This window comes from Aquarana catesbeiana, linkage group LG01, assembly GCF_042186555.1.
Source record: "Aquarana catesbeiana isolate 2022-GZ linkage group LG01, ASM4218655v1, whole genome shotgun sequence".
NCBI lineage: Eukaryota > Metazoa > Chordata > Amphibia > Anura > Ranidae > Aquarana > Aquarana catesbeiana.
In genome coordinates this window covers 967,047,875-967,177,627 of record NC_133324.1, presented here as the reverse complement: position 1 = coordinate 967,177,627, position 129,753 = coordinate 967,047,875, and the positions used below count along the sequence as shown (strand labels likewise).

General features: G+C 43.9%; 2 protein-coding genes across 3 annotated transcripts; both read left to right on the top strand.

The window, feature by feature from the left end:
- The first annotated feature begins 30,761 nt into the window (after window positions 1-30,761).
- On the top strand, window positions 30,762-55,828 carry LOC141122319 (uncharacterized). Of its 2 annotated transcripts, none has more exons than XM_073611967.1 (3): window positions 30,762-31,260; window positions 48,065-48,180; window positions 55,180-55,828. In XM_073611967.1, the coding sequence occupies exons 1-3, from the start codon at window positions 30,788-30,790 to the stop codon at window positions 55,188-55,190; spliced, it is 600 nt and encodes a 199-aa protein (XP_073468068.1). In that variant the 5' UTR covers window positions 30,762-30,787; the 3' UTR covers window positions 55,191-55,828. The 2 variants fall into 2 exon arrangements, with proteins under 2 accessions (XP_073468068.1, XP_073468067.1); XM_073611966.1 differs by having other exon boundaries at window positions 48,065-48,212.
- Window positions 55,829-66,994: 11,166 nt separating this feature from the next.
- LOC141128817 (uncharacterized) lies at window positions 66,995-107,600 on the top strand. The gene is made up of 6 exons (XM_073616355.1): window positions 66,995-67,075; window positions 72,943-73,183; window positions 77,363-77,619; window positions 86,790-92,131; window positions 98,530-98,677; window positions 107,364-107,600. The coding sequence occupies exons 1-6, from the start codon at window positions 66,995-66,997 to the stop codon at window positions 107,487-107,489; spliced, it is 6,195 nt and encodes a 2,064-aa protein (XP_073472456.1). The 3' UTR covers window positions 107,490-107,600.
- The last annotated feature ends 22,153 nt before the right edge of the window (window positions 107,601-129,753 follow it).

Below are 129,753 nucleotides of genomic sequence, written 5' to 3'. Positions count from 1 at the left end.
GGGCAGAAGAAAGGGCAGGAGAGAGCCAGTGGAAGAGAGAAGGAGCAGCTGAAGTTTCACAACCTTTTCAGCCTCAGCCAGGCTTAGGTGAAGCTGCCCTGACAGTCAAGAACTGGTCCTGTATAGCAGGAAAGCTGTGCAGCAGCCTCTTGGATCCCAGGTTTCACCAAAGAGGAACTGAGTGAGTAACTTCTTTTTATCATGCCCCAAGCCTGAATAGAGGAGGGCAGCAAGGTGCAATATTTTGCATGTCCACAACCAAGGAACCATTTAATGCTAGTTTATAGCCACATCAAGGCCATGCTAAGAGTCTAAGCAGTTCTCCAAGGAATAGCACCTGCATTCATCAGTTGGAACTTTTTTGTTGTCATTTTGGCTGGGCGATCACTCTCACGGGAGGACAGCATTTTTCACATTAATACTTAGTTGCCAGACACATTAGCAAGTCCTCAAGATTTCTGTGGTTTTGTAAACAGGGTGTGTACAAGTTCTACTTCCATGAGATTCCATTCTCTCATCTGACTCCACATCTGCAAATGGGATTTCAGCTTCAGGAGAACTTCCAATCTGGGTTGCAATAGATCTCCATCATAGAAGCAGGTCAGATCTTCAACACCCTGTTCATTAGATGGGCTGACTATCTTGATCTTAACCTCAAACGCCCTTTCAGGTAGAGTCAGAATTTTGCACTTCTGAACCTGAAGATCTCCTTCTTTCTTCCTCAACTGTATGAAGGCCAAAGCCAGTTCTTGGGTTACTGGCCATAGGCAGTGAGGCACTATCTCCTCCTCATCATTGTGATCATCTTCTGCTGTTGGTTGGTCATTCTGACCCCGCTGGCACAGCCAGGTTCTGAGGGGCGGTGATTCATTGCCTGCAGAGGTCATGGACAGGGTAATCGGACAACATTGGAAAGAGGAAGCAAATGATTTCAATGCCACATTTTTAAAGGGCCTGTTTTTCCCTCAGGGCGGATTTGATACACTGGCAGCCTGGGGAGTAGTTTGCAGATCATGTAAGAGGTTGAGTTGAGGTCGGCAACGGTCTGCCCACTTGTGTTTAACAGGCACCCCTAGGTTCCTCAACAACACACGATCTCCTGGCTGAAGGTCTTGCATCTTTACTTTCAGACTCAAATTTTGTTCCTCTGCTCTCGGGCTGTAGCATTCTCCACTTCTCTCTCTTAAGCCTGTTTTAGTTTCTTCTGTAGTCTATCAATATATCTTGTTCTGCTTCACGTTATTGAACCGTTGTATAACACTAGTCAGACAGCTTAACAATAATTCAGAAGTCAAGAAACGTGAGACATCAGATCTTTATGTATTCTTTATCCCGAATAACTTTGTAAAACTACAACATAAGCATAAACAAAACATATGTGTCAGTACATTAAACATTATACAACAGCCTCACTCTATCAGTGAGAGTACTCACAGACAATTCCATCATTAGTTCAGCAATAGTTTAACCACTTCAATACCGGGCACTTAGACACCTTCCCGCCCAGCCCCATTTTCACCTTTCAGTGCTGTCGCAATTTGAATGACAATTGCGAGGTCATGCTACACTGTACCCAAACTAATTTTTTATCATTTTGTTCCCACAAATAGAGCTTTCTTTTGGTGGTATTTGATCACCTCTGCGGTTTTTATTTTTTGCGCAACAAATAAAAAAAGACCGAAAATTTTGAAAAAAACCAAGTTTTTCTTTGTTTCTGTTAAAACTTTTTGTAAATAAGTAAGTTTTCTTCTTCAATGACGGGCACTGATATGGCTGCACTGATGGGCACTGATACGGCGGCACTGATGGGCACCGATGAGGTGGCACCAATGAGGTGGCACTGATGAGGTGGCACTGACGGGCACTGATGATGGGCACTGATAGGCAGCACTGATGGGCACTGATAGGCGGCACTGATGGGCACTGATAGGTGGCACTGGTATGCGGCACTGATGGGCACTCATAGGTGGCATTGATGGGCACTCGTAGGTGGCATTGATGGTTACTTATGGGTGGCACTGATAGTTGGCACAGATGGGCACGGATGGGCACTGATATATGGGCACTGATGGGCAGGGATGGGCACTGACAGGTGGCATGAATGGACACTGATGGGTGGCACTGATGGCACTGCTTGTTTGCAGTGATGCCCCTAAGGGTGGCATTGCTGGGCATCACTGCAACATGATGGTGCCAATCAGTGCCCATTTGTGGGCACTGATTGGCACAGATTTGGCACACTGGGCACATGTGGATGGCCATGGGGTACATACCTGGCCATCCACATGTTGCCCCTTCCCTGGTGGTCCTAGTGGCGATCCCTGGTGGTCCAGTGTGGTGATCTGAGGGGGGGCTGCGCTGATAAACAATCAGCGCAGACTCCCCCTGCCAGGAGAGCCGCCGATTGACTCTCCTCTACTCGCGTCTGTCAGACGCGAGTGAGGAAGAGCCGATCAACGGCTCTTCCTATTGACAGCGTGATCAGCCGTGATTGGACACGGCTGATCACGTGGTAAAGAGCCTCCGCCGGAGACTGACACACTGCTCCACCGGGGGCGCGCTGCGGCATGTTATTCTGCTGGACGTCATATGATGCCCAGTCAGGATAACAGAACCACTTCCCGGACGTCAATCCGCCATAGGGCGGGCGGGAAGTGGTTAAGAGCTCTTCTTCATGCAGACTGTTAGATCCAGGAGCAGTAATGAAATGAAGGAAATACAGTTCCAGGTTAAAGGTTACTGCCTTTTACTATGAGAAGAATCTTACATCCTGTCAAGTTCTGGCACAGTAATAACCATCTCTGACCACTAGATGGCAACAACATAAACTAATATTACAGTATAAACTGTAACAGCACATAGCACATATTACTATGAACAATATGGGCAGAACACTCCCTGTCTGGCAAAATTTATTATGTCATTACCTGAATAACTACTGCTATGCAGAAAAAACATATAAACAGGAAAATGGAATCCTAGCTAGTCCGAGATCAAAACTATAATGTCAGTTATAGGTCTGAGATAAATTCTCATTTTTTACAGTTTTGACCTCCACCTTTCTAACCTTGCCATCCCTGCTTGGTAGAGTATTGACAATAAGTCCTACGGGCCACTTGTTCCTGCCCTCTTGGCTGTCCTTCAACAGAACAACATCACCCACTTTTACGTTTGGGCGATCCTCAGTCCATTTCCTACGGCGTTGCAGATTTGACAGATACTCTCTCTTCCATCTTTTCCAAAAGGTGTCTGCCAAGCATTGAACTTGCTTCCATTGTTTCGCATGAACTTGTGTTGTACTTATGGTCCCAGATGGAGCAGACAAAGAGTTAATCTTTTGAGTCAACAACATTGCTGGGGTAAGAACCATAGGTGTATCTGGGTCTGAGGACACAGGAACTATAGGCCTGGCATTCATAATGGCGGTAACCTCTGCCATAAAGGTGCTTAAAGTCTCATGGGTCAAGTGAGCAGGTTTGGTTTGTAGCAACATAGCGTCCAAGATTCGCCTGGCAATACCTATAAGTCTCTCCCAGACACCACCCATATGTGAGGAGTGTGGAGGATTAAAGACCCATGTACATCCTCTGTCTTGGAGAAAGTCTTGCAATTGTGATTCGCTGTCACAAATGTTAAGTTCTTTGCAGGCTCCCACAAAGTTTTTCCCTCTGTCAGAACGGAGCAGTTTTGCTGGGCCACGAATTGAGAAGAATCTCCTCAAGGCATTGATAAAGCTTGATGTTGACATAGCTTCAAGTAGCTCTATGTGTACAGCTCGGGTGGACAAACAAGTGAAAAGGACTGCCCATTGTTTACTGTCCGTGCTGCCTCCTCTAGTGCGACGGGTTAAAACAGACCATGGACCAAATACATCTAGGCCCACATTGGTGAAAGGTGGTTGAGCAATTACTCTGTCCTCTGGTAGCTCTGCCATCTTTTGACTTTGTAATTTTCCTTGCAGTTTGCGACAGATGACACATTTGTGTATAACAGCTGATACCAAGCGTTTGCCACCAAGAATCCAGAGACCTGCGGATCTAATTGCACCTTCTGTGATGTGTCGCCCTTGGTGAACTACTTGTTCATGATGGTACCTAACAAGCAGTGTCGCAACGTGGTGATCATAAGGTATAATGACAGGCTGTTTCTCTTCTTCTGAAAGTTCAGCAAGAGAGAAATGTCCTCCTACTCTCAACAACCCATTCTTGTCTAAAAAGGGGCTAAGCCTCCTAAGACGGCTTTGTTTTGGGAATGTCTTTTGTTTTTTGATGCAGTCAATTTCCTTCTGGAAATGTTGGTTTTGAACAGAAGAAATTATAACAGACTTTGCCTGAGCAAGTTCTACTAGATTGACCTGTTCATGGAAACTTTCCCACCTCCTGACCTGATCGCTATTGGTTTCTCTCCGGAAGGTTTTAGCGACATGGATGAGTCTGGCTAGGGTCTTAACTAATATCTTCCAGCAAGAAAATCTATCAAAGCAATGTGAGTGAAGTGTGGCTTTAGAAGCTTTGGTACTGAAACTCGTAATTTCTGATCTGATTTCAGGGTCTGCTTCGGGCTCTATGAGTGGATAAACATTAGCAGTGTCTATTTGCTCACAGTGTGGTTGGTACAGAAAGGATGGGCCTGAGAACCATATAGAGTTCTGAAGGCATGCTGCTTGAGTAGGTCTAGTGGCATAATCTGCAGGGTTTTGCTCTGTAGATACATAGAACCACTGATCTGGGTGTGAAGATAGCCTGATTCTATTCACTCCGTTGGAGACATACAGATGGAACCTTCTAGTGGTGCTGCAAATGTACCCTAGGACAGTCTTGCTATCAGTGAAGAATTTCACAGCATCAAAGTCAGTGTCTAGTATCCCTTTAATGAATTCAGTGAAATCTCCTTTCACTTCTGGCTTCCTCTGCAGAGTTTTGCTGAGTGAATGCAAACGCTTCATGGCTTGTTCCCTGTTACTAGGCAAAACACGTCTGGGTGTGCGAAAAGGAAGAGGGGCCACCCAACTGTGATTGTCATCTTGGTAAGCCTCTCTATCCATATTCTGCAAGAAGGTCTGATCCTCCATAGAGAGGGCCTGTTTATCATCATCTTTAGTTTTCTGGAACACTGTAATCCCTAGATTGTCTGTCTCAATGTTGGAATTGACTTCTTCTTTACCATATAGAGTAGAGAAGTCACAGTGTTGTGTCGACCTGCCAAAGCTTTCCTTGACAATGAAGCTGTTGTGACAGGGACTGAGTAGGGATGTGCGTCCATTTGTTAACACAGATGTCTTCAAAGTGGTAATATCAGGCTGGTGCACTGTCCCCAGGCAAACTTCTCCTACAATGATCCACCCCAGGTCCAGTCTCTGTGCATAGGGGGCATTATAAGGTCCATTGATTTGCTGGCGCACCTTGTGAACCTGTAGGATGTCTCTCCCAAGAAGTAGAAGGATAGATACATCTGGCTCAACAGCTGGGATAAGGTGAGTAATTGAGCGGAGATGAGGGTGGTGATGGGCTACTTCTGGAGAGGGAATCTCAGTTTTGTCGTCAGGTATCATGCCACACTCTATTAGGGTAGGAAGTGGAAACTGCACTTTCTTATTGAAGGATTCAATGGTAAAGTCAGAAGCTCTTCTCCCTGTGGTTTCAATTGTCCCCGCACATGTCCTTAGAGTGTATGGAACTGCACTTGCCTTAAGATTAAAGATATCAAAGAAGTCTGACTTTGCAAGGGATCTGTTGCTCTGTTCATCTAGCACTGCATACATTTTCACTGCCCTTTCTCTCTTGCCAGTGGGATACACAGTCACTAAACAGATTTTGGAGCATGAACGTGCACTCTTGCCTTGTCCACATACTTCAGTGCAATTAGACATTACTGAGGAGAGTGGGGTCTCTTGTTGCTCCCTGCCCTGATCTTTCCTGGGTTCTACAGTCTCTATTGGGGCAGGAGCAGGGCCTGGGTGCAAAGCTGCAATATGTCTCTCACTGCCACATTCTGTACATTCTACTGGTATTTTGCAGTCTTTAGCAACATGATAAGTAGATCCGCAACACTTGAAACAGATGCCGTTCTGTTTAAGGAAGGACATCCGCTCTGCAATAGGTTTGCTTCTAAAGCCTTTGCATTTCTTTAGTGGATGTGTTTTTTTGTGTATTGGGCAATGTCTATCAGGGTTTTCTATGGTGTGTACCTTGTGGGTGCTTTGATAGTCTGTGACTTCTGAAGGTACAGCTGTTTTGTGTGTGGATACATTGGTCCTACCGTGAGGACTGTGAGGTTTCTCTGGTCTGTGTGATTGATTGCCGCTGGTGGTGAAGGCGAAACTGGGATCACTTCGGATTTTCGCTTGCTGTCTGACAAACGTAGAAAACACAGAGAAAGGGGGAAAAGCGACTCCATAATCTTCTTTGAATTTACCTCCCACAGACATCCACTTGTCTTGCAGATTTGAGGGTAGTTTCTCTACTATGGGATTAGTGCCTCTAGCTGTATCTAGGTATGAAAGTCCTGGCATATTCTATCTCTAGTAGAAGATCACTTAGTTCTTGTAGCCACACGTTGTCTCTGTAGCCCACCTTGGTCCACTCAGATTCCAGTTCAGATAAGTGCGGCTGCATCCCTGGTGCATCAATGCCCAAATAAGGTCACCTACAGTGGGCGTCCTGAGGGTTCCCCTCTATTGGTCTTTAAGGTGTGTGAAGCAATGATTCGCTGAGGGAAGAGAGGAAATAGAAAGAGACAGCTAGTTCCATGTAATTAAATCAAATAGTTGGAACAAATCCACCTGGCCATTAAGACAGGTATGGATTGTCATATAGATATGTAAGTCTATGTACAGTCAGGTCCATAAATATTGGGACAGCAACACAATTCTAATCTTTTTGGCTCTATACACCACCACAATGAATTTGAAATGAAACGAACAAGATGTACTTTAACTGCAGACTTTCAGCTTTAATTTGATGGTATTTACATCCAAATCAGGTGAACGGTGTAGGAATTACAACAGTTTGTATATGTGCCTCCCACTTTTTAAGGGACCAAAAGTAATGGGACAATTGGCTGCTCAGCTGTTCCATGGCCAGGAGCAGATAAAAGGTCCAGAGTTAATTTCAAGTGTGCTATTTGCATTTGGAATCTGTTGCTGTCAACTCTCAATATGAGATCCAAAGAGCTGTCACTATCAGTGAAGCAGGCCATCATTAGGCTGAAAAAACAAAACAAACCCATCAGAGAAATAGCAAAAACATTAGGTGTGGCCAAATCAACTGTTTGGAACATCCTTAAAAAAAAAAGAACGCACTGGTGAGCTCAGCAGCACCAAAAGACCCAGAAGGCCATGGAAAAGAACTGTGGTGGATGATCCAAGAATTCTTTCCCTGGTGAAGAAAACACCTTTCACAACAATTGACCAGATGAAGAACACTCTCCAGGAGGTAGGTGTATGTGTGTCAAAGTCAACAATCAACAGAAGACTTCACCATAGTGAATACAGAGGGTTCACCACAAGATGTAAACCATTGGTGAGCCTCAAAAACAGGAAGGCCAGATTAGAGTTTGCCAAACATCTAAAAAAGCCTTCACAGTTCTGGAACAACATCCTATGGACAGATGAGACCAAGATCTACTTGTACCAGAGTGATGGGAAGAGAAGAGTATGGAGAAGGAAAGGAACTGCTCATGATCCAAAGCATACCACCTCATCAGTGAAGCATGGTGGTGGTAGTGTCATGGCGTGGGCATGCATGGCTGCCAATGAAAGTGGTTCTCTTGTATTTATTGATGATGTGATTGCTGACAAAAACAGCAGGATGAATTCTGAAGTGTTTCGGGCAATATTATCTGCTCATATTCAGCAAAATGCTACAGAACTCATTGGACGGCGCTTCACAGTGCAGATGGCCAATGACCCGAAGCATACTGCGAAAGCAACCAAAGAGTTTTTTAAGGGAAAGAAGTGGAATGTTATGCAATGGCCAAGTCAATCACCTGACCTGAATCTTATTGAGCACGCATTTCACTTGCTGAAGACAACACTGAAGGGAAAATGCCCCAAGAACAAGCAGGAACTGAAGACAGTTGCAGTAGAGGCCTGGCAGAGCATCACCAGGGATGAAACCCAACGTCTGGTGATGTCTATGTGTTCCAGACTTCAGGCTGTAATTGACTGCAAAGGATTTGCAACCAAGTATTAAAAAGTGAAAGTTTAATGGATGATTGTTAATCTGTCCCATTACTTTTGGTCCCTTAAAAAGTGTGAGGCACATATACAAACTGTTGTAATTCCTACACCGTTCACCTGATTTGGATGTAAATACCCTCAAATTAAAGCTTAAAGTCTGCAGTTAAAGCACATCTTGTTCGTTTCATTTCAAATCCATTGTGGTGGTGTATAGAGCCAAAAAGATTAGAATTGTGTTGATGTCCCAATATTTATGGACCTGACTGTACATAGACTTACATATCTATATGACAATCCATACCTGTCTTAATGGCCAGGTGGATTTGTTCCAACCCGCCCCTGAAGACGCATGTTGATGACGAAACGTTGGGCGATGATAGAGACTGGCGACGCAGGACGCGGTGGGACGGTGACACGGCGGCCATCTTTGTGGTTAGAAGCGCTGGACGCTTCACACTGCTGTATATCTTCTTACCAAATGTGAGTGGTTTTTATCTTTTCAATAAATCATCCTTGTTTATGGAGATTGCGCAATGAGCGTTTTCTTTTTATTCCCTACGTACCACGATCTTGAGGTGCATATGCATACTGGAGTATACTTGGTTTAATATCCAGCTACCAAAAGGAGATCTAAAGCCTTCCATTTAGTTCAGAGGTGAATATGTTGGTGCTACTCCATTAGAAGATCATTGGTTTATTCTATGAAGACTGCCTTTTTTCTACACACGTGTATAACCCCTACACTGATGGTAAGGGTCCGTTTGTTTGGGTGTTGGTGACGGTGTTTTCATCTCTCTTCTGTGTCTCCTTTCAATATGGATCTCGCTGATTAGAGTATTATTTCTTCCTGACGAAGAGGACTTTTGTTTGACCACATTTATTTTGGTTCTTATTGGGACATTTTTACATTAATATTTTTAGCGCTGCACCATTCCTATTGATATCTCTTCAATTGTATCCAGCAATTTTTGTGTCAGCAGCTTCCATTATATGTTTTATTAAGCGCAACAGATTCTGTTTTATTTGATGGTGTATAGAGCCAAAAAGATTAGAATTGTGTTGATGTCCCAATATTTATGGACCTGACTGTAGTACTTGTGAAACGATATAATGAACAGAAGCTTCCAGAGTCCCTAGTTTTATTGTCATAATAAGCATATGGACACTCCTCCTATCCAGCATATAAGTATAGCTCTACCCCCCAAATAAGCTGCAGGAAATTGCCCAGGTTCTTTTCCCAGTAGACTGCTCCATAGCCAGGCACAAGTTCACAGTCACTCTTTATCTCAGTAACCAGTCTAGCGGTGTTCTTTTTGTTTTGTTTTTATTTTTGGAGAACTTGGATAGTGTTGAGGGAATAGAGTTGTATACTCCAAAAAATAATTATGTACAGGTTGAGGACAGTGAACTATCTTCTGTAAAGCTGAAACAAAAGTCCTTGCACAACCAAACTGTGGACTTGGCTGTGTAGTAGAAGCAGTTAAAAAAGGTAAAAACTTTTTTCTTTAGAGTAACCAGAGAAGAGTCCCTTCACAAAGAACTAGATAGACTAAGTTCTTTAGGACATCAGCCGATGTCCATTTTAGACAAACACGCAACTGACTCTCTAACACAAAAAAGGGGTGGCAGCAGCCCAAAAGTCTCTAAGATCTCTCACAGCAGTCTGTACTCTCAGAATGTCCAAGGAAAGTTGGTTGCCTCCTTCCAACATCCATGTGACACCTTTCTCCATTGATACCAGACTAGATCTTCAGCAGACAGCCCCTTAGTCAGCTCTCTGTAGCTTCAGTATCTAGGCCTTCAGGTCCCCCACCCGAGGCTTTACAAAAGGCAAGCACATGGCAGCACTGCCCTGCAGGTCTGCAAGCCCCCCAAGCTGGACTTCCCCTCTGCAGGCAAAGACCCTGCAGCTTTGTGTCTCAGAGTATTTATACTAACTTCCAGCAGCCTTCAGGGCCATTCTTCCTGGGATAGGCCAGGGCTGTATAAATATTCATACTGCTGTTTGCATTACTTCGTACTATGTTCCTGGGAGTTCTCTGGCTCTTTGGAAAGCACAGGAAACAGTCAAACTAGCAGCAGCTGAAACACTGAGCAAATCTAACTGATCACATGCAGTTGCACCAATTACAGTGAGCACAACAAAATTTACCTAACACAAATATTACAGCCACAGCCAAGTTGGAGGGAAAAAGGGAAGTTAACCAGTTCCCAACCAGCTCACGTAGATTTACTGCGGCACAATGGCACCGCTGCGCGAAACCCCGTACGGGGTCTCCTTTAAGAGCCGCCAGAGGGCGTGATTGCACGAGAGCCAGCACGGGGATTTGTGTGTGCAAAAATAAAATACCGCAGAGGTGATCAAATACCACCAAAAGAAAGCTTTATTTTTTGGAAAACAAATATAAGCAAATTTCGTTTGGGTACAGCATTGCATGACCGTGCAATTGTCAGTTAAAGCGACGCAGTGCCAAATTATAAAAAGTGCTCTGGTCAGGAAGGGGGTAAAATCTTCTGGGGCTGAAGTGGTTAACAATTAACAAAGGCCACATGGCATGCCATATATTGGCAATAAAGAATATGTACAAATAAATTAGCAGTAGAAAACATACCGCTGTACAAAATACGGTATATACACAAAATATACAGCCTATTTGATAGAGTCCTACCAACACCCAAGTTACTAGCAAATAAATGTAAGCCTATAAATTACTAATAAATGCACCCCCCGCCAAGTATAGATGGAGTGGTGGGGTAACATAGTAAACATATACATTTCTCACCTCGTTTTTCAGGACAGGACCTGGAGAGAATGCAGCTCCACCCACCGCCCAGGAGACACTGCAGTCATTCCTTTATAGCCTGGACACTTCCACCATGGCCTCAGTTGTAGTGTTTCCTCCAGCCATGGTGGAAGCGCTGCAGGGGACCAGGGGTGTACTGCGCTCTCTCCAGGTGGAGGTGGGTTAAAAGCATACCTGTGTTTTCTTTTTTGTGTCAAACAGCCAGCCCAATACCCCCCCGAAGGGTGGGGGGTATTCCTGTGCCTTCCATTTCTTGAGCCCGGCGAGGGCAGAAGGCTAGTGGGGGTCCCGCTCTGATAGGCTGGCGGGCGCAGACTGGGGGAATCTCCATGTGGAGCCTCCGGATCTGCAATTGGCTGGTCCGAATGGCAGGTGATGTCACTACCGGAAGGGAGTGGGACTTCCGGCGGTGCGCGGTGGCTTCCGGTTCTGGCTGTTGGAGTGCAGAAGTGGGAGGCGGCCTCGGTGGTGTAGCTTCCGGTCCTTGCTGCAGCGAAGGACCGGGAAAATTTGAAAATAAAAAGGGGCCAACAGCTACCGGATGGCTGCTGGACACTGGAGGATGGAGCCAGAGCAACCAGCAGCAGTGGTGGGAGGAGCCACGTGCACCAGCCTGACCCAGGTAGGAGAGGCAGTGGTCTCTATTAATACCTGGGCTTTGTTTTATTTCCCTCTCTTCTTCCTCTATGGGGGGGGGGGGAGCCTGCCTCACACTACACAGGTGATTCCTCTGGGCAGTGTGTGTTTGTTTTACAGGGGTGGTTTTGTGGGGTATGTCTTTGTACCACTGTCTGTTTTACTTATTTACAAAGTGTTTGTTGGCTTGGTGTATTTCAGACTAAATCTAAAGAAAAGACTAAACATGTTTCCCCTCCCCCTAAGAAACGGTGTGTTTCATGTAAAGCTTCCCTTAGGGAGGCTTGGAGCAAACCATTGTGCAGAACATGCATAGCAGACTTGGTCAGAGAGGAGACTTCCACTAAAGTGTCCTCTGCCCAACCTAGTGAGATGCTCACTTCTTTCCGGAAGGAATTGGAAGATACGTTTCAGTCCTTCCGTTCCTATCTGGACAAACGTCCGGTAGTGCAGTCAGCAGATAGTTCTCCACCCAGCACTCACATTCTCTCTGCAGCCAGGAGAGTAGTTAGTGAGTCTGCGGATGAGGAGAAAAGTGGGTCTTCAGGATCAGATGAGGAAAGCGAGGAAAAAGAGGTATTTTCCTCTCGTTATAGGCTATCTTTGGAAGAGGTAGAGGATCTTCTAAAAACCATATATACGACCCACAATTTTAAGGAGGATAAGACCCAATTGTCCCTACAAGACAAAATGTATCAGGGTATGGATGAGGTCAAGCATCGGGTGTTCCTGGTGCATAAAGTGTTGAAGGAGTCTATAAAGAGGGAAAGGAAGGACCCAGAGAGAGCCCCCTTCTTTTCCAGGTCTCTTAAAAGGAGATTTTCTTTGATGAAGATAGCACGCAAGTTTGGAACAAGAGACCTAAACTTGATGCAGCTTTCTCGCAGATATCACGAAACACCGACTTAGCTTTTGAGGACATGGGGGTCTTAAAGGACACTATGGACGAAAGAGCTTTTTCTTTGTTGAAAAAGGCTTGGGATTCTACTCTGGCTAATCTCAAGCCAGCAATGGCATCTACAGTGGTGGCCAGGAATTTAGAACACCGGTTGGAACAACTAAAGGGCCATATTGAGGCAGGTACCTCTCGCAAAGATTTATTGGATACTCTTCCAGTCCTACAAAAGGAAGTAGGCTACATGGCAGATGCCTCGGCTGAGTCGGTGAAGATGGAGGGTTACGCACTGGAATTTTCGGAAAGACCGCCGTCTCGTTTTTATGTGACACAGCTCCCCAGTGATCAAGAGAAGTCTGTGGCGATGACATCACTCTTGCAGGAATTCCTTCAACAGAAGGTAATCATCCCAGTGCCCCAGGGAAAGGAAGAATGCGGGTGTTATTCACATGTTTTTCTAGTGAGGTTAATACCGAATTTAAAGATTCTAAACCGGTCCATTTGATACAAAAAAATTTGTGTGGACACAATTTATTCGGTGAGAAAACTTCTTCCCGCTGGGTGCTTTCTAGCCTCCATAGATCTCAGGGACGCATACCTGCATGTTCCCATAACACAGACATCACAGAGATACAGTATCTCACAAAAGAGAGTACACCCCTCACATTTTTGTAAATATTTTATTCTATCTTTTCATGTGACAACACTGAAGAAATGACACTTTGCTACAATGTAAAGTAGTGAGTATACAGCTTGTATAACAGCGTAAATTTGTTGTCCCCTCAAAATAACTCAACACACAGCCATTAATGTCTAAACCGCTGGCAACAAAAGTGAGTACACCCCTAAGTGAAAATGTCCAAATTGGGCCCAATTACCCATTTTCCCTCCCCGGTGTCATGTGACTCGTTAGTGTTACAAGGTCTCAGGTGTGAATGGGGATCAGGTGTGTTACATTTGGTGTTATCACTCTCTCATATTGGTCACTGGAAGTTCAACATGGCACCTCATGGCAAGGAACTCTTTTAAGATCTGAAAAAAGAATTGTTGTTCTACATAAAGATGGTCTAGGCTATAAGAAGATTGCCATGACCCTGAAACTGAGCTGCAGCACGGTGGCCAAGACCATACAGCAGTTTAACAGGACAGGTTTCACTCAGAACAGACCTCGCCATGGTCGACCAAAGAAGTTGAGTGCACGTGCTCAGCGTCATATCCAGAGGTTGTCTTTGGGAAATAGACGTATGAGTGCTGCCAGCATTGCTGCAGAGGTTGAAGGGGTGGGGGGTCAGCCTGTCAGTGCTCAGACCATACGCTGCACACTGCATCAAACTGGTCTTTATGGCTATCATCCCAGAAGGAAGCCTCTTCTAAAGATGATGCACAAGAAAGCCCGCAGTTTGCTGAAGACAAGCAGACTAAGGGCATGGATTACTGGAACCATGTCCTGTGGTCTGATGAGATCAAGATAAACTTATTTGGTTCAGATGGTGTCAAATGTGTGTGGCAGCAACCAGGGAGGAGTACAAAGACAAGTGTGTCTTTCTTACAGTCAAGCACGGTGGTGGGAGTGTCATGTTCTGGGGCTGCAGGAGTACTGCCGGCACTGGGGGGCTACAGATCATTGAGGGAACCATGAATGCCAACATTAGGGATGAGCTTTGTGTTCGAGTCGAACCCATGTTCGACTCGAACATCGGCTGTTCGGTCGTTCGCCGAATTGCAAACGATATGGGCCATTCGCGCCAAATTCGTGTGGCGCGTCACGGCCCATAATTCACTGTGGCATCGCAGTGCATTGCTGGCTGATGATTGGCCAAGCATGCACTATGACCCGCATGCTTGGCCAATCACAGCGCCGCCTGAACAAAGAGCCATATTTGGCCAAAGCCAAGGAGGCTTTGGCCAATTATGGCTCAGGGTATTTAGTACACGCCCCACACTATATAAGGCCGCCTGCACGGCGGCCCTGTGCAGTGTGTTCCGGTGTGCTGAGAGATAGAGAGAGAGAGAGAGACAGTGACATTTCATTTGAGTTAGCTAGATTAGGCAGGACAGTCAGTCAGTTAGCTGCACTTACAGTGTATTGTGTATATATATGCATCCCAGGTGTTGCATATATATATATATACACTGTATTCAGTTTAGCTAGATCCGTTCCTGTTATCTTCCTAATGACAGGCAGGCTTGTCTTGTTACAGTATTTATAGCTACCTGAAGAAAATTACTGGTGTTCTTTTGATCCTTTTAGTACCACAGTCAGGCAGCTAGACTATTTACAGTTAGTGCAGTGCGTCCTGCTCACAGTGTTCAGCTAGATCCGTTCCTGTTATCTTCCTACTGACAGGCAGGCTTGTCTTGTTACAGTATTTACAGCTACCTGAAGAAAATTGCTGGTGTTCTTTTGATCCTATTAGTACCACAGTCAGGCAGCTAGACTGTTTACAGTTAGTGCAGTGCGTCCTGCTCACAGTGTTCTGCTAAACCTACAAGTTAGTGGGGTGCGTCCTGCTCACAGTGTTCAGCTAAACCTACAAGTTAGTGGGGTGCGTCCACCTCACAGTGTTCAGCTAAACCTACAAGCTAGTGGGGTGCGTCCTGCTCACAGTGTTCAGCTAGATCCGTTCCTGTTATCTTCTTACTGACAGGCAGGCTTGTCTTGTTACAGTAAATACAGCTACCTAAAGAAAATTGCTGGTGTTCTTTTGATCCTATTAGTACCACAGTCAGGCAGCTAGACTATTTACAGTTAGTGCAGTGCGTCCTGCTCACAGTGTTCAGCTAAACCTACAAGTTAGTGGGGTGCGTCCACCTCACAGTGTTCAGCTAAAGCTACCTGTAGAAGGTTGGTGGTGTTCTCATACTACAGGCAGGCAGTTGATTTTGCTAGCTGCAGTATCAGTACATATATATATATATATATATATATATATATATATATATATATATATATATATATATATATATATATATATATATATATATATATATATATCCCAGCTTAGTGCAGCTACAGGCCATTAGTATGTCTGGAAGGCCAAGAAGGAGAGGCAGACAGTCACTAGCCAATAAGAGAGGGCAAGCAGGCTCTGTGTCTAGTGCTGGTCGTGGAGACGGTGCATCCTCATCAGCACGTGGCCATGGGACACGCTTGGCCTTTTTTTTGGCAGCTGGCCATGTTGAGCCGCAACATGCGGAAGACTTGGTCGAGTGGATGACCAAGCCGTCCTCATCCTCCTCATCCTCTCTCACCCATGCCCAGGGTACTTTGTCTGGCAAAGCAGCGGCCTCTTCCCTCGGCTCAATGTCATCAGTGACTCCTTCCCTAGCCCCACCATGTCCTCCTGAGGAGTCCCTCGAACTGTTTGACCACAGTGTTGGGTACATGCTTCAGGAGGATGCCCAGCGTTTGGAAGGCTCTCATGATGATACTGAGCTCGATGAAGGCAGTAACATGAGCACGGACAGAGGGGGTGCCCAAGAAGGACAGCAATCTGGCAGTCATGCTCCCCCTGCTGCAGCATACTGCCAGGTTTGCTCCAGTGATGAGGAGGGAGGGGATGATGAGGTCACTGACTCAACGTGGGTGCCTGATAGGAGAGAGGAGGAGGAGGAGGCGGCACATCACCAACGAGGCAGGATGCCCACCAGGGGCCAGCCTAAGGGCAGCACATTGACTGCATCACACCCTAAAGCTCCACATGTGCAGGGCGCTGCAGTCTCTGCGCGTTATTAAAAAAGTTCTTTGGTGTGGGCCTTTTTTGAGACGAGTGCATCAGATCGCACCGCTGCTATTTGCAACATATGTCTCAAGCGTATCTCGTGTGGTCAAAACATCTCCCGCTTGGGTACCACATGCTTGACCAGACATATGTTGACCTGCCATGCAGTTCGTTGGCAAGCGTATCTAAAAGACCCACAACAAAGAGGACCTCTCCTTGCTCCTCATCAGCTGAGATTTCCAACCCCACTAGACCTTCAGTCCTCTCTGAGACCTGCACTGAGAGGAATGAAGGTGTAGAATTAGGTGTGTCACAGCCAAGTACTTGTGGGAAATCTGCTTTTGGTACACCGACGTCAGATTGTACCAGGCAAATTTCCCTTCCACCTGCTGCTACACCGCCGAAAGAAGTTTGCTCCCAGCCATCCACATGCCCAGTGGTTGAATGCTAGCTTGGCAAAATTGCTAGCACTTCAACTGCTGCTTTTTCAGTTGGTAGACTCTGCCCCCTTCCGTGAGTTTGTGGAATGTGCGGTTCCTCAGTGGCAGGTACCCAAACGCCACTTTTTCTCACGGAAGGCGATTCTGGCTCTCTACCGGCATGTGGAAGGCAATGTCCATGCCTCGCTGGACAGGGCGGTCAGCGGTAAGGTGCATATTACCGCTGACTCATGGTCCAGCAGGCATGGACAGGGACGTTACCTAAGTTTCACGGCGCATTGGGTGACTCTTCTGGCAGCTGGGAAGGATGCAGGACAAGGTGCAGTAGTGTTGGAGGTTGTTCCGCCACCACGCCTCCAAAATGCTAATGATTGAGACACACCTCTCTCCTCCACCCCCTCCCCTTCTTCTTCCTCCATGGCCTCTTCCTGTGCTTTGTCCTCAGAACCAGCGGTGCTCCGTAGCCGTTCAAGGGGCTACGCAAGTACGCAGGCCAAAAGATGCCATGCGGTGCTTGAGCTGGTGTGCTTGGGGGACAGGAGCCACACTGGGGCAGAGGTTCTGTCAGCTCTGCAGGGGCAGGTTCAGAGGTGGTTGACGCCACGCCAACTTAAGGCAGGAATGGTGGTTTGCGACAATGGCACCAACCTCCTCTCTGCCCTCCGACAGGGACAAATGACCCATGTGCCCTGTTTGGCTCACATCCTTAACTTGGTGGTGCAGCGGTTCTTGGGCAGGTACCCAGGTTTACAGGATGTCCTGAGGCAGGCCAGGAAAGTCTGTGTGCATTTCCGACGGTCATATAATGCCAGTGCTCGGCTGACGGACCTCCAAAAGGAGTTTAACCTGCCCAAGAACCGCCTAATCTGTGACATGCCCCCCAGGTGGAACTCAACGTTGGCCATGCTGCAGCGGCTGCACACGCAGCAGAGGGCCATCAATGAGTACCTGTGCGACTATGGCACCAGGACAGGGTCAGGGGAGCTTGTTTTTTTTTCCCCACGCCAGTGGGCCATGATCAGGGATGCATGCACTGTCCTGTCACCATTTGAGGAGGCCATGAGGATGGTGAGCAGTGACAGTGCATGCATCAGTGACACTGTCCCCCTTGTCCACCTGTTGGAGCACACGCTGCGTGGAATAATGGACAGGGCACTTGAGGCAGAACAGAGGCAGGAAGAGGAGGACTTCCTTAGCTCTCAAGGCCCCCTTTTTCCAGACAGTGTTCCTGCGTGCCCGCCGATCACGCAGGAAGAGGACGAGGAGGAGGAGGAGGAGGAGGAAGATTGTGTCAGTATGGAGGTGGAGCCTGGCACTCAGCATCAGCAGCAGTCTTTAAGGGATCAGTCCCAAGAAACACATGGACTTGTATGTGGCTGGGAGGAGCTGGCTGCGGACCATGTCGTCCTTAGTGACCCAGAGGACTCCGGACCGAATGCGTCAGCAAACCTACGCTGCATGGCCTCCCTGATCCTGCAAAGCCTGTGTAAGGATCCTCGTATTCGTGGTATCAAGGAGAAGGACCAATACTGGCTGGCAACTCTCCTTGATCCACGTTACAAGGGTAAGGTTGCGGACCTTATCTTGCCATCGCAGAGGGAGCAGAGGATGAAACATCTTCGGGAGGCCTTGCAGAAAGGTCTGTGCAATGCGTTCCCAGAGACTGGGAGGTTACAAACTCCTGTTTCTGGACAACGTGTTGCTGAGGCTTTGGTCAGTCAAAGAAGGAGCGGTGGAGAAGGTGGCCGCCTGACCGATGCGTTCAGACAATTTTTTGGTCCGCAGCCCCAAGGTATGATCGGTTCCAGCAACCATCACCAGCGTCTGTTTTACATGGTGCAGGAATACCTAGGGGCAAGATCAGACTTGGACACCTTTCCCACCAAAAACCTCTGGGTTACTGGGTCTTGAGGATGGATCACTGGCCAGAGCTTGCACAGTATGCAATTGAGCTACTGGCCTGTCCTGCATCCAGCGTTCTTTCGGAACGCACATTCAGTGCTTCTGGAAGCGTGGTAACCGATCACAGGGTGTGTCTGTCCACTGACTCGGTCGATCGACTGACCTTCATAAAAATGAATCAGTCTTGGATCACCACCAGCTACCAAGCACCTGATGCTGATGTAACCGAATAATTTTTTTTGAAATCTCAGATCCCTTCAAAGACTGCCTATGCTGATGCTGAGTGACTATCCTGAGTGATTATCCTCTTCCTCCTCAATCATCACGCTGATAGCTTGTAAGAACATTTTTGGTTCTGGGCGCCACCACCAGTGCCTAAGGCCCAATTTCTCTGCCCCTGTCTAACAGGGGCGTGTAATTACAATTTTTGATGCAATACTTTGCAGCAGGGCTCATTCCTGCGTTCCAACTAGAGTATCTGTGAGGGGTTGCAGTGTTGTGGCACCAGCACCAGTGCCTAAGGCCTAATTTTTCAGCTCCTGTTCAACAGGGGCATGTAATTACAATTCTTGATCTAATATTTCACAGCAGGGCCCTGTGAGGGCTTACAGTGTTGTGGCCACAACAACACCTAAGGCCCAAATTTCTGCTGAGTATATAGGGCAGGACCCTACTTTCAAACATCTAACTTACAAACGACTCCTACTTGCAAACGGAAGGAGACAACAGGAAGTGAGATGAAATCTACCCCTAGGAAGGGAAATTCTCTCCTGTAAGAGTTAATATGGGAAAAACATTTCTCCTTTCCACTGATGCTTTCCAATCCTTGTTCCACAAAAAAAAACAAATTTTCAAAAAACATTTTTCATTGGGACAAAAAGTGAGGTGAAATCTTCTGAAGAGGAGGAAAGACAGCAAAACAAATGTCACAGGGGTGATAACCCTTCCCTATGTTTTCCAAAAAGCTTAAAAAAGATTTTTTGGCTGGAGCTAAACACGTTAAAAATGTACCCATTCAAAATTACAAACAGATTCTACTTAACCACTTGACGACCGCCTCACGCCGATGTACGTCGGCAAGGTGGCATGGACAGGCAAAATCACGTACATGTACGTGATTTGCCTTCCGCGGGTGGGGGGTCTGATCGGACCCCCCCCGGTGCCCGAGGCGGTCGTCTTTTGTCCCACGGCGATCGGAGGTGAGGGGGAGGCCATCCGTTCGTGGCCCCCCCCCTCGCGATCGCCGCCGGCCAATCGAATCATTCCTTTGCTGCTGTATGCTAACGCTACCATACACTAGTTGAGTATTAGCGTAGGGTACAGCATTCCACAGACTATGACACACTTTCACAGGGTCTCCCAAGATGCCATCGCATTTTGAGGGACCCGAACCTGGAACCGGTTACAGTTATAAAAGTTAGTTACAAAAAAAGTGTAAAAAAAAAAAAAAAATATATATAAAATAAAAAAAAATAGTTGTCGTTTTATTGTTCTCTCTCTCTCTATTCTCTCTCTATTGTTCTGATCTTTTTTACTGTATTCTATTCTGCAATGTTTTATTGTTATTATGTTTTATCATGTTTGCTTTTCAGGTATGCAATTTTTTATACTTTACTGTTTACTGTGTTTTATTGTTAACCATTTTTTTGTCTTCAGGTACGCCATTCACAACTTTAAGTGGTTATACCAGAATGATGCCTGCAGGTTTAGGTATCATCTTGGTATCATTCTTTTCAGCCAGCGGTCGGCTTTCATGTAAAAGCAATCCTAGCAGCTAATTAGCCTCTAGATTGCTTTTACAAGCCGTGGGAGGGAATGCCCCCCCCACCGTCCTACGTGTTTTTCTCTGGCTCTCCTGTCTCAACAGGGAACCTGAAAATGCAGCCGGTGATTCAGCCAGCTGACCATAGAGCTGATCAGAGACCAGAGTGGCTCCAAACATCTTTATGGCCTAAGAAACCGGAAGCTACGAGCATTTTATGACTTAGATTTCGCCGGATGTAAATAGCGCCATTGGGAAATTGGGGAAGCATTTTATCACACCGATCTTGGTGTGGTCAGATGCTTTGAGGGCAGAGGAGAGATCTAGGGTCTAATAGACCCCAACTTTTTCAAAAAAGAGTACCTGTCACTACCTATTGCTATCATAGGGGATATTTGAATTCCCCGAGATAACAATAAAAATGATTAAAAAAAAAAAAAATGAAAGGAACAGTTTAAAAATAAGATAAAAAAGCAAAAAAATAATAAAGAAAAAGAAAAAAAAAAAAAAGCACCCCTGTCGCCCCTTGCTCTCGCGCTAAGGCGAACGCAAGCGGCGGTCTGTCGTCAAACGTAAACAGCAATTGCACCATGCATGTGAGGTATCACCGCGAAGGTTAGATCGAGGGAAGTAATTTTTGCAGTAGACCTCCTCTGTAAATCTAAAGTGGTAACCTGTAAAGGCTTTTAAAGGCTTTTAAAAATGTATTTATTTTGTTGCCACTGCACGTTTGTGCGCAATTGTAAAGCATGTCATGTTTGGTATCCATGTACTCGGTCTAAGATCATCTTTTTTATTTCATCAAACATTTGGGCAATATAGTGTGTTTTAGTGCATTAAAATTTAAAAAAGTGTGTTTTTCCCCCAAAAAATGCGTTTGAAAAATCGCTGCGCAAATACTGTGTGAAAAAAAAAAAAAAGAAACACCCACCATTTTAATCTGTAGGGCATTTGCTTTAAAAAAATATAAAATGTTTGGGGGTTCAAAGTAATTTTCTTGCAAAAAAACAAATAACTTTTTCATGTAAACAATAAGTGTCAGAAAGGGCTTTGTCTTCAAGTGGTTGGAAGAGTGGGTGATGTGTGACATAAGCTTCTAAATGTTGTGCATAAAATGCCAGGACAGTTCAAAACCCCCCCAAATGACCCCATTTTGGAAAGTAGACACCCCAAGCTATTTGCTGAGAGGCATGTGGAGTCCATGGAATATTTTATATTGCGACACAAGTTGCGGGAAAGAGACAAATTTTTTTTTTTTTTTGCACAAAGTTGTCACTAAATGATATATTGCTCAAACATGCCATGGGAATATGTGAAATTACACCCCAAAATACATTCTGCTGCTTCTCCTGAGTACGAGGATACCACATGTGTGAGACTTTTTGGGAGCCTAGCCGCGTACGGAACCCCGAAAACCAAGCCTTGAGGCTTTCTAAGGGCGTGAATTTTTGATTTCGCTCTTCACTGCCTATCACAGTTTCGGAGGCCATGGAATGCCAAGATGGCACAAACCCCCCCCAAAGACCCCATTTTGGAAAGTAGACACCCCAAGCTATTTGCTGAGCAGTATAGTGAGTATTTTGCAGACCTCACTTTTTGTCACAAAGTTTTCAAAATTGAAAAAAGAAAAAAAAAAGTTTTTTCTTGTCTTTCTTCATTTTCAAAAACAAATGAGAGCTGCAAAATACTCACCATGCCTCTCAGCAAATAGCTTGGGGTGTCTACTTTCCAAAATGGGGTCATTTGGGGGGGTTTTGTGCCACCTGGGCATTCCATGGCCTCCGAAACGGTGATAGGCAGTGAAGAGTGAAAAAATTTTCAACCTTAGAAATCCTGAAGGCGGTGATTGGTTTTCGGGGCCCCATACGCGGCTAGGCTCCCAAAAAGTCCCACACATGTGGTATTCCCATACTCAGGAGAAGCAGCTAAATGTATTTTGGGGTGCAATTCCACATATGCCCATGGCCTGTGTGAGCAATATATCATTTAGTGACAACTTTTTGTAAATATTTTTTTTTTTTGTCATTATCACTTGGGACAAAAAAAATAAATATTCAATGGGTTCAACATGCCTCTCAGCAATTTCCTTGGGGTGTCTACTTTCCAAAATGGGGTCATTTGGGGGGGGGTTGTACTGCCCTGCCATTTTAGCACCTCAAGAAATGACATAGGCAGTCATAAACTAAAAGCTGTGTAAATTACAGAAAATGTACCCTAGTTTGTATACGCTATAACTTTTGCGCAAACCAATAAATATAAGCTTATTGACATTTTTTTTACCAAAGACATGTGGCCGAATACATTTTGGCCTAAATGTATGACTAAAATTGAGTTTATTGGATTTTTTTTATAACAAAAAGTAGAAAATATCATTTTTTTTCAAAATTTTTGGTCTTTTTCCGTTTATAGCGCAAAAAATAAAAACCGCAGAGGTGATCAAATACCATCAAAAGAAAGCTCTATTTGTGGGAAGAAAAGGACGCAAATTTCGTTTGGGTACAGCATTGCATGACCGCGCAATTAGCAGTTAAAGCGACGCAGTGTCAAATTGGAAAAAGACCTCTGGTCCTTAGGCAGCATAATGGTCCGGGGCTCAAGTGGTTAACAACAAACCTACAGTCCCTGTCTTGTTTGCACCGCCTGTATACTGCTGTTCAGAGTATATAGGGCCTGGTGGCCTCACACCTTTCCTTATTTTAATTTGGGTGCGGGGTTCCCCTTAATATCCATACAAGACCCAAAGGGCCTGGTAATGGACTGGGGGGTACCCATGCCGTTTGTCTCACTGATTTTCATCCATATTGCCAGGACCCGACATTACATTAAACCCGCAACCAGTTTTAAATGAGATTATTTCCTTTAAAAATGACATTTGGTGCAGGGACTGTTCTAAGCACGGGAAACACGCGTCACTTTACAGGCATACTATAGACACCCCCCAGGTACGATATTTAAAGGAATATTTCACTTTTTTTTTTTTTACTTTAAGCATCATTAAAATCACTGCTCCCGAAAAAACTGCCGTTTTTAAAAGTTTTTTTTGCATTGATACATGTCCCCTGGGGTAGGACCCGGGTCCCCAAACCCTTTTTAGGACAATACCATGCAAATTAGCCTTTAAAATGAGCACTTTTGATTTCGACCGTTCGAGTCCCATAGACGTCAATGGGGTTCTAACATTCGTGCGAACTTTCGGTCCGTTCGCAGGTTCTGGTGCGAACCGAACCGGGGGGTGTTCGGCTCATCCCTAGCCAACATGTACTGTGACATACTGAAGCATTTGTATTCAGCCCCCCTGAGTCAATACTTTGTAGAACCTGCAATTACAGCTGCAAGTCTTTTTTGGGGATGTCTCTGCCAGCTTTGCACATCTAGAGAGGGACATTTTTGCCCATTCTTCTTTGCAAAATATCTCAAGCTCTGTCAGATTGGAAGGAGAGCGTCTGTGAACAGCAATTTTTAAGTCTTGACACGGATTCTCAATTGGAATTAGGTCTGGACTTTGACTGGGCCATTCTAACACATGAATATGCTTTGATCTAAACCCTTCCATTGTAGATCTGGCTGTATGTTTAGAGTCGTTGTCCTGCTGAAAGGTGAACCTCCATCCCAGTCTCAAGTCTTTTGCAGACTCTAATGCCGCGTACACACGGTCGGACTTTTCGTCTACAAAAGTCCGACAGCCTGTCCGACAGACTTCCGACGTACCTTCGGCGGACTTGCGGCAGACTTTCTTACGAACGGACTTGCCTACACACGACCACACAAAAGTCCGACGGATTCGTACGTGATGACGTACACCGGACTAAAATAAGGAAGTTCATAGCCAGTAGCCAATAGCTGCCCTAGCATGGGTTTTTGTCCGTCGGACTAGCACACAGACGAGCGGATTTCGGGGTCCGTCGTACTTACGACGTAAAGATTTGAAGCATGTTTCAAATCTAAAGTCCGTCGGATTTGAGGCTAAAAAAGTCCGTTGAAAGTCCGGAGAAGCCCACACACGATCGGATTACCAGCCAGCTTTAGTCCGTCAGCGTCCGTTGGACTTTTGTAGACGAAAAGTCCGACCGTGTGTACGCGGCATAAGAGGTTTTCTTCTACGATTGTCCTGTATTTGGCTCCATCCATCTTTCCATCAACTCTGACCAGCTTCCCTGTGCCTGCTGGAGAAAATCATCCCCACCACATGATGCTGCCACCACCATGTTTCACGGTCAGGAGCAGGGTGATGTCCTGTGTTAGTTTTCCGCCAGTTTGTCAGTTTAGGTGGACGGACATGTCTTGGTAGGTTTGCAGTTGTGCCATACTCTTTCCATTTTCAGATGATGGATTGAACAGAGCTCCGTGAGATGTTCAAAGCTTGGGATATTTTTTTATAACCTAACCCTGCTTTAAAGTTCTCCATAACTTTATCCCTCACCTGTCAGGTGTGTTCCTTGGTGTTTATGGTTGTCACGTACCTTACAGTGGAGCCCAAGATGATGAGGGTGGCCTCTTGCACGGTTCCTGTCCGAGCTCCCCTGGTAGTGGAGACAGGGACTGCTAGGGCAGCGGAAGGGTGCAGGTGGCCGCCGGCAGTAGGCTAAAGCTTGAAGACACAGGAACTCCTGTCGTGGTGACGTGGAAGCTGGTCACAAGACTTGTTTAACGGGAGCCAGGTAGGTGGGTGCAGGATCAGGATCAATTGCAGAGCCAGGAACAGGCAGAGGTTGGTAATGGGCTGGCAGTGGGGTATCCAATCAGGAGGCAGAGCCGTAGTCATAAGTCCAAGCCGAGGTCAGTATTATAGGCAGAGGCAGATAAACAGGCAGGGATGATCCAGGAGAATAGTCAGAGGAAAGCCGGGTTTCAGGAACAAGGTCAGCAGATAAGAATAGCAATCAGGAATACAGGAACGAGCTGAAGACAATCCAGCACTGAAGCTATGCAGATTCTCAGTTTAAATAGGGCGCCGTGCGCCAGGATTCGTGGGTGCGTGCGTACACTAACTTACACGCACTTGTATGGATGCGCTATTGCGCATTCCCGTTCCAATCCTTACCCGTCTCTGTCTGTCGCTCTGCACATGCGCATTAGCATTAGAGTAACGGGAATTGGCAGATGCTGCATAGGAACGAGCACTTGCTGTACGAGTTCTCTGACATGGTGCTGTTTGTTCACTAAGGTTCTCTAGCAAACCTCTGAGGGCTTCACGGAACAGCTGTATTTATACTGAGATTAAATTACACACAGGTGGACTCTATTTACTAATTGGGTGACTTCTGAATGCAATTGGTTCCACTAGATTTTAGATAGGGGTATCAGGGTGAGTATTTTGGCTAGAATTTTTATATCCAAGTTAAGTAAAGTTAAGTAACAATCTGAAATTGGACCAGATAGAATTATCAACGTTAGGGTTGGGTTGCATCTTTTGTCCTGATCAAAAGAATGATGTTTTAGTAATGTGTTAAATGCATTGGACAGAAGTAATCAGCAAATTAATATCATTTTAAATCTTAGTCAAAAAACTTTTCATTGATTAATATGACTCATACCGAAGATATCTTAACAACATTCCTATTTACTTTCCTTTTTTTTTTTTACAAAGGTTACAGATGTAGAGGAGAAATTCTGCAAACTCTTGACTGAGCATGGAATTCTGGAAGATGGAATAATGCAAAACAAATGTTTAGCTGAGAGGATCATTGCACTGCAATATAAAATGATACAAGTTTATGCCCTAAAAAATAATTTACCTCTTCAGGCCTTCCAAAATTTGGATCACGTGTTTTGTTGTGAGAATCTGTCTCTAACAGAACATGTTAGGCTACTGAAAGCCCTGATAGAGGTCACCATGACCGATACTACAACAGAAGACACTCGTATCTCATCTGGATCAACACAGATGGAAGATAAGATGGTATGCCTGCTCCGTGTGATGGAAAAGCTCTATCAAGACAGTAAGACCACAGCTGGTAACATTGCCCTGAACATGATCCAAGAGTTTTCAGATGTCTGTAAGGAACAACTGACTCTGATCTTGTTCAATGAAATATGGGATCCGGTTCAGGCATTAACATTTTACATTGAAGCTTGCAAGGCTGGAACTTCCCAGGAGAACATAGAAACAATTCTCCATCAAGTAAAGACCTTCCACCTTGGACTCAATACGCCAGTTGATGTTCTGCAAGAAAAAGACCCTTTGCCATATCTGAACACAGAAATTATGAAGGCAAATGATAAAGATGTGAAGACACTCATACAAGAAATGAGACAGTTGAACCATCCAGTAAATGTCCTAAATTTTCTTAAAAATGTCTTAGAAAAATTAATGCCTGATCTTCCCCAGTACGCACAGAAAGATCTTGATGCTAAGATGAAAAAAGAAGGGATCCAAATGATAAGGGATTTTGATCTGACCAATCCCAGTGTGGAAGTTATGGTGAAAATCTTGATTACTTTATCAGTAGCAGTTAAAGACACCACAACTGTTATTTCTGAAAATCAAATTGTGGAGGGATATTTTCCTCGAGCCACTCAGTTTGCTTCTGTTATAAGTCTGCTCCTATCAAATTCTCAGGATATTAAAGGTTGTCTGTTGGAAATTGGTACCGGAGAAGGAAAATCCTGTATTGTGGCATTGTTTGCCTTGATACAGGCAATAAGAGGAAAAACAGTAGATATTATCACCAGTTCTCCAGTCTTGGCTCGACGAGATGCAGAAGAATGGAGTAAACTCTATGAAAAATTTGATATAACCTGCAGTGTTATTCCTCCAGTCCATTTAGGCCTATCCACTGATTCCAAAGATCCAACTGCAGCCATTTGTAAGGCCTATAATTCACACATTGTATATGGAACAGTTGAAGACTTTGCTGCTGACATTTTGAGACAGGAATTTGAAAGACAAAAGACCCGAAATGAACGCAAGTTTGATGTTGCCATCGTAGATGAGGTGGATTGTATGACCTTGGACAATGGAGTGCAAATTACTTTTCTTTCTCATGATGCTACAGGGATGAGACACTTGGACCAGCTACTGACCGCAATTTGGGCAAAACTTCATAAGTGTCAAAGAATCATGGCGGAATCAGGTGAGGTGTACTGGACTCCAGGAATACAATATTTTCACAAGCTTGCAACAGATGCTATTTTTGGACAGGAAACATCTGAGCATTTTAGTTCTATTCATATCCTAGAATTTGGGGTGCAGCTCGGTCTCCTCAGTGAAGAAGAACTACAAGAGGTTAATATTCAGACATTTTCTGAAATAAGTGACCTACAACAGACAGAGCTAGAAAAACTGATAGCAAAATTTGGACCACAGCAAGAGAAAGATCTGCTGAAAGTCTTTGGCAAAGTTATAAAAGATTCCATCCAGTTTAGGTTTTATGAACTAAAGGATGACAAAGCTTCTTTTATTGAAAACAGCTGTGATTCCGGAGAGCCAATCAGTGTCCTCCTCCTACCACAAGGACAAGCATGTGTGCTGATGACAATAAAACAGCTGGTGAATATCACAGTTGAAGAACTATCCCTGAAAATTAAATACTCTGATGACTACAGACCAGAAGACATCACTGATAAAGAAAATGGAGGTGTCATTTTAATCCCTAAACACCTAAAAGAGTACACCAAGAATAGACTTCCTGTCTTTGTAAAGAATGCCCTTCAGGCCATCATCATGGAAAAGGGTAGAGAATATACTATAGACAGCAGAGACAAATCAAATTCACCCGAGTATCACAGCATCATTCCAATTGACTTTAAATCCACAGGCGTGTTGGAGAAAAACAAGCGCTGGGGAGATGGTCTGCAGCAATTTCTGGAACTAAAACACCGACTAGCCTTATCGCAAATATCTTGTGTCACCAACTTCATGTCCAACTTCCATTTCTTTCAAAGATACCTCTCTGGTTCTGGAATATATGGGGTGTCAGGTACTCTAGGGGATAAAGTTGATTTTCACTTCCTTAAGAAGCATTACAAAACATATTGCTACCCTATGCCTACTCATCGTTACACTAAGAGGTTGGAATTACCAGTTCTGCAAGTGGTTGGAGGTCGGAAGGTCTGGATTAAGGAAATCTGTATGCTGGTGGAGAAACAAACAAGTCCAAAATGTGGGACCAAAGGACAATGTGTCTTGGTGGTTTGTGAGGATGTAAAAACTTCAGAAAAACTTCAACGTCAGTTGATCAATCTTAGGGCAATATCCAATCCTGGCAAAATCACTATGTATACCAGAAGTGACAAACACAATGTGGAAACAAAAACATTTCAGTCAGGTGATGTCATTTTGGCGACAAACCTTGGTGGTCGAGGAACAGATATCAAAGTTACAGAAGAAGTGAATGAAAGTGGAGGTTTAAGTGTCATTCTCACTCATTTCCCCAGCAACAGACGAGTAGAAAAGCAAATATTTGGACGTACATCACGTAAAGGAAATCCAGGAATGGTGCAGATGGTGTTAAATCAGAATGATCTGCCTGCTTCGTATCAGGGGCAAACTGTGGAGGAAATTAGGAGACTGAGGGAAAATTATGAAAAAGAACGTATTACAAACATGGAAAATGATGAGCTTGTTGAAGTCAACATGCGTCATGAGCTCTTTGATTTATTTTGTCAATGCCTGAAGAAGTTTGACAGTCATTATTCAGAGGAGGAGAAACAGGAATCTAACAGGAAACAAAGCATAAAAGTAACCTTAAAAATGGATTACCATCCTGCCCTAAACTCTTTGAAAGAGACCTGGGCTTTATGGCTCACCACTCATGAAGATGACATCAATGACCACAAGGACTTAGGGCCATTAAAAGATAATCTTAGCTTAATTCTGGAGGCCAAGTCTGAGAACCTTCTACAAGGAAGAAGTGAAAATTTTTATGACTATGTTAAGGCCGCTGTGGATCGGACATGCTTACACATCAATGACAAGAAAAATGATTATGGTGCATTATCTTGTTGGGAAAAAATGGAAAAAGCTGACAATATGTACCGGGCAATCTCACTTTACAATCGTGCCTTCATTACTATTAACATGGCCAAGAAAGGCTATAAACAAAATGCTATTACCTTACTGAAAGAAGCCGAAGCAGCTCTGGACATTTATGCCTCTGAAATTTGCAACATAATCGTTTTTGGAGACTTGACACAATGCTCAAGATTTGAAAAGCACAATGATGAATCAAATTTTGACTTGCAGAAACAAGCAAAGATGCAATTGCTGAAATCCTGGAAAAATTACATTGAAAATTCAGTAAAAAAGTTGGAGGACTTGGACAGCAGAAATAAAGATGCAGAAACTGATTTCACTAGTGTGTTCAAGCTCTCTACAACTGAGCACAGCAGTAAAGTAGAGAAAGATGAGATGTGCCTTCTCTATGATTATGGACTTTTATTTGTCTATGAGGTGAAACAAAAGCCAGAATTCTGCTTTGATGCCCTCATTTGTTTTTTTCTTGGAGCAGCTCAAATTCTAGCTGGGATATTGATTTGTGGATTAACATGTGGAGCAGCAAGTCAGATTGGATTAGGTCTCATCTCTGAAGGTGTTGGTGACATGTTGTCAGGTATAGAAGGTATGATTACAGGTACTTTTAGTTGGGCTCAATGGGCAATATCAAAAGCTATAAGTATCGGAGTGTCTCTTGCGACAGCAGGGTTCAAATTCATTATGAAAGGTTCTAAAGCAATGTTCAACATCACCAAAGATCTTTTAAATGGGACACGGACATTCCGCTCACTGGCTAAGGATGCAATTCAATCAGGAAAGATAGTTTTTTCATCAGCCACTTCTCATCTGAAATCACTAACATCTTCAGCAACAAAGGACGCAGTCATAAAATCCTTCAAGGGACTTGCCACCAACTCAGCTGCAAAGAAAGCCATGCTTGAGGGTGTAAAACATTTTGGCAAGGAACTTTTCAGCCAAAACGTATCAAAAGCATTTTTATTTACAATTGACAAAGCTGTAAAAAAAGCACTTAAAAAAATTTTTGAGGAATGTTTTTTAGGTAAAATACAGACCATTGTGAAGAACAATAAAAAACTGGAGGAGCGTCTCATCAACTTTATTGTAACACAAGTTGTTCCAGAGGCTGCAAATGGGAAATCTATAGATTTTGAGATTTCCCTACATAAGAAAGAATTACTTAAAGATTCAGTGACAATGCTGGTTCAGTTAGCTGTGGAAGACTTCGTTAGTGATCCTGAGACCTACAATAAGGTTGGACCACACCTGAATACCATCGCTAACTTTATTATGAAAATACCAGAAACACAGGCTTCCTCATCAAAGATGGAAAAAGTTAAGCTGTGTACATGTATTGTAACAGCGGCACTTGAGATTGCAGATCTTGTCAAATTGGTTCCCATTGAACCAATAATCAATGATAAAATAATACCTAATATTTTCTCTAATATGTCTGAACACCCTCCTAGTGTGAATGATGCACGTAGAAAGTTCATGGAGGTTCTCAAATTGAAAGATGAAACACAGATTATAGTATCAGAAGTTTTATCCAGAATGGTTATTGACCTATTGGTTGACCAAGTTTTATCCCTCCTGCAAACACTATGGCAAATTCCTTACATTAACAAAAATGTGACAAAAATGACAGACAAAGCAAAGGAGTGGCTTAACAAGACACCACAGAGATACTTTTGTAATGACCAAAATATGAATGTGGAGCAAAATCACAGGAATGGAGAGCAGAACACCCAAATAAAACCAGAGGAAGCTGAGTCACATATAACCAATTTACTGATGGGCAAGGACCGAAATCTTGACCTGGAACTAAGTGTCCTAACTAAGAGTGACCTAATTGATGGTCGAGGAGTAAAAATGATATATATAAAGAAGGGTGGAACAACAGTGTCCACAGAATATTACCCCGGACAGAACTCATCGTCTGAGACCATTGTGCTTCAAATGAAGAGGTGAGGAGCATGTTCTAATTACTTTATTAAACTGAACCTGTGCTAAGATCATAATAATGAAGATGACCTAAGCAATGCCCACACACATTGGCATACAGGTTAATTGAGCATGTCTAGCTGAAACCACTTTCCAACTTCTAAATGTGACTGTTTCCCCTTTCCCCAGGAGCTATAAATAGACTCAGGAAAGTTACAAAGCTTTATTATAATTGCCGTTTAGGACAAGGGAAGATTGAGAACTTTTGGCCTGGGGGTCAAACTTAACCAACTGGCCTTTCCATTCCTGAAAGTCATTCTGTAGGATAAATAAAGTGTACCATGCAAAGTGTGCATTGGTGCTGCATTGCTAGGTGTTTCTATGCTTATTAGAACAACATTTTTCACAGTTTCCAGCATCGGCAATCAGTCAAATGACATCTAGGAGCTTATTGGTGCTAGAAGACTTCCCTTTGCCAGATATTGTAAACTCAGGTCTGAACAGGTAGCAGGTAGCCATTCAATGCCCAGAATGTGTCACTGAGCATGGGTCTCATTATAAACAATGGCTAAATGATGATGAGTAATCTCCACTCATGGCCACCAACCCAACATATTTTATAAGCACTGCCCCAGGAGGTAAAGACTAGACATGTGCGGTTCGTTTTGAAATCCGGACAAATTTTTCGTTATTCGGGAGTTCGGATGTATCCGAATTTCCAAAAATACAATAGTAACAAATTAAAACGAATCACAAAAACCGAAACTAAATTTCGGATGAAATTTGGATACTCTTCAAATCAAATGCGGATACTTTTCAAATTGAATTCAAATCATTTTCTAATCGAATTTGAATTCAAATTTTAGAAGAGAATAAATTAGAATAGAAAATAAGGGGATACAATAGAAAATGATATAATAGAATAGAAAATAATAGAATAGAAAATAAAATAATAGAATATAATAGAGTAAAACAGAAGAGAATACAAAATAAGAGAATGGGGAAAAAATGAATAGAAAATAAAGGGATAGAATTAAAAAATAAAGGAATAGAATAGAAAATAAAAGAACAGTATGAATAGAATATAAAAGAATAGAGTAAAACAGAACAAATAGAATAGAACAGAAAATAAAGGAATAGAATAAAATAAAAAAAGAATATAATAAAATATAATAGAAAGAATATAACCATCTTCTGAAATTCGAATTTCACATAGAATAACATTGAATTCAGATAGAAAAAAAAAATATATATATAAAAAAAAAAAAAATAGAAAAAAAACTATAGACTAAAATAGAATATAATCTTCTTCCAAAATTCAATTTTGAATAGAACAAATTTGAATAAAATAGAAAGAATAGATTAGAATAGAATAGAAAATAAAAGAAGAGATTATTATTATTATTATTATTATTATTGTTATGCACGATTTATATAACTCCAATAGTTTATGCAGTGCTTTACAATGTAGAGGGGGGACAGCACAATTACAGTACAGTTGAATACAGAAGGAACAGGAGAGCCGGCTCTTAAAGTTTACATTCTAAAGGGAGGGGGTGGTGGTACAAAAGATTATAATAGAATAGAAAAAAACAATAGAATAGAAAGAATATAACCATCTTTCAGAATTCAAATTTCGAATAGAATAAATTTGAATTAGTACAGAATACAAAATAATAGATTAGAATAGAAAATAAAAGAATAGAATAAAAAAATAGAATAGAATAAAAAAGAATATAACCTTCTAAAATTCGAATTTTCGAATAGAATACATTTGAATTCAAATAGAATAGAAAAGTATAGAATAGAAAATAAAAGAATAAAATAGAAAAACAATAAAATAGAATAAAACCATCTTCTGAAATTCGAAATTCACATAGAATAAAATGTAATTCAGATAGAAAAAAAAAGAATAGAATAGAAAATAATAAAATAGAAAAAACAAATCAATAGAATAAAATAGAAAAAATATAACCTTCTTCCAAAATTCGAATTTTGAATAGAATAAATTTGAATTTGAATAAAATAGAAAAGAATAGATTAGAATAAAATAGAAAATAAAAGAAGAGATTAGAATAGAATAGAAAAAAACAACGGAATAGAAAGAATATAACTGTCTTCCAGAATTTGAATTTCAAATAGAAGAAAATAAATAAATAAATTAGAATAGAATAGAAAAGAATAGATTAGCATACAATAGAAAATAAAAGAATCAAATAGAAAAAAAAAAACAATATGATAAAATAGAAATAATATAACCATCTTCCATAATTTAAATTTGGAATAAAATACATTTGATTTCAAATAGAATAGCAAAGAATAGATTAGAATAGAAAATAAAAGAATAGAATAGAATAGAATAAAATAAAATGAATATAACCATCTTCCAGAATTTGAATTTTGAATTGAATAACTTTGAATTAGAATAGAATAGAAAAGAACAGAATAGAATAAAAAAGTAATAGAATAGAAAGAATATAACAGCAAACATAAGCTCCTTTGCTTAAAAGGATCACATAGTTTGTATGTCAGAGCGTCAACCTCCCGACGTACGTTTCACCACAAATGGCGTCATCTGGGGAACGGGCGACGTTCGGAGTCATCGCCTTAAATAGAGTACAGATAACCACGCCTCGTTCTGAGATCTCAGCAGTGGAAGAGAAAATAGCCACTCAAATGAGTGGCTATTTTCTCGTGAGTTTGGCGCTGTTCCTATTTAGTTTCCTACCTCCATATAGGTTACTAGATTAAAATAAATTCTTAGGTGCACCATGCATATATCAAATATTAAATACAAATTAACAATATGAATTCCCAAGTATACCGTGCATGTGTCAATTAAATATTCTGTTGCAATATTGTGCAATCATAGGTGATACATAGACATAACTTAAATGCTTACATAGTAATATTGCTAGGGAGGGAAGAAAGGGGGGGGAGGGGGGGGGGGGGAGGAGGAAAGGGGGGGGGGGGGAAGGGAGAAGGGAGTGAGATAGGGAGGTGGGGAGGGGTGTAGGAAATCTGTTCCTAAGGAAAATTACAATAACAAAATAAAGTGCAAATGTGCTGGTGCAATCCAAAAGGCAACAGTGACAAGATAAAAGTGCAAACGTGCTTCAAAATTCTTTAGTAAGTCTCTTGTGTCATATTCTTGTGCTGTGGTGATAATCCTTCACTTATAATATCTCTTTGCTCTAAAAGTGCAGCCACTCACCAGATCACTTCACCCCTGCAGGGGTAGTAGGCAGTTACAGTTTTATCGCCACTGTACAGCGATCGCTGGCGGGCTCAGGATCGTGGTATATCATATATAAAAAGAGAGGGAGTGCCCATAGCGTAAAATTGCTTTAAAAAAGTTTTATTACACAAAATGAAAGGGTACTCACACTTTTACGGTAAAAATCAAGCGAAATGGTAAAAACGTCAAAACCGTCATTAATATCCTTCAGCGCTGGTACAGGAGGTGATGTTTGGGAAGCACAGATTAGGCCACGCCCTACGCGTTTCGTCGTTAGGACGCTCCCGTAGACGTCCTAACGACGAAACGCGTAGGGCGTGGCCTAATCTGTGCTTCCCAAACATCACCTCCTGTACCAGCGCTGAAGGATATTAATGACGGTTTTGACGTTTTTACCATTTCGCTTGATTTTTACCGTAAAAGTGTGAGTACCCTTTCATTTTGTGTAATAAAACTTTTTTAAAGCAATTTTACGCTATGGGCACTCCCTCTCTTTTTATATATGATATACCACGATCCTGAGCCCGCCAGCGATCGCTGTACAGTGGCGATAAAACTGTAACTGCCTACTACCCCCGCAGGGGTGAAGTGATCTGGTGAGTGGCTGCACTTTTAGAGCAAAGAGATATTATAAGTGAAGGATTATCACCACAGCACAAGAATATGACACAAGAGACTTACTAAAGAATTTTGAAGCACGTTTGCACTTTTATCTTGTCACTGTTGCCTTTTGGATTGCACCAGCACATTTGCACTTTATTTTGTTATTGTAATTTTCCTTAGGAACAGATTTCCTACACCCCTCCCCACCTCCCTATCTCACTCCCTTCTCCCTTCCCCCCCCCCCTTTCCTCCTCCCCCCCCCCCTCCCCCCCCTTTCTTCCCTCCCTAGCAATATTACTATGTAAGCATTTAAGTTATGTCTATGTATCACCTATGATTGCACAATATTGCAACAGAATATTTAATTGACACATGCACGGTATACTTGGGAATTCATATTGTTAATTTGTATTTAATATTTGATATATGCATGGTGCACCTAAGAATTTATTTTAATCTAGTAACCTATATGGAGGTAGGAAACTAAATAGGAACAGCGCCAAACCCTTCTATCATTTCTAATATATCTCAGCTGTCCCCATTTTAGGGTGACTGCCTGTTGGGAGGCAGCAGTTCCAAACTTTACCAATTAAGTCTTTATGTCCACTGCGCGGGTTCACCATCCCTTTACTATTTTCTCGTGAGTGGCTATTTTCTCTTCCACTGCTGAGATCTCAGAACGAGGCGTGGTTATCTGTACTCTATTTAAGGCGATGACTCCGAGCGTCGCCCGTTCCCCAGACGACGCCATTTGTGGTGAAACGTACTTCGGGAGGTTGACGCTCTGACGTCATCGCCATCCTAGTGTGGACGGGTGCTCGCTATGCCGGCCGGCTATTTGCTGTTTTTAAATCTACTTATGTAAGTTTTCTACCTTTTTTTTATTAAACTGTCCTGCCAGTATTACGCTATGGTCAGTTTCTTTTCATTCACATGCCTGTGAGACGAGAGTTTGGGGTCCTTGCTACATCCTCTTAGCCACGCTGTATGCAGTCAAGTCACACCACCTGGATTTTCCCATACCAGGACGGAACATAGGCTGGTTTTTGCTTGCCTTGTGGTAAGCGCAATATTTTGTGCGGTGGCGGATCACTGAGTGTGGTATCTCTCTCATCTTTACCACCAAGTCTGGTTGTGTCTACTCATGGGTTTCTCTCTGGGACTGATTCTGGTCAATTATCATATATAAAGATTCCCATCTACCACATACGGACATCACCTTTTGATTCACAGTTATATGTATGGACTTATATATATTTTTCTGATTATCGCAATGTTTCACATACATACATGAATTTTCTAACAGAGGTTTTTGGGACATCGATATAAGAATATTTCACATATCTTATTCATATATATTTTAGCGTGGTTATTTCTTTTTCTTTTGTCATTTTGGTGCACATCTCACTGTTTAACTGCTGCTTTTTGGGGGGTTTATCAATTTAGTGGTAGCGCAATATTTTTTCTTGTTTTTCGTGTTGCAGATAGTTGAATACAATTACCGTTAGTAACAGCTACAAGATTTTTGCCATAGGAGACAGCAGTCCTACCTGTACAGAAGTGGTGTCCTGCTGGAGGCCTTAACCTGTATAGCTGTGTCTACCTATAGAAGTGTCGGAGTCTTCCAATTAACATTGCATCTACCTAAGGGTGTCCTGGCCCCAATCCTCTCTCCCACAGTTCTGTTTAAGAGACAATAAATCTCTTTGCATTGAAAAAGTGTCTGGCACCCACCTGTTCATCTTGCATTGCACCCACCATGCCTTGCAACCCACTCTCTACACTGAAGGATGTCAGCTGTCCCTAACTCTGGAGGTTAATATTTGGCCTAAAGAGACCCGGGACTTTGCTACATTAACAAAAGAAGTGCTGGTTAAATAAAACAGTGTGGGGTCCCCCCCAATCCATACCAGGACCTTGGGTCTAGTTTGGATGTTAAGGGTAACCCCCACCTCCAAATTTTTTTCAAAATGGCATGGCTACCCACCAAAATCCATACCAACTACTTATCTGAGCATGCAGCCTGGCAGGCCAGGAAAGGGAGCACCCCCCCTCCTCAACCATACCAGGCCACATGCCCTCTAAATGGGGGGTGCTTTGGGGGAGGGGGCAATTTGGGGGACAAGGCCCTCTCCCCCACAACCCTGGGCAGTTACTGTGGAGGTCTGCAGGTGGGGGCATTATTGGAATTTGGAAGCCCCCTTTAACAAGGGGGGGCCCCAGATCCCACCTCCCATGTAAATGAGTGAATATTATCCCTACTCATTCACCAAAAAAAAAGTCAAAATTAAAAAAAAAAAAAACTGTTTTTGACAAGTCCTTAATTAAACCCCCCCTCAAAAAAAAATGTCCCCTAAGTAGATCCAGCATCAATCATGCCCACCCTCATGATCCAGGAAGCTCTTACACATGCCATCGGCAAAATGACACCTTAAGCTTCCCTGACAGTCCATCCGGCAGCCAACATCCTCTTCCAGCAAATTACACAGTTGGTGAGTGGCTCTCAAAGTCAATTGCTTGACCACATTGATGTGATCTTACACAAAGCTTCAGATACCATCTCTAAACAGGTCCCAGTTACCGTAACTAAACAGGTAAGCAACATTGGAAGGAGAACATCTGCACTTGAGGACAGGATGGACACTATTATCTCCTCTCTGGAGTCGTATGACAGGAAAATGGAAGCCCTTAAAAATGTCTAAGATCCTGAATTCTATACAATATTTTGTTTTCTGGAAGGGATATTCTGACTTACCATTCTTGGATTCTTGCCAAAAATTTGCACTCCCCTGCTTTCATTTGTGACTTTCATGCTGCTTTTGCCATTAAAACCATCTAGGCCCATAGAGGGGTCCATTGGGAGGGGGGCTCTGTCATGTGTCTGGGTGGTTTTTAACCTGGGTCCTTCTTGTTCTGTTACTGTGGCTCCATTCACTGGAATATCTGCTTAGTGCTTCTGCCCCTTGAACCATTTAGCTCCACTTGCCTTCCAGCTGCAGTCTATCTGCAATCAGCTCAGCCTTTAAATGGCAACATTGCCTGTGCTCTGGGCCTGTTTGTGTGGATTTTTTTTCTTAGGTGTCCGCCTTCCTGTGTGATCTGCTAAACTACCGGTTTTGGACTTCTGCCTGATTTCTTGACTATGCTTCCACCTGACAATTCTGATTTCCTCTGCCAGACCGTGTATGAAATCTGCCTGCCCTTGGCTATTCCTCCAGATCTTGATTTTGTGCCTTTCTGCCAGATTTGTTGCTGACCTGACCTGCCTGACTATGCTTACGCATCACCCCTTACCCTAAACTTCACTCCGGACGCTACCTTACAGCAGGTACCTTACAGATTACCGCTTCTCACACAGTTCTACACCAGATCCATTTGCCTGATGAACCTTTTCTTTGCAATGCCTTTCTTTGGCCTTGAGGCATGCTTGCTGGTCTAGTGGACTGGCAGCTTTGGTTCTTACCCTGGATCCTCCAGTGGTCTTCCATATGATCTGGGACTAAGTCTTCACTCTCTCCACAAGGGGAAAGGGTGTTGGTGTCATCTCAGTTGTGTCATCACTAGGGATGAGCTTCGAGTTCGAGTCAAACCCATGTTCAACTGGAACATTGCATGTTCAAGCGTTCGTCGAATTACGAACGATATGGGCCATTTCCGCCAAATACGAGTGGCGCGTCACGGCCCATAATTCGCTGCAGCAACGCAGTGCATTGCTGACTGATGATTGGCCAAGCATACACTATGACCCGCATGCTTGGCCAATCACAGTGCCATCTGTACAGAGAGCCAAAATTGGCCAAAGCCAGGGTGGCTTTGGCCAATTATGGCTCAGGGGGTTTAGTACCTTGCCCCACACTATATAAGGCCGCCTGCACGTCGGCCCTGTGTAGTGTGTTCCGGCGTTGAGAGAGAGATAGAGAGACACAGTGTCATCTAATTTAAGTTAGATAGAGTAGGCAGGTGAGTCAGTTAGCTGCACTTACAGTGTATTGTTTTTATATATAGCACCTAAAGCTACCTGAAGAAAATTGGTGGTGTTCTTCTGATCCTATTAGTACTACAGGCAGCTGCAGATTTTACAAGTTAGTGTACTGCGTCCTCTGCACAGTGTGCACCTAAAGCTACCTGAAGAAAATTGGTGGTGTTCTTCTGATCCTATTAGTACCGCAGGCAGCTGCAGTATTTACAAGTTAGTGTAGTGCGTCCTCTGCACAGTGTGCACCTAAAGCTACCTGAAGAAAATCGGTGGTGTTCTTCTGATCCTATTAGTAACGCAGGCAGCTGCAGTATTTACAGTTAGTGCAGAGTGTCCTCTGCACAGTGTGCACCTAAAGCTACCTGAAGACAATTGCTGTTGTTCTTCTGATCCTATTAGTACCGCAGGCAGCTGCAGTATTTACAAGTTAGTGTACTGTGTCCTCTGCACAGTGTGCAACTAAAGCTACCTGAAGAAAATTGGTGGTGTTCTTCTGATCCTATTAATACCACAGGCAGGCAGCTACAGTATTTATATTTAGTGTACTGTGTCCTCTGCACAGTGTGCACCTAAAGCTACCTGAAGCCAATTGTTGTTGTTCTGCTCCTATTAATACCACAGGCAGGCAGCTACAGTATTTACAGTTAGTGTACTGTGTCCTCTGCACAGTGTGCACCTAAAGCTACCTGAAGAAAATTGCTGGTGTTCTCATACTAATAATACTACAGGCAGGCAGTTGACTCTGCTAGCTGCAGTATCAGTATATATATATAAATCCCAGCTTTGTGCAGCTACATCTCACTACAGGCCATTAGTATGTCTGAAAGGCCAACAAGGAGAGGTAGACAGTCTCAAGCCAATAAAAGAGGGCTCTGTGTCTAGAGGCAACAGTGCTGGTCATGGAGACGGTGCATCATCATCAGCACGTGGCCGTGGGACACGCTTGTCCTTTTTTTCGGCAGCTGGCCATGTTGAGCTGCAACATGCGGAAGACTTGGTAGAGTGGATGACCAAGCCGTCCTCATCCTCATCATCCTCTCTCACCCAGGCTCAGGGTACTTTGTCTGGCAAAGCAGCTGCCAACACGGCCTCTTCCCTCGGCTCAATGGCATCAGTCACTCCTTCCCTAACCCCACCATGTCCTCCTGAGGAGTCCCCCGAACTGTTTGATCACAGTGTTGGGTACATGCTCCAGGAGGATGCCCAGCGTTTTAAAGGCTCCGATGATGGTACCCAGCTAGAGGAAGGCATTAACGTGAGCCCAGAGAGAGGGGGTGCCCAAGAAGGACAGCAATCTGGCAGTCATGTTCCCCCAGCTGCAGCATACTGCCAGGTTTGCTCCAGTGATGAGGAGGGATGGGATGATGCGGTCACTGACTCCACGTGGGTGCCTGATAGGAGAGAGGAGGAGGATGCACATCACCAATGAGGCAGGATGCCCTCCAGGGGCCATCTTAAGGGCAGCACACCAACTGCATCACACCGCAGAGCTCCGCATGTGCAGGGCGCTGCTGTCTCTGCGCGTTATTCCAAAAGTTCTTTGGTGTGGGCGTTTTGTGAGACGAGTGCATCAGATCCCACCACTGCTATTTGCAACATATGTCTCAAGCATATCTCGCGTGGCCAAAACATCACCCGCTTGGGCACCACATGCTTGACCAGACATATGTTGACCTGCCATGCAGTTCGTTGGCAAACATACCTAAAAGACCCACACCAAAGAACAAAGAGGACCTCTCCTTGCTCCTCATCAGCTGGGATCTCCAACCCCAGTATACCTTCAGTCCTCTCTGAGACCTGCACTGAGAGGAATGAAGGTGTAGAATTAGGTGTGTCACAGCCAAGTACTTGGGGGCAATCTGCTATCGGTACACCGACGTCAGATTGTACCAGGCAAATTTCCCTGCCCCAGCTGCTGCACCGCCTAAATAAGTTCACTCCCGGCCATCCACATGCCCAGTGATTGAATGCTAGCTTAGCTAATTGCTAGCACTTCAACTGCTGCCTTTTCAGTTGGTAGACTCTGCCCCCTTCCATGAGTTTTATGGAATGTGCGGTTCCTTAGTGGCAGGTTCCCAAACGCCACTTTTTCTCACGGAAGGCGATTCTGTCTCTCTACCGGCATGTGGAAGGCGATGTCTTGGCCTCGCTGGACAGGGCGGTCAGCGGTAAGGTGCATATTACCGCTGACTCATGGTCCAGCAGGCATGGACAGGGACGTTACCTATCTTTCACCGCGCACTGGGTGACTCTTCTGGCAGCTGGGAAGGATGCAGGACAGGGTGCAGTAGTGTTGGAGGTTGTTCTGCCACCACGCCTCCAAAATTCTACTAGTGGTGATTCTGCCACACCTCTCTCCTCCACCCACTCCTCTTCTTCTTCCTCCATGGCCTCTTCCTGTGCTGATTTGTCCTCGGAACCAGCGGTGCTCTGTGGGCGTTCAAAGGGCTACGCAAGCACGCAGGCAAAAATATGCCATGGGGTGCTTGAGCTGGTGTGCTTGGGGGACAGGAGCCACACTGGGGGAGAGATTCTGTCAGCTCTGCAGGGGCAGGTTTAGAGGTGGTTGACGCCACGCCAACTTAAGGCAGGTATGGTGGTTTGCGACAATGGCACCAACCTCCTCTCCGCCCTCCGACAGGGACAAATGACCCATGTGCCCTGTTTGGCTCACGTCCTTAACTTGGTGGTGCAGCGGTTCTTGGGCAGGTACCCGGGCTTACAGGATGTCCTGAGGCAGGCCAGGAAAGTCTGTGTGCATTTCCGCAGGTCATATAATGCCAATGCTCGGCTGGCTGACCTCCAAAAAGAATTTAACCTGCCCAAGAACCTGCCTAATCTGTGACATGCCCACCAGGTGGAACTCAACATTGGCCATGGTGCAGTGGCTGCACACGCAGCAGAGGGCCATCAGTGAGTACCTATGCGACTATGGCACCAGGACAGGGTCAGGGGTCCTTGTTTTTTTTCCCCACGCCAGTGGGCTATGATCAGGGATGCATGCACTGTCCTGTCACCATTTGAGGAGGCCACGAGGATGGTGAGCAGTGACAGTGCATGTATCAGTGACACTGTACCTCTTGTCCACCTGTTGGAGCACACGCTGTGTGGAATAATGGACAGGGCACTTGAGGCAGAACAGAGGGAGGAAGAGGAGGACTGCCTTACCTCTCAAGGCCCACTTTATCCAGACAGTGTTCCCGTGTGCCCACCGATCACACAGGAAGAGGAGGAGGAGGAGAATTGTGTCAGCATGCAGGTGGAGCATGGCACTCAGCATCAGCAGCAGGTTCAAGGGATCATTTACAGTCCCAAGAAACCCATGGACTTGTACGTGGCTGGGAGGAGATGGCTGTGGATCATGTCGTCCTTAGTGACCCAGAGGACTCTGTACAGAATGCCTGCAAAGCCTGCGGAAGGATCCTCGTATTCGTGGTATCAAGGAGAGGGATTAATACTGGCTAGCAACCCTCCTTGATCCACGTTACAAGGGTAAGGTTGCAGACCTTATCTTGCTGTCGCAGAGGGAGCAGAGGATGAAACATCTTCGGGAGGCCTTGCAGAAAGGTCTGTACAACGCGTTCCCTGAGACTGGGAGGTTACAAACTCCTGTTCCTGGACATCGTGTTGCTGAGGCTTCGGTCAGTCAAAGAAGGAGCGGTAGAGAAGGTGGCCGTCTGACCGATGCGTTCAGACAATTTTTTAGTCCGCAGCCCCAAGATATGATCGGTTCCAGCAACCATCGCCAGCGTCTGTTTTACATGGTGCAGGAATACCTAGGGGCAAGATCAGACTTGGACACCTTTCCCACCGAAAATCCTCTGGGTTACTGGGTCTTGAGGATGGATCACTGGCCAGAGCTTGCACAGTATGCAATTGAGCTACTGGCCTGTCCTGCATCCAGCGTTCTTTCGGAACGCACATTCAGTGCTGCTGAAGGCTTTGTAACCGATCACAGGGTGCGCCTGTCCACCGACTCGGTCGATCAACTGACCTTTATAAAAATGAATCAGTCTTGGATCACCGCCAGCTACCGTGCTGATGTACCCGAATAATTTTTTTGAAATGTCAGATCCCTTCAAGACTGCCTATGCTGATGCTGAGTGATTATCCTCTTCCTCAATGATCATGCTGATAGCTTGTAAGAACATTTTTGGTTCTGGGCACCGCCACCAGTGGCTAAGGCCCAATTTTTCAGCCCCTGTTTAACAGGGGCGTGTAATTACAATTTTAGATGCAATATTTGCAGGAGGGGTTGTTGCTGCGCTCAACTAGAGTATCTGTGAGGGATTGCAGTGCTGTGGCACCAGCACCAGTGCCTAAGGCCCAATTTTTCTTCACCTGTTAAACAGGGACGTGTAATTACAATTCTTGATCTAATATTTCACAGCAGGGCCCATTCCTGCACCCACCAAGAGTAACTGTGAGGGCTTACAGTGTTGTGGCACCAGCACCACCACCACCACCAAAGGCTCAATTTTTCTGCCCCTGTTCAACAGGGGCATGTAATTACAATTCTTGATCTAATATTTCACAGGGCTTACAGTGTTGTGGCCACACCAACACCTAAGGCCCAAATTTCTGCAGAGTATATAGGGCAGGCCCCTACTTTCAAACATCCAACTTACAAAGGACTCCTACTTGCAAACGGAAGGAGACAACAGGAAGTGAGATGAAATCTACCCCTAGGAAGGGAAATTCTCTCCTTTAAGAGTTAATATGGGAAAAACATTTCTCCTTTCCACTGATGCTTTATCACCAATCCTTGTTTCACTAAAAACCCCAAATTTTCAAAAAACATTTCTCATTGGGACAGAAAGTGAGGTGAAATCTTCTGAAGAGGAGGAAAGACAGCAAAACAAATGTTACAGGGGTGATAACCCTTCCCTATGTTTTCCAAAAAGCTTAAAAATAGATTTTTTGGCTGGAGCTACACTTTAAAAATGTACCAGTTCAAAATTCCAAACAGATTCTACTTAACAACAAACCTACAGTCCCTGTCTTGTTTGCACCACCTGTATACTGCTATTCAGAGGGCCTGGGGCCCCACACCTTTCCTTTTTTTAATTTGGGAGCGGGGTTCCTCTTAATATCCATACAAGACCCAAAGGGCCTGGTAATGGACTGGGGGGTACCCATGCCGTTTATCTCACTGATTTTCATCCATATTGCCAGGACCCGACATTACATTAAACCCGCAAGCAGTTTTAAATGACTTTTATTCCTTTAAAAATGTAATTTTGTGCAGGGACTGTTCTAAACACGGGAAACACGCGTCATTTTACAGGCATACTATAGACACCCCCCAGGTACGATATTTAAAGGAATATTTCACTTTTTTTTTCACTTTAAGCATCATTAAAATCACTGCTCCCGAAAAAACGGCGGTTTTTAAACGTTTTTTTGCATTGATACATGTCCCCTGGGGCAGGACCTGGTCACCAAACCCTTTTTAGGACAATACCATGCAAATTAGCCTTTAAAATGAGCACTTTTGATTTCAAACGTTCGAGTCCCATAGACGTCAATGGGGTTCTAAAGTTTGCGTGAACTTTCGGTCCGTTCGCAGGTTCTGGTGCGAACCAGACCGGGAGGGGTGTTCGGCTCATCCCTAGTTATCACAATATAGTAACATTTGTTGCCGATAGCTTGCTTGGCTTGTCTTCTGGTATGCTTTTTGTGAGATATATCATGCTGCTCTCTCTTCTCCTGTATTCAGTGGTTTATCATTTTTATTTATTTCTACTATTATGCATCAGCTGAGCTGTCACTGCGACCCTCCTTGTGTATTTCTCCTGGTTTCTGTTTGACCCCTGGAGAAACCTTCTTTTTGTATCTGATTGATGATCACTTGAATAGGCAGTCTGGTGGTTTAACCCACTTTCCCCATGTCCTTACTTTTTTGATCTCTAGTTGTTGTTTACCTGTGAATTACTAGCCCTTTTTATTATCCAACCTGGCTGATTTTACTATCCTTTCCTTGAATTTGAAAGGCTTTAACTTCCCTCATAAGAGAACCAAAGCTTTTCCTACTTTCCATTCGTAGAGGGCGGACGTCATTCACTTGTAGGACACACATTTCTCGGCTACCTCAACTCCCAAATACTTCTATTTTGTATTCCCACAAGTCTTTTTAGCTAATTCACCAACCAAGATGAGAGGTGTCTTGATAGGGTTTCAATGATAAGCTCCCTCTATAGCTCACTGAACGATTGCTGACTTGGCGGGAATGTACTTGATTCTACAAAGCATACTCAAGGACTCTGAAGTCACCATTGTTTTTTTTGTTTTTTTTATGCATCCCACGTTGGACAGAACAGGCCCAAAACTGTACTCATTCCAGCCAGTGACACATTATTACACCCACCTAGATTCTTACCATTGAGTTGATACATGGCGAGAAATGCATCCCATTGCAGGGAATATACATATTTCTCCTCTTCCCGCAATATATATTTTTTGTATCGACTATATACTGCTTCTTCACGCCAATGTCTCCTAAAAATCTCATGGGGAGGGGATATACATTCTATACCATGGACTGATCATAGTGTTGGTCTTCTTTCGCTGGCATCCCCGACTTTGAGACATAGAGACACAATGTGGATGATGAACGAATTTTATTGACTGAGGCTGTGTTCTTTTTGACCATCAGAGACTTCTTTATGGATTATATCCAACATAACTCTATTCCTGAAAATTCTCCCATCACTGTGTGGGAAGTACATACTGTAAGCCTACTATTTGTGACATTTGCATACAGCATGCGTCATATAGGGGCATGGGAAAGGTGGCGCTGCCCCTTAACTGAAGAGTGACCTTCAGAAGTGTATCACACTGGACTGGGTCAGATTGGAGGAAGGCGGGTGTAAACAGACACAAGGCCAGTTAACCACATGCCGACCGCCGCACGCCGATTTACGTTGGCAGAATGGCATGGGCAGACAAAAAAGCGTACCCGTACATCCCTTTGAAATACCCGCCTGACAGACACGCACCGCTTGAGCGTGCCCACGGGTCCTGCGAACTCGATGTTCGCCAGCGGCCCACGAAGGCATTTCCCTGTTCTGCCTAGCAACATGACAGAGATCTACTGCTCCTTGTCATCGGGAGCAGCTATCATGTTGTAGTGAGCCCATCCCCCCCCTACACTTACAACACTTCCAGGAAACACACTTAACCCCTTGATCACCCAACGTACCAACTAACACAACCAACTATTACCACAGTGGAACAGATCGATGGTTGTGTTAGGTGGTGTGAGCGTCGTTTAGACCAAACACCGTGTTTTGTTTTTAAAATGTCATGTCAATAATGTGAATCTTAAAGATTAATAAAGGTTCATTTTGTATTTCAACGCTACAGATGTGCCTCTAAAGTCCACGTTTCCTTCTTTTGAATAAATAGGTGTCCGATTTGTTCGCCGCAATATCGCAGCCCCGCGAAAAATCATGGATCACCGTCATTATTAGTAACAAAAAATAAATAAATAAAAATTCCATAAATCTATCCCATAGTTTGTATACTCGATAACATTTGAGCAAACCAATCAATATAAGCTTATAGGGAATTTTTTTACCAAAAACATGCAGCAGAATACATATTGGGTCTAAATTGATGAAGGAATTAAAAAAATTTCTTACATTTTTTTTTATTGGATGTTTTATAGCGAAAGTAAAAAATGTTGTTTTTATTTTTTTCAAAATCGTCGCTCTTTTTTTGTTTATAGCGAAAAAATAAAAAGTGCTGAGGTGATCAAATACCACCAAAAGAAAGCTCTATTTGTGGAGAAAAAAATGTCAAATTTTTGGGTACAGCGTTGCACAAGTGCGCAATTGTAAGTTAACCGATTGCCGCCCGCCCACCGTCACATGACGGCCCTCCAGAACAACCGCTCTCGCGCGCCCGTGGGGGCGCGCATGGCGGCGATCGGTGGTGCAGTGTGTAAGTCTGACACACCACTACACTGATCCCCGTAAAGAGCCTCCGACTGAGACTCTTTACCACGTGATCAGCCGTGTCCAATCACGGCTGATCACGATGTAAACAGGAAGAGCCGGTGATCGGCTTTTCCTCACTCGCGTCTGACAGACACGAGTAGAGGAGAGCCGATTGGCTGCTCTCCTGACAGGGGGGGGTCTCTGCTGATTGTTTATGAGCGCAGCCCCCCCCCCCTCGGATGCCCGCCCAGGACCATCAGGATGCCGCCAGGACAACCAGGGATCGCCACCACACTGGACCACCAGTTATTCTACCCTAGACCACCAGGGAAATGCCAATCTGTGCCCAGGCAGCTGACAATCAGTGCCCATCCCCAATGCCTGCCAGTGCCAATGCCATCAGTGATGCCTAACAATGCCATCTATCAGTGCCGCATATCAGTGCCCAACAGTGCCACGTATCAGTGCCCAGCAGCGCCGCCTCTCAGTTCTCATCAGTGCCCAGCAGTGCCGCTTAACAGTGCCACCCATAAGTACCCATCAGTGCAGGCTTTCAGTGCCACCTATCAATGCCCATCAGTGCTGCATATCAATGCCACCCATCAGTGCCGCCTACCAGTGCCCATCGTCAGTGCCCATCAGTGCCACCTCATTGGTGCCACCTCATCAGTGCCACCTTATCAGTGCCTATCAGTGAAGAAGAAAAAACTTACTTTTTTACCAAATTTTATAACAGAAACAAAAGAAAACTCTATTTGTGGGAACAAAATGATAAAAATTCTTTGTGGGTACAGTGTAGCATGAGCGCACAATTGTCATTTAAACAGCAACAGCGCGAAAGCGGAAAATCGGCTTGGGCAGGAAGGGGGTGTATTGAAGTAGTTAAAGTAACGCTGTGCCATATCGCAAAAAATGGCCTGGTCATTAAGGGGATAAATCTTCCAGAGCTGAAGTGGTTAAACCAAATGTTTGCCCATTGTGTTGCATAAATTTAGATGTACTAATTTAATATTATTATTGTCATGTGCCATGTCTTTTTTACTCACACTCCTTCCTCTATTGTTCTTCAGTTCCCGCTCAGGAAAGTTAAAGTTCCGCACTGCCAGTTCAGAGGGCCATAAAGTCAGCAGCAAGTGGAGCGGACTGTATGATGTCATATCACAAGCCAGCGGAGGGAAGATCAGAGGTGATGTCATGCAAACATCCATCCATAACATGGTAATAGTCTCAAAGGGTGGTGCTGTGATCCATAGAATTGACCTGCATGTAGGGTTGCCACCTTTTCTTCAAGTCAAACCCGAACACTTTAGTGGAGCACAGCATTTTTGTTTTTTATAGTATAAACTATACATATATTTTGCTATTAAATAACATTTCTAATCATATGAAGTTAATAACAAGAGTCCCCCTTTACATCAGAGTCCACAGAGTTCCCCTTTTTTTTTTTTTTTTTTAAATTTTTATTGGGTTTTACAGCATACAATAGTATACAACAGAGTATAAATATGGTTATCAAACAATTACAATCAAGATCTTCAGACAGCAAGAGATTCTTATACCAAAATAAAATAAAGGAAGGGGGGGAGGGTAGAGAGAGGGGAGGTCAAGAAAATTCACCATCTTGTCAACACTGTTGAGCAAAACATTGCTCGGAATAAGAAAACTTAACACCTAAGTACCTTCAGGAGTGGAGGCGGCGTTTGTATATACCTGAGTTCCCCTTTTTAATCTGAGCTCTCAGAGTTCCCTTACACTGCAAGGGGGGACTCTGCAGACTCTGATGTAAGGGAGAACTCTGGGGACTCTGACATAAGGGATTCTCTGGGAACCCTGATTTAAGGGGGAACACTGAGTACTCTGATGTACGGAGAGGATTCTGATGTAAGGGGGGAACACTGTGGCCTCTGATGTAAGGGGGGAACACTGTGGCCTCTGGTGTAAGGGGGGAACACTGTGGCCTCTGGTGTAAGGGGGGAACACTGTGGCCTCTGGTGCAAAGGGGAGCTCTGGTGTAAGGGGGGAACACTGTGGCCTCTGGTGTAAGGGGGGAACACTGTGGCCTCTGGTGTAAGGGGGGGACACTGTGGCCTCTGGTGTAAAGGGGAACTCTGATGTAAGGGGGAACACTGTGGCCTCTGGTGTAAAGAGAAATTCTGATGTAAGGGGTGCTCTGAGAACCCTGATTTACCTTAGTGTACTCACTCAGAGACAGGAGAGAGAAGGGGGGAGACTTCAGTCACAGACAGGGATGGATGGTGAGCTCACTCACCTCTTGGCAGTCAACACCTCCCATCCAGATGTATCTGAGTGTCACGTACCTGGTCTGAAGTGACAAGGTCGGCCTCTCTTGTATCTCCGGCCTGGGTTCCGCTGAGAGTGGAGACAGAAGGAACCAAGGGACAGGAGTAACACGAGTGCCTGCAGATGTAGCCCTGGAAGCTTGAAGCAGAGGATACGACTCTTGGAAGGCAGAAAGTTGCAGCAGGTCGCAGGAACGTAGTTGCAGATAACCGGGAGGCAGAGTAGAGCCAAACAGGAGACAGGAGCGTAGTCACAAGGATAGCTGGGTTCGGTAGCAGGCAGGCAGCAAGGTACAAAGACAGCAGGCAGGAGCAGGGTCAAATAGGAAGCCGGGATCAGGAACCAATAGTCAGAAGTGTAGGAGAGTCTGCACTGTATGCTGGACCTTTCAGAGCGCATGCGCTGGTGACGTCACTGGCTGCATGCCCTCTGAATATTTCCTAAACTGTGCAAGCATAGGAGATATTCACAGTACCTACAGGTAAGCCTTACTATAGGTGTGCCTGTAGGTACAAGTGGTAGAATAGGGTTTAATACCACATTAACAATTAATAAATAAATTATTTTTCTCATAAAAGTCGATTTAATGCATTAATAGGTACCCCCTTTATCAGGGTTCTCAGCCAGGTTGAATGGGATATTGTACTCAAATGGGTATAAAGGTTTGAAAATATTAGCAAAAAAATACAATGCTTCTATTGCCAAATTATTTACCCATTTGCATCCACTATCCCAGTCAACCAATCAACTTAGTCAGGAGCCATGATGGAGGGGGTACACTACAGTCCCCCAAAACAGGTTGGCTTGTCTTGTAAGATGAAATAAACGATTTTGAACTCTTTAGGTGCATTCACACCTGTGAATTCACCTGTAGCACCCCTCTGACAGCTCAAAGGCAGGGGAGGGCTAGCATTTCACTCCATGGCTAAAATGGTGGGGACCGAGAAAGAATATTGGACCCAGTCACTTTTGTCTTTAAAGTTTTATTGCAGTTCATTTAAAGAGATGAGGGTTAGGGCTCCCAAATGCCGTAGCAGATCACTTACAGACTCTCCAGATCATTGCCCAGCTTCACAGTGTAAGAACCTTTAAGACATTGTAAGCACTTTCTCCAATTTCAGTGTGTCCTCCAAGGGAGTCACCAGGCCCTTCTGAGAGACCAGTCTTCTTGGCTCTCTCCAGCAAGGGGCCTCCCCTGGGTCTCCTCTTTGGCATAGATTCCTCCAGACCAGGCAGGACAGCTTCAGGACCACTTCAGCACACGTTAGGCCTCAAAACAGGCTATTGGATCTAACAGCAGAGCTCCATCCAGCAGTGTTTTGGATCAGAACCAAAGTCTGATATTTTTTTTTTTATCTACCTCCTGGCCAAAATGATTTTAGAGCGTGCACGCGCTGAAGTTAATACGCTGAAACACTCAGTTCAGAGTAAAATACTTTCTGTATTGATATTTCCTCTTTTCAAGACTTATATACCATTTCGTTAAGATTAAGACCTGTTAGATTAGGCTAGCACGTGCAAACCACAAATATATAAATATATTATGACAAAGTATGTGACAAAGTATTGGCTTTTAGCTGGGCCGTCCATATGAGGAAGAAGTTATGTTCTTGCAATGTTCTTGCTTCTTTTAAAACATTGGTGTTATCTTGTTATTTTTTTAGAAGAGGTGTGATCCTTCTGTTAACTGTCCTTCTGTTAACTCTTGCAGTCCAGTTCCACAGTATTCTACTGAATATGTTTTAAGGCTGATAACTGATAAGCATAACTGATATGTCAGACATATAAAGCATGTATAAGCTTATATACAGTGGGGCAAAAAAGTATTTAGTCAGCCACCAATTGTGCAAGTTCTCCCACTTAAAAAGATGAGAGAGGCCTGTAATTGTCATCATAGGTATACTTCAACTATGAGAGACAAAATGTGGAAACAAATCCAGACAATCACATTGTCTGATTTTTGAAGAATTTATTTGCAAATTATGGTGGAAAATAAGTATTTGGTCAATATCAAAAGTTCATCTCAATACTTTGTTATATATCCTTTGTTGGCAATGACAGAGGTCAAACGTTTTCTGTAAGTCTTCACAAGGTTGTCACACACTGTTGCTGGTATGTTGGCCCATTCCTCCATGCAGATCTCCTCTAGAGCAGTGATGTTTTGGGGCTGTCACTGGGCAACACGGACTTTCAACTCCCTCCAAAGGTTTTCTATGGGGTTGAAATCTGGAGACTGGCTAGGCCACTCCAGGACCTTGAAATGCTTCTTACGAAGCCCCTCCTTCGTTGCCCGGGCAGTGTGTTTGGGATCATTGTCATGCTGAAAGACCCAGCCACGTCTCATCTTCAATGCCCTTGCTGATGGGAGGAGGTTTGCACTCAAAATCTCACGATACATGGCCCCATTAATTCTTTCATGTACACGGATCAGTCATCTTGTTCCCTTTGCAGAGAAACAGCCCCAAAGCATGATGTTGCCACCACCATGCTTCACAGTAGGTATGGTGTTCTTTGGTTGCAACTCAGCATTCTCTCTCCTTCAAACATGACGAGTTGTGTTTCTACCAAACAGTTCTACTTTGGTTTCATCTGACCATATGACATTCTCCCAATCCTCTTCTGGATTGTCCAAATGCTCTCTAGCAAACCTCAGACAGGCCCGGACATGTACTGACTTAAGCAGGAGGACACGTCTGGCACTGCAGGATCTGAGTCCCTGGCGGCCTAGTGTGTTACTAATGGTAGCCTTTGTTACGTTGGTCCCAGCTCTCTGCAGGTCATTCACTAGGTCCCCCCGTGTGGTTCTGGGATTTTTGCTCACCGTTCTTTTGATGATTTTGACCCCATGGGGTTAGATCTTGCGTGGAGCCCCAGATCGAGGGAGATTATCAGTGGTTTTGTATGTCTTCCATTTTTTAATTATTGCTCCCACAGTTGATTTCTTCACACCAAGCTGCTTGCCTATTGCAGATTCAGTCTTCCCAGCCTGGTGCAGGTCTACAATTTTGTTTCTGGTGTCCTTCGACAGCTCTTTGGTCTTCACCATAGTGGAGTTTGGAGTGTGACTGTTTGAGGTTGTGGACAGGTGTCTTTTATACTGATAACAAGTTCAAACAGGTGCCATTAATACAGGTAATGAGTGGAGGAGAGAGAAGCCTCTTAAAGAAGAAGATACAGGTCTGTGAGAGCCAGAAATCTTGCTTGTTTGTAGGAGACCAAATACTTATTTTCCACCATAATTTGTAAATAAATTCTTTCAAAAATCAGACAATGTGATTGGATTTGTTTCCACATTTTGTCTCTCATAGTTGAGGTATACCTATGATGACAATTACAGGCCTCTCTCATCTTTTTAAGTGGGAGAACTTGCACAATTGGTGGCTGACTAAATACTTTTTTGCCCCACTGTATATATATATTGGAATAGACATTTCACCATGATACTTGATACTCTTAATCACATCTATTACAGCAGCACCTCCTTAGGCCTCAGCCCAGGGCAAGAGACCAAGCACATGGCCTATCCCAAATATTTATTTACTCCCCCAGCATGCACCAGTGGCAACAACATCCTACCAGATTGGCTGTAGGCAATATAAATATTCATAACTTTGTTTTGTTTGTGAAACCTCCTGCTATGACCAGTGACACCTACTGGCAACAGTGAGAAATCCCAAGCCAACTTAAAGCGGTTGTAAAGGCAGAAGGTGCATTCTATACATTAAGACAAAAAGCCTTCTGTGTGCAGCAGCCTCCCCTAATACTTATCTGAGCCCCATCTCTCTCCAGCGATGTCCATGAATGCCTCAGCTGTCCAGGACCTTCCCTCCTGATTGGCTGAAGCACAGCAGCAGCGCCATTGGCACCTGCTGCTGTCAATCAAAGTCAGTTTGCCAATGAGGAGAGAGAGGGGGCAGGGCCGGGCTGTGGCTCCAGTGTCTGCATGGATACACGGAGCTGCGGCTCGGGTGCTTGCTGTGGGGGCACTCAACAGGAGGGAGGGGCCAGGGGGGCCGACAAGGGACCCAAAAAAAGAGGAGGATCTGGGCTGCTCTGTGCAAAACCATTACACACGGCATGTTTATCTATTATAGTTATCTCCTACAATCATCAGCTCCATCTAGTGGCCATAATCAAGTATTTTTCAAATTTGGCTGCAAAGGTGAAAATATAGTATAAGGCAGTGATGGCGAACCTTGGCACCCCTTGGAACTACATTTCTCATGATGCTCATGCACTCTGCAGTGTAGTTGAGCATCATGGGAAATGTAGTTCCAAAACATCTGGGGGTGCCAAGGTTCACCATCACTGCTATAAGGTATGGCATTTTTAAAAAAATGTGGATAAAGGTTTGCTTAACCAGTTAGAGACCAGCCGGCGCAGTTACACTGTGGCAGGTTGGCTCCCCTGGGTGAGCCGTCGTAGCTGTATGTCAGCTGCTTTAAGAGCACACAGAGCCGATGCGCATGCCCGGCGGCTGCGATCCCTCCTGACAGAGACAGATGTAAACAGACAGATCTCTGTTCTGTCAGGGGTGAGGAGACTGATCTGTTGTTCCTTCTGATTAGGAACAATGATCGGTCTCCTCCCCCAGGCAGTCCCACCCCCCACCCCCACAGTTAGAAACACCTCCCTAGGGAAAACATTTAACCCCTTGATCGCCCCCTAGTCTTAAAAGGGTTGTAAAGGTAAATGTTTTTTCACCTTAATGCATTCTATGCATTAAGGTGAAAAAACATCCGATGATTAGCGGCCCCCCAGCCCCCCCCCATTTACGTACCTGAGCCCTCGAAAGTCCTGCGTCGTGAACGCACTGGCTTCTCGACCGGGCTTCTCGGCTCTTCTCGGCTCATTCATTGGATGATTTATAGCAGCGCAGCCATTGGCTCCCGCTGCTGTCAATCAATTCAATGACGCGTCGCGCCGGGGGGCGGGGCCAAGTGATACAGTCAGCGGATATAGCCGCCGACTGTATCACTGTATCACGGGAGGGCACCAGCAAGCTAACCCCCTTGGGAGAACGCTTTCCAGAACGGGGGTTAGCTGATGCATGGAGGAGAGAGGGACCCCAGAAGACGAGGATCGGGCCACTCTGTGCAAAACGAGCTGCACAGTGGAGGTAAGTATGACATGAAGGGGTTAAAGGAACCTTTACAACCCCTTTAACCCCTTTCCTGCCAGTGAGATTTATACAGTAATCAGTGGCTATTTTTAGCTCGGATCGCTGTATAAATGACACCAGTCCCAAAAGTGTCAAAAGTGCCCGATCTGTCCGCCGCAATGTTGCAGTCCCAGGTAAAAATCACAGATGGCCGCCATTACTAGTAAACAAAAAATTTATAATAAAAATGCCATTAATCTATCACGATAACTTTTGCGCAAACCAATCAATATACGCTTATTGCGATTTTTTTTTTACCAAAAATACGTAGAAGAATATATATCGGCCTAAACCGATTAAGAAGTTTTTTTTTTTACAAAAAATTTGGAATATTTATTATAGAAAAAGTAAAAAATATTGTTTTTTTTCCAAATTGTCTCTCTTTTTTGTTTATAGCGCACAAAATAAAAAACGCAAAGGTGATCAAATACCACCAAAAGAAAGTTCTATTTGTGGGGAAAAAAAGAACGTCAATTTTGTTTGGGTACAGAGTCGCACAACTGCGCAATTGTCAGTTAAAATGATGCAGTGCTGTATCCCAAAAAATGGCCTGATCATGAAGGGGGTGAAGTGGTTAAAGGATATGAGGATTCACCTGGGAGGTCCGTAACTTTTAGAAATGCATTGTGTGTGTATATAGGGTCAATGAACTCCAAGATCAATTCTTTTATGTTTAGTAGTTACAGAATGGAGAACATTATCCTCTATGTAAATATTTTCCAGATGCGGGATAACTGGAAGGAGTACTTACCACAGATCCAGCAACAGACATGGAGGGACTCAGGGAAATTTTACACAATCCCGGGATATAAAGAGGAAGAAAAAAAGAACAAGCAAAGTGACATTAAAGCTGAACTCTAGGCAAACAGCAAAATACACAATTGAGTTTCTTACTGTATATGGGAGCTGTTCTATCTGCCAAAGTATTTATATTCCTGTCCATCCAGTCCTGAGACTCACACAGCTCTGCCCCACAGCACAGACCTATCTTGAAGGGGAAGAAACCAGTTTTTTTTTCTGTTGCAGTTCCACTTATAGGTCTCATCCAACCCCCAGCCTGTGATTTGAGGAGAAGCAACAAGACTGATGAGCTCAACTCTCTGCTCTCTCTTTCCTCCTATCAGCATGTTCCTTGTAAGCACATGAACTTATTGGTTCCTTGTGCTGCCTCTCCCTCTCTCAGTCTAAGCTCTGCTGTACAGGGGCTGCAAGAGGCTGACACCAAGCGGGCTGGAGCAGACACCTCCCAGTCCTTTAGCAACCAGTGACATCACAGACTCCATTCACTTGCATGGCTAGGAATCCCCAGACTTCCCTTCTTATTCATACCAGGCACTTTGAATTTTGGGGGACCCCATGCAAAAAAAAAGAATAAATGGCCCGAGGTCCTCCAAAAATCAATACATGCTCTTTATCTAAACATGCATCCTGGCAGGCCAAGAAAGCTGCGGGGGGGCAGTGGGTGCCCCCTCCTCCTGAACCCTCCCAGATCACATGCCCTCAACATAGGGAGGTACCTTTCCAGGAAGGACTTCACTGGCAAAAAACACTTGTCCCCATGTTGAAGAGAAAAAGGGGCTCTTCTCCACAACCCTTGCCCAGTGGTTGTAGGGGGCGGGTCTGCAGATGGCCGGCTTATGAGTACCCAGGTATGTTCAGCTCATCACTAGAGATCAACAACGCTATGACTAGGGATGGGCCGAGCTGCTCCGGGTCCGGTTTGAACTGGGATTGATTGACACTTTTCACAATTTTTTCGCACTTTTTCATTGCTCGTTTCCTACTGAACCTCTCACATCAATTGATATGTCTACTAGACGTTAATACCCTTTAACCATTTATTGTTCCAGAAGCCCTAAGGGCTCATACCTATCACTACTGACCTTTGAAGGAAGTTATCCATCTCAAATGATGTTCTCCTAATTCCTGTTCTCTTGGCCCTCCCTTCGCCTGCATTGCTATCACCTCAGCTCCCGGGGGGGCTCTTCACCTCCTAGTGCCTCTTTTATACCCATAGGTAAGAGTGTTAGAACCATAGTTTCTGTGCTCCCTCTCTTCCTGTTTTGAATCAATTACCATTGATTTTGAATTTTTAATTCCATCATAGATGCTCCCAGTGTATAGCTGCTCCTGACGAGTGGAAACAACCCACGAAACGCGTCGAGCATTTTTATTTGATGCTATGCCACAGCAATCATGTGTTCACTATAGGATTTTACTTGTCTGAATCAATCAATTCATTTTACTATCATGTTTTTTTTCATCTATTGGGTATGTTGCTGGTTCATTATGTTATTCGTATTACTATGTGATTTGCTAACCATGTTTTTTTATAATTCTGTATCGTACATATTGGCCTACTATTAATGTTATCCATTGCACCATGCCCAATTGTGATAATAATAAATATCTTATCTACTATTTTTGTTTGATTCATTCTTCCCAAGTGTTGTGTCTCATATAAAGTCCTATTTTACCTCTATCCCCCTCCCCCTTATCAAATATTAGGGATGGAGACCTGTGTACTGTACAGTCATGGTCTCCTATAAAGTCCCAACAATTTCCTTGTTTTATAGACTGCCAAAAAGTCTCACACATGTGGTATCCCCGTACTCAGGAGAAGCAGCAGAATGTATTTTGGGATGTAATTTCACATATGACCATGGCATGAATATATCATTTAGTGATAAGTTTGTGTAAAAAAAAAAAAAAAAAATTGTAATTTTCCCGCAACTTGTGGCAAAATATAAAACTCGACTCAACATGCCTCTCAGCAAATAGCTTGGGGTGTCTACTTTCCAAAATAGGGTCATTTGGGCAGTTTTGTGCCATCTTGGCATTTTATGGCCTTCAAAACTGTGATAGGTAGTGAGGAGTGAATCAAAACTTTACACCCTTAGAAATCCTGAAGGCAGTGATTGGTTTTCGGGGTCCCGTACGCGGCTAGGCTCCCAAAAAGTCCCACACATGTGGTATCCCTGTACTCAGGAGAAGCAGCAGAATGTATTTTGGGGTGTAATTCCACATATGCCCATGGCCTGTGTGAGCAATATATCATTTAGTGACAACTTTTTGTAAATTTTTTTTTTTTTTTCATTTTTCAATCACTTTGGACAAAAAATTTAAAGTTTAATGGGCTCAACATGCCTCTCAGCAATTTCCTTGGGGTGTCTACTTTCCAAATTGGGGTCATTTGGGGGGTTTTGTGCCATCTTGGCATTTTATGGCCTTCGAAACTGTGATAGGTAGTGAGAAGTGAAATCAAAATTTTACACCCTTAGAAATCCTGAAGGCGGTGATTGGTTTTCGGGGCCCCGTACGCGGCTAGGCTCCTGAAAAGTGCCACACATGTGGTATTCCCATACTCAGGAGAATCAGCAGAATGTATTTTGGGGTGTAATTCTACATATAACCATGGCATGTGTGAACAATATATAATTTAGTGACAACTTTGTGCAATTTTTATTTTTTTTGTAATTTTTCAATTACTTGTGACAAAAAAATAAAATATTCAATGGGCTCAACATGCCTCTCAGCAATTTCCTTGGGGTGTCTACTTTCCAAAATGGGGTCATTTGGGGGGGGTTTGTAATGCCCTGCTATTTTAGCACCTCAAGAAATGACATAGGCAGTCATAAACTAAAAGCTGTGTAAATTCCAGAAAATGTACCCTAGCTTGTAGACGCTATAACTTTTGCGCAAACCAATAAATATACGCTTATTGACATTTTTTTTTACCAAAGACATGTGGCTGAATACATTTTGGCCTAAATGTATGAATTGAGTTTGTTGGATTTTTTTATAACAAAAATGGCGGCACAGTGGTGTAGTGGGTAGCACTCTCACCTAGCAGTAAAAAGGGTCGCTGGTTCAAATCCCAACCAGGACACTACCTGCCTGGAGTTTGCATGTTCTCCCTGTGCCTGTGTGGGTTTCCTCCCACACTCCAAAGACATGCTAGTAGGTTAATTGGCTTCTGTCCAAAATTGGCCCTAGTATATGAATGTGAGTTGGGGACCTTGGATTGTGGGCACTATTTGGGTACCCTAAATAAATAATATAATAGATAAGCATCTTAATGAGACGAATGTACAGGGGTAGGGAGAATTGTAGACACGAACCCACACTCACTCAGGTTGAACTGGATGGACTGGTGTCTTTATTCAACCTTACTAACTATGTAACTATGTAGAAAATATCATTTTTTCCCAAATTTTCGGTCTTTTTCCGTTTATATCGCAAAGAATAAAAAATCGCAGAGGCAATCAAATACCATCAAAAGAAAGTTCTGTTTGTGGGGAAAAAAAAGGATGCAAACTTAGTTTGGGTGAAACATTGCACGACCGCGCAATCTCCATATGTCCACTGCACAGAAATGCTGTGCGTCTTTAGCTCAGTTTCAGGGCCGAATTCAGGCAAAGATTCGGCCCTGAACTGGAGAATGGGGACGCACAGCGTTCCTGTGCGTTCCACAGCCGGTTCCAGTGTGAAAGGTCAGAATTGCAACATAAAATGCTACGAATGGAATGAGTTTCGAATAACACGTGTGGTGGCAGCTACCTTTTGTGTGTGTGTGATGGACCGTCCAGCACCTGGCTTGGGTGCCTCCGTTAGGATATAACTTCCTCCACTCTGGAATCAGGAACGGGTGTTGAAGCTGAGCATTGCACCCAAGGACTGGACGACACTAGCTTAGGTGAAAACTGGAACTCCCATTATTGTAAATTCACAAAGAATATTTAGCACGCAAGATCAGGTAAGAGCCTGATTACATTACCCTAACAATGCAAACTGTAACCGGTAGTCTCATTAGCATATCTAAGGAAAAACCAACAGTGATCTAATTGACAACTAGTCACTGAGACAAGCCTAGGTGACCCGAGACACTGCCCACTCGGACAATGCTTTGATCAGGAATCCCACCTCTGAATGTTCATTACCAGTCTACAGCAGTCTATGAGACAAAGCTCAAACATTGTTCCAGCAGTCTGAAAAAGTGGAATTAATGTACCTTCATAGATTTCTTAAGGGATATTGTTAATAAATATTCATGTCCCAAGCGTAGTGTCTTCTCCATCTCAGTCTGCAGGAGGGCCACCATATTTCCTCCGACTAGTAACCTGTACAAGATTAATATTACACCTTTCCATCCACTCCAGAAGGGAAGCTTTAATGTCCTTTTTCAGAGAATGAATCCAAGCCTTGCTCTCAGCGTTCAGCGAGAATGATCTGCTTTCTCCATGGGATCAGAGGCTGAACTAAGCTCTTTTCCATGCTCTGACTGGGAGAAGGAGACAAAATCCCCAGTCTCCTCCATGGGCCATAATTAGTGGGTAAGAGGTTTGCCCCTAGTCCCCTCCAAAAGCCCCTGTCTCAGTGTGTAAAGCGTTAACTGTTCTGTTAACCTTGCTAAGTAACTTTCAGTCTGCTGGCACTTACATTGTCCCATGAAGTGAGACATATTTGAGTAGGGTTCGGCTGAAAGTGCAATACCTCACAACCTCCACTATTGTTCTTGGCACAACCAAGGGCGTTGCTAGGTCTACAAAAGATCTGGGGCTAGAGCCCATAACAGCGTAATAAAGAAAGACATCAGGGTCCCCAGAGCCCTCCTCCCCTTGGGGACCCCTGCAGAGATATAAGGAGAGCTGGCAAAACTGTAATCCTTGAAGTGTCGTTTATTGGTACAACAGAGTGACAATAAAACAATAAAGCTGACGCATTTCGGCAATAGCCTTAGTCGTAGCTATGACTAAGGCTATTGCCGAAACGTGTCATTTTTGACTTGAGTTGAACCCCCCAAATATTATACACACACACACATATATATATATATATATATATATATATATATATATATATATATATATATATATATCTTGTAATGTTTGGGGTATTTAGCTCAAGCGATAAATGCGTTTTTAGTGCAGTGAGTATACCTCAGACAGGCATTATAGTTAAGGGCCTGGTAGCCCACGTTTATTAAACCGAAAAACAAAAGCAAAAAGGTCCATTCAGGATTCCCACGCAGGGGTTTAACTTCATTAAGCACTCCAAAAATAAGGAAAACATACCAAGCCACCTGGCTCTCTTGTCAGCAGTTCCTCTGCTTGCTCTCAACAGATTTGCCAATTCTTTACAGCCCCCTGGACTCACTGGCTTCCTCAGTCTCCCCGACTCTCAAGGCTGGCCAGCCTTTCCCAGTCCCTGGGCAAAGAATCCCCTTTACATAGGCTGCAGACTCCCACAGGGCAGACCACTCTCCAGACACAGGTCTGTCTTCACACAGCAGTAGCAACAAGCTACACACACTCCACCTTCCTCCACATTCTGCTCTCACTAGCCCCTCGTTATATGGGCTGTGTGCACCTGGGCACACAACCTGCTGGCTCTCCATAAGACATGGACACAGGGTTAGAGATCCCATCCCTTTTCCCAGTGACAGGGACTATTACATATCCCCCCCCTTTGTTTCGATCCGGAGGGAGGAACACCAGCACCCGTCATGGTTGGGACACCTCTGTGCTGGCTGTCAGCCACGTAGGCCCAACCTTTTTTCCGGGTGCGCTTCCAGGTACGTCCCACCCTGGATCTTAACAGGGTCCTACATTTCCCTATACTCCCCCCTTGTTTCGCACCGGAGGGAGGAACACATAAACCAGTCACTAAGAATGGGACACCTCTGTGCCAGCCATTCGCTGCGTAGGCCCATTTCTTTTTCCGGGTATGTTTCCACCAGCACTTCACCTTGAACCATGGGCTCCCACTAATCTCTCTATCCCTTCCACCTTCTGGCCACAGGATCCTCCTTTTCCCTCCCACAGACCTACTCTCCTGGGACTGTTGGGGACCCATTTCCATGAAATCTGTCAGGGACTGACCCCTCTCACTACCTGACGCAACACTAACCAACAACATCTGTTTATCAGGTTCACTAACCCCTGTGTGGTTACCCTTGGCAACCAAATCATCTGAGATCAACACCACATACTTCTGTTTAACCTCGATAGCAATGTTCCACAAGGGGTTATTTAATTCAATATTATCATCATCATCATCATCAAGACCTCTTGTCACCTGGTTTGCTAGGACAGGGTCTAGGGAGGGACCATCTACAGGCAAGCAGTTACTCCCTATGGGACATTCCCGCAGTTTCACATCGCTCCCGGTTGTCCAACACTCCAATAGCGACTGTCCTACCAACACACATTTTGCGCCACATTTTTCCACACCAATCTCTTTAACCATTTCTGTGTCCATTGGTACCTCAACCAATACCTCTGAGTTGTCCGACAGTGCTCTACAGTGCTTCTCATACACTTTTTCATTACAGTTACCAACACTGCCATTTCCTGTCAAAGTGTCTCCGGGTACCTCAAACTGCACCTCCCTGCGAGTGATGGATTGAATTCCCACTACTGCTGCGTCTTTTCCGGGCCCTTCCCTTTCACGAGGTCTAGCGGGTGAGACAGCACACGCGCCATGTACCAACCACTGCTCAGCTGCACCTCGGATCGCACCAGCAGGAATGCACCTCATCACACCAGCATACGGAGAGACTTCTACTATGTCTATCATTTCTGATTCCTTTAGCAGTTCCCCTGAACGCCTTCCGCACATAACTGTCGCTGGAAGCATTTTCGCAGAGAACTGCGAGACCACTTTCTGCAAAAGTAACCAACATTGCAGTAACCAATTTTTATCAACATTGCTTAACATCGCCTGTACCACGTGTCTCCACTGATTGGTACTACGCAGTACCAGGTCGCCCATCTGCGGTGGATACATGCAGGTATACAGCGGAAAGATTTTCACCAATTCCAACAACATCTCAGTTATTTCTAGACATGCCACATCTAAACACAGAACTCTAGGGACTTTTCCCTTACTAACGACGTGGAGGGGCTCATTTGCTAAGGCTTGAGAGGCTGAGACACTCAAAGAGACCTCCACCTCAGAGGCCACTGACAAAACTTGCGGCTCCCAATGAGCACCGCTAAATGCATGTGTCACACTCATTGTCTCATTTTCAGCAACACTGAGCCCTTCCAAGTCCCTATCCATTATCCCATCATCCTGGCACTCAACATGACTCATCTCTTTTGCTGTGGACAAAACTTCTGCTATATATGCGCCCTTTTCCGATCCTTCCGCCTGGAGGGGGTTAAGTTCTGCAACAGCCAACGCACCTGTGTCTACTGGCTTTGCAGCCTCTCCATTTGTCACAGCAGCAATAGTGTCCAGCTTACTATTACCTTCAGAAATTTCTTTCCACCACGCTATCACCTTAATGGCGAGACTATCCCAGTCTATCCTGTCTGTGCTCCAGTCATCAGCACTCTGTAGCACTGCTCCCTCTGCCCATGGAGACACAGGTGGACAGAGTGGTTTAGCAGCAGACAATCTGCACCAGTCACTGTCAACCACATCAGATTGTGATAATACATACTCCCTCATTTGAGCTATTTTCCCATTGTTTTCCACCTGAGCAGTATCAGAGCTGTCCTGGAGCCCCGCCGGCTCCAACACTGGGAGTCCTCCTGAGATTTCCTGGGACAACTCTGCTGCACTACCTGTGGTTACCATGGGAGACACCAAACCATCAACATTGTCAGTAATACACTTTTCAACATCATCATTACTTTTGAATACATCACAATAAGTACATGTATCATCAGCCATAGACATAGCAGTGTTATAAGCTTTAACAGGCTGTTTTTGGTCAGAACACACAGCACCCCGTGTAACGCTCAGCACACCACCCTTCCTCTCCAAAGGCATTCTTTTGCCCACTAGGGCGGCTCCACAGTTGTCCTGGGAAACCATGTGCCTCACCACTGCGGGCTCCTGGGAGGTTTCCCTGGGCATCTCTGTAGCACCTGTCACTAGGGAACCTGGCACACAAACTGTATTGGTCACCCCTAGGTTACCACTTCCAGCACTCTGGTGGATTACACCAGGTACATACAGGGTCCAGTCTTTTTGAGTTCTTAACCTTGCTGCAGGTTGAGCTTCAACCTGTGTCTCCCCACTACTCGGGGTAGCAAACTGCAGCAAGTCCATTTTTACCACTTCTGCTGATCTCCCAGCCGGATATACTCCCACTTCACTGGGATCAGTCCCGCAAACTGCAACAGTCTTACCATAATCTGTAGCAGGTAACTCTGGCTTCATTTGAGTACGTTGTCTATCCTTTATCGCACTTTTACTGACTAACTCTCCCTGGTGGCCATGGGATGAAACTGCAGCAGCCACTTCTGACTCCTTAGCACCCCCTGCAGGCACAACAGGTACTTCCTCACTGTTGCCAGAGGTGACTGAAAATAGGTTTGCACAAAAATCTGGGCTTGCAGACAAAGACTTCTGCCCAGTAACCACATCTCCAGGCATGTTCCATACCCTGGGACAAGAAAAAATTTCATGCCCCAGTTGACCACATTCCAGGCATGGTACATTTTTACACATATCTTTAATGGGATGCCGCTCCACATCTCCACTGTATCTCCTCCTTCCGGTTAACACCCGATCCCTTGTTGCTAAGGGAGATGGCACTCTTCCAGCTGTACTTTGCTGACTCTCCCAAAAGCAGCGACTTTGCGCTCCTTGAAGCATTGTTGCTTTAAACATGCCACGATCCTCTGTCGGCAATACGTTTCTCGCGTAGTCCACAGACTTGACATCACTGCCATTGCTACGGGCAACCACATACTTGTCAAACTTCTGATAAGCCTTTTGGACACTCCTGGGACTTAAATCAGGCTTTCTAAACATTGTTGCAGACCCCTGTCTGGCCGTGTCGCCTTGTATTGGAGACTGAGACAAAGGGCACTTGGAGATAACATGCCCCCACTCTCTGCACCGAAAACAGCGCTCTTGCTTCAGAGCCTTGACAGGGCTTCCCAAATTGCATCCTCTTGTAAGCTTGGGACTTTGCACCTTAATAGCTGGCCTGCTTGCTCCAGCGTTGCCAGGGGCAACAGCATGCACTTCCCCTTTAAGTGTAGCAAAAAACAGTCTGCAATGTTCTCCGGCAGGCTCAAACTCTTGCTTCATCTCTGCAGTCACTCCACCACACTTTTGCGCTTTCCAGCAAAAAATGAAGCACTGTTACTTTAAAGCAAGTTGCTTTTCACTTCATGCAAGCTTTCCTCACCTGCACAGTGCACACACAGATTGTGCTGTCTCATGCACACAAACACAGTTCATCAATTTAACTTCTGCGCAATGCAGTTTGCCTGGCTGCCACACACCGCTAGCAGCAATTCCTGAAATGACTCACTACTGGCGCAGAGACCCGGACTTCACCGTCTGTCTGCCCGCATTCGAACACCACTTGTAATGTTTGGGGTATTTAGCTCAAGCGATAAATGCGTTTTTAGTGCAGTGAGTATACCTCAGACAGGCATTATAGTTAAGGGCCTGGTAGCCCACGTTTATTAAACCGAAAAACAAAAGCAAAAAGGTCCATTCAGGATTCCCACGCAGGGGTTTAACTTCATTAAGCACTCCAAAAATAAGGAAAACATACCAAGCCACCTGGCTCTCTTGTCAGCAGTTCCTCTGCTTGCTCTCAACAGATTTGCCAATTCTTTACAGCCCCCTGGACTCACTGGCTTCCTCAGTCTCCCCGACTCTCAAGGCTGGCCAGCCTTTCCCAGTCCCTGGGCAAAGAATCCCCTTTACATAGGCTGCAGACTCCCACAGGGCAGACCACTCTCCAGACACAGGTCTGTCTTCACACAGCAGTAGCAACAAGCTACACACACTCCACCTTCCTCCACATTCTGCTCTCACTAGCCCCTTGTTATATGGGCTGTGTGCACCTGGGCACACAACCTGCTGGCTCTCCATAAGACATGGACACAGGGTTAGAGATCCCATCCCTTTTCCCAGTGACAGGGACTATTACAATATATATATATATATATATATATATATATATATATTTAATTTTTTTTTCTAGCAGTGACCCTAGAGAATAAAATGCCGATTGTTGCAATATTTTTGTCACACTGTATTTGCGCAGCATTCTTTCAAACGCAATTTGTTTGGGGAAAAAATACAAATTAATGAATTGAAAAAAAAAATAAAACACTAAAGTTAGCCCAATTCTTGCATTTCATACACAAATTCTTACATTTCTCTCATTTATGTAAAAATCTGCATTTTTTTTTTAAATTAGATAATTATTTAGAACACCCAAACATTATAGATTTTCCGAAAGCAAAGGCCCTGGAAAAAAAATGCTGGTAGTTGCAATTTTTTAATTTTTTATCACACAATATTTGCGCAGCCATTTTTCAAATGCATATTCTTTGGTAAAAATACAATTTAAACTACTTGCTGACCAGGTCTTTTCTGGAACTTTAAAATTAGTTTACATTAGTATTTTTAGCTGGAAAATGACTTGAACCCCCCCAAATATTATATATATATATATATATATATATATATATATATATATAAATTTCATTTTTTTTTTCTAGCAGTGACCCTAGAGAATAAATTGCCGATAGTTGCAATATTTTTTGTCACACTGTATTTGCGCAGCATTCTTTCAAGCGCAATTTAGGGAAAAAATACTAATTTAAACTAATTTTAAAGTTCCAGAAAAGGCCTGGTCAGCAAGTAGTTTAAACTGTATTTTTACCAAAGAATATGCATTTGAAAAATGGCTGCACAAATATTGTGTGACATAAAAAATTGCAACTACCAGCATTTTTTTTCCAGGGCCTTTGCTTTCAGAAAATCTATAATATTTGGGTGTTCTAAATAATAAACTAATAAAAAAAATGCAGCTGTTTACCTAAATGAGAGAAATGTAAGAACTTGTTTGGGCAGCTAGTGGTTAAAGTGTTTAGAAAAGGCAATGTGGTTTCGAAAGCTTTGGATGGAGTAGGGAAGGATTAGGCCCTTTTGTTCAGGTTTGTATGTGTTCCCGTAGGGGAGATTTAGCCTCTGTGACGACCATTGTCACAGAGAGAATGATGGGAAATCTAAAATTTTATATTCGTCACTGGAGCAAGAGGTGAGGGAGAATCCTCCACCCATCCATCCACCCATCTCCTCTTCCACCCATCTCCTCTCCCATCCATCCACCCACCCATCTCCTCTTCCACCCATCCACCCATCTCCTCTTCCACCCATCCACCCATCTCCTCTTCCATCCACCCACCCATCTCCTCTTCCACCCATCCACCCATCTCCTCCTCCACCCATCTCCTCTTCCACCCATCCACCCATCTCCTCCTCCACCCATCTCCTCTTCCACCCATCCACCCATCTCCTCTTTCACCCATCTCCTCTCCCACCCACCCATCTCCTCTTCCACCCATCTCCTCTTCCACCCATCCACCCACCCACCCGTCTTCTCTTCCACCCATCCACCCATCTCCTCTTCCACCCATCCACCCATCTCCTCTTTCACCCTTCCTTTCCAGAGTCTCACTAAGTGAACTCCGTTCTCTCATGTCCTGGATCTGAATTTTAGACAGACCAGAGGTCACTTATCCTCCATCACCAGGAAGGGAGAAGAAAAATGTCTGCAACAATTAAAAATGAGACCCCCTATCATTTTTCCTACTGCTATTCATACCAAGTTGCACTGAACAGTGTCAAGGTAAGTTCACCTGATTATGTACACACATTTGTCAGATTGTGAGATTTGTTGTTGACCACTTCAGCTCTGGAAGGTTTTAGCTCCTTCATGACCAGGCCATTTTTTGCTATTCAGCACTGCATTACTTTAACTGGCAATTGGACAGTCATGCAATCTACTCGCTAGGGGGAGAACATCTAGGATGGAAAAGGACCTGGGGGTCCTAGTAGATGATAGGCTCAGCAATGGCATGCAGTGCCAAGCTGCTGCTAACAAAGCAAACAGAATATTGGCATTAAAAAGGGGATCAACTCCAGAGATAAAACAATAATTCTCCCGCTCTACAAGACTCTGGTCCGGCCGCACCTGGAGTATGCTGTCCAGTTCTGGGCACCAGTCCTCAGGAGGGACGTACTGGAAATGGAGCGAGTACAAAGAAGGGCAACAAAGCTAATAAAGGGTCTGGAGGATCTTAGTTATGAGGAAAGGTTGCGAGCTCTGAACTTATTCTCTCTGGAGAAGAGACGCTTGAGAGGGGATATGATTTCAATTTACAAATACCGTACTGGTGACCCCACAATAGGGAGAAAACTTTTCTGCACAAGGGAATTTAAAAGACTCGCAGCCATTCATTAAAATTAGAAGAAAAGAGGTTTAACCTTAAACTACGTAGAGGGTTCTTTACTGTAAGAGCGTCAAGGATGTGGAATTCCCTTCCACAGGCGGTGGTCTCAGAGGGGAGCATCGATAATTTTCAAAAAAACTATTACCGGTAGATAAGCACCTGAACGATCGCAACATACAGGGATATACAATGTAATACTGACACATAATCACACACATAGGTTGGACTTGATGGACTTGTGTCTTTTTTCAACCTCACCTACTATGTAACTATGTACCCAACCAGAATTTATATAATATTTTTCACACAAATAGTTTTCTTTTGGTTGTATTTGATCACCACTGTGTTTTTCTTTTATTTTTTGCAATATATAAATGAATAAAGACCCCCAAAAATAAAACAATATTTTTTACTTTCTGCTATAAAACATATACAATAAAAGATTAAAAAAATCGAATTTCTTCATAAAAGTTAACTAAAATCTATTCTGCTACATGTTTTTTGATAAAAGGAAAAATCCCAATAAGTGTATATTGATTGTATTTGCTTGAAAGTTATAGCGTCTACAAACTATGGTGCATATATACTGAAATTTGTATTATTTCTTTTATATACTACTAATGGCGGTGATCAACGACTTATAACGGGACTGCGATAGTAACTGACACTGGGGGGGGGGGACTGACTAACTGACACTGACATCCAGTGGTGTATTTTGGTCTTGTGCTGTCCTAGGCAAGACTAAAATCGGGCTCCCCCCTCCATCTAAATTTGTCCCACCCCAGCCGCATTCAAAATTGCGCACCCCCGTGCAAGGACGGCAAGCGACATAAATTTTACTATCCATAGGTGAGGCTTCAAAAGTCTTTACAGGTTACCTCTATATAGCTACAGAGGAGGTCTGGTGCTAGAATTACTGCCCATGATCTGACATTCGCGGTGATACCTCACACATGTGGGGCGATCGCTGTTAACATCCCATGTGACAGTAATAGGAGGTGACAGGTCCTCTTTATGGAGAGATCTGGGGTCTATAATGAATGTAAACATCCCATGTGACAGTAATAGGAGGTGACAGGTCCTCTTTATGGAGAGATCTGGGGTCTATAATGAATGTAAACATCCCATGTGACAGTAATAGGAGGTGACAGGTCCTCTTTATGGAGAGATCTGGGGTCTATAATGAATGTAAACATCCCATGTGACAGTAATAGGTGGTGACAGGTCCTCTTTATGGAGAGATCTGGGGTCTATAATGAATGTAAACATCCCATGTGACAGTAATAGGTGGTGACAGGTCCTCTTTATGGAGAGATCTGGGGTCTATAATGAATGTAAACATCCCATGTGACAGTAATAGGTGGTGACAGGTCCTCTTTATGGAGAGATCTGGGGTCTATAATGAATGTAAACATCCCATGTGACAGTAATAGGTGGTGACAGGTCCTCTTTATGGAGAGATCTGGGGTCTATAATGAATGTAAACATCCCATGTGACAGTAATAGGAGGTGACAGGTCCTCTTTATGGAGGGATGGGGGGGTCTATAAGACTCCAAATCCCTCCTCTGCACTTAAAAGCATTTAAAACCCAAAGATCGTTTTTTTTAATGCTTTAAATTTTTCAAAACTGGCGCCGATGGTTCCCAAGTAAACCGCAAGTGATGTCATGTTATGGCTTCCGTTTTACTGTTACGAACAGCTGAGCAGACCCGGTCCTGGCTTTGCTTGGCTGTCCGGCCAGCCAGCGAACGTGGCGTCTGGTCGATCGGGTGTCCTGATGGGGCAGGAGAGCCGTGGAAGGCGAAGGGGGGGTGGAACGTCCCTTTCTGCTGCTTGTATTAGCAATCGAGCAGGCTAGTAAGCCACGCTGATTGCTGTTACAAGAGAGCCGACCACCGGTTCTAAAAAACAGTACCTGGGTGATGCCTGCAGCTGCATATCATCCCGGTACAGGAGACGCCCCCCCCCCCCTAGAGAATACCGCCCCAGGCAAACGCCTTGTTTGCCTTGCGGTAGATATGCCCCTGCTGACATCACTAGTGACTAATACAGTGATCAGTGATAATACTATACGCTGTCACTGTACTAATGACACTGGTTGGGAAGGGGTTAATATCTAGGGGCAATAAAGAGGTTAAATATGTGCCTAATGGGTGTACAGTGTGCTGCTTTTACTAAGAGATTTCTCCATTTCGACAGATCACTCCCTCTGCACAGAGCTCTGTGTTGTTTAACAACACAAGAGATCTGGGCTGTGATTGGACACCTACACACCGCCTATTGTTTGGATCCAGGTTGGTTTTCACTGCCCCCCCCCCAGCTGCCCATGTAAATGAGCCCTTAATGCAGCCTGCAATAGTTTTATGTATTATGTTGCTGCTAAATACCTAAAGATCCTGTCAATTCCCCTTAGATCCTGTTTGAATCTGACTACACCAAGCATGGAAGCAGGTCTGTGCTGGTGTTGTCATGTCCCTGGGCATGGTGTTCAGATGTACAGGATGCCATGCCGACACACAGCGTACCTATACTTGTGTAGTCAATTTGGCAGCCTATTTCAGCCCTGCTGCCTTAAATGACAGCAACCATGCCCACCCATCCAGCTCTACTTTTTTGAATGACAGCAGTCACCCCCCTACCCAGCCCTGTTCTGTTGAATTACAGCAGCCAATCCCCCTCCCAGCCCTATTCTTTTAAATTATAGCAGGCACTCCCCCCGCCCAGCCCCTGCTCTGTTGAGTGACAGCAGCCACTCCCCTGCCCAGCCCTGCTCTTTTGAATGATAGCAGCCACTCCCCCCGCCCAGCCCTGCTCTTTTAAATGATTGCAGCCACTCCCCCTCCCAGCCCCTGCTCTGTTAAGTGACAGCAGCCACTCCCCTGCCCAGGCCTGCTCTTTTGAATGAAGGCAGGCACTCCACCACCCAGCCCTGTTTTTTTGAATGACAGCAGCCCTTCCCCTGCCCAGACCTGCTCTTTCAAATAGCAGCAGCCACTTCCCCACTTAGACCTACTCTTTGAAATGATAGCAGCTACTCCCCTGCCCAGCTCTGCTCTGTTAAATTACAGCAGCCACACCCCCGCCCAGACCTGATCCTTTGAATGATAGCAGCCACTCCCTTGCCCAGCCCTGCTCTTTTTAATAAGGGCAGCCACTCCCCTGCCCAGACTTGTTCTTTTGACTGATGGCAGCCACTCCCCTGCCCAGCCCTGCTCTTTTTAATAAGGGCAGCCACCACCCCCCCCCCTCCAACCCTGCTATGTTGAATGACAGCAGCCACTGCCCCGCCCAACCCTGCTCTTTCAAATAACAGCAGCTATCCCCGCACCCAGCCCTGCTCTTTCAAATGATAGCAGCCACTCCCCTGCCCAGCCCTGCTCTGATGAATTACAGTAGCCAATCCCCCACCCAGCCCTGTTCTTTTAAATTATAGCAGCCACTCCCACACCCAGCCCTGCTCTTTTTAATAAGGGCAGCCACTCCCCCGCCCAGACCTGTGCTTTTGAATGATAGCAGCAACTCCCCTGCCCAGCTCTGTTGAGTGACAGCAGCCATTCCCCTGCCCAGACCTGCTCTTTCAAATAACAACAGCCACTCCCTCAGTTAGCCCTACTCTTTCAAATGATAGCAGCCACTCCCCTACCCAGCCCTGCTCTTTTGAATGACAGCAGCCACTCCCCCACCCAACCCTACTCTTTTAAATAATAGCAGCCACTCCCCTGCCCAGACCTGCTCTTTTGAATGAAGGCAGGCACTCCACCACCCAACCCTGTTTTTTTGAATGACAGCAGCCCTTCCCCTGCCCAGACCTGCTCTTTCAAATAGCAGCAGCCACTTGCCCACTTAGACCTATTCTTTGAAATGATAGCAGCTACTACCCTGCCCAGCTCTGCTCTGTTATATTACAGCAGCCACACCCCCGCCCAGACCTGTTCTTTTGAATGATAGCAGCCACTCCCCTGCCCGTCCCTGCTCTTTTTAATAAGGGCAGCCACTCCCCTGCCCGTCCCTGCAATTTTTAAAAAGGGCAGCCCCTCCCCCGTCCAACCCTGCTATGTTGAATGACAGCAGCCAATGCCCCGCCCAACCCTGCTCTTTCAAATGATAGCAGCCACTCCCCTGCCCAGCCCTGCTCTGTTGAATTACAGTAGCCAATCCCCCACCCAGCCCTGTTCTTTTAAGTTATAGCAGCCACTCCCCCACCCAGTCCTGCTCTTTTAAATAATAGCAGCCACTCCCCTGCCCAGCCCTGCTCTGTTGAATTACAGTAGCCAATCCCCCGCCCAGTCCTGCTCTTTTAAATAATAGCAGCCGCTCTCCTGCCCAGCCCTGCTCTGTTGAATGACAGCAGACACTCCCCCACCCAGCTCTATTGAGTGACAGCAGCTATTCCCCTGCCCAGACCTGCTTTTTCAAATAACAGCAGCCAATCCCCTACCCATCCCTGCTCTGTTGAATAAGGACAGCCACTCCCCATCCAGCTCTGTTGAATGACAGCAGCGACTCCCCCTGCCCAGCCCTGTTGAATGACAGCAGCCACTCCCCCTGCCCAGCCCTGTTGAGTGACAGCAGCCACTCCCCATGCCCAGCTCTGTTTAAAGTGGAGTTCCACTCCAAAAGTTATTTTAGCATTTTTCAGCTCAATTAAAAACAATTAATAACATGTGGAAAAAAAAATGTACTCACCTCTGAATGCCTGTTGCTAGGGGGTACCTCGTAATCTGCCTCCTTACTCACCTCTGCTCCTTACATCACTTTCCTTGGCGCCGGAAGGAAGATCACCTCTCCCCCCGCCCTCTAGGCAATCATCTGGGACACGTCACAGGTCCCAGATGATTGTGTGGCCAGCACGCAGCACGGCTCGCGCATGCGCAGTGGGTGCCCAGCTGTAAAGCCACAGCTGGGCGCCCACAGTTACAATGCCGGCGCCGCCGAGTGGAGGGAGAGACGAGCGGGGCTTCGATCCCCCGCATCGCTGGACCCTGGGACAGGCAAGTGTCCGATTATTAAAAGTCAGCAGCTGCAGTATTTGTAGCTGCTGACTTCACAAAGACTTTGTATGATCTAAAGTATTTTATAAGATGAATAGAAAATCACATTGTAAAATGGCTGGATTTTGGCTTTAAGCATCACTCTAGGGCAATAAAGGTGGTTAGGAACCCCCTACCATGGAGAAGGGGCCCATTCACGCCTGCAAACTCTACAACTTCTTTTCATTTGGATGTGCTTTATAACTTTTGCTTCTGTTGTGCTTTATTCCAGGAACATGGCGTGGTGGGTCCTTGGTCTACTAAACTAATCAATCAGTGGGCTTTACCCAGTCATATTTATGTGAAATATGGACATCAGTCACAAGATGACACCCGTCACCATGCAGATTTGCATCGAAGTTACAATGGCATCTACCATCACACCTTCTATATCCGGGAATACGGCGCGGACAAGTCATCATTGCAGCTAACGAGTAACAAAGGAGGAGATAGTCCTACATGCCCAAACTATGGTAAGCATAGACAATCATTGGGGAATGTTCCTACTGTGTGCAGAGCCCCATTACTGGTCATACCAGGGTATTGACTAATGGGATACCACATTGCATGTACCTATATGGAGCAAGGTCACATTAACCCCTTCACATCGGCTGTACGAAAATATGTGGCCTCTTAGCGGGTGGGCTTTATTGCTGAGCGGCCGCATATTTGCGTACCACCCTGCAGAAATAGCGTGCTCTTGGCACAGTTACCGGCAGCTAACAGAAAGCTCATAATTGTTCCTTGCGATTGGGAGCTTTATAATCACGTGACAGCCAATCACAGTGGTTACATGATCATAAACCCCGCCTCCCGGCATCAGAAACCCCTTAGAGGGCTTGGAGGCGCCGGCTCAAAGTGGTTAAATAAATGTAAGAGGAGGCAGCCATCTTTTCAGACGGCATTTCGGCTTACCCAAATTAAAAAGAATAAAGAGTAGGTCTACTACTTTACATGCACTGTAAGTGTCTTCTATAATGGGGTGCAAATACAAGGTAAGGGACAAAGTGTAAAAGGGTCTCAGTTTAAAATTTAAATAAAGGTAATAGACCCACACATACACTATATTACCTAACGTTTTGGGACGCCTCCCTTTATACACACATGAACTGTAATGGCATCCCAGTCTTATGCCCTGTACACACGGTCGGACATTGATTGGACATTCCGACAACAAAATGCTAGGATTTTTTCCGACGGATGTTGGCTCAAACTTGTCTTGCATACACACGGTCACACAAAGTTGTCGGAAAATCCGATCGTTCTAAACGCGGTGACGTAAACCACGTACGTCAGGACTATAAACAGGGCAGTGGCCAATAGCTTTCATCTCTTTATTTATTCTGAGCATGCGTGGCACTTTGTCCATCGGATTTGTGTACACACGATCGGAATTTCCGACAACGGATTTTGTTGTCGGAAAATTTTATATCCTGCTCTCAAACTTTGTGTGTCGGAAAATCTGATGGAAAATGTCCGATGGAGCCTACACACGGTCGGAATTTCCGACAACACGCTCCGATCGGACATTTTCTATCGGAAAATCCGACCATGTGTACGGGGCATAAGTCCGTAGGGTTCAATATTGAGTTGGCCCATCCTTTGCAGATAACAGATTCAACTCTTCTGGGAAGGCCGTCCACAAGGTTTAGAAGTGTGTCTATGGGAACATTTGACCATTCTTCCAAAAGCGCATTTGTGAGGTCAGCCACTGATGTTGGACGAGAAGGCCTGGCTCGCAGTCCCTACTCTACTTTATCCCAAAGATGTTCTATCGGTTTGAGGTCAGGACTCTGTGCAGGCCAGTCAAGTTCCTCCACCCCAAACTCGCTCATCCATGTCTTTATGTACAACATGATTTTGCGCAGCCGGGCCGCCCTGCGGCAGTATATATGCGGTGGGCAGTCCGGAACTGGTTAAACAAATGGAAAATTCACATGCATATTACTTTGCCCATGCAGGGGTTTCTTCCACACAAAATCCACACAATGAAAATGCTGAGCCACCTGGCTCCCTTGTTGGCAGCATTACTGCTCCTCTTACCAGTTCCTCTGACTGTGTTGTCCATCTCTTCTGGATCACTTCGGCATGGCCCACCTCTGGCTTATGGATTGGGTTCTCCTGACACCCACGATAGGAGCTGACCTGACTCCTGGAACGAAGCCTGCTGTCTCCTGACTAGGGCACCTTTGACCCATGGATGAGATCCTCTGTCTCCTGACTTGTGGCTGGAGTTCCTCTGACCCCTGGGTGAGACCTCCTGTCTCTTAGCTTCTGGCTAGGGCTCCTCTAACCCTTCAGTGAGACCATCTGTCTCCTAGCTTCTGGTTGGAGCTTCTATGACCCCTGGGTGAGACCCCCTGTCTTCTGGCTGGGACTCCTCTGACCCCTGGGTGAGACCTCCTGGCTCTTAGCTTCTGGCTGGGGCTCCTCTAACCCTTCAGTGACACCCTCTTTCTCTTAGCTTCTGGCTGGGGCACCTCTGAACCCTGGGTGAGACCCTCTGTTTCATAGCTCCTGGCTGGGGCCCTCTGATCCTTGTGTGAGACCCACACTGGGAAACAGTCTCCAAACTGGAAGCTCTGAGCTATCCTCAGATCTGAGTATATAACGACCCTGCACACCTATATATTCAGACAGGTTGCAGGCACCTAGCAAAACCCAGACACAGGATTGAAAGTTCTGATCCAGAACTACAGCATCTGAAGAAATCCAAATGCACATCTTTCTCTGACCAGAAACATTAGTCTGGAACGTTGCATTAACCCCTAAAATGTGTCACATTTTCCTATATTCCCACAGTGATAGGGCCGCTCATTGTCACAACAGCTTGAGTTGTAAAATATACAAACCCTTTAATTTACAGGTGTAGGGATACTTTAAAGTTAGTGTTATGGAACAGCATGATTTTAGAGGGCCCACTCAAATTGGTAGAGCATATTTGGCTCCGGAATTTAAATATTTCGAATCTGACTACACCAAGCATGGAAGCAGGTCTGTGCTGGTGTTGTCATGTCCCTGGGCATGGTGCTCAGATGTACAGGATGCCATGCCGACACACAGCGTACCTGTATTTGCGTAGTCAATTTGGCAGCCTATTTCAGCCCTGCTGCTTTATATGACAGCAACCATGCCCACCCATCCAGCCCTACTTTTTTGAATGACAGCAGTCACCCCCCTACCCAGCCCTGCTCTGTTGAATGACAGCAGCCAATCCCCCGCCCTGGCCTATTCTTTTAAATTAGAGCAGCCACTCCCCCCCCGCCCAGCCCTGCTCTTTTAAATGATAGCAGCCACTCCCTCTCCCAGCCCCTGCTCTGTTGAATGACAGCAGCCACTCCCCCACCCAGCCCTATTCTTTTGAATGAGGGCAGGCAATCCACCACCCAGCCCTGTTCTTTAAAATGATAGAAGCCACTCCCCTGCCCAGCCCTGCTCTGTGGAATTACAGCAGCCAATCCCCCGTCCAGCCCTATTCTTTTAAATTATAGCAGCCACTCCCCCCCCCACCCGCCCAGCCCTGCTCTTTTAAATGATAGCAGCAACTCCCCCTCCCAGCTCCTGCTCTGTTGCATGACAGCAGCCACTACCCCACACAGCCCTGTTCTTTTGAATGAGGGCAGGGACTCCACCACCCAGCCCTGTTTTTTGAATGACAGCAGCCACTCCCTCGCCAAGCTCTGTTAAGTGACAGCAGCCCTTCCCCTGCCCAGACCTGTTCTTTCGAATAACAGCAGCCACTCCCCCACTTAGACCTACTCTTTGAAATTATAGCAGCCACTCCCCTGCCCAGCTCTGCTCTGCTCTGTTAAATTACAGCAGCCACTCCCCCACCCAGACCTGTTCTTTTGAATGATAGCAGCCACTCCCCTGCCCAGCCCTGCTCTTTTTTATTAGGGCAGCCACTCCCCTGCCCAACCCTGCTCTTTTGAATGACAGCAGCCGCTCTCCCGCCCAACCCTGCTCGATTAAAATAACAGCAGCTATCCCCTCACCCAGCCCTGCTCTTTCAAATGATAGCAGCCACTCCCCCACCCAGCCCTGCTCTTTTAAATGATAGCAGTCACCCTACAAGAGCTTGAGTTGTAAAATATACAAACCCTTTAATTTACAGGTGTAGGGATGCTTTAACGTTAGTGTTATGGAACAGCATGTTTTTAGGGGGCCCACTCAAATTGGTAGAGCATATTTGGCTCTGGAATTTAAATATTTTGAATTTGAATTAATTTTTTTTTCTACAATTTGCTGTTAAACATCAGCACCCCAACCAACATTTTTTGATAATTTTTACTCATAAAGACTTTTTTAGTGCTGGGCCTAAATTGACACGCAAAAGTAGTAGTTCAAAAATATTTGTAACAGTTTTCTTATCAATTCACCGTAGACAGTTGTGTTTGCATAAAGTGTCCACAGGCCTCAATACCAAAAGGAGGCATCTTCCTAAACAACTAGAGCTTTAGTCCCAAGGTATTTTGGTGGCAGTGCCCCCGGGCCTAAATGAAGAGACACAAATCACACAGAGGAGCCTTTCTTAAAAAATGAGAACTACAGTCATCAAGTGTGGGTGGGTAAGAACTGATCAAGTCCCACCATGGGTTGCAGTGCCTCACCATTTAGAGGTTTCTCATTATATGAAATGTCCTCTTTTAAAGGTAAACAAGAGGAAGACAGAAAGGAGATGGACAGTAGAAGAATTCAAGAAGAAGAGAGGAGGAGGCAGCGGCAGATTGAGCGAGAGAGGAGGATTCAGGAGGAGATTGAGAAGGAAAGTAAAGCTCTAGAAGAAAAACAAGCCCAGTTCAATAAGAAGCTGGAGATGAGAAGAAACAGAAGGATGCAAAGACAGAAGCAAACTTATATCCTTCGCCACTTGGTAGCAGGCGATGCCTTCCACATCCAAACCACAGAGGTAACATTACATTATTATAATATAATTACTTATGTACTCATTCGACTATTTACTTCTGGTATGTATTCAGAATAACAGCCCCCTGGGGCCTTCATAAAACAGATAGGTGTAGTGAGATGGCATCATGCTGCCGAGATATCACAGAACAATATTACTCTCAGACTCCTGACTATGCGTCTGGGTATATCGATGACTTAGAGACATTGAATTGTAACAAGGATTTCTTGAAAACTTTCTATGGATACCAACAGCCTAAAGCAGGGATTCTCAAGCTTTTAAAAAAGAACCAGGTCATTATCCATTACACTCTTTGGGGGTCAGTGGAATGAAAAAAAATGCCCCGGCATCAGTACGTGTAATAAATGCCCAGGCATTGGAGGTCAATAGGAGTAATAAATGCCTTGGCATCAGAGGTCAGTGGAAGTAATAAATGCCCAGGAATCGGAGGTCAGTGGAAATAATAAATGCCCAGGCATCGGAGGTCAGTGGAAATAATAAATGCCCAGGCATCGGAGGTCAGTGGAAGTAATAAATGCCCAGGCATCGGAGGTCAGTAGGCGTAATAAAGGCCCAGACATCGGAGGTCAGTGGGCATAGTAAATGTCCAGGCATCGGAGATCAGTGGGCGTATTAAATTTGAAGTCAGTGGGAGTAATATATGCCAAGGCATCAGAGGTCAGTGGGAGTAATAAATGCCCAGGCATTTGAAATCAGTGGGAGTAATAAATGCCCAGGCATCAGAGGTCAGTGGGAGCAATAAATGCCCAGGCATCGGAGGTCAGTGGAAGTAATAAATGCCTTGGCATCAGAGGTCAGTGGAAATAATAAATGCCCAGGCATCGGAGGTCAGTGGAAGTAATAAATGCCCAGGCATCGGAGGTCAGAGGGAGTAATAAATGCCCAGGCATCGGAGGTCAGTGGGAGTAATAAATTCCCAGACATCGGAGGTCAGTGGGAGTAATAAATGCCCAGGAATCGGAGGTCAGTGGAAGTAATAAATGCCCAGGAATTGGAGGTCAGTGGGAGTAATAAATGCCCAGGCATCGGTGGCCAGTGGGAGTAATAAATGCCCAGACATCGGAGGTCAGTGGAAGTAATAAATGCCCAGGAATCGGAGGTCAGTGGGAGTAATAAATGCCCAGACATCGGAGGTCAGTGGAAGTAATAAATGCCCAGGAATCGGAGGTCAGTGGAAGTAATAAATGCCCAGGCATCGGAGGTCAGTGGGAGTAATAAATGCCCAGGCATTTGAAATCAGTGGGAGTAATAAATGCCCAGGCATCAGAGGTCAGTGGAAGTAATAAATGCCTTGGCATTAGAGGTCAGTGGAAATAATAAATGCCCAGGCATCGGAGGTCAGTGGAAGTAATAAATGCCCAGGCATCGGAGGTCAGAGGGAGTAATAAATGCCCAGGCATCGGAGGTCAGAGGGAGTAATAAATGCCCAGGCATCGGAGGTCAGTGGGAGTAATAAATGCCCAGGCATCGGAGGTCAGTGGAAGTAATAAATGCCTTGGCATTAGAGGTCAGTGGAAATAATAAATGCCCAGGCATCGGAGGTCAGTGGAAGTAATAAATGCCCAGGCATCAGAGGTCAGAGGGAGTAATAAATGCCCAGGCATCGGAGGTCAGTGGGAGTAATAAATGCCCAGGCATCGGAGGTCAGTGGGAGTAATAAATGCCCAGGAATCGGAGGTCAGTGGAAGTAATAAATGCCCAGGCATCGGTGGCCAGTGGGAGTAATAAATGCCCAGGAATCAGAGGTCAGTGGAAGTAATAAATGCCCAGGAATCGGAGGTCAGTGGGAGTAATAAATGCCCAGACATCGGAGGTCAGTGGAAGTAATAAATGCCCAGGAATCGGAGGTCAGTGGAAGTAATAAATGCCCAGGCATCGGAGGTCAGTGGGAGTAATAAATGCCCAGGCATTTGAAATCAGTGGGAGTAATAAATGCCCAGGCATCAGAGGTCAGTGGAAGTAATAAATGCCTTGGCATTAGAGGTCAGTGGAAATAATAAATGCCCAGGCATCGGAGGTCAGTGGAAGTAATAAATGCCCAGGCATCGGAGGTCAGAGGGAGTAATAAATGCCCAGGCATCGGAGGTCAGTGGGAGTAATAAATGCCCAGGCATCGGAGGTCAGTGGAAGTAATAAATGCCTTGGCATTAGAGGTCAGTGGAAATAATAAATGCCCAGGCATCGGAGGTCAGTGGAAGTAATAAATGCCCAGGCATCAGAGGTCAGAGGGAGTAATAAATGCCCAGGCATCGGAGGTCAGTGGGAGTAATAAATGCCCAGGCATCGGAGGTCAGTGGAAGTAATAAATGCCCAGGAATCGGAGGTCAGTGGAAGTAATAAATGCCCAGGCATCGGAGGTCAGTGGGAGTAATAAATGCCCAGGCATCGGAGGTCAGTGGGAGTAATAAATGCCCAGACATCGGAGGTCAGTGGAAGTAATAAATGCCCAGGAATCGGAGGTCAGTGGAAGTAATAAATGCCCAGGCATCGGAGGTCAGTGGGAGTAATAAATGCCCAGGCATCGGAGGTCAGTGGAAGTAATAAATGCCCAGGAATCAGAGGTCAGTGGGCATAATAAAGGCCCAGACATCGGAGGTCAGTGGGAGTAATAAATGCCCAGACATCGGAAGTCAGTGGGAGTAATAAATGCCCAGGAATCGGAGGTCAGTGGAAGTAATAAATGCCCAGGAATCAGAGGTCAGTGGGAGTAATAAATGCCCAGGCATCGGTGGCCAGTGGGAGTAATAAATGCCCAGACATCGGAGGTCAGTGGAAGTAATAAATGCCCAGGAATCGGAGGTCAGTGGGAGTAATAAATGCCCAGACATCGGAGGTCAGTGGAAGTAATAAATGCCCAGGAATCGGAGGTCAGTGGAAGTAATAAATGCCCAGGCATCGGAGGTCAGTGGGAGTAATAAATGCCCAGGCATTTGAAATCAGTGGGAGTAATAAATGCCCAGGCATCAGAGGTCAGTGGAAGTAATAAATGCCTTGGCATTAGAGGTCAGTGGAAATAATAAATGCCCAGGCATCGGAGGTCAGTGGAAGTAATAAATGCCCTGGCATCGGAGGTCAGAGGGAGTAATAAATGCCCAGGCATCGGAGGTCAGTGGGAGTAATAAATGCCCAGGCATCGGAGGTCAGTGGAAGTAATAAATGCCTTGGCATTAGAGGTCAGTGGAAATAATAAATGCCCAGGCATCGGAGGTCAGTGGAAGTAATAAATGCCCAGGCATCAGAGGTCAGAGGGAGTAATAAATGCCCAGGCATCGGAGGTCAGTGGGAGTAATAAATGCCCAGGCATCGGAGGTCAGTGGGAGTAATAAATGCCCAGGAATCGGAGGTCAGTGGAAGTAATAAATGCCCAGGCATCGGTGGCCAGTGGGAGTAATAAATGCCCAGACATCGGAGGTCAGTGGAAGTAATAAATGCCCAGGAATCGGAGGTCAGTGGGAGTAATAAATGCCCAGACATCGGAGGTCAGTGGAAGTAATAAATGCCCAGGAATCGGAGGTCAGTGGAAGTAATAAATGCCCAGGCATTTGAAATCAGTGGGAGTAATAAATGCCCAGGCATCAGAGGTCAGTGGAAGTAATAAATGCCTTGGCATTAGAGGTCAGTGGAAATAATAAATGCCCAGGCATCGGAGGTCAGTGGAAGTAATAAATGCCCAGGCATCGGAGGTCAAAGGGAGTAGTAAATGCCCAGGCATCGGAGGTCAGTGGGAGTAATAAATGCCCAGGCATCGGAGGTCAGTGGAAGTAATAAATGCCTTGGCATTAGAGGTCAGTGGAAATAATAAATGCCCAGGCATCGGAGGTCAGTGGAAGTAATAAATGCCCAGGCATCAGAGGTCAGAGGGAGTAATAAATGCCCAGGCATCGGAGGTCAGTGGGAGTAATAAATGCCCAGGCATCGGAGGTCAGTGGAAGTAATAAATGCCCAGGAATCGGAGGTCAGTGGAAGTAATAAATGCCCAGGCATCGGAGGTCAGTGGGAGTAATAAATGCCCAGGCATCGGAGGTCAGTGGGAGTAATAAATGCCCAGACATCGGAGGTCAGTGGAAGTAATAAATGCCTTGGCATTAGAGGTCAGTGGAAATAATAAATGCCCAGGCATCGGAGGTCAGAGGGAGTAATAAATGCCCAGGCATCGGAGGTCAGTGGGAGTAATAAATGCCCAGGCATCGGAGGTCAGTGGAAGTAATAAATGCCTTGGCATTAGAGGTCAGTGGAAGTAATAAATGCCCAGGCATCAGAGGTCAGAGGGAGTAATAAATGCCCAGGCATCGGAGGTCAGTGGGAGTAATAAATGCCCAGGCATCGGAGGTCAGTGGAAGTAATAAATGCCCAGGAATCGGAGGTCAGTGGAAGTAATAAATGCCCAGGCATCGGAGGTCAGTGGGAGTAATAAATGCCCAGGCATCGGAGGTCAGTGGGAGTAATAATTGCCCAGACATCGGAGGTCAGTGGAAGTAATAAATGCCCAGGAATCGGAGGTCAGTGGAAGTAATAAATGCCCAGGCATCGGAGGTCAGTGGGAGTAATAAATGCCCAGGCATCGGAGGTCAGTGGAAGTAATAAATGCCCAGGAATCAGAGGTCAGTGGGCATAATAAAGGCCCAGACATCGGAGGTCAGTGGGAGTAATAAATGCCCAGACATCGGAAGTCAGTGGGAGTAATAAATGCCCAGGAATCAGAGGTCAGTGGGCATAATAAAGGCCCAGACATTGGAGGTCAGTGGGAGTAATAAATGCCCAGACATCGGAAGTCAGTGGGAGTAATAAATGCCCAGGCATCGAAGGTCAGTGGAAGTAATAAATGCCCAGGAATCAGAGGTCAGTGGGCATAATAAAGGCCCAGACATCGGAGGTCAGTGGGAGTAATAAATGCCCAGACATCGGAGGTCAGTGGGAGTAATAAATGCCCAGGCATCAGAGGTCAGTGGAAGTAATAAATGCCCAGGAATCAGAGGTCAGTGGGCATAATAAAGGCCCCAGACATCGGAGGTCAGTGGGAGTAATAAATGCCCAGACATCGGAAGTCAGTGGGAGTAATAAATGCCCAGGCATTGGAAGTCAGTGGGAGTAATAAATGCCCAGACATCGGAAGTCAGTGGGAGTAATAAATGCCCAGGCATTGGAAGTCAGTGGGGGTAATATATGCCCAGGCATTTGAAATCAGTGGGAGTAATAAATGCCCAGGCATTGGAGGTCAGTGGAAGTAATAAATGCCCAGGCATTGGAGGTCAGTGGAAGTAATAAATGCCCAGGCATTGGAAGTCAGTGGAGGTCTGGATGCAAAAATACTACAAATGCAACAGCATATTGGTGGAGAAAAAAAAACAGATAAATAATAAACTGTAACAAAAGTGTACTTCTGCGCTACTATTAACATAAAGATAAGTGCTGTATCTTTAAATATAGGAGGTTGCTGCTTAACAACAACTGTTATTAGCAGACCCAAGTGAAAAGAAAATATATGTGAAGCGCTACCTCCCTTCAAAGATGAAGAAATACTAGATAATATGAACACAAACTAAAAGATTAGTGGGAGTGTAAAATTCAGCACAAATAATAATTACAAGAAACACAATAATATAAATAATGTGTGCAATCAGTGACCTCTAGTGGAAACAATAAATATAACACATATATATAATAAAGTCCATATATCCAGTGATATCTTCTGTAAACAAATGCTGTCCGCACACAATCCAGCAGTGATTAATAGCAAATGAGTGAATAACACCAAGTGGACCCTCCACCAGTCACACTATGCGCTCACCTCCCAAAAAGACCCCCCAATTAGGCCAAGTAGCACCTTCCCCTTTGGGGTCTCAATCCAGTGTCTTTTAAGCTCCCAACAGTGGGCTCCTGCAAGCGTGGTCTCTCATAGATGATGGCAACATAAGGGTAAAAAAGCTAGCATAGTGTAATACTGTAAAACTAAATGTATTTAAAACACAAGCAAGCTATACAACTCACATTTAGGAATGCACTAGCCCTGGTGCATACAGGTGATGAACTTGAACATACACAGATCCGTCCCTGGGGTCACAAAAATCGTCTGCAAGTCCTCGGCCATGCTGCCCTCATGGGTGATGGTATTACACTAGGCTAGCTCATTTTTTAGCCTTATGTTGCCATCATCTATGAGAGACCACGCTTGCAGGAGCCCACTGTTGGGAGAAAAGACTCTGGATTGAGACCCCAAAGGGGAAGGTGCTACTTGGCCTAATTGGGGGGTCTTTTTGGGAGGTGAGCGCATAGTGACTGGTGGAGGGTCCACTTGGTGTTATTTACTCATTTGCTATTAATCACTGCTGGATTGTGTGCGGACAGCATTTGTTTACAGAAGATATCACTGGATATATGGACTTTATTTGATATATATATGTGTTATATTTATTGTTTCCACTAGAGGTCACTGGTTGTACACATTATTTATATTATTGTGTTTCATGTAATATTATTTGTGCTGAATTTTACGCTCCCACTAATCTTTTAGTTTGTGTTCATATTATTAGTATTTCTTCATCTTTTTTTTTTTCACAAGAGAATATTTCTTCATCTTTGAAGGGAGGTAGCGCTTCACATATATTTTCTTTTCAAATAATAAATTGTGCTGCTAACAGATGTGCCTGAGATAATTAAGCTAAAATAAAGGAGACCTATCTCCAAAGAAGTAATTGCAAGAGAGGAAAAATGCATGAAGGTAAAAAAAAACCTCCTGTGTGCAGCTCCCCTTCACCCCCCTCAGCCACGCCTAATACTTACCTGAGCCTGATCTCGATCCAGGGATGTGCATAAGAGCAGCTGCTCTCCTGGCTCTCTCCCTCCTCATTGGTTCAATGTATCAATGAACACACTGAGCAGGGCTCGGGAGTGAGTGTGTACGGCTTGCTATGGGGGCACTCAGCAAGGGGGAGGGGCCAGGAGTGCTGGTGGGAGGACTCGAGAAGAAGAGGATCGGGGCTGCCCTGTGCAAAACTATTGCACAGAGCAGGTAAGTATGACATGTTGAGGTTTTTTTTTCCTTTAGTATTGTCCTGGAAATTTTAAGCTTCTCCTATAAGGAAATAATTTCTTTGCGCTTAAAAGCACAAATACAGCTCTCTTGTATAATGCCAGGAAAAGTGCGCTTGTATATCTCCAAGTAACACAGGCACAGATGCTGGTATCACGTTGAGCTTAGCAGAATCCTCCCTAGGATGAGCAGCTCCTTTTATTTATACTGTCAACATGAATAACAAAAGAAGGTGGTGGCTTCAGAATCAGCCAATGGGACACTTATTGTTTCAAAAGAACCAATCACACACATGTATATATTCAAATAGAATTCCAGTAGTGTTGTGTGCAGAGCCATGCGACCAGCACCCTATGAGACACAAAGTGTCTCACAATTTGAACACTTACTACATGACTCTGAACATGATCATGTGCACACTTCCACCGCTACCAATGAGGCGAGGCGTACTCTATCATGGCTCAGTGGGCCATCATTTTTGTATGGTTATGCTATGGTTCCCATGTACGCAGATCTGCTTACTTAGGAGTTTAGATGCGGTCGTCATGAAGTGGCCAGTCTCTTGGTGAGGCATAAACGAACATCCTTAAAAGAGCAAACAGATCTGCCGTGTCCACGGGAAGGTTTCCGCAGCCAATGGTCTTCCACCAACGTCTGTATGCGCGAACACGCTCGCATGAGCGTATTACAGCAAAACTGACACTGGGGGACATTGACAACATATATTAATAAAAATTTCCACAACAGTATAACTTTAGTTGTTTGCCCGTGGTTCTACTTTCAAAAAAAATTTCAAAAAAATTGGAACGTTAACTGTTTCGAACAGCTTTATTGAATTTAAAAAAAAAAAAAAACATGTTGGCAGAAAAATTGTATCTAAATTCTCACTTGTTCTGTTGACATATTTTCAAAAAAATTTAAGATTTTATTTTAGGAAAAAGTAAATGCAGTATTAGTGATGATACCTGATTTGATCACAGAGCTCCTGATTGTACACCGGCATTCTATTAGACAATTCCAGCACTGACTTACTGTTACAACAAGCTGTATTACTTTCATCATCTAGAACAGCTTTTCTCAATCTTCTTAACATAGAGGAACCCTTTAAATATCTTTCTGGTCTCGGAGGAACCCACCGCTAAAATGACTATATCTACAACTCATTAAATGTTAGTGTGATGGTCAATGGGAAGAATTACCCTCTTGATAATAGCTAAAAGGATCAGGGATCTCAGTGGCAACCTATCTGAGAGGCAGAAAATGTTCAATGAACCCCTAGCAACTTCTGGAGGAACCCTAGAGTTTGATGGAAACCTAGTTGAGAAACCCTGGTCTAGAAGATATCTAACTCCACAGCAAATTGTAAAATACGGAACATGATCAACAGGAATAAGAGATTAAAACCTAAATTCCTCTTATTATTCCATCAATGGGAATATACCCAAGGTTCACCTATTCTTTTTTCTCCCCCCTGCAACTCTATAGATGCAGGTCTGCACAGTAGAATCCCACAACCTGAAGATACTTAGAAGTTGGTTCCATATACGCCTACTTTTGCACAAAGGTAACACTGTATGGGGCTATGGTTGTAGAATCAGGTAAGTATGCATCTTGGGAGGGTGTTAGATAGGTGGTGGTACTTTAGGCCAATGGTTCTCAACCTCAGTCCTCAAGTACCCCCAACAGGCCATGTTTTGGGAACTTCCCTTAGATAAAATAGCTCTTATGAATACCATGTCATTGATATTGATTTAAAGCAGCTGTGCAAAGTAAAGGCAAACCTGAAAACATGTCCCGTTGGGGGTACTTGAGGACTGAGGTTGAGAACCACTGCTTTAAGTTGGGGGGGGGGGGGGGGTAAGAAGGATAATTGAACTTAAACAGTACTTAAAAGAAAATATGAAATTTCCCACCATCATATTTGCCAAGGATGGGGTGATTAGAGTTAATTCCAAGCTTACAAGGCTGGCTGGGACCACTATTTGTTTGTTATTACTAACACTGAATCCCATAAGTTCTTAAATTATAGTAAAAAAAAAATTTCTTTTATTAATATGGCTCAAACAGAAAATATCTGAAAATCTTGCCTAAAACGATTTATTTTTCTTTTTTTTCCACAAAGGTTAAAGCTGTAGAGGAGACATTCAGCAAACTCTTGACCATGCATGGAATTCTAGAAGATGGAATAATGCAAAACAAAAGTTTAGCTGAGAGAATCATTGCACTGCAATATAAAATGGTACAAGTCTATGCTTTAAAAAAGAACTTACCTCTTCATGCCTTCCATAATTTGGATCACGTGTTTCATTATGAGAATCTGTCTCTAACAGAACAAGTTAGACTACTGAAAGCCCTGATAGAGGTCACCATGACCGATGCTACAACAGAAGACACTCTTATCTCATCTGAAGCAACACAGATGGAAGAGAAGATGGTATTTATGCTCCATGTAATTGAAAAGCTCCACCAAGACAGTAAGACCACAGCTGGGAACATTGTCCTTAACATGATCCAAGAGTTTTCAGTTGTCTGTAAGGAACAACTGACTCTGATCCTGTTTAATGGAATTTGGAATCCAGTCCAGACATTAACATTTTACTTAGAAGCTTGCAAAGCTGGAACTTCCCAGGAGAACATAGAAACAATTCTCCATCATGTAAAGACCTTCTGGCTTGAACTTGATGTGCCAGTCAATGTACTGCAGAAAAAGGAGCCCTTGAAACATCTGAACACAGAAATTAATAAGGAGACTGATAAAGATGTGAAGACACTGATACAAGAAATGAAAAGTTTGAGTCATCCAGAAAACATCCTACATTTTCTTGAAAATGTCTTAGAAAAATTGATGCCTGATCTCCCCCAATACCCACAGAAAGATCTAGGTGATAAGATGAAAAAAGAAGCAATCCAAATGATAAGGGATTTTGACCTGACCAACCCAAGTGTGGAGGCTATGGTGAAAATTTTGATTATATTATCAGTAGCAGTTGAAGACACCACAACTACTATTTCGACAGACCCTGAAAAGAATGTGAAAGGTTATTTTCCTCGAGCCACTCAGTTTGCTTCTGTTATAAGTCTGCTCCTATCAAATTCTCAGGATGTTAAAGGTTACCTGATGGAAATTGGTACCGGAGAAGGAAAATCCTGTATTGTGGCATTGTTTGCCTTGATACAGGCAATAAGAGGAAAAACAGTAGATATTATCACCAGTTCTCCAGTCTTGGCTCATCGAGATGCAGAAGAATGGAGTAAACTATATGAAAAATTTGATATAACCTGCAGTGTTATTCCTCCAGCCCATTTAGGCGTATCCGCTGATTCCAAAGACCCAACTGCAGTCATTCGTAAGGCCTATAATTCACACATTGTATATGGAACGGTTGAAGACTTTGCTGCTGACATTCTGAGACAGGAATTTGAAAGACAAAAAACCCGAAATAAACGCAAGTTTGATGTTGCCATTGTAGATGAGGTGGATTATATGACCTTGGACAATGGAGTGCAAATTACTTTTCTTTCTCATGATGCTACAGGGATGAGACACTTGGACCAGCTACTGACCGCAATTTGGGCAAAACTTCATAAGTGTCAGAGAATCATGGCAGAATCAGGTGAGGTGTACTGGACTCCAGGAATACAATATTTTCACAAGCTTGCAACAGATGCTGTTTTCGGACAGGAAACAAATGAGCATTTCAGTTCTATTCATATTCTAGAATTTGGGGTGCAGCTCGGTCTCCTCAGTGAAGAAGAACTTCAAGAGGTTAAAGTTCAGACTTCCTCTGAAATAAGTGACCTACAACAGACAGAGCTTGAAAGGCTGATCGTAAAATTTGGACCACAGCAAGAGAAAGATCTGCTGAAAATCTTTGCCAAAGTTTTGGAAGATTCCATCCAGTTTAGGTTTTATGAACTAAAGGATGACAAAGCTTCTTTTATTGAAACCAGCTGTGATTCTGGAAAGCCAGTCAGTGTCCTCCTCCTCCCACAAGGACAAGCATGTGTGCTGATGACATTAAAACAGCTGGTAAATATCACTGTTGAAGAACTATCTCTGAAAATGAAATACTCTGATGACTACAGACCAGAAGACATCACTGATAAAGAAAATGAAAGTGTCATTCTAATCCCTAAACATCTGAAAGAGTACACCAAAAATAGACTTCCTGTCTTTGTGGAGAATGCCCTTCAGGCTATTGTGATGGAAAAGGGTAGAGAGTATACTATAGACAGCAGAGACAAATCAAATTCACCCGAGCATCACAGCATCATTCCAATTGACTTTAAATCCACAGGCGTGTTGGAGAAAAACAAGCGCTGGGGAGATGGTCTGCAGCAATTTCTTGAACTAAAACATCGATTAGCCCTATCTCAAATATCTTGTGTCACCAACTTCATGTCCAACTTCCATTTCTTTCAAAGATACCTCTCTGGTTCTGGAATATACGGGGTGTCAGGTACACTAGGAGATGAAGTTGATTTCCACTTCCTTAAAAAGCATTATAAAACTTATTGCTACCCTATGCCCACTCATCGTTACACTAAGAGGTTGGAATTACCAGTTCTGCAAGTGGTTGGAGGTCAGGAGGCCTGGATTAAGGAAATCTGTATGTTGGTGGAGAAACAAACAAGTCCAAGATATGGGACGAAAGGACAATGTGTCTTGGTGGTTTGTGAGGATGTAAATACTGCAGAAAAACTTCAACGCCAGCTGATCAATCTTCGGGCAATATCCAATCCAGACAAAATTACTATGTACACCAGAAGTGACAAACACAATGTAGAAGCAAAAACATTTCAGTCAGGTGAAGTCATTTTGGCGACAAACCTTGGTGGTCGAGGAACAGATATCAAAGTTACCAAAGAAGTCAATGAAAGTGGAGGTCTAAGTGTAATTCTTACTCATTTACCCAGCAACAGAAGAGTAGAAAAGCAAATATTTGGACGTACATCACGTAGAGGAAATCCAGGAATGGTGCAGATGGTGTTAAATCAGAATGATCTGGCTGCTTCGTATCAGGGGCAAACTGTGGAGGAAATTAGGAGACTGAGGGAAAATTATGAAAAAGAACGTATTGCAGACATGGAAAATCATGAGCTTGCGGAAGTCAACATGCGCCATGAGCTCTTTACTTTGTTCTGTCAACGCCTGAAGAAGTTTGACAGTCATTATTCAGAGGAGGAGAAACAGGAATCTAACATTAGTCAACAAAGCGTGGAAGAAACCTCAAAAATGGATTACCATCCTGCCCTAAACTCCTTAAAAGAGACCTGGGCTTTATGGCTCACCACTCATGAAGATGACATCAATGACCACAAGGACTTAGGGCCATTAAAAGATAATCTTAGCTTAATTCTGGAGGTCACGTCTGAGAACCTTCTACAAGGAAGAAGTGAAAATTTTTATGACTATGCTAAGGCTGCTGTGGATCGGACATGCTTACACATCAATGACAAGAAAAATGATTATGGTGCCTTATCTTGTTGGGAAAAAATGGAAAAAGCTGACAATATGTACCGGGCAATTTCCCTTTACAATCGTGCCTTCGTTACTATTAATATGGCCAAGAAAAGCTATAAACAAAATGCTATTACCTTACTGAGAGAAGCCAAAGCAGCTCTGGACATTTATGCCTCTGAAATTTGCAACATAATTGTTTTTGGAGACTTGACACAATGTTCAAGATTTGAACAACATAATGATGAATCAAATTTCACCTTGCAGAAACAAGCAAAGATGCAATTGCTGAACTCCTGGAAAAATAATATTGAAAATTCAATAAAAATGTTAGAGGATGTGGACAGCAGAAATAAAGATGCAGAAACGGAGTTGACCAGTGTGTTCACGCTCTCTACGACTGAGAACAGCAGTAAAGTAGAGGCAGATGAGATGTGCCTTCTCTATGATTATGGACTTACCTTTGTCTATGAGGTGAAACAAAAGCCACAATTCTGCTTTAGTGCCCTCATTTGTTTTTTTATTGGAGCAGCACAAATTCTAGCTGGGATATTGATTTGTGGATTAACATGTGGAGCAGCAAGTCAATTTGGATTAGGTCTTATCTCGGAAGGTGTTAGTGACATGGTGGCAGGCATAGTAGGTATGATCAAGGGTACTTTTAATTGGGTGCAATGGGCAGTATCAAAAGCTATAAGTATTGGATTGTTTCTTGTAACAGCTGGGCTCAAACTCATTGTAAAAGGTTCTAAAGCAATGTTTAGCATCACCAAAGACCTTCTCAATGGGACACGGACATTCAGCTCACTAGCTAATGATGCAATTCGGTCAGGAAATATAGTTTTTTCATCAGCCACTTCTGGTCTGAAATCAATAACATCTTCAGCAATGAGGGATACAATCACTAAATCCTTCAAGGGACTTGCCACCAACTCAGCTGCAAAGAAAGCCATGCTTGAGGGTGCAAAATATGCTGGCAAGGAACTGGTCAAGCACGGAGTATCAAAAGCATTGAACTTTGCAATTGACGCAGCTTTTAAAGAAGCACTTAAAAATGTTTTTGAGAAATGCTTTTTAAATAAAATATACACCACTGTGAAGAACAATAAAGATCTGGAGGAGGGTCTCATCAACTTCATTGTAACTCAAGCCGTTCCAGAGACTGCAAAGGGACAATCTGAGGATTACGTGATACAGCTAGTAAACAAAGAACTTATTAAAGGTTCAATGAAAAAACTGGTTCAGTCAGCCGTAGACGACATCTTCAGTCATCATGAGACATACAATGAGGTTCGATCACACTTAGATACCACTACTAACTTTATTATACAAATACTAGAAACACAGATTTCCTCATCGAGTCTTGAAAAAGTTAAGCTGTGCACATGCATTACAAATGCAGGGCTAGAAATTGCAGATCTGGTAAAATCTGTTCCCATTGAGCCAATAATCAATGAAAAATTAATACCTTATATTGTCTCTGATATGTCAGAAGGCTCCCCTAGTGTGAAAGACGCACGTAGCAAGTTCAAAGAGGTTCTCAAAGTCAAAGAAGAAATGCAGGATATAGTATCAGAAGATGTTTCCAGGACAGTCATTGGCCTACTGATTGACCAAGTTTCATCCCTCGTGCAAACTACATGGGAAATCCCCTATGTAAAAACAAATGTGGCAACAATGAAAGACAAAGCAGTAGAATGGTTTGAAAAGGCACCACAGACATACTTTCATATCAACCAAAAAATGAATGTGGAGCAAAAGAACAGGAATGAAGAGATAGACACCCAAATAAAGCCAGAGGAAGCCGAGTCACAATTAACAAAATTGCTAATGGACAAGGACCGAAATCTTGATCTGGAGCTAAATGTCCTAACTAAGGGTGACCTAATTGGTGGTCAAGGAGTAAAAATTATATCTATAAAGAAGGATGGAACAACTGTGTCCACAGAATATTACCCCGGAAGGAACTCATTATCTGAGACCATTGTGCTTCAGATGAAGAGGTAAGGAATACATTTCTCTCTTTTAGTTTATTACATTGAACCTGTGCCAATGTATATTATAATAATGTATATCATAATAATAAAGAGAACAGAGCGACTGCTAAGAAAGTACTAAAGGGGTGCCCACACATGATAGTGCCCAGGTTCATAATGGAAGTTTAGCTGAAACAATTTGCCAACTCACTGATGTGACTGGTTCTCCTCTCCACAGACTCATAAAAGGTAGGAAATATTATTATAATTTCCCAATAGGAACAGGGGAGGACTGTGAACCTTTGTCCTGGAGGAGAAGATTCCAACTGTCCTTTTCATGGGAGGGACAGATTTCTGTGGGCTAGGTGTGCCATGGCTTTGCAGTGTCAGGTCAGCATGGTTTAAGTGGGGTGATCCTAAGCTTTATTAGGACACAATGGGGTAGATTTACAAAACCCGGTACACTCAGAATCTGGTGCAAAGGTGCATGGTAGCCAATCAGCTTCTAACCCCAGCTTGTTCAATTAAGCTTTGGAAATAAAACCTGGAAGCTGATTAGTTTCTATGCAGAAGTGAGCCTGATTTTGCACTCTCCAGCTTTTTAAAGAAACCCCAATGTCTGCAGGTTTTTTAGCTCCATCTTCCTGTGTCTCATCATTTGGTTACATGACTTCCCCCATCAGATGTTAACCCAAATCTAAAACAGGAAGCAGGTAGCTTTATAAAGACCACCATGTGCCACTGACTGCGGGCCCCATTCTGGTCAATGTCTCAACAATGAATTATCTCCACTCCACTCAGGGCAATCTTAAAAAACACTGGCCCAGGAATACTTGCCTATTATTATTATTTATATAGGATTTATATAGCATCAACAGTTTGTGCAGCACTTTACAACATGAGGGCGGACAGTATAGTTACAATACAAATAGAGTAGGAGATAATTGGACAGGTTGGGGTAAGGAGTTCCATAGGATTGGAGAGGCTCTGCAAAAGTCCTGAAGGCGAGCATGGGAGGAGGTGATGAGGGAACTAGAGAGCAGGAGGTCTTGAGAGGAATGAAGAGAATGATTAGGTTGGTATTTTGAGACTAGGCTAGTGATGTAGCGACGGGGTAAGTTGTGGATGGCTTTGTAAGTTGTTGTTAGTATTTTGAATTGAATTTGTTGGGTGAGTGAAAGCCAGTGGAGGGATTGACAGACAGGAGTAGAAGGCACAGAGCGGTTGGTAAGGTGGATGAGTCTGGCAGCAGCATTTATGATGGATTGAAGGGGGATAGCCTATTTAGAGGTAAGCCAATGAGTAGGGAGTTGTAGTAGTCGAGGCGAAAGATGACCAGCGAGTGAATTAAGAGCTTTGTTGTGTCATTGGTTTGAAAGGGGGATATTTTGGAGAGGTTGAGGCGGCAAGATTTGGACAATGATTGGACGTGGGGCTTAAAGGAGAGTTCAGAGTCCAGGACTACACCTAGGACCTTGGCATGCAAGGATGGGCTGATAGTTCTGCCATCAATTTTGACAGAGAGATCAGGGGAAGGTGCACATGGTGGCCTACCTCAATAGCCCTAGTTGAGGAGCTCTAGCACAACTAAAACAAGAATCTGACCATCAGTAACCCGACTCATCTGGAACAGTGCAACTTGACTGCTTACAATACACTATAAAGAGGTTTCTCAAAAGCTTGAAATGCCACACATGGCCTTTACAGTTCTGGTGGCATTATCATGTGTTCTGCTTCCTACAGTACCTCTTCAAAGTGGGCTGCTTAAAATAACCATTATGCCATATTCTGCCTATGCTGTCACCCCAAATAGTGGGCATGGCTTCTTCCATATTAGAGATGGCATAGAGTTACAAACAGAAATGTGAACCCTGCTCCACTGTGCAACAAGTTGAGTGGTACAGAGAAAAGTTGAGATAGAGAGGATTAGGGATTGGGCCAACATCCCTGGGTACAATATACAGAGAGTAAGGTTCCCCCTTGTGGGATTTTAAAGTCCCTAGTGGTGATATAACACCAAAAACCAGTATAAATGGTAAATATAAAAATAGAAATTTATTGTAGTATACAGTCAGGTCCTTTAAATATTGGGACATCGACACAATTCTAATCTTTTTGGCTCTATACACTACCACAATGGATTTGAAATTAAATGAACAAGATGTGCTTTAACTGCAGACTTTCAGCTTTAATTTGAGGGTATTTACATCCATATCAGGTGAACAGTGTAGGAATTACAACAGTTTGTATATGTGCCTCCCACTTTTTAAGGGATCAAAAGTAATGGGACAATTGGCTGCTCAGCTGTTTCATGGCCAGGTGTGTGTTATTCCCTCGTTATCCCATTTACAAGGAGCAGATAAAAGGTCCAGAGTTCATTTCAAGTGTGCTGTTTGCATTTGGAATCTGTTGCTGTCAACTCTCAATATGAGATCCAAAGAGCTGTCACTATCAGTGAAGCAAGCCATCATTAGGCTGAAAAAACAAAAACAACCCATCAGAGAGATAGCAAAAACATTAGGTGTGGCCAAATCAACTGTTTGGAACATCCTTAAAAAGAAAGAATGCATCGGTGAGCTCAGCAACACCAAAAGACCCAGAAGACCACGGAAAACAACTGTGGTGGATGACCGAAGAATTCTTTCCCTGGTGAAGAAAACACCCTTCACAACAGTTGGCCAGATCAAGAACACTCTCCAGGAGGCAGGTGTATGTGTGTCAAAGTCAACAATCAAGAGAAGACTTCACCAGAGTGAATACAGAGGGTTCACCACAAGAGCCTCAAAAACAGGAAGGTCAGATTAGAGTTTGCCAAACAACATCTAAAAAAGCCTTCACAGTTCTGGAACAACATCCTATGGACAGATGAGACCAAGATCAACTTGTACAAGAGTGATGGGAAGAGAAGAGTATGGAGAAGGAAAGGAACTGCTCATGATCCAAAGCATACCACCTCATCAGTGAAGCATGGTGGTGGTAGTGTCATGGCGTGGGCATGTATGGCTGCCAATGGAACTGGTTCTCTTGTATTTATTGATGATGTGACTGCTGACAAAAGCAGCAGGATGAATTCTGAAGTGTTTTGGGCAATATTATCTGCTCATATTCAGCAAAATGCTTCAGAACTCATTGGACAGCACTTCGCAGTGCAGATGGACAATGACCCGAAGCATACTGCGAAAGCAACCAAAGAGTTTTTTAAGGGAAAGAAGTGGAATGTTATGCAATGGCCAAGTCAATCACCTGACCTGAATCCGATTGAGCATGCATTTCACTTGCTGAAGACAAAACTGAAGGGAAAATGCCCCAAGAACAAGCAGGAACTGAAGACAGTTGCAGTAGAGGCCTGGCAGAGCATCACCAAGGATGAAACCCAACGTCTGGTGATGTCTATGTGTTCCAGACTTCAGGCTGTAATTGACTGCAAAGGATTTGCAACCAAGTATTAAAAAGTGAAAGTTTGATGGATGATTGTTAATCTGTCCCATTACTTTTGGTCCCTTAAAAAGTGGGAGGCACATATACAAACTGTTGTAATTCCTACACCGTTCACCTGATTTGGATGTAAATACCCTCAAATTAAAGCTGAAAGTCTGCAGTTAAAGCACACCTTGTTCATTTCATTTCAAATCCATTGTGGTGGTGTATAGAGCCAAAAAAAGATTAGAATTGTGTCGATGTCCCAATATTTATGGACCTGACTGTATACAGTTTGCAATTTTAGCTAAAAAATAAATAACAAAAATAAAGAAGTTCATGAAAAAGACATGGCTAATACAATTACACATCAATATGATACACTTTACACATTAGATGCTGTAGGGGGTCAGGAGACACCACATGGAGTGCAGACTCCACACCCTTAGGTGAGTTTAGACTTGGTAGCAGTTTATCCCTGGGTCACTCTATGGGTACTTGCAGACATGGAGAACAGTTCGTGCAGGGTGACTAGGAAATTAATCAAGAGAGAAACATGAGGTGCAGGGAAGCTGACAGAAGAAATAAGGCTGGGGGCTGAGATCCGAGTTTCTGACTCTGGATGGAGTGGAGAATGAAGGTGCAGAGATGGTGAAGCTGAGACTGTGGGTGTTACCAGGTCTGTGGTACAGATGAGGAACAATGGAGACTGTGGGTGCAATGGAAACCAGGTTGGGGTACAGCAGAGGTTCAAATTGCGGGTGCAACAATGACTTGGCTGTAGACTCAGCAAAGACTTAGTCTGTGGGTTCAGCAGTAGAAGGACTGCAGGTGCAGTGGAGACCAGATTGGTGGCGGAGGAGTCTTTGGCTGCGGAAACAGCACCGTAAAGACTGCGGAAGCAGCAGCAACTACGTTGAGGTGCAGTAGAGCCATTGGACATAGCAGTGGAAAAGCTGCAGGTGCAGCAAAGACCAGGCTGGGGTACAGCAGAGGTTTAATTTTCAGATGCTGGGCTGTGGGTACAGCGGCTGGGCTGGGATGCATAATGGATACAAGCTAGAATGCAGGCTGGGTAAATAGAAGGAAAACATTACATGACAGGGCTGCAACACTGCAGGTAAAATCCAGGATGCCCACAGCTGGGGAACTAAGGAGGTGTCATTGCTGGAGTGTTAAGGGTAATACCTACCCCCCTCTTATTGTGTCTTATGGGATCTACCTACCCTTCAAAGGCATTAGTTGGCATAATTTGACGTAAGAGGTGACGAGGTGATGGAATTTTCATACAAGGTGTGGAGTAAAGACATTTGATACTAAGAATCAGGAACGTTATTCCCAGCAATAGCCTTTCCAATCCAACAGATGATACAACTTGCCTTTAGAGAACTTGGAATCAAAGATTTGCTAGGCCTGATATTCCCGTGACCCTACAGAGACCATCACACTTTGAGGCCGGAGGTGGTTCAGCTGCTATCTCAGACCAAACTTAATTGTGCGGTCACATACCCTGCGGCGAGCGCAAGGGGGGAGCACGTGTGTGTGAAGTCACCGCAGTATTCTGTGGAGCACCGATAGAGTCACGTTATTGGATTATCACTGTGAACCTGCTTAATACAGGACATTGCTTTTTCCCATTTTATATTTGTTATGTGTTATGTGCAATAGGGTTCACTATTTTGTTTTCCATGCACTCAGCATTTATTGGTTAATATTTTGATTACTTTCACTGTGAACTTGCTTAATATACATTTATTTTTTTTATTTAATACATTTTTTGCACTTTTGTAGGAATACATGTGTAGCATTGTGTATTGCATATGCATTGCTGACACTTATATATGAATGTATCTATGTGTTAAGTTAGTAAGTTATATAGGATCTATTTACACAGAGCTGCAATTTATTGATTTTATTTATACTCTAGCACAAAGCATATGGGATTGTGTTCATTACTAGCAGCTGTATGTTCTTTTTAGTATTACTATAGTGAGATAAGTGCACTAAATAAACTATATAATGTGTACTATTAATTAATTAAGGCAGATGACAGAGCCACACCATTTAGACCTTAAACAGTATTCATTATATAATACCAAAGGGCATGTGATAGTCCTAGATGGATATATGCATCAGGTCCAAATATTGTACTGACATAAGTGAAAGAAACTGGTGTAAAAAAACGTCACAGAGTGATTATCTTCCTCATTGAACTTGGTTCGATAGATGTTCTAACTTCACCCTGGGTTTGTTCACTGTTTCACCGTATGATTAGTTTATGCACTTCTCCAGTATTTAGTTTCATTCATGCAATCAACAGAAAGGATATCATTGCACAATGAACCATACCATTCTGATAATCTCCTTGCCGGGTGTAAATAAATGCACTCACTTGTATGCTACACAACATCAGCGCATAGAGCAGTCAGCCGCTCACCGCGATCTCTCTCCTTGCGCCGTGCTGTGTGTACCAATCAGGCACATCGGATGACGTCACTGGCTCCTCCCGACGCATTGCGTCACATGACCCTTGATAAAGTCACTTTTCATTTGGTAGCTTGCAAGACTCATTGTTTAGAACGCTGAAATAATCGGAACTTCCGGTCTCAGCCGTGACCGGAAGTGACGTCACTTGGCTCCATCTGATGTGTTGCATCACTGACACATGACTTTGTCAAGGGCTGGAGGCTGGGTGATTATGATTGTCACCCAGCCTTCAGCCCTTGATAAAGTCATGTGTCAGTGACGCAACACGTTGGGAGGAGCCAGGTGTTGTCACTCCCTGTCACGGCTGAGACCGGACGTTCGGATTATTTCAGTGTTCATAGTTGAATGTCCATTGCCTGACTGCTTTACTTTAAGATGTTCATCCTAGAATGATGATGAGACAATATTAAATCTTTTCTAATATGTTACATAAATGTATGTAAACTATTGTATCATTATCATTGTCATATACCGTGTCTGTGTGTACCTTTAGTCACACTCCTTCCTCTATTGTTCTTCAGTTCCCGCTCAGGAAAGTTTATGTTTCGCACTGCCAGTTCAGAGGGCCATGAAGTCAGCAACAGGTGGAGCGGACTGTATGATGTCATATCACAAGCCAGCGGAGGGAAGATCAGAGGTGATGTTATCCAGACATCCATCCATACCGAGGTAATAATATTAGGGAGTGACGTTGTGATGCACTGCGTGCTAAAATAAAAGTAAAATAACAGGAATGCCTAAAAGGAACCGGTCAGGGCAACTGTGACAGGAGTCACTTTGGGTGGGGTGTTTGTGTAACTAAGCTTACCTTGGAGAGCTCTGGAAACTCCGTGCCCAGCTTCCCCGGCCCCTCTTATGTGTAAATCACCCTGTGTCTCTAATAGGGGCACTGGGTGACCGAGAAATCCAATCTGATCTGTACTAATCGGACTTACTGTACAGCCAAACTGGAATGTTGTATGTGTGTGTATGATATATATATATATATATATATATATATATATATATATATATATATATATATATATATATATATATATATATATATATATATATATATATACACAGGTAAAAGCCAGTAAATTAGAATATTTTGAAAAACTTGATTTATTTCAGTAATTGCATTCAAAAGTTGTAACTTGTACATTATATTTATTCATTGCACACAGACTGATGCATTCAAATGTTTATTTCATTTAATTTTGATGATTTGAAGTGGCAACAAATGAAAATCCAAAATTCCGTGTGTCACAAAATTAGAATATTACTTAAGGCTAATACAAAAAAGGGATTTTATAGAAATGTTGGCCAACTGAAAAGTATGAAAATGAAAAATATGAGCATGTACAATACTCAATACTTGGTTGGAGCTCCTTTTGCCTCAATTACTGCATTAATGCGGCGTGGCATGGAGTCGATGAGTTTCTGGCACTGGTCAGGTGTTATGAGAGCCCAGGTTGCTCTGATAGTGGCCTTCAACTCTTCTGCGTTGTTGGGTCTGGCATTCTGCATCTTCCTTTTCACAATACCCCACAGATTTTCTATGGGGCTAAGGTCAGGGGAGTTGGCTGGCCAATTTAGAACAGAAATACCATGGTCCGTAAACCAGGCACGGGTAGATTTTGCGCTGTGTGCAGGCGCCAAGTCCTGTTGGAACCTGAAATCTCCATCTCCATAGAGCAGGTCAGCAGCAGGAAGCATGAAGTGCTCTAAAACTTGCTGGTAGACGGCTGCGTTGACCCTGGATCTCAGGAAACAGAGTGGACCGACACCAGCAGATGACATGGCACCCCAAACCATCACTGATGGTGGAAACTTTACACTAGACTTCAGGCAACGTGGATCCTGTGCCTCTCCTGTCTTCCTCCAGACTCTGGGACCTCGATTTCCAAAGGAAATGCAAAATTTGCTTTCGTCAGAAAACATGACTTTGGACCACTCAGCAGCAGTTCAGCTCTTTTTTTCCTTAGCCCAGGTGAGACGCTTTTCGCGCTGTTTCTTGGTCAACAGTGGCTTGACATGAGGTATGCGGCAGTTGAAACCCATGTCTTTCAAGCGTCTCTTGGTGGTGGATCTTGAAGCACTGACTCCAGCAGCTGTCCACTCCTTGTGAATCTCCCCCACATTTTTGAATGGGTTTTTTTTCACAATCTTGACCCTTACACAATATTCTAATTTTGTGACACACGGAATTTTGGATTTTCATTTGTTGCCACTTCAAATCATCAAAATTAAATGAAATAAACATTTGAATGCATCAGTCTGTGTGCAATGAATAAATATAATGTACAAGTTACACCTTTTGAATGCAATTACTGAAATAAATCAAGTTTTTCAAAATATTCTAATTTACTGGCTTTTACCTGTAGTATATTGTCTCATTTTGTTGTGTACTCTTTGCTGGGTCGTTTGGGGTGTGGTTGAATTTCATTGTTCTGTTGTATCTGTCTGCCTTAGGAGAAATAAACTGGCATTTACGGTGGACATAGTCCTGTTGAAGAGAAGGGTTTGTCACAGCAACTATTACCTGACACAGACAAAGTTCCCATTTAGTGTTGGGTGTTACCATGGTCTGACTCCTGGAAGAAGTGCTAGTTCTGGGGCAGAGCTGTGCAGAATTACATACTGTGACCTGGAATTGGCATAATTTAAAGAATTAGGCAATAACAACATCCCAGGACTGATGGGAGCATACTTACCAGCTTTGTGTAGTTTTGCACAGAGCAGCCACGATCCCCCTCTTCTTCTGCGACCTATTCGGTGCATGCGCACTTTAGAAATCTCACGCTGTGTCTTTCCAATGGAAGGTCATGCCGTGACTGGCGGCTCCCGAGTGACATCATGTGACTCCGGCCAGTCACAGAGCCGGAGTCCGCGACCCCGGAAGGAAGATGGACGCTTCCAGCCGGCGAGGAAATCGGGGACAACGCAGGCTCCTGTGTCAGGTAAGTAACACATAATGGGCTACTATGCGATGCATAGTAGCCCATTATGCTTTACCTTTGCAGGGAAACAAAGAGGAAGTAAACCCATGAGGGTTTACTTCCTCTTTAAAAGTAAGGTGCTTTCACACAACCTAGAAAATAGGTGTAGCACTTTCTACCATAGGTAGGTGCTAGAGGTAAGGATTTTTGTGATAGCTGTCAGGCAGGTAAATTTAGGCAGGCCTATGCTGCATGCTAGGCCTGTTTGTTTTTGATATGGAGGGCAGGGAGTGGTTAGTGTAGCAGTGGGTGTGACCACCTGTACTTCAGTTCTTGGGTGCCTCCCCTGCTTCCAGGGAGAATGTTCTGGAAGAGGGGCAGGGCTGGGAATTGGAGTGACAGGGAGCTCATCTGAAGAGCCCTGACCAATCCCCAATTGGAATTGGCAGGGGGCAGGCCTCCTTCATAAGCTCAGGTCCAGCCCACTGGAGGAGAGTTGTTGGCTGGGAGACATGAAGAATGGAGTGCTAGATCGCAGCAGGAGGCCCATCCCCATCTGGGGATGTGCGTGCCTCGGCAGGGGAGCCCGGGACTCCTGAACCCCGTACTCTGTACATAACGCACTCCTGAACCCTGCACTCTGTACATAACGCACTCCTGAACCCTGCACTCTGAACGTAACGCACTCCTGAACCCCGCACTCTGAACGTAATGTACTCCTGAACCCCGCACTCCGACCGCAACGCACTCCTGAACCCCGTACTCTGTTCATAACGCACTTCTGAACACCGCACTCCGACCGCAATGCACTCCTGAACCCCGTATTCTGTATATAGCGCACTCCTGAACCCCACACTCTGTACATAATGCATTCCTGAACCCCGCACTCTGAACATAACGCACTCCTGAACCCCGTACTCTGTACATAATGCACTCCTGAACCCCATACTTTGTACATAACAAACTCCTGAATCCCGCACTCTGAACGTAACGCACTCCTGAACCCCACACTCTGCACATAACGCACTCCTGAACCCAGCACTCTGAACGTAACGCACTCCTGAACCCCGCACTCTAAACATAACGCACTCCTGAACCCCACAGTCTGAACATAACGCACTCCTGAACCCCGCAGTCTGAACATAACGCACTCCTGAACCCCGTACTCTGTACATAACACACTCCTGAACCCCGCACTCTGTACATAATGCACTCCTGAACCCCGTACTCTGTACATAACGCACTCCTGAACCCTGCACTGTGTACGTAACGCCCTCCTCAACCTTGCATTCTGAATGCTGCTAAAGTGTTCGGGTTTGGCTTGATGAAAAGGTGGCAACCCTAGGTGATATGGTTGATGTTAGTAAGTAGTAGCAATGATGAGCTACATAAAAAAATTAAAAATACAAAACCGTCAATCAAACAACTCAATTCACTTGAACAAACTCATGTCTGGACTGCTGGGGAGAGAGCAAAGGAGTCTGAGAGGTCAGTGGCTGGTTCACTTCCATAAGGCATTACATGTGTGGACCTCCCCAACTGCTACTAGAAAACGGGTGATAACCCAAGTTATCAAAGGCTCATTTGTTGTATATTGCTTGTAAAGCCTCATACACACGATCGGACTTCAAACAAACTTTTCCGTGGATTTCTGTCCAAAGGGCTTTGGCCGTGAACTTGGTATGCATGCACACGGCAGGACTTTTTCAGCCAACTTTCACCAAATCACGTGGTTTTTCAGCTCTTTAACGCCACCCTTTGGTCCACTTCTGTATTGTTGTCTGATCTTTTGCATTGGTTCAGAGCATGCGTGTTTGTACTTTGGACTAAAGTCCTATGGACTTGTGTACGCACGATGGGATTTTGCACCATAGGACTTTTGTTGCCAGAAAAAGTTTGTCTGTTTGCACAGCCAACATTTGTCCGATGAAAACCGAAAAAAGTTTGTCTGATGGAGCGTACACGCGGTCGGATGTTGCCTTAAAACAGGTAATTTGCATGTTTGTTGTCAAAAAGTCTGATCGTGTGTATGGGCCTTAAGGGTCCTATTTGTTCACACAGTGGTGGAGAATAAATTGAAGGAACCATTTGAGCACTTTTTCATTAGAAGGCACGGTGGTTGGAGTTTCTCATAAGGACTATTTTACATGAACTTTTTATTTTTAAAGTGATTGTAAAGTCTTGTTTTTTTTTTCCTATAAAAATAACAAACATGTTACACTTACCGTCTCTGTTGCAGTGGATTTGCACAGAGCAGCCCTAATCCTCCTCTTCTCGGGTCCCACTTCGGTTCTCCTGGCTCCTCCCTCCTGTTTAGTGTCCACACAGCAAGCAGCTTGCTATGGGGGGCACCTGAGCCGAGTCACAGCTCCGTGTATCCATTCAGACACAGAGCCCCGACCCGGCCCCGCCCCCTCTCTCTCCTGTTTGGTTGGCTGACTGTGATTGACAGCAGTTGCAGCCAATGGCGCCGCTGCTGTGTCTCAGCCAATCAGGAGGGAGAATCTCAGATGGCTGAGACACTTGTGGACATCGCGAGACAGAGAGGGACCTCAGGTAAGTGTTGGGGGGGGGGGGGGCTGAGGGATCAAGCTAAAAAAACTTCTGACTTTACAACCCCTTTAATATGAAATATATTCATCACTTTGCTTTTTTTATTTCACATCAAGTGGACTGAGTTTGTTAAAGTGAATTGAGTTGTTTTGATTGATGGTTCTGTATTTTTATTTTTATTTTCTAGGTTGTGTGGAAGCGCCTTACTTTTAATATAATTTTTTTGCTTTGAAGTGGGGGATCTATTTAAAGGGGCAGCCGTACACTTTTTGTTTTTTGTTTATTTTTTCCACTTCAGGTTGGCGCCAATTTTACTCACATTCACTCACTGGCTGTGATTGACAGCTGACTGTCTCAGCCAATGAGGAGGGAGAGTCCCGAGAGAGCCAAGGCTTTCATGCACATCGATGGATCGAGAGATGGGGCTCAGGTAAGTATTAGGTGGGAGGGGGGGCTGCTGCAAAGAGTATGGTTATTTTATCTGGGTTCACACCTATGCAAATTGGATGTGGGGTTTCCCCGCATCCAATTCGCATAGCAGGAGAATGTGACCGTCTGTCTATGGAGCCAGTTCACATGTCTCCGGAGAGGCTGCGGAGCACACTGCACACAAAACGCTGAGCGTCTTTGTTTCAGAGCTGAATTCAGGCAAAGACTTGGCCCTGAAATGGAGAACGGGGACGCACAGCATTCCTGTGGGATCCGCCGCCGGTTCCAGTGTGAACCGAGCCTCAGCCTTTAGAACCACTTCCACCCCTTCTCATCCTGAACTAACTACATAGCTGCACAGTGCAATTAACACACCAGCAGAAATACATTGAACAGTACCCCACAAGCACCTGCTTACCTGTTAAAAAATATTGTCAAACTTCCATTTCAAATTGGACAGAGGTTTTAAGAAAGATGGGCGTTTCTTCTGGTTCTGTAAGGAGAACGATATTTATGAGCTTTATGAGCTCCATGTATTTGTTATTGAAATTTTTCCATATACACACCTGCACATAGATATTTATTATGGGCACACCAGAATGTGTTGAGATTTCAGGTGATCAATCAAGTTTATTGGTCAATCAATTCATTAAGCAAATTCTCTGGTCACATGGTCTACAATGAAAAAGTATGTATACAATGTTCATTTCTGTGATTATTAGCTATGACTAAGCACTGTTTGTTAGTGTGAAACGCGTCAGCTCTTCTGTCCGTTCTGCTGTGGCATGTATTTTTTATTTCATTTTTTGAATAGAAGGCAAAAAACTTTTTTGGAGTGCGGCCGTCCAGAACTTCTTCCTGTTTTATAGCAGGAGCGTACCTATAAGGGTTGCAGGGCCCCATGCTCTCCATTTTACTCCTGCAGCCACCGATGTCTGCTCCTCTTCCTCCCGCAAGCATTCAGCGGCTGAATGATCAGTACCTCTGTCTGCAGCCGTCCCGCCGCTACTCCTATCCAGCTGCTTCCTGTCCCCGTGGGCTCTCCTCTGGCCCCCCTCATTCCCCGCAGCTCTACTCCCTCACCTCTCCCACCGGGCCACTGCGAGGGAATGTGCCAGGATGGAGAGCTGGGAAGAGGGTGGTAAATGTGTTATTTACTGGCCCCTTCCTTGTCCTAATGAATGGAGTCAGTGATCTGTACCGATCACTGACTGTCTATTCATAGCTGAAGCATGGTAAACTGTGTGTCCTATGCTTCAGTTTGTGAATGAATGGGAAGCTCTGTACAGAGCTATTCCTGTCCATTCAGTCTGTGCAGCTGAGGCTGCAGAGATGGAGATTGAGTTCTGTGTCCTCCATTTCCTTTCTCTGTCTTAGAGGTGGAACATCAGAGGTCTGTTTTGACCCCTGATATCGCACCAAAGCTCCCCCCACGGGGCTCTTTAAAAAATTGTAACAAATGATTAAAAAATAATATTGTAAGAAATGGTAAAAAAATAATAAAAAAAAAAAACTCCTGTCCCCGGGGTCACAAAGGTCGCATTTTCCACCACCAAGTTCGGAGGGAAGAGCCCTGGCAAGGGAGGTCAGGGGGCCTTCTCTGCATGGTTTCTTGCACTGTGGCCCTGAAGGTTCTAGTTACACCACTGTCCAGACAGGAGCTATGTTTGAGGGCAGATTGGCCCACATTTATTCAAAAACAAAAGACAGTTCAAACAATAATAGTTGCCCTCGCAGGGTGGTTTTTCGCTGTTGCATCGGTTAAACAAAAATGATTCCTGGCTAACAAAATGTTATCATCTTTGGGTTGGTCTCTGAGGTCTCCTTTAACATGCCAGCAAACAAATGCCCCTGGATGACGTAAGTTATTACGAAACGCGTAGGGAGGAGCGACGTGCTGACATCACCTCATGCTCAATTCGCTTACCCAGAAGGAGGGGTTGTCCGTTTGTGCTCCGGCAGGGCACATCAGACTTCAGGCTCTTTTATACTGCAACATTTCAAGTGTGTTTCTCTCTTTTTAAACAATAAAACAACTACCAGGTTTTACACTATGGAGTGTTTATATCTTTTATGCACCACAGTATCCATATGATGGTCTGACCGGCCGTGAAGGGGCTGCCCAGTACCTGTGACTGTGTTTGCTGTTCCTTGGAGCCAGGTTGTGATTTCTTGCACGCATTCCCTGATCCTCTGTAATGGGGGATCATGGAACTCTGGTAAGAGTTTATTTCTGCTGATTTGGTGGTGGATTCAACACATTTTTTTTCTCACAACGTTTTGAGGACAGCTTGTCCACAATTCATGGACTTTTTTACTATGCACTGGTGATTTTCATTTGCTTGTTCACTAGATCCTGATTTTAATTACTTTTTCATATTTTTTCAACAATTTATGGACTTATATTTTACCAACAGTGACGTTTATTCTTATCAATTAATCACCCATGGACTTATTGATTTTGTTTTTCATTTATTAAGTTGTATTTGCACTAATTAATTTTTATTGCAATTTTTCATTTATACCACATTTTTCCTATTCACGTCATACACATATACCTAATTCTCCACAATATTTGGTATATTTACGATACCGGTTTGATTCTTGGTCAGAATCTTATGGGTAGCGCGATTCTAATTTTTCCAAATGCCCACATGCCTGTACAGGCTTCTGCTTTGAGACAGCTCCATGCGGCACAGGCCCACGCCCTGACCTCTCCAGAGAGGCCCACCTGATTTCTAGGCTGAGACCTCCCGGATGGAGCCCTGAACTATTGAAATGTGCTAGCTTATAACAACTGTGCACACCTGCACATTCACATAACCTGCAGATCTCCAGGAAGACCTGGACACAGAATTGAAGCCTTCAACCCACCCAAAACTCTTTGAAGCCTTTGGATTCACCTATCTGGGATTACCAAACCTGAAGAACACTAAAAAACAGTCTCCTTCACTCATAAAAAATACTCCATAGCCTCTCGAAACTCTATCTTTTAGAATCGTGTGTGTCTTTAGCCTATAGTCACACAGTGGCAGTACCTAGCACTGTCATGATATCAAAAAGAAAATGTAGCTCTACCCCTCGATATCTAACTTTACAGTGACCCGTGTGTAGCACGGGTGCACGAGGTCAAGAATGGCCCAGCACTCTAAAAGCTGAAGGCTACCATTATTACATTGTGACTTGGGTTTCATGCCTCTGGGCATCTTTGCACCATAAAGATACACGTGCACCTATGAGTACATGTCTGCTTTTAAGGTGTAGCCTTTTAATAAAATGTGGGTAGAGGTTGTTTTAAAGGATATCAGAATGCACCTGGGAGGTCCATGACTTTTAGAAATGCATTGTGGCTTTGTATGGATATAGGGTCACCTAACTCCGAGATCAATCCCACTATGGTTAATAGTTGCAACGGGGAGTACATTATATTCTATGTAAATATTTTCCAGATCCAGGAGAATTTGAAGGAGTATCTACCACAGATCAACAGGGAGATCCAGCGACAGACATGGAGGGACATGGCGGCTCATTACACAATCCCGGGGTATAAGAAGGAAGAAAAGACGAACAAATGAAGACTTAGTTGTAGTGTATTGTGGGTGTGGTTTTACAAATATACATTTTATTGTCAAAAATATTGGGACGCCATCCCAGTCTTAGTCCGTATGGTTCAATAATGAGTTGGCCCACCCTTTGGAGCTTCAACTGTTCTGGGAAGGCTGTCCACAAGGATTAGGAGTGTGTCTATGAGGATGTTTGACCATTCTTCCAGAAGAGCATTTGTTAGGTCAGGCACTGATGTTGGACGAGAAGGCCTGGCTCGCAGTCTCCTCTCTAATTCATCCCTATCAGGTTGAGGTCAGGACTCAAGTTCCTCCACCCCAAACTCACTCATCCATGTCTTTATGGGCCTTGCTTTGTGCACTGGCCTTAATCATTTAGGGAGGGGGGATTATGGTGTGGGGTTGGGCTTGGCCCCTTAGTTTCAGTGAAGGGAACTCAGGCATCAGAATACCAAGACATCTTGGACAATTTCATGCTCTCAACTTTGTGGGAACAGTTTGGGGATGGCCCCTTCCTCTTCCGACGTGACTGCGCAGCAGTGCAGAAAGCAAGGTCCATAAAGACATGGATGAGTGAGTTTGGGGGTGGAGCAACTTGACTGGTCTGCACAGAGTCCTGACCTCAACCTGACAGAACACCTTTGGGATGAATTCGAGTGGAGACTGTGAGCCAGGCCTTCTCGTCCAACATCAGTGCCTGATCTCACAAATGCACTTTTGGAAGAATGGTCAAAAACGTTCCCATAGACACACTCCTAAACCTTGTGGACAGCCTTCCCAGAATAGTTGAAGCTGTTATTGCTGCAAAGGGTGGGACAACTCATTATTGAACCCTACGGACTAAGACTGGGATGCCATAAAAGTTCATGTGCGTGTAAAGGCAGGTGTCCCAATACTTTTGACAATATAAGGTATTTACAGTATATATATATAACCTGTTTATGTAATTAGGCATTTCAAAGGGTACATTGTTTGCATTCTTAAGGATGATAAAGAATATTATTTGACCATACAAGAAGTAATTATTGATGGTAATTCGATCTGATGGGGTATTCATGGGAATGACACTCAGGGTTTACCTGGTAAACACTAATGTGACTTTAAAATGGTATTTCCAGTAATTGCAAGTGGGGTATTTTCATGTTAAGTTGTTATTTTATTCTTTATGATTAGGAAAGCACAGGTCTAGATTATAGTATATGTTATTGCATGCATGGAAGCTACCTAGGTGTATATTATAGATTGGACATATATGCCGGATGGTGTAGGGTCTCTGTGCTTTCTATGACATGAATGATGAATGAGACTCTGAAGGCTGATGTTAATTGTACGATTTACTTATTTTCTGCTGGATTGTGTCATCTCTTACAAGTACTCTGTGAACTTTGTTCTGTGCTGGGACCCAATAAATGCCTCTCTCTGGATGAACCTAGTTGTTGTGGAAAAAATTTCATGTTTTTAGATAGACGAATTTTACAATCTATACCGCCTAGTGAACTCTGACCTCAACAACAATAATTATCACTCCTCATCCTTTCTCAATATGACGACGGAGAGAAAAAAATACATTGACACTAATTCTATGTGGGGGAGGGAGAACATTACACTGACACTAATTCTATGTGGGGGAGGGAGAACAATACACTGACACTAATTCTAAGTGGGGGAAGTGGGGGAAGGAGAACAATACACTGACACTAATTCTAAGTGGGGGAAGGAGAACAACACACTGACACTAATTCTAAGCGGGGGGAGGGAGAACAATACACTGACACTAATTCTAAGCGGGGGAGGGAGAACAATACACTGACACTAATTCTAAGCAGGGGAGGGAGAACAATACACTGACACTAATTCTAAGCGTAGGAGGGAGAACAATACACTGACACTAATTCTAAGCAGGGGAGGGAAAACATTACACTGACACTAATTCTAAGCAGGGGAGGGAGAACAATACACTGACACTAATTCTAAGCAGGGGAGGGAGAACATTACACTGACACTAATTCTAAGCAGGGGAGGGAGTACAATACACTGACACTAATTCTAAGTGGGGGAGAGAGAACAATACACTGACACAAATTCTAAGCAGGGGAGGGAGAACAATACACGGACACTAATTCTAAGCAGGGGAGGGAGATCAATACACTGACACTAATTCTAAGCAGGGGAGGGAGAACAATACACTGACACTAAGCAGGGGAGGGAGAACAATACACTGACACTAATTCTAAGCAGGGGAGGGAGAACAATACACTGACACTAATTCTAAGCAGGGGAGGGAGAACATTACACTGACACTAATTCTAAGCAGGGGAGGGAGCACAATACACTGACACTAATTCTAAGCAGGGGAGAGAGAACAATACACTGACACAAATTCTAAGCAGGGGAGGGAGAACAATACACTGACACTAATTCTAAGCGGGGGAGAGAGAACAATACACTGACACTAATTCTAAGCAGGGGAGGGAGAACAATATACTGACACTAATTCTAAGCGGGGGAGGGAGAACATTACACTGACACTAATTCTAAGTGGTGGAGGGAGAACAATACACTGACACTAATTCTATGTGGTGGAGGGAGAACAATACACTGACACTAATTCTAAGTGGGGGAAGGAGAACAATACACTGACACTAATTCTAAGTGGGGGAAGGAGAACAATACACTGACACTAATTCTAAGCGGGGGAGGGAGAACAATACACTGACACTAATTCTAAGCGGGGGGAGGGAGAACAATACACTGACACTAATTCTAAGCGGGGGAGGGAGATCAATACACTGACACTAATTCTATGTGGGGGAGGGAGAACAATACACTGACACTAATTCTAAGTGGGGGAAGGAGAACAATACACTGACACTAATTCTAAGCAGGGGAGGGAGAACAATACACGGACACTAATTCTAAGCAGGGGAGGGAGATCAATACACTGACACTAATTCTAAGCAGGGGAGGGAGAACAATACACTGACACTAATTCTAAGCAGGGGAGGGAGAACAATACACTGACACTAATTCTAAGCGTAGGAGGGAGAACAATACACTGACACTAATTCTAAGCAGGGGAGGGAGAACATTACACTGACACTAATTCTAAGCAGGGGAGGGAGAACAATACACTGACACTAATTCTAAGCAGGGGAGGGAGAACATTACACTGACACTAATTCTAAGCAGGGGAGGGAGTACAATACACTGACACTAATTCTAAGTGGGGGAGAGAGAACAATACACTGACACAAATTCTAAGCAGGGGAGGGAGAACAATACACGGACACTAATTCTAAGCAGGGGAGGGAGATCAATACACTGACACTAATTCTAAGCAGGGGAGGGAGAACAATACACTGACACTAATTCTAAGCAGGGGAGGGAGAACAATACACTGACACTAATTCTAAGCAGGGGAGGGAGAACAATACACTGACACTAATTCTAAGCAGGGGAGGGAGAACATTACACTGACACTAATTCTAAGCAGGGGAGGGAGTACAATACACTGACACTAATTCTAAGCAGGGGAGAGAGAACAATACACTGACACAAATTCTAAGCAGGGGAGGGAGAACAATACACTGACACTAATTCTAAGCGGGGGAGAGAGAACAATACACTGACACTAATTCTAAGTGGTGGAGGGAGAACAATACACTGACACTAATTCTAAGCGGGGGAGGGAGAACATTACACTGACACTAATTCTAAGTGGGAGGGAGAACAATACACTGGCACTAATTCTATGTGGTGGAGGGAGAACAATACACTGACACTAATTCTATGTGGTAGAGGGAGAACAATACACTGACACTAATTCTAAGTGGGGGAAGGAGAACAATACACTGACACTAATTCTAAGTGGGGGAAGGAGAACAACACACTGACACTAATTCTAAGCGGGGGAGGGAGAACAATACACTGACACTAATTCTAAGTCAGGGAGGGAGAACAATATACTGACACTAATTCTGAGTGGGGGAGGGAGAACAATACACTGACACTAATTCTAAGCGGGGGAGGGAGAACAATACACTGACACTAATTCTAAGAGGGGGAGGGAGAACATTACACTGACGCTAGATCTAAGAGGAGGAGGGAGAACAATACACTGACACTAATTCTAAGCGGGGGAGGGAGATCAATACACTGACACTAATTCTAAGTGGGGGAGGGAGAACAATACACTGACACTAATTCTAAGCGGGGGAGGGAGAACAATACACTGACACTAATTCTAAGTGGGGGAGGGAGAACATTGCACTGACACTAATTTTAAGCGGGGAGGGAGAACATTACACTGACACTAATTCTAAGTGGAGGAGGGAGAACAATACACTGAGGCTAATTCTATGTGGGAGGGAGAACATTACACTGACACTAATTCTAAGCGGGGGAGGGAGAACATTACACTGACACTAATTCTAAGCGGGGGAGGGAGAACATTACACTGACACTAATTCTATGTGGGAGGGAGAACAATACACTGACACTAATTCTATGTGGGAGGTAGAACATTACACTGACACTAATTCTAAGCAGGGGGAGGGAGAACAATACACTGACACTAATTCTAAGCGGGGTGGGGGGGAGAAGACAAGAAGTTTGGGTTTTCTGAAAACCCAGTTCATAAGCCATCAATAGAAGGGATGAGTAGCCCACCTATGCACTGGCTCTTCTGGTAAATTTCAGACTTGCTAAATAGTCTGAATGTTATAAAGTGCTAAAGCAGTGGTGGTCAACTTGGAAATTATAAAGGGCCTTAAAGAGGAATTCCACCCAAAAGTGGAACTTCCGCTCATTTGTCTCCTTCCCCCCTTCAGTGCCACATTTGTCACCTTTCGGGGGGTGGGGGGAGAGGATACCTGTCTTTGTCAGGTATCCTGTTCCCACTTCCAGGAGTCTCGGCCGTTGACATCACTGCTCGGCTCCCTCTCCTTCTTCCCCCGCCTTCCGGGCCAGTAGGAGAGAGGAGCAGAGCCTTGCTCATGCGCAGTAGGGTTCCCGGCATGAAGTTGTAAGGCTACACTGGGTTCCCTTACCCGCAATGGTGGCGGCAGCACCGGACAGCTGACTGAGACAACAGCTGCAGTGCCGACATCGCTGGACTCCAGGACAGGTAAGTGTCCTATTAATAAAAGTCAGCAACTGCAGTATGTGTAGCTGCTGGCTTTTAATTTTTGCAGGGGTAGGCGGACCTCCTCTTTAAGTGTGACCCCTGACACTTCAAATAGCAGTGCATTCCATCAATTAGACCACCCATGCTATAACATACCTAAATGCCTAAAAATTCCAGTCTTGCTGCATGTTTTTCAGCATATCGCAATGCACATTGAAGAAGCTGGAGTACAATAACCCCCAGCATTGATGCCAGTGCCAGTAATAATAATACCCGTGCCATCAATCCAATACACATATACTGTGTGTGTGTATATATATACAGTATCTCACAAAAGTAAGTACACCCCTCACATTTTTGTAAATATTTTCTTCTATCTTTTCATGTGACAACACTGAAGAAATGACACTTGTCTACAATGTAAAGTAGTGAGTGTACAGCTTGTATAACAGTGTAAATTTGCTGTCCCCTCAAAATAACTCAACACACAGCCATTAATGTCTAAACCACTGGCAACAAAAGTGAGTACACCCCTAAGTGAAAATGTCCAAATTTGGCCCAATTAGCCATTTTCCCTCCCCAGTGTCATGTGACTCTTTAGAGATACAAGGTCTCAGGTGTGAATGGGGAGCAGGTGTGTTAAATTTGGTGTTATCGCTCTCACTCTCTCATACTGGACACTGGAAGTTCAACATGGCACCTCATGGCAAAGAACTCTCTGAGGATCTGAAAAAAATAATTGTTGCTCTACATAAAGATGGCCTAGGCTATAATAGGATTGCCAAGACCCTGAGACTGAACTGCAGCATGGTGACCAAGACCATACAGCGGTATAACAGGACAGGTTCCACTCAGAACAAGCCTCACCATGGTCAACCAAAGAAGCTGAGTGCACGAGCTCAGCGTCATATCCAGAGGTTGTCTTTGGGAAATAGACGTATGAGTGCTGCCAGCATTGCTGCGGAGGTAGATGGGGGTCTGCCTGTCAGTGCTCAGACATACGCCGCACACTGTATCAAATTGGTCAGCATGGCTGTCGTCCCAGAAGGAAACCTCTTCTTAAGATGATGCACAAGAAAGTCCGCAAACAGTTTGCTGAAGACAAGCAGACTAAGGACATGGATTACTGGAACCATGTCCTGTGGTCTGATGAGACCAAGATAAACTTATTTGGTTCAGATGGTGTCAAGCGTGTGTGGCGGCAACCAGGTGAGGAGTAGAAAGACAAGTGTGTCCTGCCTACAGTCAAGCATGGTGGTGGGAGTGTCATGATCTAGGGCTGCATGAGTGCTGCCGACACTGAAGAGCTACAGTTCATTGAGGGAACCATGAATGCCAACATGTACTGTGACATACTGAAGCAGAGCATGATCCCCTCCCTTCAGAGACTGGGCCACAGGGCAGTATTCCAACATAATGACCCCAAACACACCTCCAAGACGACCACTGCCTTGCTTAAGAAGCTGAGGGTAAAGGTGATGGACTGGCCAAGCATGTCTCCAGACCTAAACCCTATTGAGCATCTGTGGGGCATCCTCAAACAGAAGGTGGAGGAGCACAAAGTCTCTAACATCCACCAGCTTTGTGATGTGGTCATGGAGGAGTGGAAGAGGACTCCAGTGGCAGCCTTTGAAGCTCTGGTGAACTCTATGCCAAGAGGGTTAAGGCAGTGCTGGAAAATAATGGTGGCCACACAAAATATTGACACTTTGAGCCAAATTTGGACATTTTCACTTAGGGGTGTACTCACTTTGATTGCCAGCTTACCATGTTTAGACATTAATGGCTGTGTGTTGAGGTATTCTGAGGGGACAGCAAATTTACACTGTTATACAAGCTGTACACTCACTACTTTACATTGTAGCAAAGTGTCATTTCTTCAGTGTTGTCACATGAAAAGATAGAATAAAACATTTTTACAAAAGTGTGAGGGGTGTACTCACTTTTGTCAGATAGTGTATATATATATATATATATATATATATATATACACACAGTGGGAATGGAAAGTATTCAGACCCCCTTAAAATTTTCACTCTTTGTTATATTGCAGCCATTTGCTAAAATCATTTAAGTTCATTTTTTTCCTCATTAATGTACACACAGCACCCCATATTGACAGAAAAACACAGAATTGTTGACATTTTTGCAGATTTATTAAAAAAGAAAAACTGAAATATCACATGGTCCTAAGTATTCAGACCCTTTGCTTTGCCACCATTTTGAACAGGCTAGGCCTCACTCTGAATAATTCCTAGCTGAAACTTCTCTTGCTGAATATTGGGCCAGGGGCCTACAGTACACCTTCTTGATGGCCCTGAGCATTTAGTTGATAAAGCTTTCTTGGCAGTGGACTACTGATCTCAGCAAGCCCGACTTGCAAATCCTGAGTCCTCAGACTGCAGCGACTTGACACAAAACCCCACAGTCTCTCCTCTGGCACTGCACCCAGCTCCCTTGGCATGCCTCCTCCAGATCTCCACTGTGTCTCACTCACCGATTCCTGTCCTGAGTCCTTCTTGAAAGATTTACCCGGACTGTGCGGACCAACTGCTCCTCCAGCTCCTATTCCGGGACATCTCCATGACCGTGTAAGGTGAGGCTCCCTGCTGCTCTCCCCCAGGACATGGGGGGTAACGCTGTCATAGGGCAGCTGCCTACCTATACCCTGACTAAGTTTCTCCTTCTGTATGTTCTAACTGTTATGTTGCTGCCTGTTCACAATGAGCACCTGTTGTGTTAATCTCGAACCTGTAGTATCAATGTGACTTGCAATACCAGGCAAGGATTTTATTTGACATACTGTCTATGCTTTGTATGTGTTATGTGTGTCCAATAAACTTTACTGTTAAAAGGAGAGGCTCCCTCCCAGCTCCTGAGCTCCTCTGCCAGATCCACCCCCCCCCCTCCCCCAGATTAGGGTGCTCCTCCTGCAGGCAGCCTAGCACTCCATCTTTCAATTCACCCAGCCGACAACTCCTCCCCAGCAGGCTGACCGTGAGTATATGTAGGAGGCCTGCCCCCTGCCAATCCTATTTGGGAATTGGTCAGGGCTCCTCACATGTACTCCATGCCACTCCAGCTCTCAGCCCTGCCCCTCTTCCAGAACATTCTCACTGGAAGCAGGGGAGGCGCCCAAGAGCCGAAGTACATGTCAGTCACACCCATTGCTACACTAACCACTCCCTGCCCCCAGATCAAAAACAAACAGGTCTAGCTTGCAGCATTAGGCCTGTTTAAATTTACCTGCTCTGACAGAACCTCAAACACTATACATCTAGCACCTACCTATGGTAGAGGATGCTACATCAGTAAAAAAATTGATCCATAATCATATGCATGAAACCACAATGTGATACAATAACATGCGTATAAAACACTGACGCGTTTCAATTCTTGGTACGACTCTTCATCAGGGAGATGTGCATTAGGACCAATAGTTACATGATAAAAGCTGGGGAATGTTTGAGCAGCATGGTCACATTGCATGTGGTTGTCCTATTTGTCTGTTACATAGATACATAGTAGGTAAGGTTGAAATAAGACACAAGGTTATCAAGTCCAACCTATGTGTGTGATTATATGTCTTACATTGGATATCCCTGTATGTTGCGGTCGTTCAGGTGCTTATCTAAAAGTTTTTTGAAACTATTGATGCTCCCTGCTGAGACCACCGCCTGTGGAAGAGAATTCCTCATCCTTGCCGCTCTTACAGTAAAGAACCCTCTACACAGGTTTAAAGGGGTTGTAAACCCTCATGGTTTTTCACCTTAAAGCTTCCCGACCGCCTCACGCAGATATACTGCGGCAGAAGGGCACGTACAGGCAGATTAACGTACCTGTACGTTGCCCTTTAGGAGGCAGCTCGCAGGCGGGAGCTCCTGGGAGCTCCGTGACCGTGATCGCGGGTCCCGCGGACCCGATGTCCGCGGGGATACCCGTGATTGTCTTGAGGTGAGGAAGAACGGGAAAATGCTAATGTAAACAAGCATCTCCCTGTTCTGCCTAGTGACAGTGTCACTGATCTCAGTGATCGGGAGCGGCGATCAGTGTAGTGTAACACACAGCCCTCCCCCCCACAGTTAGAAACACTCCCTAGGACACACTTAACCCCTACAGCGCCACCTAGTGGTTAACCCCTTCACTGCCAGTGACATTTTTACAGTAATCAATGCATTTTTTTAGCATTGATCGCTGTATTAATGCCAATGGTCCCAAAAATGTGTCAAAATTGTCTGATGTGTCCACCATAATGTCGCAGTCACGATAAAAATCGCTGATCGCCGCCATTACTAATAAAAAAAAATTATCAATAAAAATGCCATAAATCTATCCCCTATTTTGTAGACTCTATAACTTTTACGCAAACCAATCAATAAACGCTTATTGCGATTTTTTTTACCAAAAATATGTAGAAGAATACATATCGGCCTAAATTGATGAAAAAAAATGTTTTTTAAAATATTTTTTGGGGATATTTATTATAGCAAAAAGTAAAAAATAATGTTTTTTTTCAAAATTGTCGCTATTTTTTGTTTATAGCGCAAAAAATAAAAACCGCAGAGGTGATCAAATATCACCAAAAGAGTGGCCACGAGTCTTGTTAACCACTTCAGCCCCGGAAGGTTTTACCCCCTTCCTGACCAGAGCACTTTTTACAATTCGGCACTGCGTCGCTTTAACTGCTAATTGCGCGGTCATGCAATGCTGTACCCAAACGAAATTTGCGTCCTTTTCTTCCCACAAATAGAGCTTTCTTTTGATGGTATTTGATCACCTCTGCCGTTTTTATTTTTTGCGCTATACACGGAAAAAGACCGAAAATTTTGAAAAAAAATGATATTTTCTACTTTTTGTTCTAAAAAAATCCAATAAACTCAATTTTAGTTATACATTTAGGCCAAAATGTATTCGGCCACATGTCTTTGGTAAAAAAAATGTCAATAAGTGTATATTTATTGGTTTGCGCAAAAGTTATAGCGCCTACAAACTAGAGTACATTTTCTGGAATTTACACAGCCTTTAATTTATGACTGCCTATGTCGTTTCTTGAGGTGCTAAAATGGCAGGGTAGTACAAAACCCCCACAAATGACCCCATTTTGGAAAGTAGACACCCCAAGAAAATTGCTGAGAGGCATGTTGAGCCCATTGAATATTCATTTTTTTTGTCCCAAGTGATTGAATAATGACAAAAAAAAAAAAAAAATTACAAAAAGTTGTCACTAAATGATATATTGCTCACACAGGCCATGGGCATATGTGGAATTGCACCCCAAAATACATTTAGCTGCTTCTTCTGAGTATGGGGATACCACATGTGTGGGACTTTTTGGGAGCCTAGCCACGTACGGGGCCCCGAAAACCAATCACTGCCTTCAGGATTTCTAAGGGCGTACATTTTTGATTTTACTCCTCACTACCTATCACAGTTTTGAAGGCCATAAAATGCCCAGATGGCATAAAACCCCCCCAAATGACCCCATTTTGGAAAGTAGACACCCCAAGCTATTTGCTTTGAGGCATATTGAGTCCATGGAATGTTTTATATTTTGACACAAGTTGCGGGAAAGTGACAAATTTTTTTTTTTTTTTTTGCACAAAGTTGTCACTAAATGATATATTGCTCACACAGGCCATGGGCATATGTGGAATTGCACCCCAAAATACATTTAGCTACTTCTCCTGAGTACGGGGATACCACATGTGTGGGACTTTTTGGGAGCCTAGCCGCGTACGGGGCCCCGAAAACCAATCACCGCCTTCAGGATTTCTAAGGGTGTAAATTTTTGATTTCACTCTTCACTGCCTATCACAGTTTCGGAGGCCATGGAATGCCCAGGTGGCACAAAACCCCCCCAAATGACCCCATTTTGGAAAGTAGACACCCCAAGCTATTTGCTGAGAGGCATGGTGAGTATTTTGCAGCTCTCATTTGTTTTTGAAAATAAAGAAAGACGAGAAAAAAACATTTTTTTTTTCTTTTTTCAATTTTCAAAACTTTGTGACAAAAAGTGAAGTCTGCAAAATACTCACTAAACCTCTCATCAAATAGCTTGGGGTGTCTACTTTCCAAAATGGGGTAATTTGGGGGGGTTTTTTGCCACCTGGGCATTCCATGGCCTCCGAAACTGTGATAGGCAGTGAAGAGTGAAATCAAAAATTTACGGCCTTAGAAAGCCTGAAGGTGGTGCTTGGTTTTCGGGGTCCCGTACGCGGCTAGGCTCCCAAAAAGTCTCACACATGTGGTATCCCCATACTCAGGAGAAGCAGCAGAATGTATTTTGGGGTGTAATTTCACATATCCCCATGGCATGTTTGAGCAATATATCATTTAGTGACAACTTTGCGCAAAAAAAAATAAAAAAAATAAAAAATTGTCTCTTTCCCGCAACTTGTGTCACAATATAAAATATTCCATGGACTCGACATGCCTCTCAGCAAATAGCTTGGGGTGTCTACTTTCCAAAATGGGGTCATTTGGGGGGGTTTTGAACTGTCCTGGCATTTTATGCACAACATTTAGAAGCTTATGTCACACATCACCCACTCTTCTAACCACTTGAAGACAAAGCCCTTTCTGACACTTTTTCCTTGTCAAAAGAAGTTTATTGAGTATACAATGTTATAAAGATACATAAAGTAAGTTTACAAGGATCTATAAAGTAAGCTCATTGTTTTACAGTAGGGTTTATATAGGTAAATATCATGAAATTTCAAATATTAAACATTGGGTTCACGTAAACCTAAATTAAAGATATATATCATTTCCTTAGTTACTTTTGTAGGTATTTAAATGATTTATACCTACTATACATATTGTTTACAAGTAGAGTGTATATAGGTCAAATAAATTCTGATAATGAGCTTTAATCGTAAGGTGGAGAAAAGGAAAGAGAAAGAAGAAAAAGGGTTGAAAGGTAGAGGTATGGTCCACAAGGTTGTCCCGCTCGTCAGTTTATTATTCTTTTTAGTTCTCTTTGAAGCCTTAGAATGGGTGTCTCTGTAAGTCATTTAATCTGTTACCATGGCAACAGGACAGAGTCATTGAAGTTTGACAGGAACTGTTGTTTTATCCAAGGATGCCAAAGTTTTTCAAATTTTGGAATTTGATTTTGATCGATGGCTACCATCTTAGCATGGGACATTGTATTATTCATTCTGTGAATTGTTTCTGCTAGTATCAATGTAGGAGATTTCCATGCCTTGGCCACTGTTTGTTTTGCAGCCGTTATTAGTTGGATCATAAGTTTGAATTGAGAGAGTGTTAACCATTCCGGTTTTAGATTAAGTAAAGTTAAATATGGATCTGGTTGTATTATTTTTTTAAATATTTTAGATGCAATCACGAAGACTTCCTTCCAGAAGGTTTGGATTACTGGGCACATCCACCATATGTGTAAATATGTGCCTATTTCTGGGCATCCTCGAAGACAAAGAGCTGAGGTATTAGGTGAATATTTTGCCACTCTAGCGGGTACAAGGTACCAGCGAGTTAGGACTTTATAATTTGTCTCCAGTGCTAAGATGTTGGGTGAAGATGACTTAGATGTGAGCCATATGTTAGACCAGTCCGTGTCTTCTAAAGTTCGTCCCAGGTCCTCCTCCCACCTCTGAACGTAAGAGGGTCTATTAAGATTTGCTACTCCATATAATTGATTATAAAGTGATGAAATTGTACCTTTAGCAAATGGATCTTTTGTACAGATTGATTCAAAAATGGATAATTGGGATAATGGTGTATCCCCCTTTAGGAATGGTGTATAGAAATTTTTGATTTGGAGATATCTAAATATCTCAGAGTTTGGTAGATCATATTTTTCTCTAAGCGATGGGAATGAAAGGAATGATTTAGATGCTATGAAGTCATTTAGTGTCTGAATGCCTGATGTTGTCCAAGCTTTAAAAGAATTTGGGTAGATCCATGCCGGATAAAAGGCCGGATTTCTGATAAAAGAAAGGAGAGGATTGTGTGGAGATTGTAACTGATATTTGGTTTTTAGTTTATTCCAGAGAGATAAGAAGTGTTTAGTTATGGGATTATGAATTTTAAAGCGGTCTTTAGGATCAAGCCATAATAAATTTGATATTAATAGAGGGTCATTTTCTGAAGCCTCTATAAATACCCATAATGGGATTTCCTGTTTTGCATGGTATTTGGACAGACTGGCCAAATGTGCTGCTCTGTAGTAGTTAGTAAAATTAGGGTATCCCAGGCCTCCTTTATTTTTGGGAAGATGTAGTGTGTGTATAGGTATACGTGGTTTAGAAGAGCCCCATATAAACGAAGTTGCTCTTTTTTGTACTATTCTCAAAAAATAGGAAGGAATTGGAATAGGGAGGACTCTGAATAGATAAAGCAATTTGGGTAGAATAGTCATTTTGATTGCATTAATCTTCCCTATCCAGGATAAAGGAAGTTGCGACCATTGTTTTATTAGATTTGTGATCTGTCTTAATACAGAAGGATAATTGGTTGAGAATAAGTCAGAATGAGATGCTGTTAAATAAATTCCAAGATATGGGATTGATTTTTCTGCCCATGTGAATGGGAGTGCAGCCCTAGCCGGGATCAATTCCATGTTTGTGAGTGAAATATTAAGCACTAGGCATTTCTTAGGATTAATCATAAGGCCGGATAGGGCTGCAAATCCATCAAGAGCTGGTATTAAGTTAGGACCAGAGACCTGTGGTGATGATAGAAAAAGTAATATATCGTCTGCAAATATACATAATTTGTGTGTAATACCTCCTACTTCAATGCCAGTTATAGTTTGGTTTGTTCTGATGTATTGGGCCATGGGTTCGAGTATAAGGGCAAATAATAAGGGAGATAATGGGCAACCCTGTCGGGTACCTCTTTCGATATTAAAGGCTTCAGATTTGTATCCAGCATATTTTATATAGGCTTTGGGTTTATTATATAATGCTTTGATCCATGTTAAAAAGTGGGGTCCAAAACCCCATTTTTGTAATGAATATTGCATATATTGCCAGGATACTGTGTCAAATGCCCTCTTAACATCGAGAGATAGAAAACATAAAGGGATTTTCCGTTTTTTAGCAATATGTGCCAATAACACCGCCCTGCATATATTATCGCCTGCCTGTCTATTTGGCATAAAACCTACTTGATCTCTATGTATTAATTTTCCTATAATGCTATTGAGGCGTTTTGCTATTATTTTTGCTAATAATTTAATATCGAGGTTTAACAGAGAGATAGGCCGATAATTCATACAGGAAGTATCATCAGAAAGGGGTTTTGGGATCATACAAACAATTGCCATTAGTGTTTCTTGCCGAAAAGAATGCCCATCTAGAAGTTTGTTAAAAGTTTCAGTGAGAATGGGAGAGAGTATTTCTGAGAATGTTTTATAGTATAAAGCCGAGTAGCCGTCTGGGCCTGGTCTTTTGTTAAGTTTTAGGTCTTTTATGGCGTTAGCAACTTCATCTATAGTTATAGGCTCATCCAAACTGCTTTTTTGATTCTGAGATAACTCAGGTAAGGTTATTTTTGAGAAGAAGGATTCAGCCTCTGTAGGATTAAATTCATTGTTTGTCTTGTATAAAGTTGCGAGATGTGAGTGAAATTTATGGACTATTTTAACTGGATTACAAGTGTAAACATTTTTTGATAATTTCAAATGTATTGGTTTGAAAGATTTGTTAGTTGAATTTAATGCCCGAGCCAAATATGTACCTGGTTTGTTTGTATTCATGTAGAAATTGTGTTTGGAGCGTTTGAGGGATTTATCAACTGACTCAGTGAGAAATAGATCGTATTCCAATCTAGATTTTTCCAGATGAGATTTTGTACTCTGAGATGGATTATCTTGAAATGATATGTAGGCTGTATTAAAATTGAGTTCTAGTTTTTTTGGTAGATTTTTGCGTTCCCGTTTAAATAGTGCCATTTGTCTTTGTATTGTACCACGCAAGACAGGCTTATGAGCTTCCCACAGTGTTATTGGGGAGATGTCTGTTGTATTATTAATTGATATGTATTCCTTTAAAGCTTGTTCAATGGCCATCTGATGTAGTGGGTGTTTGAGCATTATGTCCGGTAAGTACCACGTTGGGTCATGCGCTTTTGGTATGGCTGAGGCTATAGTAGTGTATACTGCATTATGGTCAGACCACGGAATCGGAATTATATCTGATGCAATAATTTCTGGTATCATTCCTATTGTTAGAAAAATATGATCTATTCTGGTGAAGGTTTGATGGGGGTGCGAGAAATAAGTGAATTTCTTTTTCATTGGGTTACTTTCTCTCCAAGAATCTACCAGATTGTATTTGGAAAGAAGTTGAGAAAAAGGTAATCTAGAGGTTATTTTGGATGGTGTAAAAGGTGATTTATCTAGAAATGGGAGGAGGACCTGGTTGGAATCCCCACACATTATCACTGTTCCTATTTTGTGTGTATTAATCACTTGTAATATATGTGAGAGGAATGGTGTAGGTTGTTTGTTAGGAGCGTAGTAGGAAATCACCGTGATTGCTGTATCCATTATATAACCCATGAGTATCAGGTATCTACCTTCTGGGTCCTTAATTTCTGATGATAAGGTGAATGGTGTGGATCGGTGAAATGCAATTAGAGTTCCCCTTTGCTTGGTACAGGCAGAAGCCGTGTAAATTTGTTGATAAAAAGGAGAAATATATTTTGGAGTAGAATCTTTGGTGAAGTGTGTTTCTTGGAGGCATACTATGTGAGCCTTCTTGTTATGGAAAGTACGGAAGGCTTTGGTCCTTTTTTGAGGGACATTTATTCCCTGAACATTCAGGGAAAGTATATTCAGTGGTGCCATGGCAATAGATCAAATAGTTTTGACTTACTTTTTGTTATGCAGAGCTGACTGCGCAGATCAACCTGTGTGGACTGAAGTGATGAATAGATAGAAAAGAAACCAGTGAATTCTGGAGTAAAGAGTAAACAAAAAACATATGAGATTAGATGATACATTGTATAAATTATTTTTTGCAAGTAATCACAATTTACCCGTGAAAGAGAATAAATATCTCTCTCAGGGGAATAAGTGCCTTCGTCACACTCCCACATAATATGGTTGGGAGAATGAGGAGGGCTAATGGGGGTACACGGATCTTCCGCTTACAGGAGAGAAGTGCTATGTCAAAAGACATCAAAATGATGTTTCATTAATTGGAGTGCAGAATATAGTTTTTGTTGAAATTATTTATTCCAGGGTGGTTGTATATGGTTAGTCTTGCCCTAGGCTAAATAATTCAGTTAGAAAGGTACTGTTAATAACTTTGGTATTGATGAAGATAGTTTGAATTATTTTGGGATTTTAACCCTTTTAGAGTAAACAATTACATATTTTATTCATATGCAACTGTTTAGATATGTTAACTCATAAAATTGAGGTTGTATTGCTTCAGATTAGAATAAACAAAAACATAATTCTAGGAACTAGATAGGTAATAATATATTTGTTTTAAGAAAAGAAAGAAAAAGCTTCCATTACTTCTGGATTATTGAACATATTTGTCCTAAAAAGTAATAAATCTATTGTTATTACCTGATAATATATAACTGAACAAGAATTTCCTTATTTCACTTATATATTCTAAGGCTATATGAATCAGAAGTAATAAGAAATATAACTGGAATGTAACATGATCCCACACAGTGTGTGACTATCAGAATGCAGTTACATTCAGTTATAAATACAGGTTTTTTATAGAGAACCATCTCTTAGTATAATAAATGAAGAGATATCAGGAATTAGGATGTCAGTCCATTGAATCTTCTTGGTCCATGGATGATGTGGCATAACGGCCTCTTTTGTGAGAATGACGATTCCCATTTTGTTCTGAAATTTTCTGGGTGCTGCCTGAAGGTGAAGATGATGCCATTCTTCTGCGTGTGGGAGTGTTGCTGCTTGTGGGTTCTGTCAGATTTAATTTTAAAAGGGTTTGTTGTAGTTCATCTGCTGATCTGCTTCTGTAAATTGTACCTTGGTAGTTAAATCTGACTGAAAAGGGGAAGCCCCATTGATACATAATGTTGTGGCGTTGCAGTTCCATTAGTTGGGGCTTCATGGATCGTCTTTTAGTAATAGTAAGTTGGGATAGGTCAGCAAAAATTTGATAATTGTGTCCTTGAAAATTAAGTTCCTTTTTTTCTCTTGCAGCAATTAGTATTTGTTCTTTCGTTCTGTAATAATGAAATTTTGTGATTATATCACGTGGGGGTCCATCTTTCTTTTTGGCTGTGAGGGCTCTGTGTACTCTGTCCAGTTCTAAACGTTCAATAGGGATATCTGGCTTTAGTTCTTGTAATAGAGCAGTAATAGTAGATTGCAGGTCTGTCACAGTTTCAGGTATTCCCCTTATGCGCAAGTTTGAACGTCTGGCTCTATTTTCGTAATCTTCGAGCTTAGTTTGAAGTATTAAATTCTCTTTTTTTAATTGTTCCAATTCTGTTATATTTTCTTGGGTTGTAATTTCAATTTCATCCATTTTTATTTCTAAGGCTGCGGTGCGGTTTCCCAGCTCTCTTATTTCTTTGGTTAGGCTTTTTGTTATTTGGTCTGAGGTTTGTTTTAAAGCCTTATGAAGCATCTTTTCAAATTGTAATAATATTACTGGGGATACTGAGGAGGCTTGTGGAGAAGTTTGTGAGAGGATTTGTTCTGTATCTGACTCAAATGGAGAGTCTTGCTGTAACATTTTCTGTCTGTGAGAGCGCCCTGATGCTGTATATTGTGAGGTGACTGGAGCTGCTTCAGCTGCAGTGAGTGCCTGTGAGCTCTTTGTGAGGTGATTTTTATTTCTGCCACGGTTTCCTCCCAGTACCATATTTGCTGCCCAAACTTTCACAGTTTGTTCCCTGGGGCAAAAAGGTTCAAATGGATACCTTTTGAGCCTGCAGGCTCCGTTTTGTCCTTCTCTTCTCTCCTCAGCGGTGTGGAGCTCTAACAATGCATGTCTGCTCCGCTAGGCTCCGCCTCCTGCCCCCCCTTTCTGACACTTTTTGATTACATAAAAAAATAATTTTTTTTTTGCAAGAAAATTACTTTGAACCCCCAAACATTATATATTTTTTTAAAGCAAATGCCCTACAGATTAAAATGGTGGGTGTTTCATTTTTTTTTTCACACAGTATTTGCGAAGCGATTTTTCAAACGCATTTTTTGGGGAAAAAACACACTTTTTTAAATTTTAATGCACTAAAATACACTATATTGCCCAAATGTTTGATGAAATAAAAAAGATAATCTTAGACCGAGTACATGGATACCAAACATGACATGCTTTTAAATTGCGCACAAACGTGCAGTGGCGACAAATTGAATACATTTTTAAAAGCCTTTAAAAGCCTTTACAGGTTACCACTTTAGATTTACAGAGGAGGTCTACTGCTAAAATTACTGCCCTCGATCTGACGTTCGCGGTGATACCTCACATGCATGGTGCAATTGCTGTTTACATTTGACGCCAGACCGACGCTTGCGTTCGCCTTAGCGCGAGAGCAGGGGGGACAGGGGTGCTTTTTTTTTTTTTTTTTTTTCTTTATTATTATTTTTTTTTATCTTATTTTTAAACTGTTCCTTTCATTTTTTTTTTTTTTTAATCATTTTTATTGTTATCTCAGGGAATGTAAATATCCCCTATGATAGCAATAGGTAGTGACAGGTACTCTTTTTTGAAAAAATTGGGGTCTGTTAGACCCTAGATTTCTCCTCTGCCCTCAAAGCATCTGACCACACCAAGATCGGTGTGATAAAATGCTTCCCCAATTTCCCAATGGCGCTGTTTACATCCGGCGAAATCTAAGTCATAAAATGCTCGTAGCTTCCGGTTTCTTAGGCCATAGAGATGTTTGGAGCCACTCTGGTCTCTGATCAGCTCTATGGTCAGCTGGCTGAATCACCGGCTGCATTTTCAGGTTCCCTGTTGAGACAGGAGAGCCAGAGAAAAACACGGAAGACGTTGGGGGGGCATTCCCTCCCACTGCTTGTAAAAGCAGTCTAGAGGCTAATTAGCCGCTAGGATTGCTTTTACATGAAAGCCGACCGCTGGCTGAAAAGAATGATACCAAGATGATACCTAAACCTGCAGGCATCATTCTGGTATAACCACTCAAAGTCGTGAATGGCGTACCTGAAGACAAAAAAATGGTTAACAATAAAGCACAGTAAACGGTAAAGTATAAAAAATTGCATACCTGAAAAGCAAACATGATAAAACATAATAACAATAAAACATTGCAGAATAGAATACAGTAAAAAAGAGCAGAACAATAGAGAGAATAGAGAGAGAGAGAGAACAATAAAACGACAACTATTTTTTTTTTATTTTATATTTTTGTATTTGTTTTTTTTTTTTACACTTTTTTTTGTAACTAACTTTTATAACTGTAACCGGTTCCAGGTTCGGGTCTCTCAAAATGCGATGACATCTTGGGAGACCCTGTGAAAGTGCGCCTAGTCTGTGCAATGCTGTACCCTACGCTAATACTCAACTAGTGAATGGTAGCGTTCAAAACATTCACCAATGCAAAGACCAGGATTATCAGGACAGGAGGGACAATAATAGCGGGTGTCACGCCTATATCCGCGCTTGCTGCAGACACAACATCTTTTTGGGGGGGGGGGTTCGCTGGGTAGGGGTACTCGGGAGGACATAAAAATGCCTCTCATGCAGCTGACTGCATTTGGTTGGGGATGTGAATGGGGGAAGTACGGGCGCTGCAGAAGCGGTGTGTTCCCAATTAGGATTGGCGAATGCAGCAGGAAGAGCACTATGGGCACGACGGGCCTGTGTTTGTCTTTTTGGTGGCAGCGGGACACTACTTGTGCTTGCCACCTCACCAGCTTGAACTGCACTTATGGTACTCGCCATGTCACCAAGTGTTACTGCAGTGCTGGTTTGACTACGACCGGGGTGTACTAGGCCGCTGGTGCTTGCCAGTTCACCAAAACGCTACAAAAAAAACTGTTAGCGATCGTAGGGATCAGGCCTGACTCTGCGAACGCTGCAGTTATGCGTTTAGTGTTTTCTAAGTGACAGTGATCGATCGATACTGCACTTGGGTGGGCTGGGCCGGGCGGAGGGGCAAAACGCAGGTGCTAGCAGGTATCTGTGCTGATCCCGCTAACACTGCGTTTTTGGGAACCCTAAACTGCTGGGGACGCTAGTATAGATCTGATCGGATCAGATATTGATCCGTACAGATACTATACCACTAAGGGAGACGTATGCTGCGTGCGTGGGTGTTAGCGGTACTGGCGCTAATCTGACGCTGCCTGGGGCGACCCATATCACCGCCGGGCGATCGGGGGGCTAAACCTTTATTCGGTAATAAACGGCGGGTGCCCTGACACTATAAAAAATAAACGAACTAACCAGCGTCACCCGTAACACTTATACGGTGATCAGTGGTGAAAGGGTTAACTAGGGGGCAATCAAGGGGTTAAAACATTTATTAGGTAGTATATGGGGGTCCCTGACGCTATAAAACGCTGACAGCGAACCTAAATATTTACCTCCCTAACTAGCGTCACCAGCGACACTAATACAGCGATCAGAAAAATGATCGCTTAGTGACACTGGTGACAGGGGGTGATCAAGGGGTTAAAACTTTATTGGGGGGGGGGTTAGGGGGGTACCCTAGACCTAAAGGGGGGTAACACTCACTGCCCTAACACTGTAACTGTCACAAACTGACACCATGCAGTAATCAGAAAAAAAAAAAAAAAATACTGCTTGCTGTCAGTTTGTGACGGGGGGGGGGTGATTGGGGGGGGGATCGGGGGGCGATCGGGGGTGTTTTATGTGCCTGGCATGTTCTACTGTGTGTGTGTAGTGTTGTACACTTACATGTCTTCTCTCCTCGGCGCTGGAACGGAAACTGCCAAAGCCGAGGAGAGATGACATCACATCCTCTGCCTGTGTGAAACTACACACAGGCAGAGGAGGATTCCCATTGGCTGGGAGCGATCGCGAGGGGGGGCCACGATTGGATGGTCTCCCCCTCGCCTCCCAACGCTACCAGTGAAATGCCGACCGCCGCTGGCACCGGGGGGGGTCCGATCGGACCCCCCGCCCGCGGGAGGCAGATCACGTACGGGTACGTGATTCTGCCTGCCCGTGCCATTCTGCCGACGTATATCGGCGTTAGGCGGTCGGCAAGTGGTTAAACTCCATTCCACAAAAAAGTTGTATCCCTATTGTGGGGTCACCAGTACAGTATTTGTAAATTGAAATCATATCCCCTCTCAAGGGTCTCTTCTCCAGAGAGAATAAGTTCAGAGCTCACAACCTTTCCTCATAACTAAGATCCTCCAGACCCTTTATTAGCTTTGTTGCCCTTCTTTGTACTCGCTCCATTTCCAGTACATCCCTCCTGAGGACTGGTGCCCAGAACTGGACAGCATACTCTAGGTGCGGCCGGACCAGAGCCTTGTAGAGCGGGAGAATTTATCTCTGTAGTTGATCCCATTTTTAATGCATGCCAATATTCTGTTAGCTTTGTTAGCAGCAGCTTGCCATTGCATGCCATTGCTGAGCCTATCATCTACTAGGACCCCCAGGTCCTTTTCCATCCTAGATTCCCCCAGAGGTTCTCCCCCCAGTGTATAGATTGCTTTCATATTTTTGACACCCAAATGCATTATTTTACATTTTCTACATTAAACCTCATTTGCCATGTAGTTGCCCACCCCATTAATTTGTTCAGATCGTTTTGCAAGGTTTCCACATCCCTTCTGGGTTGAGAGGAAGAGGGAAGCCAGACACTGAGATGCCCATGGCCTCCATTGCTATGGAACTAATACAGCTGCCCTTTTCTAGAAGTCTAACATCCACATTATTTCTTTGTCTTTTACTTTCAAGTGAAGTGCTTTATTGGAAATGTAATCCCTAATTTAACTCTCTTCCCTCCTAAACTATTAAACCATCTATGTTAATATTTTGTACATGTGATCTCTTCATTAGGATGATACTAAATGGGAGACATTTTGCTCCACAGCATTGAAGAATGACCATGCCCTTCTCCATCTGTGTTAAAGTTTGGCTTCACTTTTGAGGAAGCTAGCTGGTTCATTTGAATGACTTTTAAAGACACAGATCATTTGTGTTATTGGTGAGGAGTAAATAGGTCCTGCCTTTCACTTGCCCC

Bases quoted from the DNA above. Each gene is read 5' to 3' on its own strand.
- LOC141122319 (XM_073611966.1), top strand. From the start codon at position 30,788: ATGGAGGTTCTCAAATTGAAAGATGAAACACAGATTATAGTATCAGAA. The intron at 31,261-48,064 runs GTGAGGAGCATG...ATTGTTCTTCAG, and splicing joins ATTGTGCTTCAAATGAAGAG to TTCCCGCTCAGGAAAGTTAA. The intron at 48,213-55,179 runs GTAATAGTCTCA...AATATTTTCCAG, and splicing joins AAACATCCATCCATAACATG to ATGCGGGATAACTGGAAGGA.
- LOC141128817 (XM_073616355.1), top strand. From the start codon at position 66,995: ATGTCTGCAACAATTAAAAATGAGACCCCCTATCATTTTTCCTACTGC. The intron at 67,076-72,942 runs GTAAGTTCACCT...GCTTTATTCCAG, and splicing joins TTGCACTGAACAGTGTCAAG to GAACATGGCGTGGTGGGTCC. The intron at 77,620-86,789 runs GTAACATTACAT...TTTTCCACAAAG, and splicing joins TCCACATCCAAACCACAGAG to GTTAAAGCTGTAGAGGAGAC.